This window comes from Cyprinodon tularosa, unplaced genomic scaffold, assembly GCF_016077235.1.
Source record: "Cyprinodon tularosa strain WSP-4 unplaced genomic scaffold, ASM1607723v1 ctg465, whole genome shotgun sequence".
Taxonomy (NCBI): domain Eukaryota; kingdom Metazoa; phylum Chordata; class Actinopteri; order Cyprinodontiformes; family Cyprinodontidae; genus Cyprinodon; species Cyprinodon tularosa.
Window position 1 is genome coordinate 668529 of NW_024039191.1, and position 117479 is coordinate 786007.

General features: G+C 39.8%; 2 protein-coding genes across 3 annotated transcripts in view; both read left to right on the forward strand.

Annotated features, from left to right (window-relative positions):
• Positions 1 to 575, forward strand: part of scamp2 (secretory carrier membrane protein 2) — a 33885-nt gene extending 33310 nt beyond the window's left edge. For both annotated transcript variants that reach the window (XM_038301325.1, XM_038301326.1), the window contains exon 9: positions 1 to 575. This exon is cut by the window's left edge and continues 696 nt beyond it. The gene's annotated coding sequence lies outside the window, so the exon portion shown is untranslated.
• A 13012-nt stretch (positions 576 to 13587) lies between these two features.
• Positions 13588 to 109953, forward strand: LOC119793975 (microtubule-associated protein 1B-like). The gene is made up of 7 exons (XM_038301309.1): positions 13588 to 13872; positions 21735 to 21836; positions 87338 to 87420; positions 87587 to 87724; positions 90138 to 101358; positions 102918 to 103150; positions 105805 to 109953. Exons 1-7 carry the CDS (start codon positions 13614 to 13616, stop codon positions 105958 to 105960), a joined length of 12192 nt encoding a protein of 4063 aa, XP_038157237.1. The 5' UTR covers positions 13588 to 13613; the 3' UTR covers positions 105961 to 109953.
• Positions 109954 to 117479: the final 7526 nt, after the last annotated feature.

A 117479-nucleotide genomic window follows, 5' to 3' on the forward strand; every position in this document is an offset into this window, starting at 1 on the left:
AGTCATTTTATTCTAACCTTAGAAGTCATTTTTCTCATTTCATTTTTACTGCATCATTTCAATGCTTTTTTTTAAATGCCTTCGCGTGGAAAATAAAAACCTGTAGAATATTTTCCGGTGACAGAAGCTCATTTGGTCCATTTAACAGATGTATCCCTTTGATTTCTGTCCGACTGTTCTCCTGGGAATTAAAATGTTGGATTTCAAGGACATATAAAAGCCACGGTTCTTTATAAGCCTCTTTTATTAATGGCTTTTTATCTCTTTCTGCTTTTCTAAAATTGACATTGTGGGTCACAGATGTGTAAATTATTCCCACACGGCTGGACATTTCTAATAGTACATTTCCTACATTAAAAGGCATGTGTGTTATTTAACATTCGAGATGTAACATTTGTAAGTATTTTCTTTTTTTTTTTCAGATTATAGACATAGATGATTTCTAAGGTCTTTGCACCAATTAAGTGGAGAAGATTTGATTTATTTTGTTTGACCTGGATGGATTGTTCCGGGAAAAAGACAACAATGTGTTTGAATGCAATGAATGCCGTATCTAATAAAGTGCTTTGCTCTCACTTGGTGCTTAATCCTTGTTTTATGGATGCATTGGAAACCTGCTCATACCTCTTTGTCTGATTCAGTCACATGTTAACCATAAACTCCATTTGTTTTATTTATATTTGATGTGTTAGACTAGTAAAAACTCCAAAACCATGGAACACAGCTGGCAATCAGAGATAATGTGAGTTTTGTTTCAGCTGATATTATTCAAAGCATTTTTATTTGGCTTAGAGGCAAACTTGGCTGCATCAGCTCATTCATCTGGAGAAAAACAGTAACAAGACATCAGGAGTCTGGAGGAGCTGCAGTTACTCGCTGCTCAGGTGGGTGTATTTATCAACAAAGGAATGGCCTGGAGAGGATTATCTTCAGAGGACCTGTTTGTCACAATGAAACACGGTGAGGATTTCCTCCCATCAAATGTGAATGATTTAGATTTTTTTTGTTTTGCAAATAAACTGGCATGGTGGAGGCAGTATCATGCTGTGGCTATGAGGTTTTTAAGTTGAAACAATGGGAAGATCGATGGAGTGAAGAACAGCAGTTCTGGTGGAAAAAATAAAGAGGATGTGAAGTTTTTCTACATCTTACTTGGTTGGTCGTCTAAACTGAGCTGTGAGAACGCTATGTTCACTGTCAGAGGTGACCATAGCGGTGACAGAAGGATAACCATCAATATGGCCTGTATGATGGAGCGGCCAGAGAAAAACCCCTCCATGGCCGCCTGTCTGGATTTGAACTAGAGTCACCTGAAGGACTCAGACATAAAAAGAAGTTATGATAGAAGGAAAGACAATAATTTCATATGAATGATAGAAATGATATGGGAACAGTTCGGTGCAGTCCATCCCTTCTGGGTGCACTGTGCCTAGCTGCCATGTTTCTGCTGGTTCTGGGCTGTTCGCTCCACTTTGACTGCTTCCCTTCATCGTCAGAGCTTTAAGACCTCTGTGTCTGCTGTGACCCAGGCAGTCTGTGGAGGATCAGCACCGTAACCTAGGCTGCCAGTTCAGCTCTCTGTCTGTCCGTCACTGCAGCCTGTTTGATCCGGTCAGACGCCAGCATCACTCAGAAAGCACCGATAGCTCAGCAGGAAGGAGGGGTTGTATTGAATCATGAGAGCCTGAGGACAGACTGCTGATGGAGCTGTTAGTCCTGCCATTCAAGAGTGTTTACACACAATATATAATATATATTTATGTTCATATCAATAAAGAAAGAGAGAGGTCTCTGTTCATTTTTAACCTAAACCTAAAATCATAAAAAAGATTTGTGTAGATTTCATGTAAGAAACTATGGAGTAAAGTTTTATTGTTGCAAAAAATGAAAATGTTTGTTAATGTTTTGAGAGTAACTTTGCTGGGGTTTTTTTTAGATTTTGTTTTTCAAATGTTTTTTTGATTTTATATTTTACTTTTTAAAGTCATTTTTCAAAGTTTTTTAATGATTCTGTTTTCTTTAATATTTATTTAACAGATTTTACAAATATATATATATATATATATTTTTTTTTTCTTTTTTTTTTTTCTTTCAAATTTCTCTTTGTCAGATGGAGTCAGATGGAGTGAGGAACGACTGAGGTGAACTGCAAAGTGCCTTGAGATGACTTGTGTTGTGAATTGGTGCTACTGTATATAAATAAACTCATTGAATTGAATTAAAAACAAAAGTTGGCAACATCATTCATCTGTTCAATGTTTGACTCAAGAAGGAGCATTTGTATCTGCAAAAGGCAATTTGAAAAAAGGCTATTTGTTGAAAAAAAGGAAAACATAAAGTTTGTAAAAACATATTTTGAAAAAAAGAAAAATGAAAAAAGTAACATTTTAAAATAAACACTCTCTAAAAAATTTTTTTTCTAAATAAATTTGAAATCTAACAAAAACATGGGATACTTTTCTTATTTTGATTAACTCTTATTATTTAAATTACAAATATATATTTTTTGGTACTATCAAAGCAGAAACACCGGGGTCTGTTCAGTGGCTTGATTTTTACAAGAAGCTGATATTCAGTAACAATAAAGGCAAAGTCTGCCAAGATGCACAGCAAATACGTGTATCTCCTCCGATTAAAACAGTTTGTGGTTATGCAGTGGTACTAATAATAATATGGTTGCTATGATAACATTGGTTTTAGTCCATAAACCAATGTACGAGTTGTTAAAAGACATTAATGAAATTAGAAGATCTGCAGCACCTGCAAACCCTTTTCAGACTGTTTATCCACTGGTAACAGTAAAAGTTTGTGTTTTAAGACCTAATTCATCACAATGAAATGCATTTTTGCACTTTTACCGCAACATTTAAAGCACCGTAAACATTGGACTCCATCCATCCATCCCTTTTCTGTTATGCTTATCCCAACTGGTGTCGCGAGGGGTGCTGGTGCCTATCGCCACCTGTATATGGGTGAAGGGCGGGGTCCACCCCAGACAGGTCGCCATGCTATTGACGGGTAACACAGAGACAAACAGGACAAACAACCATTCACGGACACATTCACTCCAAAGGAGAATCTAGAGAAGCCTAAATAAGAGGAAACCTAACAGTGGTATTTTTGGACTGTGGGAGGAAGCCAGAGTACCTGGAGAGAACCCAGACATGCACAGGAAGAACATGCAAACTCTGTGCAGAAAGACTCCAGGCCAGGAATCAAACCCGGAACCTTCTTGCTTCAAGGCAGCAGTGCTACCCACTTCACAACTGAGCAGCCCAACATTGGACTCCATCAGTTATTTTTCTTACAAGTTATTTGATAAACTGTATTTCCTTTATATTGTAATCACCTATATTTTCACCTGAGAAGAATAAAGGTGTGCTATATTTGCATTTTCCTAAACCAGAGCTCTTTAAGTCTGGACCTAACACCCACTGTCCTGCATGTTTTGAACATTTACCTGCCTCCACACACCCAACCTTGATAAATGGCTGATTTACAGGCCTCTGTTGCACTTGACGGCTGCAAAGAAGGTGACACCATCTTGGGCTGTAGCAAAGACGCATCTAAAACATGTTGGGCAGTAGGTCCTGAGGAACAGGGTCGACTACTTCTGCCTTAAACATATCCAAAAGACTTTTGAACATCACATAGATCTGAGGACATCCTCCATTCCCCAGGTCCCCCATTGCAGAGATTCGGTCATCTTGAAGGAGATCTCTGTGTTTTGACTTTGGGATTATGAATCCTATGTTCTGATCTCACTGTAATTAATATTTCCCTCTAAATTAAACCAAGCTGAAGATAAATCCAAAATGGATCCTCATAACTTTTCCATTGCACATTTTCCTTTTCCCTCTTTATAAATAGATGAAGTGCTGTATGCTCTGGTAACTCAGGCAAAACCTACAGATGTACTGTGGTTGCATCATCCCTCAGCTCCGGGTAAACGTGTATTCACTGCAACCACTAGATGGAAGCAGGGCTTTGGAATAGCTTCTCCACGCAGTGAAGTGCTGACTCACTGTCAAAAAGAAAATCCATACAAGGTATCTTCATACTGCTACACTAGGAATTTATAGATTGTTTATTTTGGTCTTTGTATAAAGTTTTTGCTAAAGCAGCAGGGTGGAATGTCCATTTGACTAAAACGATGAATTATAGCTTTTTACTGACCTATTTTCTCTGTGCATTAAAAGTATATATAATCAAACATAAGTCCTCAATATGTCTGTGCTCCTATTCCATTGTAAAATATCTAGCCTGCAAAGAGCAACTGGAGGCTGTCCGCACGTCCTAATCCTCATCCTCTAATTGTGGTGCTTTCAGTTTATTCAGGGAAGCTGAACTTCCCCAAGGTCAAATCAGCCAGGAGAGAAGCCGGCCAGGGCTAATTTTCTGAGAGGGCAGAGGCTATTTTAAGTCTGTTGCATATTTTCTGTCTTTCTTTATCAAATCATCCTCAGAGTACATGAGAAGACATTTGAAGTCAGAGCAAAGTGATTTCTGTCTGCAATTTACTCCACATCATTTAGCCCGCTGCATCGATTGCACAGAAGTAACTACATTGACACGTCATCTGATTCCTAAATGAAGACTGAGAGGGTTTTTTTTATTGACTTGCTAAGGAGTCCAGATTTATTTATAAATAAAAACTGTTGCAGATTTCCCTGAAATGCCATAAGTAATTAAAATTTCCCATTGTGGTTTCATTTACAATTTCCTGTCTGTATTATTGAAGAGAGGTTGTATTAGATACATTTGGACAAAGATTTGACTCCTTCATGTCTGTATAAAATGTAACAGTCTGGAGTTCATAGTTCATAACCTGAGCTAAAGCAGCTCCATGCACAGTGGTTCTTTGTAATGTTTATGTTATGTTGGTTTTTAGTTTTTTTTACCCACATCCAGAATCACAGGGAGAACTGTTTTATTTATAAAAGCAACAAGAATCTGGAGACTGAGAACAGCAGGATGTCAATTGAACTTGTCCAAGAGTTCTGATGAAAATGAAAAAGAGAGATCATATCTCTCCTATCCTGGCTTCTCTTCATTGGCTTCCAGTTAAATCCAGAATAGAATTTAAAATTCTCCTTCTCACATATAAAGCCTTAAATGGCCAAGCTCCATCTGATATCAGAGATCTGATTGTTCCTTATGTTCCTAACAGAGCACTTCGCTCTCAATCTGCAGGTTTACTAGTGGTTCCTAGAATTTCTAAAAATAGAATGGGAGGCAGATCTTTTAGTTATCAGGCTCCTCTCCTGTGGAACCAACTACCAGCTTTATTCCGTGAGGCAGACACCCTGTCTACTTTTAAGGCTAGACTTAAAACTTTCCTCTTTGATAAAGCTTATAGTTAGAGTGGCTCAGGTTATCCTGAGCTATCTCTATAGGTATGCTGCTATAGGCTTAGACTGCTGGAGGACATAGGGACCCCCTTTTCACCATTCTGCTTCATTCTATCTCTATTCTCCCACTCTGCAGAATCTGTTAGTTCAATCTCTAACGTTCTGCTCTCTCTGCTTTTCCTCAGAGTAGCTTTGCCTCGTCTGTTCCTGTTTGGCTGTGACGTCATCCTGGAGAGAAACATCAGCTGTGCTGCTTCCATCAACACCCTTGTTTATAGATGTTGGAGATCAGCCTGTTTTCCAGTGTGGTCCTGTTTCTCTGACCGTGACTGAGTGAATGTGCTCTCTTCGTCCTCTGGCATGGGAGCTGCCTTGGAGCTCGTCTGCCTGGCTGTGTGTTTCCTGGACGGGGCCGCCTTTTACAGCTGCTTTTTGTATCTCTGCTTCTGTCTCCTTGAACCCCAGTCGGCCTCGGCAGATGGCCGCTCACACTGAGCCTGGTTCTGCTGGAGGTTTCTTCCTGTTAAAAGGGAGTTTTTCCTCTCCACTGTCACTACAAGCATGCTTAGTGTGAGGGATTGTATTTGAGTCAATGAGTCAATGCAATCAACTGGTTTTCCTTAGATAGAAAACTTTGTATCAATTTGACTGTATGATCTGGTTGAACTGTAAAGTGCCTTGAGATGACATGTGTTGTGAATTTGGCGCTATATAAATAAACTGAATTGAATTTAATTGAATTCTGTATCTCTACTTCTGTCTCCTTGAACCCCAGTCGGCCTCAGCAGATGGCCGCTCACTCTGAGCCTTCCTGTTAACAGGGAGTTTTTCCTTTGCACTGTTGCTACAAACATGCTTGGTGTCAACTGGTTTTCCTTAGATAGAAAGCTTTGCATCAATTTTACTGGATGATCTGGTGAACTGTAAAGTGCCTTGAGATGATATGTGTTGTGAATTGGCACTATAAAAAATATGAATTAAATTGAATTCAATTAACTTTCTTGTTGGTTTGAGGCGGGAAATCAGACTGATTCTGATTTAATTACTTGAGAGATGAAGGAGAGGTAGCATGGAGCTGCGGGGGTTTGATTCAGCTAGCTTTGCATATTGTACCCTATTTGTCCAGACGAATGTGATTGAGATCCGACAGCGTTGATACTTGCAAGAGATTTTGTGCTGTCAGGTGATGAAGACTGGGAACTGCTGCACACAGGTAAGATGTTTTTCCATGAAGACAAAAGATGAACTGAGGTTGAATGGTTGTCTGAAACAATAACAATAAGTCCACTTTAAAAGAGATTCACAAGAAGACAATTTCCAACAAGAAGAATATTCCTGGTTTAGATCTTTGGCTGGAATACCATCAGGGGTAATGATCCAGCAAAGAGAGATGACCCTTCACCTTCATCCTGATTGAGATAATGTCTTCAGATGTGCAGCAAAAAAGGTTGGTCCAGCCACCAGCAGTAATCCTCTTTGTAACAGGATGCTCACTCACACCAGAAAAACAGCAAAACTTCAGAGACCCTAACATTAGCAGCCTTCAAGGTCTCCCTCCTTGCTGTCCAGAAGAGGAAGGGCAAAGAGAGAGAAGCCCAAAATTCCCAAAGAAGGTCAGAGTCCAAAAAAAAAGAAAGAGGGATCCAATTCCCTCAGGTCCATAACCCTCCCAATCGACCAGATACTGAAAACCCCTTCCTCAGCGACAAGCATCCAAAATCCCTCATGCAGTGAAGGCCGGGTGCGTGCCAGTGTCTCAGGCAGGTTGAGGGCAAAGAGGACTAGACAGCACAGGCTTGATCAGAGAGACGTGAAAAAGAGGATGAATCGTTAAATCATCTTGCAACTTGAGGTGAACCGCAGAGTGACTGCCAAGATTTCTAATGAACAGATTAATCTGGGAGAGTTTGCGATTAGAAGCCTTTAGGCTAATGTCAGATGTTGATAACCAAATCTTTTGCTCAGTTGAGAATTGGGGAGCAGTAATCCTTCTTCGATCGGACGAATTGCTTCCAGTGAACGGTTTAAAGCAGAAACCATCAGGTTCCAGACCCATCGTCAGACCCAATGTGGTGTTTGTCAGAGGTAACTGCAACGTCCTGCTCGTCGGATGGCAACAGGGGAGGTTGGTATCCTACAGAGGACTCAAATGGAGTCATTTCGGTAGACGAGGAAGAGTGCCAATTATTTTGGGATGAAAACCTGTACTAAGAAGACCATTGGGAGGCTGGTGACCCGCTTTGCTGCGGACGTACACTGGACATAGGCTGGAACATAGTTTTTAACACCCTTATATATTGTAGACCACCAGAAATTTAGTTTAAAGAGTGTGCGAGTTCGGTTGATTCCAGAATGGTGTTGTGATTTTTTGTTCTTTTCTATTCCCAGCCCGCTGGGAATTTATGTTTCTGATACTTTAAGATGTTTATTGTCCTCCCCTGTGGGGGTGGAAAAATATCTTATTTAATCAGATATTATTTCAGCTGTTATATACTGTTTATGACACACAGTCCTACTAACTGTGTATTTGAACAATAGATGAAAGTTTTTCGAGCACTAATAATGGTTAAACAGATAGTTCTGCTCATACATGGAATAAATTCACCACAACTTTCTGTTCAAAATATAAGAGTTTATTAACAAAAACATTCAGCTCAAAGTCAAACATATTCCAGTTTAACACTCTCAACTAAGACTAGTATAAACTCAACTAAACTAAACTAACTACTATGTACAAAGAGGAAGGGGAAACTGGTTAAAAACATATTACAGTTTCTGGGATCTGATCAAATTAGCTTTTCACTAATTTTAAAGAAATTGGAATGTTTTCAGACCAATTCACAATGCAAATCCATGAGGTGAATAAAACATTATTTGGCCAAATAATGTTTCTATTGAATGATTTGCTTAATCAAGAACCAATAACCTTTAGTTAAATGATTCATAACCTCCTTGAAATAGCTAGCAGCGAATAGACATCAGGATTCCACTAAATGACTCTTGGTCATACTTGGTAATGGAAATGTAATGAGCATTTGAGGAACACATGAACACTAATGTTATATCAGTGTTTAAACCCTTAGTGAATAAAGCTTGTCTAAGCTTTAGCAACAGCTCAACACATATTCCTGTAGCATAGCGTAGCATGCAGTCCATTCTTTAGCATCAGTTAGCGTTGTCTTTACTCAGCAGTAAACACACGATATGATTAGCATCATCAAAAGATATATTGCTTGTTCTGTCCCCAATCATGCCAGACCTGCAAACCTTTTTTCATGTCCATTTGGAAAGCTTGAGTTTCATCCAGTTTTGCAGTTCAGTCAGGAGTTCTTTGTCTCAGTCTCACAGCAGGGGTCCCCTCAGTCTCACACCCAGGGCATGGTCCTCATCCAGTTTGGCTCTACTGTATAAGTTCTGAAACTCAAGAGAAATGTGTTGCAAAAGGTCTGTTTGCAGAAGTTTGGTTCTGAAAGGTTCTGACTTATCCTTGATGGTTCTGGAGATCTGGTTCCCCTGGGGAACTGTAGAGAAAATTAGACTTATCTGGCAACGCTAGCCAGGGTTTTTTTAAACACTGTTGTTATTTGCATGTTTTTAGTTTTTTTTAATCTTTGTTTTATCCATCAAAGGCATAATTTGCTACATTAGCGTCTACATTCATGCTGCTATTGGTACAAATTCCTACTATTCTCTATTTCCTTTTGCTGTACATTCTGTGCTATTCTATTCCATTCTATTCTATTCAGCTGGTAAAAGGCTAGAGATAGACTGCTAATAGCATAATTAAACAACTAAGTTCATATTGTAACATTACTTATTCTCATTATTTTACCCTTCTTATTTTGTTACTGTAAAAGTTTATTTGACATCTGTCTCCATCAAAGTGACGGCCTGGCCAGTAAAGAATAATGAGTAATTGTTTTTGACCCCTCTGCAACCTTATGTCCTATCCAGTTTAGAGCAGGGAATATTAGCCCGAACCCGACGGGACCCGAGAGGTCCTGCCGGGTTCGGGCGGGTTCGGGCTGTACTTTTTATTATTTCATTCTGGCCGGGCCGGGCTCGGGCTTTAAACCGTTATATGCGCGGCAAATAAATTATCATGTGATAACGTTCGATCTATACGCGATGAATGCAAAATGGATGTTACAAAAGTGAAACGGAGATTAGCCCTTAATGCGCACAATTGAAAAATGTCAGGCTGCAAACGGGTCGGGCTCTACGAAGCTGTCAATCATAACGGGCCGGGCACGGGCCCGGTTCTTTCGGACTCGGGTCGGTTTCGGGCTGACTTTCAAGGCCCGTTTCATGCTCTAATCCAGTTGTTATGCCATATGCCATGATCATGGTCTTTGGACATTTGTAACCAGTGTCCATATTTCATCTTGACATGATAAACTGAGGAGAACATGCAGCTTTGGTAAATAAAAGCTGGGGGACACATGCGGCACCCCTTTTTCAGCCAAGGCCTCCACAGGACCTCCCACAGAGTTGTGACTTGCCAGCCCCTCTTCTGTGTGAGAACAGACAAAACCACAGAGAAAACCAGATTTTTTCTCTTTTGCCTTGCCCATGAAGCTGGGGTCCATCTCCGGCAGGATGGCGATCTGGGCCCCAGAAGACCCGGATCTCCAAAAATAAGTCATCATGTACCTTTCAGAACCAAACTGCTGTAAAACAGACCTTTTGCGACACAATTTTCTCTTGAGTTTCAGAACTTGTAGAGCCAGACAGGATGAGAGGCCTACCCTGGGTGTGAACCACTGAGACTAAGAGGACCCCTGCTGTGAGCCACTAAGACAGAGAGAGCCTGGCGTGACTGCTGAGCTGCAGCTGGATGAAACTCAACCTTTCCAAATGGACATGGACAAAAAAGGTTTGCAGGTCCGGCTTGATTAGGGACAGAACAAACAACATGTGTTTACTGATGAGTAAAGACAGACCTAACAGAATGGACTGCATGCTATGCTATGCTATACTGAAACATGTGTTGAGCTGTTGTTGAAGCTTGGACAAGCTTCATTTCACTAAGCTTTTAAACACTGATATAACATTAGTGTTCATGTGTTCCTCAAATACTCATTACATTTCCATTAGCAAGTATGACCACGAGTCATTTCATGGAATCCTGATGTCTATTCGTTGCTAGCCATTTCAAAGAGGGTAAAGAATCATTTAACTAAAGGTTATTGGTTCTTGATTAAGCAAATCATTCAATAAGACATTATTTGGCCAAATAATGTTTTATTTACCTCATGGGTTTGCTTTGTGAATTGGTCTGAAAACATTCCAATTTCACTAAATTTGTGAAAAACTAATTTGATCATATCCCAAATTCTTCCAGATAAACTTTGGTTTTCAAACACAATATCCACCTTAAACTGTAATTTCAACCATGCTTACCTCCTCTTTGTACATAGTAGTTCAGTTTAGTTTAGTTTAGTTACACTAGTCTTAGTTAAGAGTGTTAAACTGAAATATGTTTGACTTTGAGCTGAATGATTTTTGGTAATAAACTTTTATATTTTGAACAGAAGTTGTGGTGAATTTATTCCATGTATGTGCAGAAATAACTGTTTGACCAAGATTAGTGCTTGAATCACTCTTTCATCTATTGTTCTAACACACAGCTAGTACGGCTGTGTCATAAACAGTATATAAATAAGATATTTTACCACCCCTACCGGGGAGGGCAATAAACATCTTAAAGTATCACAAATATAAAATCCCAGCATTAATGTGACATCCTACCTGTATGGGCATTGAACTTAACATTAATGGGCGCCCAGGTTGGTGGCCTATTGAATAAAACACAGTAGTAAAGTTAAAGGAATAGCCTCAGAAGTCATATTTTTGGTGTTAAACACATCTCACATTTTGAAACACAGAAAAGATAACAACGTAAAAACTGCTATAACAAACACTTTATTGTATTTGCTAACTTATACAATATGTCCAATAAATTCAACATCACCACAATTCCTTTCAGTGATTTTGTCTTCTCCATCCTGTTAAGAGTTGCCATTAATAACATGAAAAAAAAACATTTCATAACTCAAAAGGGTTTAAAAGGTAATGAAAAACAGTGTTAAAACCCATGTTTACAATCATGTTTACTACCCATGACCCTGAAAAGGTTGTAACTTCAACAGCAAAGATTCACTGTTTGATTGTGTCAAGAGCAGTGGAATGCACAGACTTTTTTTAGGGCAGGGGAAAGACAAAGGCACATATAGCCCCTCCTCACACTTTACCACTTGATTTGGCTCCCCAGAGACCACTTTAACACAGGTTCTGCATCCTGAGAGGGAACCTTAGCACGCGTTATGGCTTCCAAGAGAGGTTTTGGCTCTCAAGAGGGCACTTTAACACACCTCTTGGATCCTGATAGCGTACTTTAATATGCTTTTTAGTCTCAGAGAGGACACTTAAGCATGTGTTTGGCCTCCCAAGAGGACATTTTAGTACACGCTTTGGCTCCTGAGAGGGTACTTCAGCACGTGGTTTGGCTCCCGTGGGGGCACTCCACATCAGCTTTGGCTCCTGAGAGGCACCTTAGCACGCGTTTTAGCTCCCGAGACGGCACTTTAATAAAAGTTCTACCTTCTGAAAGGGTACTTTAGCACATGTTTGGCTCCTGGAAGATACTTTAGCACATGTTAATCAACTGTTGAGCCACAAGGGGGGAGGAACCACCCAAGATTAATCCTGTTCCATCTGCCTCTTTTAAGACTTTTTTGCGACTAGTTGCAAACAACTCGTATTGAAGGGACGTAGTCATATATTTACTGTATAAAAATCCACATCAAAACCATATGATTATGTTAAAATGAAGCAATGTGGTTCAAACTGATATTGTTTACTTTGTCCTTTTTGAGCCTGATAAAAATCTTAGTGCCGGGCACGATGAGCAGATTGATTGTTGTAGATTCACTGACGTTTGCTGTTTTGGTTTCCAAAGGAAACTTTTGCACATGCTTTTGCTTTAAAGAGGGCACTTGAGGGCAGTTTAGCACACTTTTTGCCATGATCGCGGCTCTGATAGCTTAAATAATTACTCATTTCACTCATTGGGGCCAGATATTTGATGTATGTTTGTTCATTAGTTTGAGTTTTTCCAAGATTTATGATTTCGTTCTTGGAGGCCAGTGGTTAGAGAGGGTTTTTTTTTTTTGTCTTGACCTATCATTTTCTTATTTTGTCCTGGCTCTTGCCTGTTGAGCGAGCCTTTTTCCTGTTTTGGCCGGTTTAAAGTTCCACAGTTTTCCAGGTGTTGTGTCATGTTTCTAACCCTCAACTGCTGAACCTGCCTGTTTCCATCTGATTGTGTCTGCCTGAGCTCTCTGCTGGACTCATGGAACCCTGAACCTGCCAGAATGCTCTGTGGATTCCTGGAGCCCTGGATCTGTCTATTCTGTTTCAGATTGGAACCCCTGGCCAGGTTGCAGACTCCTGGATCTCAGAACTGTCCTGTTCTGAGCTGTTTGCCTGACCTGGCTCGGATTCCTTCCTGCTCACTCTGGGCGGCTCCTGCTGCATCTCGTTAGGCAGTCAATCAGCTTGATCTTACCTTGCTAGGAGAAGATGGACTGAACCTTTAAACCAGAGTGCCAGTGATGGGTGGTGCCCCACCTTCCTTCGCAGCCTCTGCAGGTCCACAGCTCTGCGTTTTGTGATTTGGGTTAATTAACGTTTTGGAACTTCCCATTGTCTGTCTCGCCAGAATACTGGGTGCCAAAGGGGTACTTTTTTATTTTTTGCCATTTTAGATGGGGGGGGGGGGGGGGGGGTTTTCCTCTTAAAGGGAGATTTTCCTCTCCACTGTCACTACAAGCATGCTTTTAGTCAAGTCAATAAGTCAAAGCAATTAACTGGTTTTCCTTAGAAAACTTTGGATCAGTTTGACTGTATGATCTGGTTTAAATGAATCTTTGTAAAGTGCCTTGAGATTACGCTATATTAATTAACTAAATTGAATTGAATATACCTTTATACCTTGAACTGTTATTTTGTACCTAGCTTCACAAAGTTAAACAAGTTCATAGGACTATGTAGTTATTTGATATAATTTTACATCATTCAACTATATGAAGTGTTTCCTCAACACATTCAGCCATACTCTGTTGTTCAAAGCTTTGTTGCTCATAATGCTGATTTGAAATATCCAACCTCTCCTCTCTGCAACTGTCCACACAGCCCTCCTCACCCCTCCCTCAGCCCTCCACGCGCCGCCCTCCTCACACACACCGTCCGGTAGTTGTCATGGCGATGGAGTCAGGCCCGGCGTCGGGTCCGGAGGCTGTTGCCATGGAGATACCAATGCGAGGTGCGCTCCCGGTGGTGGAAGAAGACGAAGACTCCGGAGCTCCGGGGTTCGAGGAAAGGCTGCATCACCGCCGGAGAGGAGGCAGACAGCGACCCGGGCTGCCGTTCAACCGGAGCAGCTACTACATGCTGGTAGTGATCGGGCAGATCGGCACGGAGCAGCAGCTGGACAGCGCCAGAGCGCAGATCGAGCGGGGTGAGTGGTGGGACAAGCCGACATTCAAAGTCGCTTTTATCGCTTGTTTGGCCGCTCGGATTACCTGTCGCACAGTTAGGAATGAGAAAGTAAAGAGGGAAAGGTTTGGACGTGCAGACATCAGCAGGAGAGAGCAGGTTTTGACGCATTGAGCAGGATGGCACTGAGAGACAGAGGCAGTTGCTGCAGCATTGCACCATGGGGCCAAATGCAGAGCGGCTTGTTCCAGCCTGTAAACAGAGCAAATTATTTCTGAATTTACCCTAAAGATGAAGTTTACTATCCTCTCTGAATGACTGATACAAGAAAAAAAGCTCTGATTAGTAAAAGCTTATCTAGAAATAGTAAAATAATATAAAAAAATGGATTTAAGCTGATGTTTCACAACATAAGATGGGGCTTCTGCTTATTTCCATTCTTTGCTGATGTAGGAAGTTTTGTTTTTTTACTACAGCAATTCATAGCAGACTCAGTCAGGTTGACAACGCCCCCGAAACCCAATTGATCTAATACTCTTAGACCTCTGAGAGGAAATTGCTTCAAGAAATGTCTTCCACCAAACTCACCAATCTTACCATAGCAAAACCTCCTGCTGACAGCTAGTACTGGCTATTGCTAATTGGGATTTCTTTCCCACATGTTCCCTTTGCTCATGGGTGCTTCTAGACAGGGGCTAACAGGGGCCAGAGCATCTATAAAACTGGTCCTTAAGTCATTATTTTTCTTAAAGTGTAATATCCCTTGCAGGAGGAATAAGAAAACATGTTTAAAAGAAGAAAAAATATATCCATTATCTTTTTTTAAGTGCATAAAGTCTAATTATTTAATTTTGAGAGCAAAAATTTTCATGTTCTCCTTAAAATACACATATTTTAAGAAATTGTTACTTTTTTAGATCAGTTATTGCAGTGTAATATTAAATAAATTTTTTATGATGATATGCAAGAGAAAAGAGATTGCAATGATTTATTAATTGGACCAATTCAATAATTCACCCTTACATTTGATTTTAATTTAGAAAAAAACATTCAGCTAGCTTCAGCCGTATTAAATTAGAATCTGAGTTTTCACCTGTTTGATCAGGAGTCTAAATCTTGACTTTATGGTTCACTTAATATACTAAATGAGGTTCTCTTGCCCTGATTGTTATGCATGTTTTTGGTCTGTTCCCCCCATGAACAACACTGACTCCCCTGGTAAATTGACTCTAGAACCACCATGGAGACTAAAATGATGAACTGGAGCTGCAGTAATAACTGCTTGCATGGGGCTGGTTCTATGTCAGCCTTTCTGGTTTTTTTGTACTAGCAGAGCTAGCACTTAATGCAGCAGGTCTGCATAAAGCTCATAAGTTTTTGCTGAAGCTGTTCAGAATACAAGTAAACTCCTTAGTAGGAAGATATTTGAAGATATTTGAAGCAAGAAAATACAGTTACTTTAAGCCTCTTGTGATGCCACTGGTTTTGCTGGCGGAGATCTCATGGATGTTTATAATTTTCTTAAAGGAAGTTTGCTTGATTGTGCAGAAAAGTCAGGGTTGTAGCTCTAAAGCACCTGATTGCTGCAGAAATACAGTTCAGAGAGATAAAACCAAATTTCTTTCTGTTTCTATGTAACATTATGTATTCTTGCTGTGAAGTTAATGGGGCTCAGTTTAACAACATAACACAAGCTAAATATTGGAGCTGAAAATCTGCAGCCTGCAGATTTTTCATTTGGTCGTCTTTGGATCAGCCTCAACACTTCTATTTTCAGTAGAAAGCCTGTCAGCAATTTCCCGGAGAGCCGTTATCAAAGGCTAATTGTTGTTCGTCCAGATTAGGGTTTAGGATGACGGGGCGAACGCTGCATCGACTCCCTTCACCCCCTCTGACCTGCTGTTACTGTTCCAACCCCTGGGAGCTGACAGTTGTGCTGCTGTGTGTGGGGCTCGGGTCGGGGCTTCACACCCAGCCTGCTTGTTGGATAGTTTCAGGCGGCTGCTGTTTTCAGTGACCTGTCATTACGTCCGTATTACGCCTGTTATGCCTCTGCAGAGTCATCAGGTTATTCTCCCTCACTTCTGTGTTGGATTTGCCAAAGTGTTCATATCTGCATACAGTAGATTTGATTTGATGTCCAGTTGTCAGTTGAATAGCTTTGTTGTATAGCTTTCTGTTAGAAAGATATGGCAGTTATTTTATTTTATTTTATTTTAAATCACCTGCCTGTTTTTGCTTTGGATAATTTCTTAAATGTTCCTATTTCAGATGCTTCAGAAACCGGTATAAAATATAGGTGAACTAGCAGCTGCTCAGGGCTGTTCAACCATCTGTGGGCTTAAATTTGAATACAGACAATAGATCTAAAACGTTTATACCTGTTTGACAAGAATAATCTGTTAAAGTTTAATTCTATTCACTTTATTTCTATAGCGCCAATTCACAGTCTGAGAGTGAAAATATTCAGTTTTATACTTTATAGCACTTTCCAGTTCACCAGATCAGACAGTCAAATTGATACAAAGTTTTCTATCTAAGGAAAACCAGCTGATTGCATTGACTCATTGACTCTTCAGCAATTCTGCACACTAAGCATGCTTGTAGCAACAGTGGAGAGGAAAAACTCCCTTTTAACAGGAAGAAACCTCCAGGAGAACCAGGCTCAGTGTGAGCGGCCATCTGCTAAGGCTGACTGGGGTTCAAGGGGACAGAAGCAGAGATACAAAAAGCAGCTGTAAAAGGCGGCCCGTCCAGGAAACACACAGCTAGGCATACTGTATAGATAGTCGGTAGTTTTCTATAGACAGAATATTTTTAACCAATCTGACTGTATGATCTGGTTAAATAGTTGCTATAGAGTGCCTTAAGATAATATGTGTTGTGAGTGGAGCTATATAAATAAACTGAACTTATATGAATATGCAGTTGTGCTCTTTATTCTTTAATTCAATCAAAACTAAAAAAACATATCTTAATATTCCTTCCACTTCAGAGCTATGTGACACGTTGTGTTGATCTGTTATAAAAACACAATAAAATACACTGAAGAAGGTTGAAATAGGGATAAATTTAAAGAATGTCTAAATGGATTTAGAGCTGAAATATTAGGCCAATTCAAGTGTTCCATTTTTTTTCTGTGGGTATTTGCAGATATGTGAATACATAAAGGTTCTAAAACTTGGAGGTGTTCCACCCTTAGGGGTGGAACAGTGAAAATGCAACAAAGAGTGGTAGAAATTATTGAGTATATTCCCAGTTTGAGAGTTCTCTATTTATTTATTTATTTATTTATTTATTTATTTATTTATTTATTTATTTATTTATTTATTTATTTATTTATTTATTTATTTATTTATTTATCTGTTGATAGAGCTGTTGGAACAGTTATAAATTGAAACAAATAGCTAGAGATTTAAAGTTGATTGTAGTTTATTTTATTGCAAAATTTATTTAACTGCAATATTTGATATACTGTTGACCTTTGTTCAACTTTTAAGAAGATTGGAGCATGTTTAGAGAGTGGAGGGGCCCAAAAATGTTCCTCTAAACAAAAGAGGGCCTAGTAAGAAAAGTCTGCATTGGTGCAATCAGCAGCCATGCTTTAAGATCACTTGAAGTGCATGCAATGCAGTTTCCTCATTTGCTTTCCAAAGTTTCCTCATAGTTTCAGTAATTACTATTTGTTTTTTGTTAGTTACATCATATTGCTTAATATTATGGGATTTTCATCAAGTACATAGAGGGGTAAAAAGCGACACTGGCTCTAAGAATCGGACAAAAAATCAGCAGCACATATCAGAGATCAGTTAAATGATGCCATAGTAATTTAACCAGCATCGGCCTGAAAAATCTGCTATCTGTGGATTTCTAAAGGGAGGAATGCCTTTGTCACCAGCTGTACATCTCAATCTAGTTTTCCCAAAGTTTGACATCTGGAACGTTTTGCAAAAAAAGAGTGAAATATTTTATATGCTGTTTGGTTCTTCACAAAAAAAGGCCTTTCATTACATAAGTAGTTTAGAAATTAACTTTACCTCACAGTCATTCAGTCAAAGAGGGAACAAAACTATCCAGAAAACCAACAGGGAGAACGTGCAGACTCTAGACCCGGGGTCTGAACATGAACTAGAGCCTTTTCTCTGCAAGACACTAAAAAACAAAGTCAACTCATTATTCGGGGACATAAGCTAATTCATCGTTACATTTTCACTAATATAAAACCAAAAACGCTTCATTTAAAAGTTTGTGTCTGATACCATTTTTAATAATGTGAACATCTTTCTACATTTGGGAACAGGCTGAACTTTCCGTTCTCAACAACACCCTCTAAGGCCATCAGTATTCCGTTTAATTTTGATCAAACCAGATGAGAAAAGGTGAATATCCATCAGCCTCATACACGTGTGGTGTTTTCACAGGGAAATGGAAGGAACCACAATGTGAGCTGTAATGTTAGGGAGATGAAAGCAGCTCCATCAGCATATGTGATGATGTGAAACTGTGACTTTTTCCCACCTCATTCTGCTTTGGGTGAAGATGTTTTATAACTAGATGCACGCTGTTACCCACAGATGAAAGGCCTGTACATCAAAGGGCAAAGTTTCTATCTCAGACTTAGAAGATTTTAAAACATTTTTTCCCCTTTAAAATGTTTGCCGTTTTTGAAGTGGACTATTTTTGAAGGGATAAATGTTTGGAGCTGGATGAAATCTGTCAGGTTCCCCTGTGTAACATAGTCGGTGTGCATAGCTCTCAGTCATTTCTTATGTTATCATACTCACAGTCTGGATGATGTGGTAAACAGGGTAATCAGATATACGTAATGCTGATATTATGTCACCATCTAACTTGGTAACTTGAACTCTAACTTGATTGATTTTCTTGTGATGAGGCATCAGCTTTTTATCTTAAACATGTATGCTTTCAGAGAAAACATGAGGTGAAGCTTTCTGATGGGAAGGAATTATCTTGGAAATATAGTCCTACTTTTTAAGCTTTAAAACTCAAATTAGACATTTACAGTCCCCAGAGTTGCCTTTAAAGCAGCCTAGTCACGTACTGTGACTTTGCAAATTTCTACCCCAGTAGCTCCTCTGGTTGCATACAAAGGATTTCCAGTTAGATTATGGGGCCCTGTTAGTCCTTTATGTATTTTCTCTGTTCTACTCTCACATGCACAATAAGAAAACGTGGAAACAAAGAAAGTGTTTTTTTTTTCTCTGAAAAGTCATAAGAAGAGAGTAAAAGTATTCTGAGAATTTTTCCAGGATAGCATTGTGAATGCAAAATAAATGTTTACTGGATTTGTTGCTAAAGCTGCAAAAGTCTGGTTGCCTTCCAATTTGAGCCTGTTTTGTGAATCATTATATTGATCCTACCTCTGCAAAAATTGTTTTCATTCTCAAAAATGATGAAGTAAATACTATTAGTTATTATTATGAAACGCTTGCCGTATGTGATTTATTTTAACATTAACACATTTCCTGGGCATCATGCACAAATGGATATCTTTAAAAGCCATTGCCAATAGATAAGTAAAAGTGGACGAATAGACGTTATCAAAGATAAATTTTTTCCAAAAGGATTTTGTTCGGTGTTAGATATAATTCAATGTTTTCAGTTTTTTTGGGGGGTCATAGGTCTGTTGGTTAACATGATTTTCATTGACCCTTTTTTTAAAAAAAAAGATGGAAATTGACCAATGATTGGATTAATTAATTGACTGATTGATTGCTTTTCTTTATTGATCTCGCAGTATAAAAAAGTATAGTATATCTATATACTATAGTATATAATCAATCTTTGTATTAAATATTCTTTCTGATTTGTGGACATAAAGATAAAAAGAGAGCGTCATCTCCTAGTCAGACACTGTGATTCACTGTGATGAAAGGGTGGAGTCAGAGCAAAAAAATATCCACGCACATGAGAAGGCCGGTGGCTGGAAGTTGGAGGGGATCTTTCTGGGAGTTTGGGGGAAGTGGGCCGCCATTCGGCTGGCATTTGACTGGGAAAGGCCATTTTGAATTGTTGCTACTGTAACAATAAGTCAGAAATAGACTCTGAACATTACCAGAAAATCTACACTAACTGTAGATTTTTACAGAAACCTCTTGGGCGGTGCTATGTGCTAAAACGCCACTCACAAGAGGTTTCACTGAAGGAATCTGCTTCAATGAAGCAGATCTTAAGCTCCACTTCATTAAAGGTTCCAATTCAAAAAGGGCGGTTGAAGTGGACCCAGTAACATTGACGACCATGGTACCAAACAATTACTGTTATGACCTATAATGGGTACTAAATTAAAGTGTAAGAGTTGTGGCAGAGTACCATAAAGGAACAGCAGCAGCAGTGGAGCGATTTGTGGAGCAAACATATGGTTTTAGCTCTAAATTTTGAAATAGATTATAAAGCATGTAAATGCCACATTGAACTCTATATGATAGTTTGATCAAACAATTTATCAAGCAAGTTAAATTTGTCAAGTAATCGGAAAAGGGGGTTGATGAAAGAAATAAAAAAAAAGTAGAAACTAGATGCCATTTTTTGTCCCCGATACCGATACCCGATACCTGGCTGTGCAGTATTGGCCGATACCATAAAGATACCATCTGTTTGAAATCTATGTGTGTGTGTTTATAAAATAATAACTGCATACTACCTGGATGTAAAATAATTGTCATCATGGCTTTGTCAAGCTGCTGTCTACCTTTGTAAAGCAAGAAAAAGACCAATACAAAGTGAATCCAGTAGAACTTTTTATTGCCTACCTGGAATGGGTGACAATAAACTTTTGGTTCTCAAAATGGTACCGGTGCCCTATTTGTTGGTACTCGCCGATACCAGAGATGGCAAAAGTACTAACTTTCCGTACTTGAGTAAAAGTACAGATACTTGTGTTAAAAAATACTCTGGTAAAAGTGGAAGTACTGATTAAACTTCTTTACTCAAGTAAAAGTAACAAAGTACAAGCTTGTAAATTTACTTAAGGTATAAAAGTAAAAATAGAAACCACTTTTTTCATGCCTTTGCCTACATTTTAAATGGATGTCTGCCAATAGGACTAGATCTCTGTTGTGTTCATTTTCAATCATCTCGTCGTCCATACTACTATGCTAACGCCACCGCTACCAAGCTGCAATGATTTGCTGCAAATGAATACCGCCGAATCTGTCGATTCATCTTGTAGTGGTGCGTCAAATGCAACGTAGATTCCCATCCAATTAGATTTAATTTGGTATTGATGACGTGAAAAATAATAACGGTAACTCCATTGAAATGATTCAAAACTAAAGTAACGAGCCAATTTTTAAAAATGTAAGGAGTAGAAAGTACAGATATTTGTGTAAAAATGTAAGGAGTAGAAGTAAAAAGTCGCCATAAAAATAAGTAGTAAAGTAAAGTAAAAATATCAGAAAAATCTACTTGAGTACAGTAACGAAATATTTGTACTTCGTTACTTCCCATCTCTGGCCGATACCAATACCACCATTTTAGTGCTGGATCGGGGGCCTGCTCGATACTGGTATCAGTATCAGTGCAACACTGGTAAAAACAGTAACAATATCTACAAAAAACACTAATATTTCTAATTTACTGCAGTATTGTCTTGTATGGACTGTGAAATTATTAACAATTAAGGCAGCAGAAGGAAAAAGATGGAGTATGGTTAGAAAGCTGCAGCAACGGATGGTGAAAGGTTACTTCATGCGTATAAAAAACACCTAAAGGAAGCGTCTTTGATAGCTAGCATGTAACTTTTACTCAGGATGCTTAAAAAAAACCACCCAGGAATGTTTTTTTTTTTAATCATTATTTTTCATGTCTGTCTTTCATTGCTTGGTTTTTCCTAAAGAGGTCTTTTCTTTGCCTCCCTTGCAGGAATCCGATCCTGGGATGTCGATTTGAAGTGCTGTGACCTTGATCAGCAGCTGCAGCTGTTTATAACTCGCCACTCGGCCCAATTCTCCTCCACTGTCAAAGGTCAGTTGGATGTGGCCCACCTGTAAGCTGGGAAGTTGGTGAAAATCACCTCCTTTAATAATGGCTTCCAGACCTAATTTAAAGCTAATGTAGAGTTGTTTGCAAAAGTATTTCTTTGTTTGGTTGACCACCAAAATCTAGGTGCATTTTATTATATACACACGCTTTGTTTTTAAAAGATATAAATATAAAAAATATAACTGTGGATGTCTGGGGGACAGTGATTCGCCGACATGTTATGAATGCTGGCGTACCATAAAGAATAAATTATTAACAGTTTAGTTTGTGCCTTCAAGTCGTTGCCAATAGGAGGACATTACTTGGATATAACCTAGGTTACTTGGATATAACAAACTAAACTGTTCACAATTTATTCTTAGATAACCTAACGGAATATCTTCAGAACAGCTCCAAATGACACAAAACTCCTATGTGTGAGTAGAACATGATGTAATAACATAAAATCAAGGGCCCAATGTAAAAAAAAACAGCGTTCCCCTTTAACACCACAAATTAGTGTTTAGACTTATCAGGATTCATGGACAAATATAGCTAGATATCATTAGCATAGCAGTGGTAAATAATCCCAAGCTGTCTACATTGTGGCCACAGCTGCCCTGGGGCACGCTGACGGATGCAGAGCTGCCGTAAACAGGGAAGTCTGAACACCATCAACACTTAAGCAATAATGGGCAGGTGTGGGCAAAAGAAAAAAACTGCAATAGATTCAAACCCGCATCCCTCAGTTGCATAAAGAGATTCTGCCTTCTATGCCACAACTGCTAAGACCTCTGGTGTTATTGTTAGCCAGTGTGTTTTAAGAGATCTGCTGGTAGATAGGTTGGCATTTTGGGAGAATTCTTCTGTATATTATAAAATCCACGCTTGACAGAGTTGTCTAAATTGAACTATGCGGATAAACACCAATTCATTCAAGGAACTAACACTCCCATAGCTGAATTAGGTCAATCAAGTGTTGATTTAAGAGCATACTTTCAATGGGTAACACCAGCACTGGAAACGTAACACACTTGATTTTCTGAGTAATATTTGTCCCACAGTCTTCCTATTTGATGGAATCAACAGGGCTCTATTAAACATGTTTAAAGCTGTTTCTGAATCCTTCACAGAAACGCTTTTGTTTTCCAATGTTAATTTACACATAAAAAACGTCAGCTTTTGTCTTTTTGTTTTCCAAAAACATCTGTAAACGATTTGTCCTTTTTTTCAACCTCCCACTTGGGCACTATATTGAGTTTAGTCCTGATAAAATACATTGGAGTTTGTGGTTGTTGAACATGCTAAAACAGGACTAGTGCTTGTTGTCTGAGTTATTTTGCCTCACATTATTTCTGGAGAAGAAATTAATGCCCCAGGGAATTAGCAGCTTGATGGTCACTGAGCTAGGATTTTAATATCTTTAAAACTGGAGGCAGTGATAGAGAAAGTGATACCACGGCCTCATCACCTTGGTTTATGTATTGATTAGCAGTTTATGAGGTAAATTAAGAGGTGACAGCACGCGCTAATATATCCAAGCAGGAACAAGTGAAGCCTGCAAACTTGTCAAATTATCAGATATAACACAATTATCAGTTAAAAATAGAACAAAAACATGATTGAAAGAGAAGGAAAACAATAGTTTTCTTGCAGAGTGAGCCCTGGCTGTGGGTGTGTCCTTTTTGTCTACAGGATAGAATAAATCAAGAGCTCACCTTGTAAATACTAAATATTCTTTTATCGTCCGTCAGATCTCTGCCTCACACAAACACACACGCAGAGGAGTATCAATAGACAAGCTTGTGTCTGATTCGAACAGCTCTGGAAAGACATTACTATGCAGAAGCTGCAGTTAGCACAAAATGACAAAGCATTTTCTTACACATCTTGAGACATACAGAGAGCAAAAAGAGTAATGTCATGTGTCATTATATAATGCATAAAATATACATTTAAAGCTGACATGAGAAACAAAGGCATGGCTGAAATACTGTTTATTGAAGGATTTGGACTGACTAAAACAAATCAGCATCAAAACATGATTTTTTTAAACTGATGTTGTTTGCATGATGTCCTGTTTTGCCCAATTGGCCTACATGCTCTGATCTAATTCTGAACTTACTTGTAGACCCAAAAAAGCTAAAAAGAGCCCAGTCATAAACAATTCGACTTGGTTTATTTTTCCTAAAAATGTAAGTGAAAGGCAGATATGGACAAATCTAGTCCTGGAAACTGTTTAAAACAGGGTTTGGAGGTAGGTTTAACTCTAAACAGTGTCAAGTGTTTAATTTCCAGACTGTGTTTAAGCTTAAATAACTAGTGCAAAGGCTAATAAAGAGTGGGTTAAAAAAAAGGTCAACATGGATTTTGAAAAAACAAAAATGAAATCCTAATTATACTAAATTATTTTGATAGGCAGCAGCATATGGATATCAACATTCATACTCTATACCAGTATCTGTCTGTACTTGCTTCACAACAGGGTGTTTGTTTAAAGGCTGAACAACGCTAGCAATACGATGTTCTAACCTGTTTACAGACAATGTCTTTTCTTAATATAGAGTGAGCCAATGTACTCTATTGTGTACTACTACTAGCTACCAACACAAACATTGGCATTCTTTTAGGGATGTCCCAATTCGATATTGAATTTGGAAATTGGTCCCATATCAGAATATTGTAATGTATGGACCCGCATATAAAATCAACAATGTCTGCACACAATGAAGGACTCCCCCCTTCATTTCTGTCCAGCAGCAATTGTTTCCAGAGCCAACATAATCACAGCGACAGAGCAGCAGATGCTAAGCTATGTTGAACAGGCTGGTGGCTAGGCTAAACACGCCAGGCTGGTGGTAGGCTAAACACGCCAGGCTGGTGGTAGGTTAAACAAGCTGATGGTAGGTTAAACAGGCTGGTGGTAGGCTAAACACGCCAGGCTGGTGGTAGGTTAAACAAGCTGATGGTAGGTTAAACAGGCTGGTGCTAGGTTAAACAGGCTGGTGGTAGGCTAAACACGCCAGGCTGGTGGTAGGTTAAACAGGCTGGTGGTAGGCTAAACAGGACAGGCTGGTGGTAGGCTAAACAGGACAGGCTGGTGGTAGGCTAAACAGGCTGGTGGTGGGTTAAACAGGACAGGCTGGTGGTAGGCTAAACAGGACAGGCCGGTGGTAGGCTAAACATGCTGGTGGTAGGTTAAGCAGGCTGGTGCTAGGCTAAACACGCCAGGCTGGTGGTAGGCTAAACAGGCTGTTGGTAGGCTAAACACTCCAGGCTGGTGGTAGGCTAAACAGGCTGGTGGTAGGTTAAGCAGGCTGGTGCTAGGCTAAACACGCCAGGCTGGTGGTAGGCTAAACACGCCATGCTGGTGGTAGGTTAAACAAGCTGATGGTAGGTTAAACAGGCTGGTGGTAGGCTAAGCACGCCAGGCTGGTGGTAGGTTAAACAAGCTGATGGTAGGTTAAACAGGCTGGTGCTAGGTTAAACAGGCTGGTGGTAGGCTAAACACGCCAGGCTGGTGGTAGGTTAAACAGGCTGGTGGTAGGCTAAACAGGACAGGCTGGTGGTAGGCTAAACAGGCTGGTGGTAGGTTAAGCAGGCTGGTGCTAGGCTAAACACGCCAGGCTGGTGGTAGGCTAAACAGGCTGTTGGTAGGCTAAACACTCCAGGCTGGTGGTAGGCTAAACAGGCTGGTGGTAGGTTAAGCAGGCTGGTGCTAGGCTAAACACGCCAGGCTGGTGGTAGGCTAAACACGCCATGCTGGTGGTAGGTTAAACAAGCTGATGGTAGGTTAAACAGGCTGGTGGTAGGCTAAACACGCCAGGCTGGTGGTAGGTTAAACAAGCTGATGGTAGGTTAAACAGGCTGGTGCTAGGTTAAACAGGCTGGTGGTAGGCTAAACACGCCAGGCTGGTGGTAGGTTAAACAGGCTGGTGGTAGGCTAAACAGGACAGGCAGGTGGTAGGCTAAACAGGACAGGCTGGTGGTAGGCTAAACAGGCTGGTGGTGGGTTAAACAGGACAGGCTGGTGGTAGGCTAAACAGGACAGGCCGGTGGTAGGCTAAACAGGCTGGTGGTAGGTTAAGCAGGCTGGTGCTAGGCTAAACACGCCAGGCTGGTGGTAGGCTAAACAGGCTGTTGGTAGGCTAAACACTCCAGGCTGGTGGTAGGCTAAACAGGCTGGTGGTAGGTTAAGCAGGCTGGTGCTAGGCTAAACACGCCAGGCTGGTGGTAGGCTAAACAGGCTGTTGGTAGGCTAAACACTCCAGGCTGGTGGTAGGTTAAACAGGCTTGTATTAGGTTAAACATGCTGGTGGTTGGTTAAACAGGACAGGATGTGGGTAGGCTTAACATGCTATTGGTAGGTTAAACAGGTCAAGCTGGTGGTAGACTAAACATGCTGTTTGTAGGCTTATCAGGCTGGTGGTAGGTTAAACAGACCAGGCTGGTGGTAGGCTAAACATGCTGGTGGTAGGTTAAACAGGCTGGTGCTAGGTTAAACATGGCAGGCTGGTGGTAGGTTAAACATGATGGTGGTAGGCTAAACATGGCAGGCTGGTGGTAGGTTAAACATGATGGTGGTAGGTTAAACAGGCTGGTGGTAGTCTAAACAGGACAGGCTGGTGGTAGGCTAAACACGCCAGGCTGGTGGTAGGCTAAACAGGCTGGTGGTAGGTTAAACAGGCTGGTATTAGGTTAAACAAGCTGGTGGTTGATTAAACAGACTGGTGGTAGGCTAAACACAACAGGATGCTGGTAGGCTAAACATGCTGTTTTAGGCTCATCAGGCTGGTGGTAGGCTAATCAGGCTGGTGGTAGGCTAAACACGCCATGCTGGTGGTAGGTTAAACAAGCTGATGGTAGGTTAAACAGGCTGGTGGTAGGCTAAGCACGCCAGGCTGGTGGTAGGTTAAACAAGCTGATGGTAGGTTAAACAGGCTGGTGCTAGGTTAAACAGGCTGGTGGTAGGCTAAACACGCCAGGCTGGTGGTAGGTTAAACAGGCTGGTGGTAGGCTAAACAGGACAGGCTGGTGGTAGGCTAAACAGGCTGGTGGTAGGTTAAGCAGGCTGGTGCTAGGCTAAACACGCCAGGCTGGTGGTAGGCTAAACAGGCTGTTGGTAGGCTAAACACTCCAGGCTGGTGGTAGGCTAAACAGGCTGGTGGTAGGTTAAGCAGGCTGGTGCTAGGCTAAACACGCCAGGCTGGTGGTAGGCTAAACACGCCATGCTGGTGGTAGGTTAAACAAGCTGATGGTAGGTTAAACAGGCTGGTGGTAGGCTAAACACGCCAGGCTGGTGGTAGGTTAAACAAGCTGATGGTAGGTTAAACAGGCTGGTGCTAGGTTAAACAGGCTGGTGGTAGGCTAAACACGCCAGGCTGGTGGTAGGTTAAACAGGCTGGTGGTAGGCTAAACAGGACAGGCAGGTGGTAGGCTAAACAGGACAGGCTGGTGGTAGGCTAAACAGGCTGGTGGTGGGTTAAACAGGACAGGCTGGTGGTAGGCTAAACAGGACAGGCCGGTGGTAGGCTAAACAGGCTGGTGGTAGGTTAAGCAGGCTGGTGCTAGGCTAAACACGCCAGGCTGGTGGTAGGCTAAACAGGCTGTTGGTAGGCTAAACACTCCAGGCTGGTGGTAGGCTAAACAGGCTGGTGGTAGGTTAAGCAGGCTGGTGCTAGGCTAAACACGCCAGGCTGGTGGTAGGCTAAACAGGCTGTTGGTAGGCTAAACACTCCAGGCTGGTGGTAGGTTAAACAGGCTTGTATTAGGTTAAACATGCTGGTGGTTGGTTAAACAGGACAGGATGTGGGTAGGCTTAACATGCTATTGGTAGGTTAAACAGGTCAAGCTGGTGGTAGACTAAACATGCTGTTTGTAGGCTTATCAGGCTGGTGGTAGGTTAAACAGACCAGGCTGGTGGTAGGCTAAACATGCTGGTGGTAGGTTAAACAGGCTGGTGCTAGGTTAAACATGGCAGGCTGGTGGTAGGTTAAACATGATGGTGGTAGGCTAAACATGGCAGGCTGGTGGTAGGTTAAACATGATGGTGGTAGGTTAAACAGGCTGGTGGTAGTCTAAACAGGACAGGCTGGTGGTAGGCTAAACACGCCAGGCTGGTGGTAGGCTAAACAGGCTGGTGGTAGGTTAAACAGGCTGGTATTAGGTTAAACAAGCTGGTGGTTGATTAAACAGACTGGTGGTAGGCTAAACACAACAGGATGCTGGTAGGCTAAACATGCTGTTTTAGGCTCATCAGGCTGGTGGTAGGCTAATCAGGCTGGTGGTAGCCTAAACATGCTAGTGGTAGGCTAAACATGCTAGTGGAAGACTAAAAAAGCTGTTTGTAGGTTAAACAGGCTGGTGGAAGGCTAATCAGGCTGGTAGTAGGCTAATCAGGCTGGTGGTAAGCTAAACAGGCTGGTTGTAGGTTAAACAGACCAGGCTGGTGGTAGACCAAACATGCTGTTTTTAGGCTAATCAGGCTGGTAGTAGGCTAAACATGCTAGTGGTAGGTTAAACAGGCCAGGCTGGTGGTAGGCTAAACATGCTGGTAGTAGGCTAATAAGGCTTGTGGTAGGCTAAACATGCTAGTGGTAGGTTAAACAGGCTAGGCTGGTGGTAGGCCAAACATGCTGGTGGTAGTTTAAACAGGCTGGTGGTAGGCTAAACAGTCTGATATTAGGCTAAACATGCTGGTGGTTGGTTAAACATGCTGGTGGTAGGTTAAACAGGCTGGTGGTAGGCTAAACAGTCTGATATTAGGCTGAACATGCTTGTGGTTGGTTAAAAAGGCTGGAGGAAGGTTAAACAGGCTGGTAGAATGCTAAACAGGTCAGGCTGGTGGTAGGCAAAACATGTGGGTGGTAAGCTAAACACGGTGGTGGTAGGTAAAACATGCTGGTGATAGGTTAAACAGGCTGGTGGTGGGCTAAACCAGCTGGTATTAGGCTAAACAAGCTGGTGGTTGGTTGATCAGGCTGGTGGCAGGCTAAACATCCTGGAGGAAGGTGAAACAGGCTGGTAGAAGGCTAAACAGGACAGGCTGGTGATAGGCTAAACATTCTGGTGGAAGGTTAAACAGTCTGGTGGTAGGCTTAGGCAAAAATTAGACATAACCTGGCAGTTCAGGTCATGACCAGCAAGAGGGCAGAGCGAGCACAAGGTTCACAGTGTTAGACAGGATGGGCAGGTGTTGCCAGTGCATAAAAGCACAGAGTGTGACCCCCGGTAGGCATAGAGACAATCTGGCAAAGACTGGCAGTGAAAGGCAGGTAATAATTGGTCCCAGGTGAAACAACTTGTTAAGTGTACAGCAGCAAGAGCTCTGTTCTTAAGTGAAGCAGAGCAGGGGGAGGAAAACAGCCAGCCCAAAAACAACAGCACAGAGGCAGGCTGTATAACATCACCAGCTACTGTAAAGATTTAAGCTTTATTGTTAGAAGATTTGTTTCATTAATTTCAATGTTTTTGTTAACCTTCTAGCTGACATAGGTTCTGAATAAGTTATTTTGGGAAGCAGAGATAATGTAGACCTTTATGAGAAAGTGAGGACTGGAAAAAAATTATTTTACCATTTAAAAATAAAGACAATGAGATTACAGATTTCATATTTTCCATCTTGCGTTAGCACTTAGTGTGATGGTTGAGGCTATTGCTAGATTTATTTTGTTTCCACAGATGTAAATGATCAATAGATGTAAATATAGTTTTTAAAAAATATTTTATGACATTTCCAGAAAGCTAAGAAACTATATCTGAATGTTAACTGTTTTAGTAGACAGATTTTGAAAGCTCCACAGAAGAAACCAGCTTCGTTGCTTTGCTCAGTTTGGCCTTCCTGGTATCTGCTTTAAGTCTTGCTCTCTCTCACTCTCTCACAGCCTGGCTGTTTCATAGACATAATTTGGGATGTCAAAGAAAATAGCCTCCATTTATATATCTAACATCACCTGACATATTTTAACACTTGTCAGTGACACTAGAACTTTTCAAGTTCTAATGTCACTTTAAACTCCAAATTTTCTTTCTACAGGTCTCGCCAAAGAACAGTAAAGTAAAGATAAAGAATAAGAAACCCAATGTTTTTTTTTGTTTCTATAGCTGAAATGTATCAAAACGGAAAATTCCTACTGTTTTAGGTCCACATAGGCATCTTTAAATACCACACCCTATGATTCACATGTTTGAGCTAAGTACAAAATTGATGAAGTAGCAAATATATAAATTGATATGGAGATCTTTTATCTCTTCATTTTCAATCAATGCATTCTATTCAGTTCTGATTAAATTATATGGGTTTGAATGTAAACATTTATCCTTTGCAAGCACTTTGCAGATAGTTCAAGTTACCATGTATTTTTATAATCCGAAACAGTCGAAGTTTTGAACACACATTCACAACAAGTCAACACCGATAGAGCAAATTCAGATCCGATTATGTGAATTAAAAATAGAACAAAAACATGATGGAAAGGGAAAGAAAACAATAGTTTTCTTGCAGAGTGAGCCCTGGCTGTGGGTGTGTCCCTTTTGTCTACAGGATAAAATAAATCAAGAGCTCACCTTGTAAATACTAAATATTCTTTTATCGTCCGTCAGATCTCTGCCTCACACAAACACACACGCAGAGGAGTATCAATAGACAAGCTTGTGTCTGATTCGAACAGCCCTGGAAAGACATTACTATGCAGAAGCTGCAGTTAGCACAAAATGACAAAGCATTTTCTTACTCATCTTGAGACATACAGAGAGCAAAAAGAGTAATGTCATGTGTCATTATATAATGCATAAAAATATACATTTCAAGCTGACATGAGAAACAACGGCATGGCTGAAATACTGTTTATTGAAGGATTTGGACTGACTGGAACAAATCAGCATCAAAACATGCTTTTTTTTTTACTGAATGGTGTTTGGATGATGTCCTGTTTTGCCCAATTGGCCTACATGCTCTGATCTAATTCTGAACTTACTTGTAGACTCAAAAAAGCTAAAAAGAGCCCAGTTATAAATAACTCACCTTGGTTTATTTTTCTTAAAAATATAAGTCAAAGGCAGATATGGACAAATCTAGTCCTGGGAACTGTTTAAAACAGGGTTTGGAGGTAGGTTTAACTCTAAACAGTGTCAAGTGTTTAATTTCAAGGATGTGCTTAAGTTTAAATAACTAGCACAAAGGCTACTAAAGTTTAGCACACACATTAACAACCATTCAAAACCAATAAAACAAATTCAGATCTGATGATGTGAATTGAAGTTTCATCCTAAATATCATACAGCACAGTTACAGTCAGCTGGTCATATGAAGCTGTAAAAAATCAAATAGGAGAAAACAAAAATTATTTTGAGCGGTTTTGTTCTCTTTGTTTACTGACAGTTTAAAGGTGATTATCACAGAAGGGAAACTGGATCAGTGGCACCAGGCGCCCTGTAGGGATAATTAAATCCAATAACTGGGAGCCCCGTCCTGACAGATGTGATGATGAATCCTGAAAAATGTCTCCATGGTAACATGGACTGGGATGCCCTGACTCAGAATTTATGATAGGTTGCCTGAAAACTCTAGAATACCACGAATATTGCTCTGACTACTCCCTCATCCACCTCTTCATTTTGACACTTCAGACCTTTCCTGTTTCATTTTTTTCAATGCTTTGGGGAATTAAAAATGCTTTGTGACACTAAACAAAACATTGATAAAGTTAATCACTGAACTTATTAATGGACAAACCCAGTTCTGACGGTCAGGCAAACAATACAGCCACAACAATAAGGCTCTTTCTGAGCATTAAGGTATCTGACATTATGATCTCTTTTGTCTTGGAGCTCTGTCAGGTGAGATGAGCTTAACTTCCTCAGCATGATTAGCTGCTACAGCATCACCTGCACCCTCAGTATCCTCATCATCTCTAGCTGGGATCTGATTTTTACATTTTTTTTTAGTTTAACATGGGGGAAAAAGTCAGAATTCTGACTTTTCTCAGAATTCTGACTTTAATCTCAGAATTCTGACTTTTTTTCTCAGAAATCTGACAGATGATTAATATTTCTAATCAATTTACAGTGTTTTTATTTTTTTGGGGGGATACTATACAGATATATAAAAACAAGAAGGTCTAACTAAAAAGTAACCAGAATATATGTTTAGAGTAAAGATTGACTACTTGTGTTTACACAAGCACACAATTTCAAATCTGCTGAGCTTGCTGTGCAAGAAAATGTAAAATATACGTATAAAGAAATATAACAGGAAGTACTGCTAAAACATAAACTAAATGTTAAATAATGTAGATATTGGTTTAAAAAATTCTTCAGATTTGGAAATTTGGAAGGAATACATAATTTTGAAATTAATCAACAAATCTGGTAAAAAAAATAAAAAAAATAAAATAAAAGTTGCACTTTTTTACTTGAGGAATTTGTTGAATAACTTCATAATTATGAGTTTAACTACTTGGAGGTAATGCTACACTTCTCTGCTTACTGTCCTGCTCATAAAAGGTAAACATTATAAACCCACCATTCATTTTCTACACTATTTGGAAAACACAACACAAATGTAATATAACAAAAGTATGTTTAACAACAAACATGTTAGCATCAAGCCATAGCCATGTCTGTTTTAGAGCCTAAATCTCTTGTTTTAATGACCTTCTGCTCCTCCATTAATGAGGGGACCCCTCAGGCACGTAAAAAGTTGCCTAATTCTGTCATTTTCCACCAATGTGTCACTGGCCCTCTCAAACAACTCACATCTTTGTCAGTGAAGCTGAATGCTCCACATCTCTACCTTCATGGTGCCCATCTACATTAAGATCCAAAATTCTGAGATTAAAGTCAGAATTCTGAGAAAAAAAGTCATAATTCTGACCTTTTTTTCCGTATTAAACTGAAATAAAATTTAAAAATCACTTAACTTTTTTTTTTTTTTCAGTGGCCCTAATCCTCTTCCGTAGTCTTGGGATGATCACTCATCCAATATTTAACTGCTAACTTTCTCTAGACGTTTGCCTGGCTAGCCAAAATTTTTTATTTTTTTTATAGATCTCATTTCAGTACAATGCCAAAAGGCTGAAACAGCAGTAGGACTTACTCAGATTTTTTAAAAACAGAAACGTCAGTGTGAATAACAGTCACCTAACACAACTTGTGTTGAAATTAGCCCAGTCTGGGCGTGCGTTTAACGAGGATTTTTTTATTTTTTGCGTGGTTTTGATTCGCCGAAATGGACAGATGTTATACCTGCCGTGCTCCTGATCGTTAGTTAAAACCACAGGGAGAATTAATTTTAATTCTTAGCAGCGGCGGTCGCATTGGTTGTGCAACCACTAATTAACCAACTAATTAACTTCTGCACCTTTATTTCCTCAAATAAACCGCTGGCTCCTCTTTTTAGACTATAAACAGATTAACACAACATTGAAAACTCTGTAGTTTTCTCTGTTCTGTATTGCAAACTGGAATTAAAGGCGCCATTTCTACCAAAGGTCTGGACAGACTGGCGACCTGTCTAGAGTGTACCCCGCACCAGCACCTCCCCACTAAGGGACAGGGTGTACAGAAAATGGAAGGATAGATGGATTTCTATCAAAGGTTTAGAATGCGTTTTTGAACCAGATGCTTCAAAGCGCCCTGTCCATAATTCTTCACCATACTGTCAGTTCCCTCTGTCAGTCAACCTATATAAATTCATTTTTGACCATTATTGCAAGTTTGACAAAATAAAACATATCAAACTTTGCACTTCTGTGGCCTACTGAATTGTTTTTAATCAAACTGAAATATTTGATTTTCTAGTGTGATGCGGACACTAAATATGCCAAGGGCTGAAGCCCTTGAAAGACATCTCCCTTTGCTTAATAAAAGACTCCAGTCATTTTGTTTGGTGATATGCTCACATCTTATGAACAAATGCATTATGTACATTTTAAATGCATTATTTTTGCAAGACACATTTATAAAGGAATAAAGTAAAAGATTAAATAGCCTTTTTTTTAAGTAGCGTACTTAAGATATGTTTCTGTTGAATATTTACGAATCTCAGATTTCCGACATGTGTCCCCCCCAATAGTAAACATATTCCTACGCCCTTGAGTCCAGTGGATATTTTTTGAATTTTTACGGAATGACTTTGACCTGGATGACTGAGAACCTTCATCAGCCTATCTCACCTCTCATATTGGCTAAAACAACAATAAAACTTTGTTATGGACTTTGTGGCGACTCTGTTGTATTTTATAAAATTTTAATTTGCAGAAAGAATCCTCTCTTTCCGAAATTCAGCATCTTTATATGACTTTAGGCTAAACATATGCCGTGTTTGATTTAATTTTTTAGATACAAAGCAGAATGCTCACATAAAATGAGTGAACATGAAAAAAACATTTGATATTATTGGGATTAGATGCTTGCTTGGATTTAGGTAGGTATCATTCCATCACCTTCCAGAATAATACAAACATTTAAACAAAAATACATAAAATCGCTTTTTATTTGAAATAAAAAGGGAATATTGTTTCATGGTCACAGCTGTATGATAAAAACATATTTATTTAGTTATTGCCAATGACACATGATATCCAGTCTAGTGGGCAAATTATTGTTGTTGTATCCTCAAAATATGAAGAATGTTCTGAGATTTTAATAATTATTATAGTTTCAGTTATTAACTAATGTTTTTAATGCTGTTTGTCTTCTACATTAAACAAAATGCATGAAATGGTTTAAGTAACAAAGTTAATTTTAATTAGACTTTAGGTGTTAAACATTGCATTTAGCCACATGTGAAACACTCTTCTAATCTGTTTATCAGTCTTCCTGCAGCCAAGGTACTTTATATGCCCCCCTAATGACAACTAATGCATTTGTGCATCAATGCTGGGGATCTTATTAGGTACTTTGGCCCCATCTAGTGGTCAGATATATTTATGCCAATTTCTGATAATTAGCGTTCTTAATACCCTGTATGTACCGCATGTGTTATATATAAAAAAAATTTCCCTTGTTGGAAAAAACATTTTATTATTTGATATGGTTTTGAATACATACAAAATACATGCAAGTAGTAAGTAGGTAAACACTATTGTCAGCGTGAGCTGTGTCTTATACACAATGAGACAATGTAAACACTGTAACAGCAGACAAAGAAAACACATCCTTCTTATTGTTTAGTATTATAGAGAGTTGGTGTTTCAATGTGAACCTCCTACAGCTGAAAAAAGTTTCCAAAGAGTTTCTGTGGGGAAAAAAAAGGAATGTCACCTCATTTCATGGTGTTCTTAACGGTATTGTGGAGGATTTTCATTAATTTTTTAAAAGACCCGCCTTCTCCACTTTAAAGAATATGCGTGTGCGAGAGCATGCACAAGCCCATTTCTCCTCGTGCATGCTCTGTTTAAAATTTGCAGTTCTCATAGCTCATGTAAGCTACTGTGCCCGAACGTCCGTGCTAACCCCTAAATCCCTCAATCCTTGAATAGAGCGGGGAATATAGTGGACTTTATAGTGAACTCAGTTAACTGACCGTTTGGACAGATGATCACTTACCCGTTGGTCCTGCGCCATCTTTGTTTTTAGTCACTGCTGTCATGTAGCGACAGCCAATGGTGACAGTGGGCCGCTTTAGCAGCAAATCCCATAAAACTTTGATAAATAATTTATTTGATTTGAGCTCTCTGCGCAAAGCATTCTGGAAATATCTGCCTCTTCTGAGGCCTTTCATTTCTTCTCATACACTTCGTAGACACTTTTTCTCTTACCACCCTCGGCCATTTTCAAACAAGCACTGTGAAAAAGGTGAGCTTGAATGATCGTCTGAAACCGTAGCTCACCACAGGTACACGCCTGAAAGAGAGCATGCTCAGAAAAGATAGCTAACAGGACAAGCATGTAGGACGGACATATGTAAATATATCACCAGAATGATTGACAATGAGGACGACCACTTCTTTAGATGATCCACCTGCAAATAAACGATTGTCATCTGCATCTTTAAAATAGTTGTAATTGGTGTGCATTTCTTTTATTGTTTCGTACATGTTTAGAAAAGTCACACATTTGCTCCTAGTTGTAGGTAGCTAAGTTTAAGGAAACAGGGATGGAGACAAATGGTAATGATTACTTATGATCAACCATCTCCCCCATAACCCCCAACCTCTCCCACTGGCTCACAGCCCGGATCAATAGCTCTTCACTGGAGGGAAATCTATTGGCTGCAGTGCAGAAATAGAAAAGAGAATCATGTTGCTGTTTAGGTAACAGACATCTTTCCATTCTGGCTGTTAGCTTGGTGGCTAGTTGATGGAGAAACAGTTCAGATTCAATTTGAAGTAAAGATGTTGAGAGAAATATTTGCAAAATTTCTCATCAAGCTGAGAAATTAGAAAGAAACCTTTGAAAAAGGTTTAAGTCTAAAAACAGGCCCATGAAGCAGTTTCACCAAAAAGATCAGTTTTAATTTCTCCAATCCAATTTTTGGTTCTGGATTCTAAGAACCATTTAATCTTGGTAAACATTAAAATGATTTCTAGGAGGTTCATAAAAGCTGAAACAAGATGATTCCACTCTTGAGAGAAAGTCCCAGGATGTCCTGTTAGTGTTAGAATCTGTTGTTATTAAAGTGAGTAAAATAATTGTAATGGTTAACTGGATTGTTACTATTATTTAAAATAGGATTTTCTTTTAAGGTGTCGTGAGCTGTTGGCTTCCCTGCAGTATAGTTCTTCAACACAGGCTGCTGGTAACAGCTAGTGGGTAGTGGTGGCCTAGTGGTTAGGCCATAGAGCTTGGAATCTTGAGGGTGTGAGTTCAAGCCCCACTCCCACAGACTGCCACTCTGGCTCCCTGAGAAAAAACACCCTTAACCCCACACTGCCCCACCCATGATGGCTTCCCAAGGTGATGGGATAAATGCAGAGATACATTTCTCCAATGTGAGATCAATAAAGTTCAATTACTGTAAAAGCCCAGCCAGGAAAAACACTTTCTATCATCCTAAAGCAACTTCTGCATTAAAAATGTCATGTTGAATGAGACAAGTTTTAGGTTTTTTTTATTTTGCTATTGATGGTGGCCAGAGGGCCAGTGTACGGCAGCCTGGCCTCTGTCAGTGAGCCCCAGGGCAGCTGTGGTTACTCTACAGCTTGCCACAGCTTGGGTGAATGACTGAAGCGCTTTGGTCAAGTGCATTTATCACTTAAAATACATAAAGATTTTAGGCTACTATGACATTTTTAATGAAGACTTATCGTTAAGAGGTCTTTTGCCATTTACAGCGTCAACCTACATGTCTCAAAAAGAATTTAAATATAAAACTTGTCAGCTTAAAGCTCAGCAGAGGAAATGCTGATACTGAAAACAGCTCTGTTAAGCTACAATTATTAAGGTGGTATTAGGAAATTCAGTTTTATCTGTTTCTCTAGTACTTTATTTTTCTACCAGTCTTGGATTCCTGTTTCCTCTGTTCGAAGTTGAAACTCTTCTTAAAAGATGGTTATAATCGATCATCAGGGAAGGTGTTTATGAATGCGGTTTTCCAACTGAAACCCTAATAATAACAAAGATTGTATTTTTAACCAATCAAATTTCTATTTAATATAGTAAATCAGTATTACCATCACAAAATTCAGCCAATAAAACTGTTTTTTTTTTAAAGTAATCAACCCTGATGAGAGGCACATTGTTATGAGCTGGCACTAACTATAAACTAAAAACTTTTTTTTACTGTGTGTAAGAGAGAGCAGTCACTGTAACACAGAAGATAACTTCTTTAAAACAAACAGAGATTGATCCATGGCTTAGTAGAGAGAAAACCCTCCCCTTTCATGCAGAGATATTGAAAAAGATTTTGACTGATGATTTTAGGGGACAGCATCCCACCTGGTTTACTAATGATGATACTTCCGTTTCCATGCTTTTCATAACCAGAAAAAACAACTTTGTTTTATGCTCTACATTTATTATTGTTCTTAAATGTTCTTCTGTTACATCACTTCCTTTCTTACCGATTTTGGGGACATGCTTCATTCACCCCACAAACAAAGCACTCCACATATGATACAGCTTGATATCAGACCTTAGCTGTAAGTTCGTCCTCTGATATATAATTTCTCCCACAGCAAAGAAGGCTCTATTTTTATTTTCTCAGATTCACTTTTTATGTCTAATATGAGGAGCTATTGCAAAACCAGCAGGAACAACATATAGGCAGAGAATTACATTCACTGTGTTCATCTAATTTTTATTATTTTTTTTCACAACAATCTCTTTCTTTTAATACATATATTTAGGCAGAGTGATGACCCGGCTGATCAGTGGGACACCTTCACTGAAATAATCATCATTCTTTACTTTAATGGGCAGATGAAGCCTCAGAGAACATAAAGGTTTAACTGCAATGATGAAATAAAATATCACATATGCAGTAGAGTTGCCCCCTAGTGTTAGAACTGTGTATGGCAATGATGACTTCATGCTTTAGTCCAAAGAGTCACTTTATTTTCTAAGCCCTCCATCTCTTGAAAGCAAAAACGCACGCTCAGCCTGCCCACACAGAGGAGCGGGTGAGACAGGCCATGGATTAGTGTCAGCGATTTACTCTGATTAACCCTCCCACACTGATCTCACAGGTGTGTGTGTGTGGTTGCTTATACACTAACTGTAAACTGCTCAAAACAGTTTTTAAAAAATCTACAGTTAGTGTATATGCAACCTGAAGGAGGGGAATGTGTTAGTTGGTCCTTGTATTACCTTCAAAAATGTGTTTAATATGCGCATATTAAAACAGTATTGTTCACAAGCTGTTAACCTTTTGAAAGCAGCTTATTATGAGGTTTGTGTGGTGATTTTCTCTCTGAGCACATATAAATCCAAATATATATCGACCTGAGCAGATAAAACTCTTGGAAACCTCCTAAAGTTACTGTTAATATTTCAACATGCTGTCACACTTGCGTTTCAGGGCTGTGATTTCTCTGAGCCGATTTTTGTCTCCTAATGAGAAGAAAGGAAAATCTAAAGGTCCCAAAGGTCCAATAGCCTTTGATGTAATGCAACATCACGTCTTTCACTTCTTTCTGCATGTCGTTGGGGGGGTGGGAAGGACAGGTGGGTGGAGAGGAGGGAAAAAGGTAGAGAAAATGTGGGAATGAACTCAGTGTTATGGTTATGTACGGATCCTCCTTCCTACACACACACTGAGGTTGATCTCGGTAAGATGGCTTAGTCAGCCAGGCAGCTCATATGAGGTCTGATCCAATCTCTAATAAGAGGTTTAAAAAATGATCTGCAGGAAAACTGTTGATGAAAAACTTTGTGTTACAAAAACAAAAATACTTTGCAAAAAGTATAGCCCTCCTCAGAAGTATTCTCGCCCCTTAAACCTTTTTAAATGTAATCACATTAAAGGGTGATTTGTTGGTGTTATGTGTAATAACAAATACATGCTGTCATTGATAAAAGGGAAGGAAAATTGTTTCAATTTTTTTTTACATATTTTACAAATGGAAAAAAGAAAACTGTGACAAGCATTCTTATTTAACCTGCCTTAGTTAACAAAGCCAGCTTTAGTTGTAGCTATAGCTGCAGGTTGTTTTTAGGTGGATGTCTGCATGATCTTTGCACATCAAGATCTTTTCTCATTTGTCTTTGCAAAACAGCCAGTAGAATCAGAGAGCATCCGAGTCAACATTTTTTAAGTTAGGCCACACATTTTCAGCTGGATTCAGGTCTGGACTTTGACTGGACCATTCTAACACATGACTGTGCTTTTTGTGATAACTCAGAAAGGAGGGACCCAGTATTGATGGCAAGACAGACAGTGGGATAACTCAAAAAGCTTTTATTTGAAAACCGGATCTGCAGTTCTGCAGTACCAGCGGCTAGGGCGTCTAAGGCAGGAACCTCTACAGGACAGAATCACAGGTTAGTGACCACATATATCTGGCAGGGGATGATTATGAATGCGTGAGTCACTAACCAGGTTTTACTGTTCAGTCTGTGCCCAGAGAAAGAGGCAGGATCCAGCTAGTCGGCTGACAAGACGCATCGGACGCTGCCAGGGAGTACCAGACGCCAAAGCCTTGAAGGCTGCAGAACTGTCAGGAGGTCAGATCCAAGCAGACGAAGGAAGGCAGGATAATCCAGGTCAAAGTCAGAAGGCAGATCCAGGTTCAGTCCACAAGAAGAATCTGGCAGATATCTGAAAACAGGTCAGGCAAACGGATCAGAACTGGGACAGGCAGGCTCAAAGGTCAAAAAGCGAAATGGGCCAGAATCAGAACACAATCAGTTACTCTTGAAAACCCCAATACCAAAGGCCCAAGAATAATCTGGCCCTACAATGGCAGCCCACTGCTCCCTAAGGGGATGGGTTTAATGCAGAGGTAAAAAAAAAAAAGAGTTTTTGTTTTTTGGGGGAGTGTTGGCCAAGTGGTTAGAGTAGTGCACTTGTGGGTTACATTACATTTCTCCAATGTGAGATCAATAAAGTTAAGTTAATATTCTTATGGCTGGGACCAAGCAGTTTAAATAGAAGCAGGAGCAGGCTGATCAGATGTGCAGCGATGAGATACAGGGTGAATAAAATGAGCAATTAAGCCAGCCATCAGCACCAACATCAGGACACTTTTGGCTCTTGCTATTTGGTTGTTTAAGAATATCGTCCTGCTGGTTTATCCAAAATATGGAGCATAATATGACAAAGCTAAAAATCATTGTGCAAAAGAAACACATGATTAAATGCAGACTTAAAACTTTATTTAAAATCCATGTTTGATTTTTGAATTACAATCTAAATCAGATTCAGTGTTCTTTTCACTTGAAATACTCAACAGTGGTCAGATAGTTCACTATTCCTGTTCATTAGTCAGTCAATGAATCACCAGTGGCAATGGAGTGTACCAGATGATGTAAAGTACTATTTCTAATGTCATGAAACGGGACAGAGGGATCCAGTGTTCAAGGCAAGAACAGAATGGAACAGAAGCGCTCTGCTGCGGATCTGCAGGGATGGGAGGCGGGGCAACATCCTTGACTGATACTGATTAGCAGTTCAGTACATTCTCTCGAATGAGGCAGGATCCAGCCGATGGACTGCCAATGAGATATGGCGGGAGCCGCCCAGAGTGTACCCAATGCAGCAGCCTCTGATGAACATGCCGACTTCAACCACTCCAACATGAAGATAGCCTTCCCCAGATTCAACCAACATGTCTCCTGCCACACCAGAGGAGACAAGACCCTGGACCATGTTTACTCAGACCTGGCTGGAGCTTATAATGCGACACCCCTCCTCCACATCGGACAATGAGATCATCTCTCACTGTTTCTTACACCTCATCTATTATGTGAAACCTACTGTGAGGACAGTAAAGGTGTGGCCAGAAGGCTCAGACGCTTTGCTCCTAGACCAATTCAGGAATACAGATAGGAACATTTTCCACCGCCTCTTCTTCATGAGGACGCTGAAGAACCATTAGTCCTAAGAGGTCCTCACAAACCTCTACCGCTGCACCATCAAGAGCATCTTCACCAACTGTATCACGGTTTGGTATTGGAACTGCTCTGCCTCGGACCAGAAGGCATTGCAGAGGGCGGTGAAAACTGCCCAGTGCATTGCGCTGTCCTAAAGTCCTAAAAGCACCTGGAAAATCCCCAAAGATTGAACGGCATTATAGAAGTCGAGGACTAGAACCACCAGGCATAGGGCTTCTGTCCAGCAGCTGTCATGCTCCTGAACACCTCCTGACACCAACTATAGGTAGTGTAAGCCGCCCCCCCAACCCCCCACACTTACATCGACTTCTCAAGTTTAGTTGTAAATAATCTTTAAATCTTTTATCTGTTATTCTCTGTTGTTATTTATCCAGTATTATAACCCCACTAATATATTATATATTAATATGTTATATATTATATCATTATTTGATAGCCTCTTACAATTACTCTATGTTTATATATACCATTTATAATCAATACATACATAGTCTCTGCACATGTGAATAAATATTTATATCTTGTACAGCACCTCTGGATAGATGCAAACCACATTTCATTGCTTTGTACTTGTGACAAGGTAATGACAATAAAGTTGAATTCTCTTCTTTTCTTTGTTCAAGGAATTTTATTTACACCAAATAATTTCAGTCATCGTCAATCATCACCTAAAAGACTTTTATGGTTTTCAAAGGGCTGCTTGTTGGCTAGGTGAAAAAAACAATGTCAAGGAGGCTACTTTGGTTACCTCCAGCCACCTATGTTAAACAAAAACATAAAGGAGTGTTGTCTCCATGGCCTCTGGGTAGAGGCAAGAGAGGCCCTGAAGGAGTTGTGTAGGATCATTAATGATTCACAATTATTGGTGGATCTAGCTTGCTATGGTGTCAAGGGAAAGCAATGCTCATGGTTGTTGCCCTTAGAGACCCCAACCATTTCTGCTAGAGTTGGATGACTCCCAGCAGTCCTTAAAGGTGTAAAGGGTGGAGGTTAAAGAGGCCTGAATGCCATAAACTGAACTGAATCATGGTAAAGTCAAGGTGATTATTGGAGGATAGGCAGGATGGACGCTGGCGTCTGAGGACTTTTGCCTGGTTAAATAGCTGGAGATTTACAAGATTTAGAAGGAGAAAATGCCCTGTCACTGAACTGGAAACAATGATAATTAATTGAACAACATGTTTTTCTAGCAGTATCAATGTGAGCAACATATAGTGGAGAATCAGTGATGAATCAATTTACTTTATTTATACGTTTGCTTCACTTGTACTTGCACCTAAGTAAGATTGTATTCTTCATACTAGTAAGTGAAGACATTGCTAAGGACTTTTTGTAATCCTCACATTTTTGGGGGAAGGGGTTTGGCTTCTAAATCTGTGTGCAGACATCCAACAGTTCCCAATAAACAGAGTAAAACCTATTGTCAGTAGGTCACTTGGATACACCTTGTTCTACTTCCATAAGTGTGCTGTCAGCTGTCATGTGCAATGATTTATCTCTTTCACTTGAGAAAGAAGCATATCAAATATTCATGCATTTCAAACTCTAAAGCTAAATGCAGGGTTTTAAATCAAAACTGGTGTAAAACAGTTTTTGCAAATAGTTTTTACCACATCCATATAAGATGTGGATAGGGATAAACAAGAGGAAATATTTATACAGCTTAGGAAAATGTGGATTTCCATAAATATTTTATTCCAAAACTGGTTTAATGAGAAAGCTTGATGTGCCTGAAATTGAAGCTAACACTTTATACTTCTCTTTTGTTTATGATTTTTACACGTCAGCAAGGATAAGAGCCTTATAATAAGTCAAGCTCTAAAGTTTTAACATTTCTATTAGATATGACAAATTGATGACTGATGTATTAAAAACTGCTTTATTGCTAATTCAGATTGCTTCAAGTATTACCTCTGATTCAGTCTCAATCTTATAATTTAAAGACAATGATAGTTGTTCTCTTTTATATAGATTATCAAAATTAAAATAAAAATTGTTGGATTTTTTGGGGAGAGTTTTTTTGTTTATTCTCCAGCTGCTTTACTCAATTCAACATTTATATAGTTTCTCGTATGATCCAGGCTTCGCTGGATTTTTGCATACTTTGTTGATCCTACAACAAAATAATTGTTGCTTAGAGACAGATCTGATAATAAAATAAATTTAGCCTAAAATGTATACAGCTACTACTTACATTTCTCAAAAATGACTCAGTAATGTTTTTTTATCACATGCTGCAATATGCAGACGCTATGTCTGTGCCGATGAAGATTTTATATATCCTCTTAGGTTACGTCATTTATATTCGTTTTATTTTTTAAATCTTTTGTTTTTATTCTTTGCTCTTTCTGGTTAATCAGTTTGGTTCACATTGCTCAAAAGTGCAGCAGCTGACATTTTGAATCCAGTTATTGCTACAATTGCATATGGCTGTTGTGTTTGTAGCTTAGCAACAATGGAACTAATTACCTCACATGCAGGTGGGGCAAGAGCAGAAAGGGGGATGCAAATGGTTACTAACAGAACACTTGTCAAATAATATGGCCGAAAAACAACTGCCAACAGATCAATATCAGCGCTGCAGTGACAAATCTTCACAGTTACATGTCCCTTATGACATCATCTGTCGTTCGCAAACATTGCCAACTCACCTGATTTGAATTTTCCAGTTTTCTTCAAATCTTTGTCTGCTTGTATAGTCAGAAAGCCTGGGAGAGAGATGCTGGAGTCTTAGATATGATCCTGCAGCCAGGTTTCAGTAAAACACATAATGCTGCATTGTTGATATTCTGGCTGGGTTAAATGTCTTGTTCCTCTCTCTTCTCCTTGCTCCTGCTCTGCAACGCTGGACCCTTCTTTTCAACTCAGCTGGTACTTGTGGAAGTAGTTGATATATTATTTCAGCTGTAGGAATTTTAATTAACTGCTTCCGGTTGTAAAAAAAATCAACTTTCCATCGTTGCTTTGGTTATGCATCCAAAAGTATCCAAAAAGGAAAAAAAAAAATAATAGTGAAAATCCTTCCAATTTCATAGCATTCAACACCAGAAAAAAAAAAAAAAAACATAAATAAAAATAAACTAAAGTTCCCATAAAAAAATATCAGTCAAGCTAGCAGAGCAACTCCAATGTGCATCCACCTTATGTCAGGGTTTGGTTGAAGTTTTTGAGGACCCAGATGCAGAGATCAGGAGACAAAGTTGCGTCTTGCAGATTTAATAGGCAACGGAGGCAGAAATAGAAAAAACCCTAAATACTGAGAACCAAAAATAAGATTACATCAGGGAAAACTCATGTGGGAAACCAGCAATGAGTGACTGCAGAAGTGGTGTATATATTGGGAGACTAAACCAATTTCTATTTAAACAAAAAAAAAAAACTGCTTTCAAATCTGTGGGGTTTTTTCTCATTATCTAATGCAGGCCAGGTGTGTTAAGGCTGACGCCTGTACACCTAAATTCGGCCAATCATATATCAATGGTCATCTGTCAATCAAATGTTTTCGGTCATAGCATCTTGATTCATATTGCGCAGCTAATATACGCAACAGGTGTAATAAGAAATCAGAATCCTTTCCTTTCCCATTGAGTTCCGTCCCAGTGTCCACAGGGATGGACGTCTGTGTCTTCAGCAGGCGTAGAGATAACAGAACTGGCAGCGTTGTGAGGCAAGGGCTCAAACATGTACGGCTGGAAGCCTTCTACACCAAACCAAGCTTCTGCCGCCCTGGCGTCCTCTTCCACAACATCTTCGTCCCCGCTTTCCTTCACTAAATAAAAAATGGATGACGGAGGAGCCTCATCCACGACCTCTGACACTAAACTCTCCTCCTCTTGCATGTTTCCTCTGTCCATAGCGTTCCTTGACAGTGTAGTTTCTAATTCACAAACTTAGTGCTAGTAGGTTCCCAATGGAATTTCCCATTGGGAACCTACTAGCACTAAGTTGCTAACTGGTAAGCAAGATGCTTCAAAGAAACCGGTCACAATCAAACGTGCTTGTGAACCTTCCGCCACAACAATCCCGCCCTCTTGATAAACGACCAATCACATTCACTTTATTGACCCATGTAAATTCGGGTACCACCAGGGAGAATCTGGAAATGCAACGGATGGAACGGCCGTATCCGTGCGACTTTAAGTTCAGGAAGTAGTGAAGTTATGCATAGGGCCAATCTCATTGGGAAAGAGGTTTCAGAGCTTTAATAGAAAGATGCTTTTTATCAGTCGAATCCTGTCTCCTGTTTTTGCTGCAGATGTTGTAATTTATGTCATTTTTTTTTGTCTCAACACCAATGTAAAGTGCCTTGAGATGACTTGTGTTGTGAATTGGCGCTATATAAATAAACTGAATTGAATTGAATTCAATGTTTTTACCTGTTGCTTATAACGTAAACCTCTTAGTTTCTTTCCATATAACTTAATTAGCTTTGTCATTCACATTGCACAAATCTTAAACAACTCTAAACAACATGGTTTTGTTGATGATCTGTTTCTGTTCACACACTGCCTCTGAGAAGCTTTTAGTTTCATGTTTTTCTGACCTAAAGTGAGGTTTCTTCTGTCTGCTTGCACATCGTCTTGTCCTGCACTTTCTAGCAAACGCTCCCCTGTGTCCCACAGCATTGAGTAGGGGTGAGGAGCTGGTGAATGCTGCTTCTTTCCCCTTGGTTAGTGCAACATAAAAGTTTTATGTTCTGCTCTTGAGACGGTTTTTTGTTGTTGGGATTGTAGCTGACTTGTTCTATTTTCCACATGATTGCTGACTCTACTGCATGAGAGTAACTGAATGAAAATCATGAATATTGTAGATTTGTACACTCTGGGTAAAGTTTATATCAGAAAGAAATGCACTTATTTTGGAATTAATTGTTATTAATTTTTTCAGATATTTTAAGAATGTGGCTGTAATTTTGAACCTTTGCCATTTTGCTCATTTGCAGGTTTGGTTGTTTTGGACATAAATTATCTACAACCTTCTTCCATGGGAATGGTAATCCCATCTCCTCAGAATACTGATAAATTAAATTTGTTAGAATTTCGTTAAAGTCTCCTGAAGACAAATGTCACTCCAGCAGGAGCCAAACAGGAATAGAGCCAGACACATTTGATAAGTTAATGTAATATAAACATTTAGGTTAGGTTTACTACATAGTATCACACAGTGGCCCACATGGAGAAATGTGGGCATGAAATGGAGTAAGAGAAACCAACAGACTTGCTAATGAAAGAAAACGACTTTGTCAAACAAAATAAAAGTGATATATTATCTTGGATTATATATTTATTCTCTATTTGCCTCTTTTAGCTTGTTAAGTGTATTTAAGAATACACTTGTATACAATACAATACTCTGCAGGAAATTGGACACAACAGAGATACAGCAATGATCCAAAACACACATTAATACTTTTACTTCAAATAATAATAATAATTAATAATAATAATAATTTAAATGTATTGATCACACATTGGAAAAAATGTACCTCTACATTTAACCCCTTGGGGAGCGGTGGGCTGCCATTTTGCGGTGCCCGGGGAACAGTGTGGGGTTAAGGGTCTGGCTCAGAGACCCAGAGTGCAAACTAAACATAAATTCAATTTAATTCAGTTTATTTCTATAGCGCCAAATCACAACACATGTCATCTCAACCAGATCATACAGTCACATACAGATGATTAAAAGTTTTCTATCTAAGGAAAACCGTTGATTGCATCGACTCATTGACTCAAGGCAATCCCTCACACTAAGCATGCTTGTAGCGACACTGGAGAGGAAAAAACTCCTTTTAACAGGAAGAAACCTCCAGCAGAACCGGGTTTAGTGTGAGCGGCCATAATAATGACAAAGATAAATGACTGTATACTAAAACTTGCAGCAAGGTTTTAAAGGAATAGTACACCCAAAACATGACTAGCCTTCATTTTCTACTCACCCCCATGCTGAACAACACTCTGGAGTACTTTTTTGATATCTCAAATGCATCTGGAGATCTGGGAGGCTTCTTGCTGTCTGCTGACATTCAAAAAATCGAGGTCTATGGTGCCCGAGGCAGAAAGGTCCATAAAAGTCCACAAAAAACGTGTCAATATTCCTCCATACTGCTTGTCCAATGTATTCCAAGTGTCCTGAGTGGGTAGCATCCAGAATTTACTCGAAACGAAGTCATTTAGAATGTTTTTAGAGCATAAACAGTAGTGTATAGGATTTCCTGAAAGCGTGTTCACGACGCTACGGAAACCGCGGCAGACCAAACCAGATGAAAGTGCGCATTCAGCTCGGCAAAGAACTCATGCTCTTCCTCAACACTGAAGTCCTCAGACATTTTTCTTTCGTTGTTTCTTTCTTTGCACAGGTAAACAGCACATTTCTACGCTTGCATTATCGGCAGAGCAGACGCTGAATGCGCACTTTCATCTGGTTTGGTGTGCCGGCTTCCGTAGCGTCGTGATCGCGCAGGCGCGCACTTTCAGGAAATCCTATACACTACTGTTTATGCTCTAAAAACATTCTAAATTACTTCGTTTCGACTAAATTCTGGATGCTACCCACTCAGGACACTTGGAATACATTGGACGAGCAGTATGGAGGAATATTGACACGTTTTTTGTGGACTTTTATGGACCTTTCTGTCTCGGGCACCACAGACCTCCATTATTTGAATGTCAGCAGACAGCAAGAAGCCTCCCAGATCTCCAGATGCATTTGAGATATCAAAAAAGTACTCCAGAGTGTTGTTCAGCATGGGGGTGAGTAGAAAATGAAGGCTAATCATGTTTTGGGTGTACTATTCCTTTAACTTACCAGTCTAATAATAAGTTTGAGAAAAGAGAATCAATTTTACATCCAGATTCTTCTTATAGCTTGTGCCAACAAATAAACTCCTTTCCAAGATCAACTCTTTGTTTTTCCTCCTGCACGATCTCTTTCACATTTTCTCTTTTTAACCTCCTCAGGAGGTATAAACTTGTAGTAGTCGAGCAGGTGGAAAAATAGTAGAGCAGATTCCTTGGCTTCATGACTATATAAGAGCCTGTGGCCGTAAAGTGATACGTTCTCACAGGTCACATGACCTGGCCAACGGCGGTGCCGCTTCATCCAACTTACATAGTATTTCAAGTATGGAGCCCTGTTTGTATAATTGATAGTGTCAAGCACTGTATATTAGCCTGAGGAATCATTTAAAACAACTCATATGCGTCAACTCACAAAGTCTGCTGTGTGTCTTTAATATTTGAATCATCAGACTGGAGGACTTTGCTTTTAAATTGCCTGAATGGGCAGTCAGAAGTTTCTGAAAAGGAGAAGCTATCAAGGTTGAAACTCAGACTGGCTTCATTGTGGACAGTGGCGTGGGGCTCCAGGGGGCCTTTGATTATTCCACAACAATTTTTTGTCCTTCTCTGATGGCAAAGTTTGGGGTCATAAGTGATTTGTAGCCCTGACAAATTATGCTAAGTCAACATATTACTGCTGCTTCAGCAGTAATCCACTCTTTCACTGTGGGTCCTTAAAATGCAACCTGCAAACATCAATGATCTACTCTTCCTCATTGTTTGAATATCATGCATGAACTTCACCCATCTTAGCCCAGGAAAAAAAGGGAAGAGCAAGGGTTGCTTCTGTCTGCTGTGGCTCATACATAATGAAGCTACAGCTGAATAATGCAAAGCTTTGAAATTGATCCCAGGGTTTGTCATCACTGCTTTACGAGCTGTAAAGAGTAGTTAGGAAAAGAGAGGTACATGGGGGTGGAAACGGAAAAGGAAGGAAACAAACTGAACCTCAGAGATGTTTCCTGTGGTCGAGAGAATAAAAAAAACAGATGTAAAAAATATTTTGGAGCCTGACAACAGGATAAATTCCCCCATTTTCTTAACACAATAGTTTTTTTTCCACCAAAACTATGGAAGGAAGACAGTTAAATTATCAAACCATAACAGGAATTATCAATATTAAGGCACAGCTCACAACTTGGATGATTTTCAAAAAGATCTTTTTATTGGCTGAAAATGGTGATGGCTGTCTGTGATCTTTAAGCTGTCGGCCTATGAATGGGGGCTTCAGCAGCTCCTCCTAATTATAAGGTAAGTGGTTGGAGCCTAGAGGGGGGGGGGGGGTCAGCCTCTGATCAGCTGACAGGGTTCATTCAAGAGACGCCGTTTATTTATGTTTGTGCTCAGAGACGCGTCTTCATCACTGATGAAACAGAGCAGCAGGTGGTGGGATGCACACACGATGCTGCCCTCACACACACACAGACAAACAGTCGGTAAACAGCTCTCCGTTATCAGTCAGAATATAACATACAGACATACTGTTTCTATGTGTTAAATAACCATGTTTAAATACAGAAATCCTGCTGCTTCCAGAGTAGGATGTAAAGTGGTGGGGAGTCAAAGATGTTTGGTGGGGCGTCCTCAGCTGTCACACAACATGATAATAATTGGGCTCCTAAATATGTAATTAACTATGCTGTGGGAGGACAATTTCCCAACTGTATAATGATAAAGCTTTTAAAGGTGAGACCTGAGTGCTGTTATTGCTCTACGTCCTCTTTATAATTCATATTATGCTGAATCTCAGTGATATGAAAACTCATTTTCTTACTTTCTGCTTAATGATGTTAGTATCTGCATGAGTGTCTTTATAGAGGGGATGTTGCCACTAACAAAGGGTCTACTGCCCTGTTTGTAGGGCAGCTTTGGGGGATCAGTCCTCAAGCTGGACAATTAAGTTAAAATCAGATAACTGGATGAAATAAAAAATAAATAAATCTTTTACAGCACTGTGAAAAAGTATTTCCCTCCCATGAGGGTTTAATCTAGGGCTAAAACTAACAATTATTTGGCAAATCAATTAATCTGTTGATTATTTTTTCAATTAATCGATTGATAATCAGATACCCAAAGGTTCCTGAATGAAGACTTTTTACGAAATAAAACCAGGTGAAACTCAAAGTTTTCCACTCGAGGAGCTTGAAAAAGTTGTTTTATCTTTAATGCAAAATGTTTACATATTTTTTTTTTTTTACAATTTTTGTATAATTGCTGCTCAAGGGGGGTTTCCTTCAGCTAAAACACGTTAACAGTAAAAGCTGGAGATTTTAGAGTCCAGTTAATGGTTAATTGATTACTGAACAGTGGAGCAGTGGGTAGCACTGCTGCCTTGCAGTAAGAAGGTTTGGGGTTCGATTCCTGTCCAGGCATCTTTATGCATGGAGTTGCATGGTCTCCCTGTGCATGTTTGGGTTCTCTCTGGGTACTCTGGCTTTGTCTCACAGTTGAAAAACATGACTTTTAAATTGGCTTCTCTAAATTCTCTGTAGGTGTGAGTGTGAATCTGTGTTGCCCTGCGATGCACTGGCGACCTATTCGGGTTATACCCCGCCTCTCGTCTGTAGACAGCTGGAGATAGGCACCAGCACCTATCGTGACCTCACTTGGGATAAGCGTGACTGAAATCCCACCCTGATTAATTGTTTCTGCCTATTTTATCACATCTTAAAAAGCAGTCGACCCATGAAAGGAATTATTAACTAAGACATGTTTCAATCGTTGTCATTAAGCCATTTTGTCATTTAAGGTATAATGGAGGGTTTTCGTGAATTGTGGAAAAGACCCGTCCTCTCCACTTAAAAAAAAAAAAAAAGCACAGCTGTAGCTTCTCCTGAGAGGGAACGCCTATTAAACGTGTGTGAGAGCATGCATGAGCCCGTTTCTGGGATGGATCTCATCTCACCCATTTTTATATAGAAAAAGTTTCCCCGCAAATAAAACTACTGGTACATTAAAGAAATCACAACCCGCTTGTATGTGTGTTTGCTGCAGTGGAAATTTGGACATGTTTGATGTAAGGATCTGTGGCCACCGTATAAGTACTAACGATGCAAATTACAAATAAACTTATCTTCCCTGGAAAGTTACAATATAGACGTAGATAACTTTTAATAGCAGTGATGTGAAATAGATTTCTCCAAATAGCATGCCACACTTTAGCCTTTTGAAACCATCCTGATCTCACGAGCTTTCAAGATTTCACTCGCTAATCAGGCTGGAGACTCTCCGTTAAAGAAAATGTGTAGCCGTTCACCAAACGAACGTCCAATCAGCGTTGGCTTTGAGGCGGGTTGAGGTGTGACGCAACGAGAAGCGCGACAGTTCAGTCTAAAGAACATGGCAGCTTCAGCCGATCAAACTAGCGTTAGCGTGGCTATCGAGCAAGTTTTATCGGAATTACAGAATATTTCTTCACTGAAAGAAGAGCAAAACACTGCTCTGGAGGCTTTTCCCAGAAGAAAAGATGTTTTTGCTCTTCTCCCGACTGGTTTCGGCAAGAGTTTGATCTATCAATTGGCTCCTCTTCGTCATCGCTCTGTTACGTCATATACTTTGTTGATCTGATTGGTTTATTTGGCCCGTCTATCACCAACACAGGCCAATCAGCTAACCAGTATTTTTCGCCCCTTCCCAAAATTACTTCTACGGAAGGTTTCCAGATGGATATGCGGAGCAAATCCATCTGGCGGAGTCAGGTTAGCCAAACTTTACCTGTCGAGTAGAAACCTGGCAACTGTGGAGTCAGTTTGAAGCCCTACCTGTGCTTTCAGTTTACGCCATGACTTGAGAGAATGTCCCAAAAACACTTCTCTTCTTCTCGTACACTTCGTAAACACTTTGTCTCTTATGACCCTCTGCCATTTTGAAAGAACAGCGGTGATAAAAGGGAGCTTGACTGGATTAAAAATATAACTCTCCACACATATAGGTATGCCTGAAAGTGCGCATGCGTGGAAACAATATAGCTACATCTAGACGTGCACGTGGGACGGCCTTACGTAAGCATATCACCTGAATGATTGACAATTAGGAGAACCACTTATTTAGATGATCTACACGGAAATAAAAGAATGTCCTCTGTACCTTTAAATGGGTTGTTTTCCATGAAACAAACCATTTTGCCTCATTTTAAACTTCCTGAATGATCCTAAAAGGTTTATTAAACAAAACAGCTATTCCTTTTAATGAAGGGAGGTCTAAAGGTTTTACTTTAATATTTTTTTTCCTTAGGAAGTCATCTATTTTATGAAAACAGCCCAAAGCATAATGGTGCCACTGCAGTACCTCACAGTTGGGATCGTGTTTACAGGCTTGGCAGCTTCTCCACTGTTCCTCCAAACATACCATCTGTATTTAAATATTTAAAATTTTGTTCTTAATCCCTTGATTTTAGCAGGTAAGACAATTTACCAAAAGAAAAAGATTATTTACATCAAAATAAAAAAAGAAAAAAGGACAGACCTACAAACTCTTTTCATTGGCAGATCATCTTATTAACAGGTATGGGACTTTGCAGGCTAACAAAAAAGACACCCATTCCAAAGGGTGCTCCCGTTTGTACGTTTCAATTTGCAGGTTTTCTAAACAAAAACAGGGCTTTTTGGGCTACTGTATAAAGCAACTCAACGCTATTTCTGACATTTTGAGCTTCCTGTGTGGGAAGCGAAACACCTTCAAACTTGAAACAAAGTCCAGTGGATTGTTTTTATACTTTTTTGGAAGATCATCTTATCAACCTGCTCAGATAAACTTCTTTTAAGTAACGTTTACTCTTTTTCTAGATACATTTTTGCACTGCTAGAAAAAAAGAATATCTCAGCTTGATATAATGTCTAAATATGAGAAAACAGAGCATGCAGATCATGAATATATCTGCTTTGGCTTGCATTTACTCCACCCACATTGTTTGCTGAGGGATATGTATTATTGGCAGCTAAACCAAACCTTAGCATACCTCTGCCACCGCCATGTTGAACAATTGATTTAGCCATGGTCTTTCTTGCTAAAGAAAATCCAGTGGCGACGGCTGCAGCCTAGGGCTAGAATGACATTTAATTGCAGGCCATAAGGCCTGGTTATCCTCTGGCAGCAGTGTGTTGCAGTGAGGGTGTTGCAGATATTTTTGATTTATGCCCAACATTGATGCGTGGTCTGCGCCATGTTATTCCCCGCCACAATGCACCAGGTACAATCAGGAACTAGCTGTGGGTCTAGATATGGCCAAGGCGGTGAGGAAGTGGGGGCAAGTTTGTGTGACAACGGAGGGACATGAGGACCAAAAAGAGGGGGGATCCAGGTGGAAAGAGGGTCCCAGCATCCTTGTTCTCTTCGCTCAATTTTGGAGAGATGCAGCAGAGTGTCTGCAGAAGGGCTGGTGGCATATCTGCGATAACTGCATCACACATGCAGACCACCTGGTTTCTGAGTAAAAACCAGCCTTTAGCCCTTGATGACCCCCACACCCCCGGAAGAAAAAACTTCCTTCAGCCCTTTCCTCTCTGCCTACTGTGAAAAAAGGACATTCACAGGGAGTGCTGCAGGAAAGAAAGTTAAGTAAAAGAAAAATGGAAATGGATTTTATAACAGACATTGATGCTCTGGTGAGCGTCCCTAATAAAGGTCACTGGGTTTCCTTGTTTTAATAAAGTTTAAATCGGGGGAAGGTAAACATTTTCTGGAGAGTTTATTGATGCTTTCTCCTTCATTATCCTGTGCTTTCACATGTAATAGCTATCAGGAAAATTGGTGAAAAGGTTAGCTGCTGAGTCATAGCTTTCTCTGGTGGGAATCTCTGCAGAATCAGGTTGAACTTTGAAGATGATCCTGCAGCTTTAATCCTGCAGCTTTTGCTTCATTTTGCATTTCAAATTATTTTCCAAATAATTTTTGTCATTCTAATGTGCAATTTGGTGAAATGAGAGAAAAATCTTTCCCCTCATATGCAGTATTCATATGACTCCTCGCAATCTTTCATTTACATTCATTCTATGTACAGTACTGCACTGCGTTTTCTAACGGTCTCTGATTTTTGCTTTTATTTGGTGATGAACGCGGAAAATGACGTCTCAGACAAACCCCCCATAACCCCCCCACACAGCAGCGGTGCACCGGGCCGGCACTCAATGAGTTACTGCTGGTGCAGTGGGTGTGTGTAGGTGTGTGTTGGTGTGAGAGTTTGGTGAGCCCCTCCCTGTTTGTTCCGCTCGCCGCCGCTCGGCTGCCTGCAGACGGATGGTGCCGCATCCCGATGCGCTGCGCTCCTCTCCTAATGTGTCAAACCTCCTGCTGTGTCCTCCTGCCTTTAGCCTGACGTAAAAACAGCCCCCCCCCCCTCCTATCTCTCTCTCTCTCTCTCTCTCTCTCTCTCTCTCTCTCTCTCTCTCTCTCTCTCTCTCTCTCTCTCTCTCTCTCTCTCTCTCTCTCTCTCTCTCTCTCTCTCTCTCTCTCTCTCTCTCTCTCTCTCCTCCTCTCTCTCTCACCATCACCCCTAACGGCGTCATTTCTCCCCGGTCTCTACTCACAGCTCTCCGCTGAAAGTGGTTCCTCATCCATACCGGTAGGTAAACTGTTCCGCCTTTACAGCTTCTGTTCGCTGGTATTTTCTTTCTTTTTTTACAATTTTTTTAAAGACTTATTTTTTTAGATCAAACACACAGACATGACGTCTGTCCTCACAGCACTGCGCAGCAGTCTGGTTTGTTTTCGCTTGTTTGTGTTGCGCAGCATTCTCCAGCATCCAGGAGATTTGTTCTCTACTTTTATGCGCAGTGGTTGTTTTTTTTTTTTTTCTCTCATGAAAAAGGAAAATTGGGGCATGAGACAGCACTAAGTCCTTAAACAATCAGTGCTCTGAAATCTACCCTGATATATAAGGACGAGCAGGCAGGGTTCAGCAGAGGATTTAGTCAGGTCGCGTCTTCATCCACTTAATGCAGGTGATAAGAGAGGAAGCGCGCAATTAACCTGTTTTACCTCTGTAAAAATACGAAATGCACTTGGCTTCTATCTATCTATCTATCTATCTATCTATCTATCTATCTATCTATCTATCTATCTATCTATCTATCTATCTATCTATCTATCTATCTATCTATCTATCTATCATCTATCTATCTATCTATCTATCTATCTATCTATCTATCTATCTATCTATCTATCTATCTATCTATCTATCTATCTATCTATCTATCTAGTGTTTTTTATGTCTGTGTTTTAAACTGGACAAATCAGAGCCCCCCCCCATACCCTGATCCCCCACATTAAAATAAACTACCTCTGAACAGAGGTCGCAGCTTTGAACCTGTAGTCAGTGGCGCCACCAAGGGGCATTGCACAGAGTGGCTGTGGCCACCCCTGGCCACCCCACTGGCCAGTGTAAATTGTAGTAGCATCAGTTTATCATTTCAACCCATTATGCACAGCCAGCGAGGTAACATTAAAAATCTCATAATAAACCAAAGATAGGAGTAGGTGTTTACTTAAGTCTTTATGATTTCTACAAGCAGGTTTACCACAATATTAGATACAAAACCTGAAATGATGGCTTTTAGTTTCAGTGGCCACCCCAAGATTTTTAGTGGCCCCATCTGGCCCCCGATAAAACATTTCTGGCAGCGCCACTGCCTTTAGATTAGTGTTTAAAGAAAAGATCCACTTTTAAAAGCAAGGAATTACATCTTAATGCTAGTGTCAATGTTTTTGCAAGATATAAAAATCTAACATTAAGTGTAACAACATAGAAAATATCTACTTAAATTAGCAAAAAGACCAGTAAAGTAGAAAAAGGTCAGACTGCTTGGCCTTTTTCCCTGTCATTTTAAACCATAGGAATGATGTAAACAGCACAACTATGACTTTTTAAATCCCTTATGTTCTTTTAGATTCTGATGTTGATGATCATAATTCATTAAACACAGTGACTAAGTCAATTTAATCGCTTTACTTGAAGTATTGGATATTTAATTAACAAGCACAATGTCAGGCTGGTATTATTGGGTGGCTCCGGGTCCCATACCTAATTTTGCCTGGGGCCCCCTATAATCTTGAAGCAGCTCTGAAAATGCCTCACACACAGGTGATACAGATGAACTCATTGACTCCCCCTCCACAGTCAATGTTTTTTTTTTCCCTCTCATCGCCATGGTTTCCGTTCAGCATGCTGGCAACGTAATGACAAAGCCTCTCTCCCCGTGGTTGTTTTTATCCGGGGCAGGACAAATGACTGTGCAAATCCGGACCTGAGTGCAGCAAGAGAAGATGAAGACAGTGTGTGTGGGAGTGTGAGAGTGGGAGGTATGCAATTTAGTTAAAACAAGCAAGCAGCCATCGTATGCGCTCTAAAACAGATCACTGTTCTTCTGATGATTCATTCATGCTGAGGAGGATGCCGCTGCTGTTGCACCGTCCTCGTCTGTGATCTGTGTGTTTGGAGTGTCTGCAGGAGGATGATTGATGCCAAGCAAAGCCGCTCTTTTCCATATTAGTCAATGTTCCTTCTCCTGTACGTCTGAGTTATGGCCGTTTAATTACGCTGCTTCAGGGTCTGCTGGTTCCAAATGTTTCTAGTGACTCAGCAAAAGTATTTTGACCCAGACTGTTTTTTTCTTGGGGACCTAAATCAGCATCTGTTTGTTTGTAGGATTATTTTTAATCTCTGCTGTAAACTGTGAATGAATGGGTGCTAAAAACTAGTAAATGTTTTACAATTTGGTTAAAAATAGGCTTTATACTAAGTATTAGGAGGATGTCCGCGGGCATAAAGGTCGGGTTGTATTTAGTAAAGGATTTTAAGTTTGGGTTTATATTGTCATTAAATTCTTAAAAGCAACTCTGGGTAACCTTTGACCCAAGTATTAGCTTTATTTTGAGACATATTAGGTTTTTTAAGGTCAGTATTCTGCACTTGGTGTGGATCGATGGTCTGTGTGGCCTGCCCTTCTCAAAAACTAAATATGTAGCCTAACGGCCGGATCTTTGCTGAATGAATCATGTGTCAGGGCACCGTTTTATGGCATTCTGAGATCTCCTTAAACACAAGAGCTAAATAAAAGTTAGGAGCCAACAAAACAGATCTGAAATATAGCGAATCTGAAATATACCGGATCATGCATGGTTTTGTTTCTCTGATGATTTGATCTACTGTAGGCCAGGGGTTCCCAAAGTGAGGGTGGAGACCCCCCTAGGGCGTCGTCAGAACCAAGTTGGGGTTCACAAGATGGTTTCCATGATCACTGTGATCCCTGAGGTATATGGAGGAACTTTATGTATCATGAAATTATCCAATTCAATTCAGTTTGTTTATACAGCACCAATTCACAACACACGTCATCCCAAGGCACTTTCCAGTTCACCAGATCATCCAGTCAGAATGATTCAAAGTTTTCTATCTAAGGAAAACCAGTTGATTGCATCGACTCATTGACTCTTCAGCAATCCCTCACACTAAGCATGCTTGTAGCGACAGTGGAGAGGAAAACCTCCCTTTGAACAGGAAGAAACCTCCAGCAGAACCAGGCTCAGTGTGAGCGGCCGTCTGCCGAGGCCAACTGGGCCTTAAATATATCTTGAAATAAGTGAAAATCCTGGAAAGTTTTTGACTTTAAAAAAGGCCTATTTTGTTCTAAGTCTTAAAAAAAATCCTTGAATATTTTTCCTAAGGCTTTGAATTTCCCTCAACATTTGTTATTTTTACTTCTTCAGCCATGGATTCCTTGGTTTCCTGTGCGTGGCTAATGTGTGCAGAACAGGACACACATCCGTTTGCACCCACTTTCTCAAGAGTGAACTTCAATACTATGTTGAAGCAGTTATCAATTTAATGTGTAAAATTCACAATCATATCAAAATGATTATGACTAAAAGAATGAAACAGTCGGGTTGTTATTTCTGTTTTTGAAACATGCGATTATTAGCTTATGATTGGCATGTTTACATGTCACATCAATTCCTAATGCTAATGTCCAAGCAAATATAGCTACAGATGACACAGAGGGAGCTGAAGTAAACACTGCCACAATTACTGAAAATTGTGCTGGAAAGTTCTGGAAAGTTTTTGACTATGATGTTAACCAAGGTGAGGGAACCTGGTAAGTAAATGTAAGATTTATTTATTAATCAAAAATGTGATTCAAATATTGACTGTATATTATTAACTTATAAAATTAACAGTCAAATAAGTTAAGTTCCCACCGAATAAATAAAAAAACATTTAAGATTATAAATGTAATGAAAGTTTTTAAATAAAATATAACTACTTTAAATGTATAAATACATTTTAGCGTGAACTAGTGAACTGACTTTGTACTTTTATGAAGACCCCAGTCTGATCTGTAACCAGCAAGTTACAGGTCAAGCATCCTCTGCTGGTTAAGATTTCCAGTGTTGCTTACAGTAAAAAAATATACAGTTACATCATTGTATTATGTATTAACGCAAAAATGTAAACTAGAAATATTTTCACATGATCTGATTGTTTTTGTAAACAGGGAAGAAACTATTTTTATTTTGCTGATCCTGCAAAAGTGATAGATTGTATTTTATAGATATAATAATGTTACCTGGGTTTTTTTTTTTACAGTGTCCTGTCTGGCAAGATTTTGTTTTCACAGGTGGAGCTTGATTTATGCATATAAATAGCTTTATTATGATTATTCAGGGAGTATATGGACACTGCAATGTAAGTAGGACAGGAAAGGAAAAACAGAAAAAAAGAGAAAAGATGAAAGAAAGAGGAGATAAAAGGAAGATAATGATAAAACAACTTCAATCTGCTTCATCACCTGCAAAGAGATGTAAAAAGAACAGCACAACCAACGGATATATTATAATAGATACAATAAAGTAACACCTATATACTATCTCTGAAGTATAAGTAGTATTATTAATCTGACATGTATACTGTGGTAGCTGAAGATCAGAAAATGGGCTTTCTGTTTGGAAGTGAATCTCTGAGTACCTGGAACCAAGCACCTGTAGTTGTTTGTCAGAGTGCACTGTGCATGTAAAGTTTATCCGAAGGAAAAATGCTCACTAGTGGTTGTGAAGAGCCGAAGACGCGTCCGCCCAAAGCACCGAGGTGAGCACCGGGGGATCCAAAGCCCCCGACGTCCAAAGGGATCCCAAGAGCAAAGGCGCCCAGGAGGCGCCAACTCAGGAACCCCCCCCTCCACCCATAAAAGTATGGATTACTTTTACCTGCATAATTTAGTTCAATTCAATTAAGTTTAAAGGCCAATAAATCATAGCAGGGTGATAAGGTTGTTCAAGTAATACGGCAGAGAAATTAATTCCTCTGCTGCCCAGATTTAATGGATGTATGGTTAGTTCTTCATGAGTCATTCCCTCCCATAAGTTAATTTGAGTTAAAGTTGAGTGTTTAACCAGAAGTAAAAATGGACGAGAAAAGCAGTGAAACTTTGGTGTGTGTCAGATAATGGATGGATGTATGGATGGGACTTATAGTAATTTATATATGTCTGATTTTTAGCTGACATACAAACAAAATACAAGCCTTCGAAATTATACTGCCAAGAATGCCCACATGTACAAAATTATGATGATTATTTACTGGTTAGCAAGATGCTTCTGACAAACCGGCCACAACCAGACATGCTTGCGAACCTTCTGCCACAACAATCCCGCCCCCTTGATAAACAACCAATCACATTCACTCATGTAAAGCGGGGCACCACTCGGGAGAATTCAGTACTGCAACTGTTGGAACAGCCGCTTCATTACGACTTTAATAAAACTCCTCCAATTTAACATTTTAGAATAAAAAACAAACAAAAATGAAATGCACAGACAGGCAGAATCCAGCAGGGGTCCAAGAGAGGTTCAGGCAGGCAGATCAGACAGGCACAGAAAGGGCCAGTAGGTGAGAGGGAACGAAATCAGGAAGACAGAAATGCTGAAACGCTCTCACCACTGGTTAGGGAAATAACCCGCCTGTTGGCACTGGTTTAAGAATAAACTCCAGACTGGAAAAGGAACAATAACCCTGGAACTAACTAAAATTAACAAATCTGACTGAGCGGAGAAACAGAAATCAAACAGGGGAAAAAACAAACAGAAAGCAAACAAGACAATGATCTGGCCATGATAGCTGGAACTGAACCCAAAAAAAGGGAAACCGGCAGGTGGATGAGATCAGAGATAATTGGGAGCTGGAGAGAGTTTAGCAGGTGAAAGGCATAAGTAATTTAGGTGAGCTAACAGGGCAGATCATGACAAACGGACCCATTGATTATAAACGAATAAACGGTAGACAGAATTGGAGAGTTTTTTTTCAGCATGCTAAAATCTGAGATTTTAGTTAATATAGTCCAACAATAATATTTGCCGGATATCGTACCAGTATCTGTTTTCGATATTGGATTGAGACATCTTTAGTTGAAAAATGAAATGTGATCGTCTTGTGATTTACAGTTTAGTTTAGACACTCAGTGAGCTGTTCCCACTGCTGCTAAAAGCAGAGTTCCCAGGTTTAAACTGTTTCTTTCGGCCAGTGGGAAAGGGGTTTAATTATCCTTTGTTTTACTGCCTAATGCTTCATTTGCTATAGGTGACCTACTGTTTGATATTATTTGATTGTTTTTTGATTATACAAGAACTTTGTACACAGTTTGTCTTCACTTGAGCTTTGTGATAATAATGATAAAGTTGATGCTTATTTTGTCACTTTTTTCTAAAATAATAAGCAATGTTCAGAAAAAAAAAACTGTCAGGATATTGATCCAAAACAAATGAGTGTTCAGTACAGAATTAGTTATCTAAAATGTGGTTATATAGCACTTTTCCAAGTCAGGAGACTTGACCAAAGCATTTACACTACATTCAGTCATTTACCCACACACTGATGGTGGCCAGCTGCATTGTAGCCACAGCTGCCCTGAGGCTCACTGACAGAAGCAAGGCTGCTGTACACAAGCACCACCATCCGACCACTTCGACCACTATCAGAAGGCAATGCACAGAGGTGTCAAAAGTGTAAATGTTTATTACTCAAGTAGAAGTAGAAACCTTACTGTTTGAAAAAACTTTTTTTAGAATTAAGAGTATCACGCGTTTTATTATTTTTCTTGAAAAACCTGATGTTTAAATCGGAAACATTTAGTGAAAAAGGAAATGCATGGTAAGCTGCACAGAAATGCTTGATGTATCAAAAATGATAGACATTTCTGCTATAGTTGAAATTATTAACCCTATAATGCCAAATGTATCATATTTGATACATACGGTTTCTGAAATGTTTTGCATCTGATACCTTTTGCATAATTTAATGGTAAAAACTTTGCTCAAAATCCTATTGTACACAATCAGATATACCTGATAAGAGAGGGCAGAAGACTACACAAAAAATAATCTTGACTTATCGCATAGTAATAAATTATTAATATCAAAAATGTATTTCTTTTTTTTCTTTTTACATATTTTGTTAAAAGGCCAAATAAGGAATTCAAACCAAAAAAAAGTCATTTTCTGTTTTGTTTTATTCTTGGATCGGGCTTTAAATGGTTAAGTGTTGTGTTTTTTTTTTTTTAATATTCATTAGAATGTTTAAAGCTACAGTGTGTAATTTTCAGCGACATCTAACGTCCAGACTGCAGACCGCAGCAACATGAACCTCTCCCCCCCACCGCTTCTCCCCCCCAACAGTACGGCGAGCGTTACGGGACAAAATGTCTTCCACGACGTCCGCATCACCTACCTTCTCAAGTGATGAGGTTTGTTTACATAGATAATTTTACAGATAGTATTCTCAGGCATAATACTGCCATCTATTGTTCAGTACCGTCTCAGTTCATCTCTCTCAACTTGCGTAATGGGCGATCTCGCAATCGCTAGTTTGTTGGCTCTGCGCTGCCGTAGCGCAAAGATGTCTGCCTCCATGGCTGCGAGACCCGCTCCTATGTAATTATAAATAACTAATTCTAAGGTAACGCAAATATTAAGGTTAAGAGGCTGAGCTCGTAGATGATGATAAATAACATAGTTATGTATAATATATTACATTTCTGACTGTATATCCCTGTAATTATTACACACTAGCTTTAATGTAGTTTAAAAAAAAAATATTTCATGGTTCGGGCATTATAGTGTTAAGCTTACATATGCTTCCATAATTTATAGACTGTAAAGGATAAAAGATATGTCTGACTGATTATCTGCCGTGCAGCTCTACATCTTTCCAGGGAAGTGAAAACCAGATGTTAGGGACAAATTCTGTGTTTTCACCTCACACAAAAACTTTTTACTGTCTCACTGGTGAAACCATTGACCAATACAAAGACATTACCACCCTGATGACTCTCCTAGGACCACTTGGCATAGCCAGGGATTGCAAACCTGTGTGACTGTTCCAATTCTTCATTAGGCCACCTCAATAAAGTATTAGCCGACTTATGTCATGAGGTAAACACTTGAATGGGGTCATTAGATTGCTTGCCAATCAGGACCCAGCTAGATTATGTTAATGCAACAATTGAAATCTTCTGAAACAGACTTCTTTAAAGTTCCAGATTCAAACGGATTCTGTAATTACTATTTTATTAGGTAACAACATTTTCTAATCAGTATGTTTACTGCTAGGAGTACTACTCCTCCTGCTCACTGCACAAATAGACTTACTCCATAACTCCTCACATACCGACGTACAATCACACTCACTCCTCTCTCTTACATGTGTCTGAAACTGATGCATCCAGAGACCATTATCTGCACCCACACACCCAACAACAACTTGGTAACAGCCGACATCTAGCAGAAATGGTAGGATGTTGATGGCATCTCCCACTTTGCTACCAGATCCACAATTTCCTACCTGCTCAGATTAGATAATAAAAACTTTGTTGGGAAATAGTGCGAGCATAAAATGATAAAAAAATTGACCAAAAAAACTAAAACAATTGAACGAAGAGAACAAAGTGCTATCTGCACAGGGATTTTGCAATACATGGTGTGGAACAGGCTTCTAGTTTCTGTTTAATAAATATGTTTCCAAGCCCACCTTAAATATTAAATAAAACCACAACTATATTTACATGATCTGCTACAACATGTATAATTTTTATTAGCAGAATGTAGTCCAGATAGTCTGCTGGATCGAAGTCTAATAGAAGTCTGATAATGTGGTCCATAAGTGAGCTTCTTCTGAAAGGTTATATGTAGTTACTTGCAACAAAACAACCTCTTGGTGGATATCAAATTCAGATTGTCTGGACTAGAGGTGGAGGATGAAGGCTAAGCCCTGGCTAGCCTAAAGCCGGTGATACTCCACAGGTTAACAAACTAACATCTGTCTGATAAATCAGATTTAAACCAGCCTAATGCTGCGTTCACACTGGACGCAGCTGGCGCGACAGAAGCAGCGAGTTTACATGCAAAGTCAATGATTGACGCACATCAAGGCGCAGCAAAAGGTCCCGCGGTGCGTTTTGAGCAGCAGGCGCAGCGCGTCTGAGCAGCTGAAGCAGCGCGTCGGGCACGTTTAAGCATCTGATGCGCGTGACGCGCCGCAAACGCGCTGCTGCTCGAGATTGAAAAATTTTATTTTTGCTGCTCGACGCGCCGCGTCAACCAATCAGTGAAGCTGATCTGGGAGCTGGCTGGGAGAGAGACACAGCGCTGATGATCAGAGCGCTATGATCACTCCTCTTAAACAGTTTATTGACGCCTAAATTAACTTAAAATGCAGAAATCTGCCGGCAGAATATGTTGGCTTTTATTATCCTGCTGCCTGCAGTTTGGATTATTTAGATGAAAAACACCTACCAGCTGCCGCGGTGAACCGCGAGGAGGCGACCCGGCCAGAGGCTGCTGTTGAAGGGATTCCTACTGTCGGCGCCCCGCTGGTATGTGGGGGTCTGAGCGCCTCCGACAGAAATAATATTGGAAGGCAAGATGATAATCTGAATGAACTGACTGCACTGATTACGTTTTCAGGTGTATTTTCTCACTTAAAAACATATTAAAACTACTTTATTCCCACTGATCACAGCAAATATAGCTGCAAGGCAGAGAAAGGATAGTGAAACTGTGAAACAAGGTGGAAGCAGAGTGATGCTGTGGGAATACTTTTCTTCAGCTTGGACAAGGAATTAGGCCAGATTCTGTTTGAATAGGTGGAGCTAAAACTGGGCAAAGAAAGGATTTGTTGTTATTGACTAAATGAAGCTCTTTTGCTTCGTATTAAACTTTGAAACTTAATTTTAAAGCTGTCGTGTTGATTGTTTGCATTAATTAAGCTTATCAGCTTGGTATTTAATTATGCTGTTTTAAAACCTTTAGTGAAATCAATGTGAGCAGCTACCTTGTCAAAGCTACTGCAGCTTTATAGCTGCAGATTTTTGCATGATATTAAAAAATGTCTTCTGGTGTTTTAGTTCAGTTCCTCTGAAAATGTGGGGTAGAGCCAATCGTGTGCAGGAAGGGTACAGAGAGAGCTGCTGCTGAACAGAGAGTCCTGGGATTGGTCAACAACAACAGAGAGAGGAGAGAGGAGTTTCTGGCTTAGAGAATGCAGCAGTGAGCTGTCTTTGCAGTGTTTTGCACCTCCCTTTTTGTTCTGCTACCTCTCTCAGCCTTTCCTTCTGCTGACTATCGTGACAGAGAGGAAGAACAGATAGATATTTGCAGAAAAATTAGGGTAGTGTTTAAAATAGAATATGTGGAGCAATGAGCCCCTCCTCTGCTCAGCCCTGTACCCCCCTAAGCTGAGATCATGTTTTTCAGAAGATATTCTAGTCATGAAGTGGTGAAAAGCTGCTTTTTACCATTTAGTGCAGTTTCTATCTCTGCTTTCTTCTGCATGATAAGCTCTCTGTCATCTTCTTCTCTATCTTTGTGACAGGAAAATGTTTGCTATTGTAGGGTCCAGGTGTGCACTTTGTCTTCCATGATTTAGAATTGGTTGAAAAAACAATTTTTTTCCTTCTTCAAACTGAAGTATGCAGCTGGCATGAGGAGAGACAAGGACACTGAAATATATCTATGTTGGTGGAAGGATCTTTAGAAATAGCTGAGGTGAAATACAAAGGAACTGATGCTACTGAACTAAAGCGAGCACGAGGAGACAGTAAACTGAAAATCTGATTGACAGAGAAATGTGCAGAAAGGCTGTCTGAATGGGCTCAGAACCACAAAAGCATTGAGCCTAAAGAGAGAGCAGGCAGGCAGCAGGCAGGCAGTTTGTGCTGAGTGCAGCCATATTGAGCTGAAGTGATGCCTGTATGTCTAGCATTGCTCCTTTCTGATGATGCAGAGCAGCAGCAAATATTGATCTCTTCATCAGAAGTTATTGCCCGAGCCTCCATCCTCCATCCTTCTATCTACCATCATCTGCTGACAGGGACGCTGGTCTGTATCCAGTGTCCCTGACACACCCAGTCCCTAAAGGGATGCGTCTCAGAGAGCCCAGATAAACAAACCTGATCAGGATAGATCGGATTCATCTTTCACTTTCCCTATTACCTTTGACATTCCAGTGTACAACTTTAAGAAATTATTTATTTCAGTAAGCATTGTGACATTTCTAACCAGTAAAAAGGCTGTGCTGATTGGTGTGCAGCGTAGGCAGTTCAGCTGGTGTGATGTCATTTATTACCTGATCGGGATAGATTCCAGATTTAAAACGGGAGGACTTGGTTTGTTCTCATTTCCATATCTTTGCTACTTTTATCTGCTTTTGTTGAATGAATTGTTATATTTTATCCTTCAATGTTATCCATCAAAATATTTAATGATGTTTCTACATTTTTTAACAACTAAGAAGCGTTGGTACACAGCAAATGATATATAACAAAATAAAAGTCTACATAAAAAAATAGTCAATAAAGTGTGGATCCTAAAAGCTCTGAAACAAACTAAAAAGTTATTAATCTGCTCTGTATAATGCACATGTGCAACACTGCAGCAATAAGATAACCTATTCTAACATTATGCTTTACTCCACTCTGTATGCTGCATGCATAACACCTCCCATTTTAACCTGTCTTAATGCTACAGAGAAATAAAACGGTTTAAAACAAGAGTGCCTGGATAGCAGCACACATAATAAAAGATGTGTCACCGATTGTTGTTTCACATTACAACGCCCATTATTTCCTTATATTTAGCCCTGCCTCACATGAGTGATCAGAGAGTCCACATACATGGCAAGATGCAGTCGAACAGTCATTATGGACAGGGGTCCAAAAAAAACCTTTTTGATATGTGGAATAACGTCCCTGCTATGTTCAATTCAGTTTATTTCTTTAGCTCCAATTCACAACACATCTCAAGGTAGTTTTGCTGGCATTGATTCATTGACTCAAAGGCAATCCCTCACACCAAGCAATCACACCAATCCATCAAGATGTTATTTGATCGCAGCTTTTAAACAATCTTGAATCCTTATTTCAGCCTTAATGTTTGACTGAATGTCTGAAAAACAAAAAGAAATCTGAAAACCTCTCATTTTTTTTAGATAAAGCAGCCTTCAAAATAAGTTAGAGAAAAGCTCCTTCTCAAAATATTAGCATATTGTGATAAAGTTGATTATTTTCCATAATGTAATGATAAAACTTGAACATTCATATATTTTAGATTCATTGCACACTAACTGAAATATTTCAGGTCTTTTATTGTCTTGATACGGATGATCTTGACATAAAGCTCATTAAAAACCAAAATTTCTATCTCACAAATTAGCATATTTCATCCGACCAAGAAACAAGAAAAGTGTTCCTAATTAAAAAAACTCAACCTTCAATAATTAAGTGCAGTTATGCACTCAGTACTTGGTCAGGAATCCTTTAGCAGAAATGACTGCTTCAATGCGGCGTGGCATGGAGGCAATCAGCCTGTGGCACTGCTGAGGTGTTATGGAGGCCCAGGATGCTTACATAGCGTTTAGCCTTTAGCTCATCAACTTTCTCTTCACAATATTCCACAGATTCTCTATGGGGTTCAGGCCAATTAAGCCCAGTGATACCATGGTCAGTAAACCAGTGGTTCTGGCTCTGTGAGCAGGTGCCAGGTGGTGCTGAAAAATTAAATCTTCATCTCCATAAAGCTTTTCAGCAGGTGGAAGCATGAAGTTCTCCAAAATCTCCTGATAGCTGCATTGACCCTGCCCTTGATAAAACACAGTGGACCAATACCAGCAGCTGACATGGCGCCCCAGACCATCACTGACTGTGGGGACTTGACACTGGACTTCTGGCATTTCCTCCAGTCTTTCTCCAGACTCTGGCACCTTGATTTCCAAATGACCTGCAGAACTGGGCAACAGTCCAGTGCTGCTTCCCTGTAGCCCAGGTCAGGCGCCTCTGCTGCTGTTACTGGTTGTAAAGTGGTTTGACCTGGGGAATGCGGCACCTGTAGCCCATTTCCTGAACACGCCTGTGCACAGTGGCTCTGGATGGTTCTACTCCAGACTCAGTCCACTGCTTCTGCAGGTCCCTAAGGTCTGGAATCGGCCCTTCTCCACAATCTTCCTCAGGGTCCGCTCACCTCTTCTCATTGTGCAGCGTTTTCTGCAACACTTTTTCCTTCCCACAGTCTTCCCACTGAGGTGTCTTGATACAGCAGCACTCTGGGAGCAGCCTATTCATTCAGAAATATCTTTCTGTGTCATTCCCTCTTGCTTGAGGGGGTCAATGATGGCCTTCTGGACAGCAGTCTGACCCATGATTGGGGTTTTGAGTGATGAACCAGGCTGGGAGTTTTAAAGGCCTCAGGAATCCTTTGTAGGTGTTTAGAGTTAATTTGTTGATTCAGACAATGCAGAGACCTTTTTCATCATATGCTGATTTTGTGAGATAGGAATTATGGGTTTAATGAGCTGTATGCCAAAATCATCCGTATTAAGACAATAAAATACCTGAAATATTTCAGTTAGTGTGCAATGAATCTAAAATATATGAATGTCCAAGTTTAATCATTACATTTTGGAACATAATGAACTTTATCACAATATGCTAATATTTTGAGAAGGACCTGAATATTAGATTTGTTAAATTTCGTATAAATGTGTGGGCCTAAATGCGTGTTTTGAATAAGAGCTAAACGTGTTGGTGTTGAGAGAAAGTGCATCGATTTTTGACTAATTTCAAGGATATTTCACCTGCTGTTTAGACCAGATGGAGGCACATTAAGTGTTAAATCTTTTGTAAATCAGTCATTTAAACTTTATGCTCACAAGCAACACGTAAGGCTATGAAATGGGAACCATTTGTTATTCATTCCATCTCAAGTTGTTCACTCCATTAAAGTAAAAGTCCAGTCAGCAAGGAACAATCAATGGATCATTATTTATACCTAAAACTAATACGTTTGTGGAGATTTAATGAATTTAGTGTCAATCATTAAAAAAAATAAAAATATTTTTTTATTGCGATCACTGAGTCTGGGAGCGGCCATTTTTTCCCTGATATAGTAGCCCCTCCCTCCTGCCATCTTCCAGCAGTGAGGTCACGGTGCGGTAAGCCTACCACCATTCTCCCCGCTTTACAAGCAAAATCAATGGGAACTACTAGACACATCTGCAATCAACAACAATTATTGAAGATTTCCAGAGGACTTCACCATTGAAATTCACCAGAGCTATAGTGAAACTGACAATGCCCACGTGCATGGCAGCTGGATGCTGGAATACATCGGGGAAAAGTGAAAAAAAAAACGAAGTTATTTGACCTTTCTGATTCCTGATCCTCCACGGACGGATTGGTCGTTGGATCGCAAACTTGAAGAGGGAGGATTTGCCATCGAACTTCTGGCCAGACAAAAAACACATAATATGTAGCCAACATTTGGAAGAAGAATGTTTTAAAGATGACTTGGATAATAGCGCATTGTGACAAACACCAGATACAGCACTGGGACTTGATCAACAGCCGATACCGCACCGTGACGTCACAAACCAGTAGGTGGCAGTAGTGTTCTTTGACAAACATGGATGCCTCCAGTAAAGCACATTCAGATGAATATTACTCTTAATTAAAAACACTTATCATTTATTAAAAAGTATGTAGTAGTTTCAGAGGTTTGAAATTCTGAATATGACCAGACTTTTCCTTTAAAGGTAAGTTTCCTGCGTCAGACTGGGAAACTTTAGGTAGGTGGGGACAAACCCACCCCTCATTTACTTACATGAGGCTATCGTGAAGGAAAGCACCAGTGCTCACTCAGGTATCCTCCTTATATAGTAATGCTTTCTTGTTTAAAACAGCATGGCTCGAAACCTCTCTATTCTTTTTATAATTCCATCATGTGTGGGTTCTCTGGCTCCGGCTTCATATAGCATGCTCTGTTCAGTCTCTCTGCCTGCTCTTCAGTAAGATAATACCAAGCAAACATAAAGTTACAGCCTTAGCACCACCTTCAGCTGTAAATAAATCACTGGACTTATACGTCTCACAGGAGCTACAGCCTACTAAACTGAAGGAGAAAACAAATCACTATGTCTGTGAGTTTTAAAAGGCATTTTCCTCACTATGTTCACCTCCTAAGTTTAAAATGTCCTTTTAAAGTTTGACAGTTTTAGAAAAGGAACCCTTTTTGCTGTATTCGTCCATGCGTTATGTCTCCTGGCTCTGTCCTTGTGTGTGGGCGGGTTGGAGGTCAGACAGGTCTTATTTAGACCTGTCCTCTGCTTGTTCTCTGGATGTGGTCGACCCAGAGACCCCGTCTTGTCCGTCGCCGTGATGAATGAGTTTGTCCTGTTTTTGACAGCCAGGTTATAACCATTCTACCTCCTGAAAGCGAGAGCTGTCCCCTTATCCACTGTCTGCATGTGTATTGCTTCACAGTACATCACAGCAGACGGTCCAAATATGGAATCTGAGCTGTGAACTTGTAAAGAATATAAAATATGAGTTTTAATATGAGCATGTTGGTATTAAAAAGTAGATGTTTTTGGCAGAGGATGTTGAGTGGTTTTTGAACCTCTTAGGTCCTTCTTTGGTTATGTTGTGTTAGTGCAGAGAGGCTGGGGTACTGGTGGTGATGTCATAGTTGGCAGGCTATGGACCAGACTCTAAGAGACCATGACACTTTGCCAATACTGTCACGCTGCCCCCTTTTTTTTACCAGCAGCCCTTTCTGCATTTTTATGTGTCTGCTTACTTTCAGGGTGGTCAGTCAAGCCTGTTGGCCTGTGTTTTTTTTTTTTTCTCAATTTATTCACTACTCCTAAAAAAAAGCTTAGCACAAAACCAAATCAATTCATGACTTTTTTTTTCTCCATTTGCTGCATTATTATTACTTGTGCAACTTAACCCTAAAATACATCTGCGTTTAAATTCCTGTAATAATTTTGAATCTGTTTAAAATACATGAACCAAAAAAAAGTACAAATTTATTGTGAAAAGTATCCATCAGCTTTTGGCGACTAGAGTAACTTTTTTTACACCTAGTTTAGGTCTATGCATAATGTTGATTTGGTCAATTGAATAAATCAACTTTTATTTTGAAGGTTGTTTTTAACCTTTATATTAAAGGATGGTCTTTTTCCGGGTGGATCATCAAAATAAGTGGTCCTCCTAATTGTCAATCATTCTGGTGATATGTTTAAGTAAGGCCGTCCTATGTGCTCGTCCCCATTTTCACTTAGCGGTGGTGAGTTTGGCTTAGTGGACACGTTTAATAGGCAAGAGGGTGGGATTTAAAAAAAAGAAATTGCGGAAATCCTTCACTATACCTTTAAATAAGAATATTAAGTTTATATCAGAATAACTGTGTCAGATACTTCCCAAAAATTATGAGGGAAAAATGTTATTTTTCTACACTTATTTAATTATAATTATTGATTAATTAATTATTAATATTGTAAAACCTAGATTTGATATTATATGAACTCTAAAAACAATAATGCTGATTTTTAATTGCAATTAATTGTTCTTCTTTCACTGGTTTCATTTTAATAATAGGGTGCTCCTTTCTTTTACAATAATCCACTGTAACATTTTGAGATTTGCCTTCTTCTTTGTCAAATTACATTTTAAATACATAAAAACATTACTGCAGATCACTGGTAACATCCAGGATGATGCAGGTTTCGGTATGGCTGCCAGAAAGAAGGATGGAGGGTGTTTGGGTTTTATAAAAATAAAAAAAAATGTTTTCCAAGCCTTGTTTAAAACTAGACTTTTTGAAATGCCAAAGCACTCTGACTCATTTGTGGAAGTTCTTGCTGTCCTACTCTTTTCTCCATCTCTCTCTGGTTCCTTTTGTTCTTTAAATGTGTCACAACTGTAGATAATTGCTCTTTTGTTAATTCAGGTGGAAAAACATCTTAACAAATGACTGTAAAAGTTAGTTAAGCTCTTGGCAGTCTTTAGGCTTAGAGTCCGTTCCTCCCTTGTCCTGATTTATGAGGCTGTGGCTTATATAAAGATGGCGATGTGGAGCTTAGGCAAAGCCCATTTATAGGACTTAAGATAAAAGACATTTTCTTAATATGCTTACTTTAATAAACGTTTAAACTTTGCAGGATCTTAATCTGGAGTTGAAAAGATTTCCTGTTATTTTGTAAAAATCACTTCTTTTTTTTTTTTTTCTTTCACCAAGTTTAATATGACAACATAAATTATTCAAACAAAATGAATTTAAAAGTGTAAATAAAGACCAAATCCAATGAAGGTTTTAAATATGTATACTTCTTTGTGTGTGTTACGTCACTATAGCAACTAAAGGCAAAGAAAGAAAAATATTTTTAGTTTTTTAACCCGGTACAAAGTCTGCAGTGATTCACAGTAGCAAAGAATAAAAATAGGCTGCAGCTGTACACCTAACTTACAAAGATCAATAGATAAAAATCTAATAAAACATAAACTATAAACAATGAAATAAACTAAATACATTGCTGCTGTAAAATAAATTTTACAGTTTTTAGAAATTGAAAATATCAGCAATACAAACAGAAAGGATAAAACCAGACAGTAGCAAATTAAACACAGTATAAATACTATAATTTATAAAAGATGTAAAAGAAACAGAAAGTGATGATCTTAGTTAAGAATGGAGAAAAAAACAATACATTTATTTATACAGAAAAATATATGTAAGATGGTATGAATAGTGCAAAGTATGAAAGCTAAAATACAACAGGTGATGAAATATAGGTTGAATTTATATAAAACATTTTAAAGTTCTGTCATTTATTCAAAGCACCTGACAGTAGGGCCACAATCAGCCAGTCCCACTAACCAAACTAGTTTGTAGCTTTGGATTCTGTGGTTTTCCACAATGGCAAAGGGAGGGATATTTGAATCAAACCCACAACCCTATGATTGCAAATGATGCCTTTATTGAGCTGTTGATGTCATGGCGTCCATCATGTCCATCTAGTTTTGCACTTTAAAGGCTGTTTAACAGCTGTAGGACCCTCCATACGCTGGCAATCATCTCCCCTCATCTCTAGAGGAGAGAAGATGCTGCTAGCAGGACTGATAGATGCTAAACAATGATTGCAAAGAGTCCCTTTAAATGTGTATTTAATGGTTAGATAAAATAATCTGGGAAATTCAAAAATATTCTCTATTTTTGTTTCCATGCAGCAGAGAGAGGATTACTACATACTTGGTTAATGTTTATTTTCTTAATGTCATTTGATGTCTGAAAAAGTCCCACAGCATGAAAGGAGGGCTATTAATGAAGATGATAAACCAATTTCTTTGGTTTTACGCACTTTGTATGTGATGTCTAACAGAACCAAGCAGGTTGGTTTCCATGGTGCAGCGGTTAGCGCGCATGAACCACGTAAAGAGATCTCAGTCCTCGATTGTCGGTTCAAATCCAACCTTTGCTTCATGGCTTTCCCCATCTCTCGTACCCCCCTTTCCTATCAGCCCGTTTTTCCAAAAAGGAGCCACTAGTGTTGTAAAAACCTAAAAAAAAAGCCTTAGAAGAAAAAGCTGGAGAGATATTAATAGAACAATTGGAAGAAATTATTTTATCTTTTTTGCTGTTTTTTGTTTTGCTTTACTTTGTACATGTGAGGATTTCCAAGAAAGTTGCTTTGCATCACCAGACCTGTTGCATTAATCAAATTATCTAGAGACTTGTTGAAACTGCTAACAAGCACACAGTTTAACACAGAAGCTCTGGATTTATAACTGGGTGTTGTTGTTTTTTTTTCCTGGAGAGACCGACAGCTAGCCGTTACTGACATAACAGAGCTTTAGCTGGCCGAGCAGCTTAGCGTTTTAAATCACAGGACCAGGATTAGCGTCAGGAGGCGAGTGTTTGCTTCCTGCTGCTGTTGTGAATCAGCTGCAGCTCAGAAATCTGTTGGTTTTCTTATTTGCAGCGGAGATGAATAGACAGTAATAGCCAATCACAGCTGATGTGGTGTTTATGGTTCTGAGCTGAACAGCAAATATTACAGTTGACATATGAAGTGTATCATAGTGAAATATGTATACAGAAAGCAGCAAATATAACTATGTGTAGCTAATTATTTTAGCTTTAAGTGCTCCTTAGCTTGTTTAGAACAGCAGTTCCTCAAAGCTTTTAGATTGAAGACGACCATCTGTATCTTTCAGTTTGATTCACCGTATTCTGCCACTGAGTACTGGAGCGAGGATGGAGATAGTTGTGTCTGTATTAGCTTCCTTAATTTTCCGAATCACTTCATACTGCTTTATTTTTAGTCACACTGTATTGCCCATCCTAGGAGAGGAATGAGCTCACATTAGGCAAATGAGTTTAGGAGCAGGATAAGAACATTTTCATCTGAGCCCCAGTCCAAAAGCATAATTTAATCCCCACTGATTCACAGATTGGTTGAGCTAAACACTTTAAACTATATACGTTTTAGGGACCTAAACTGCTAAATCAGGAGAATATTCAATTTAATTCAGTTTTTTTTTATAGTGCCAATTAACGACACATCATCTGAAGGCACTTTACAGTTCACCAGATCATCAAGTGAAATAAATTAGAAGTTTTTCTGTCTACCTCGAAGGCAATCCCTCACACTAAGCATGCTTGTAGCGACAGTGGAGAGGAAAAACTCCCTTTTAACAGGAAGAAACCTCCAGCGAACCAGGCTCAGTGTGAGCGGCCATCTGCTGAGGCCGACTGGGGTTCAAGGAGACAGAAGCAGAGATACAGAAAGACGCAGAGGTATAAAAGGCAACTGTCAACCAGCTCCGTCCAGGAAACACACAGCCAGACAGATGAGCTCCGAACCAGCTCCCATGTCAGAGGATGAAGAGAGCACATCCAGTTAGTCACAGTCAGAGAAACAGGACTACACTGGAAAACAGGCCAATCTCCAACATCTAGAAACAAAGGTGTTGATGGCAGCAGCACAGCTGATATTGCTCTCCAGGATGGAGTCACAGGCAGGATGAGGCAAATCTACTTCAATCTGTAAAACTCACACAAGAGCAAAGACAATTAGAATAAATTTATTGATAAAATTACTTTGTCTTTGGCGCTCAGACCTCGACAGGAAACATAACGAGTAATTTTGATAGATGTACTAGAACAGGAGCAAAGAACAGGGCTGGTTCCCTCCCAGGCCTGAAACTGGTGGTGGAGTGGAGATAGATGAAGTTGGTCAGTCTGTAGACTGCTGGTTAGCGAGACCGTATGCTGAGCTTTATGGGGAGATCCTGTGGACTGCGTGAGCTGATACTAGAGCTTCACTCAGGGACCTGGAAGACGGAAGTCCAGGTGGATAACTCCGGTTGAGAGAACCTGTCCATGATGAGCAAGCATGGAGCGACAGTGGAGAGGAAGAAACCTCTGGCAGAACCAGGCTCAACACAGACTGGTTAAATGAGACAGGGAATGCAGTAAGAGTCCGGGAGGAATGAAACCCTGATGAAGCTTTAGCTACGATGCTGGAGGAGGGTTGAGACATGGTCATCTGAATGAAATCACACAGCTTATTTACCGCCTGCACACTAGGTAGCAGACAAGTTGCGGATCGGAGGCCTATTAAGATGAACTTTGGATGCTGATTGGCTTTTGTGTAGGTGTGGTTCAAAGCTGATTGCCTGTGTCGCAGGTGGATGTAGGAGAGCCATTAGTTTCTTCAGTTGAACTTCCGCCTAGGCTCCATTATAAGAAAATGCATAGAGAGCAGAACGTTAGAGATTGAACTAACAGATTCTGCAGAGTACGAGAATAGAGATAAAATGAAGCAGAAGGATGAAATAGGGGTCCCTATGTCCTCCAGCAGTCTAAGCCTATAGCAGCATAACTATAGAGATAGCTCAGGATACCCTGAACCACTCTAACTATAAGCTTTATCAAAAAGGAAAGTTTTAGGCCTAGCCTTAAAAGTAGACAGGTTGTCTGCTTCATGGACTAATATTCAAAAGACCGGCTGGAATATGGATTATGTTCAATAGATTTCTTTTTTTTATGTATAACATACTCAACAGTGGCCACCGGGGCTGCTTAGTGCCGCAGTTTGATTCCTAGCCTTTTCTTTCTTTCTACATAGAGTTTGCATGTTCTCCCTGAGCATGCATGGGTTCACTCCAGGTACTCCTGCTTCCTCCCACATTCCGAAAACATGAATGTTAGGTTAATTGGCCTCTCTAAATTCTCCTTAAGTGTGGGTCTGTTCGTGAATGGTTGTTTGTCCTGTTTGTCTCTGTGTTGCCCTGCAATGGTCTGGCAACCTCTCCAGGGTGGACCCCGTCTCTCACCTGTAGACAGCTGGAGATAGACACCAGCACCCCTCATGACCCAGGCAGGGATAAGCGTGATGGAAAATGGAAGGATATATACTCACCACCAGCCACGTTCACTGTGCAAACCAATGTAGCCCAAATCCTTTTTTTTTTTCCCTGAAAGGAATGAGGTGAGATTTTTTTCTTCACTGTGTTAACATTCCAAGTCATAAAGAATCAGACTTTTTCCAATCAAATCTCGTCCACATTTGCACATGCTTTTAAATCTGATACAGGTCAAATCATTTGGAATCTGACTGCATTCTGAACAGGTTGGTGACCCATAGAATTACTATGACAATGATGTCACTCTGTACTGACAGCGTGGGAACAACAACAATTACAACAAACATGAAGGACAGTGTAGACGGAGGTGTGCAGTGGAGGGAAATTGTGGAGTTAATAAGTATTTGGGTGGATAAACTGATCCAAATGAGACTTTAAGGGTCATACCGTAATAGTCAGCTGACTACGACGCTGCAGCCTCAGATATCGTTGTCACTGCTCCTCCAAAGCCATAACGAATAGTTTAGCTCCTTTTTCTCTGTCTCATTTTCTGTATCCATCTAGTCCAAATGTTGTTTGATGTGACTTGTTTTTCTGTACTTCAGGGGAAACAATTTAAGACAGTCTTTTGAACATCCTCACTAAAACATTGGTTCTGTTAAAAAAATAAGAATTGAGTATTAAGACCTGCAGTGTGAACGTGGTCAAAGATACACTATTCCAGTGGTGGGTGGGAGACCCATTTGTCTTCTTAACTACGATATGATGAAGTAAACTCTAAACCAAATCTACAGACATTTTGGTCCAATTAAAGAGATTTTTTTAGCAGTGCAGAGAGAAAAAATAAATTGTAAATACAAATGAGACATTAGAATAAAATAAGATAAGGATCACAGAATATACAATCAACAGTATTTTAAATTTACATCGTTGCTCAGTACTAAATTACTATCAGTGTTTTTGCTGTAACTGGATGGATGTGCTCTCTTCATCCTCTGACATGAGAGCTGGCTCGGGGCTCGTCTACCTGGCTGCCGCTCACACTGAGCCTGGTTCTGCTGGAGGTTTCTTCCTGTTCAAACAGAATTTTTCCTCTCCACTGTCACTACAAGCTTGCTTAGTGTGAGGGACTGCCTTTCAGTCAATGAGTCGATGCAATCAGCTGGCTTTCCTTAGATAGAAAACTTTGAATCAATTTGACTGGATGATCTGGTTGAACTGTAAAGTGCCTTGAGATGACATGTGTTGTGAATTGGCGCTATAGAAATAAACTGAATTGAATTAAATTGCTATATGATACTAGATATTGTAGCATGATACTATTTTGTAGATCTCCCTTTTCCATACATCTGCAAGCTGTTCTATGGGGTTGAGATCTGGTGGTTGTGAGGGTAATTGGAGTACAGTGAACTCATTGTCGTGTTCAAGAAGCCAGCTTGAGATAAATGGGGCTTTGTGACATGCTCCATTACCCTGCTGGAAGTAGCCATTAAGATGGTCATAATGAGATTGACATGACCGACAATGATAATCAGGACTTGTAGGCCTGAAAGCAAGGCTAACACTATTATTGTACAGTTTCCCCACCATGAAATGTAGCCTCAGTTTTTAGCTCTTAGCTGACGGGCGCTGGAGCCATTGTCATCAAGCAGGAGAGCTTTCGTTTAATGCATGGTTATTTATGCTACTGCTGCTTTTCTATCTGTTTGAGCTATTTTGCTCTTTCCCCTTCAACCTCTGACATCATCCATCCATTTTTTCCCGCTTACTCCTGTCAAGGGTCACGGTGGGGCGGGGTGCCTATCTCCAGCAGTCTATTGGCGAGACGCGGTGTTTCCAGTCTGTTGCAGGGCAACACAGAGACACACACACTCATTCCTAAGGACAATCTAGAGAAGCTGATTAACCTAACAGTCATGATTTTGGGCTATGAGAAGAAGCCAGAGTACTCAGAGAAAACCCAAGCATGCACGGGCCAGGAATCAAACCCAGAACCTTCTTGCTGCAAGGCAACAGTGCTACCCACTAATGCATTGTGCAGCCCATTCTAATATCAACCTCTGACATCAACAATACATATTTCTAGGTCACTGACAATTTTTCCTAGTTTTTCTACTATTCCTTTTACACCTAAGTGATGTTTGTGAGGGAAAATATCAGCAGACCAACAGGTTCTGATACACCCAGACCAGCCCACAAATCCTTAAATCCACTCGCATCCCTTCTTTTGAACCTCTGGTTTAACTTTAGCTTTAACTGGTTTGTCTTTATGAGATCTAGATGACTAAATTAGATTTGTTTTGCTTCTTTTGCTGATTTTCTATTTGTGCTAACCAGCCATTAAACATGTGTAGATACTGTAGGGGCCAGTGAGTGAATAGATAAATTTATAAAAACATGATATAGTAAAATACTTGCATTTAGGTTAATTATCTTTAAACTCTAAAACAACACTGAGCCAAATGTCAAGGTATGTAGAAGTTTGTCGATGGACTCAAAATGTCACGTTAGCAAGATTTAGCAAAAAGACATTTGCTGTATGTCCATCAGTCTACCTTTTTTTTTCTTATTTGAAATCGGATTGTTGCTGATCTTTCTATGTATTGTTTCAATTTTGGGAATATATATAGAGTATTCATAACCAGTCCAGAGCGTATGTCCATCCATCACACTCACCTTCACGCTCCCCCTATGATGGGGATGAAGTCTGGAGGAGAACTGACGGTTTCCTCCTGTGAACCCCCTTTATACCAAAACGCTGCCAATACGCCATTATACAGTAGCTGCAAGCTATGTACAAGGTACTCATAAATGCTGGATAAGCTAGACACAATGACTTACGAGTAACTTACACTTAACGTATGTCAACGATAAGATAACTTACCTGTAACTTATTGCCCACGTTTGATTATACGCTTGCATGCAAAGTACTTGCTGTATGTTGACGTTTTCCAGCTTGCTCATAACTTATTCAAAATGTGCCCATAACTTATCCAACATATTCCAGTGTTTTTGCCAGATTTTTCGTACATCAGGCATACGCTGGCTAAATCGTCAAGGTGTGACAGAGGCTTTACAAAAGCCTCATATGGCAACACGGGCTCGAAGCGCATATCTTATTTTCTTATCTACCGTCTCAGTTTTTTTTGTTTTCTTTCTATGGCTTCTAAATAAGATAGAAGTATGTGAATGTACTTTTATTTATCTTATTTTTAAGTAATTTTGTCTCACTCTTATGCTTAAACTGGGATTTCATCACACCACAGATTAGCATTTACTGCCATTCATTGAGATCATCTTGATAAATTATTTTCTCCTGGCCCCTCTAAAATACATTTACTAATAAACTGAGCCGTCATCATTTTAGCTGTAACATCTAACCTTTCCAATATTCCTGATTTTTGCAAGGCTAACACTAACATTACAGCATCCACACAGGTTCTGACCTTGTGCATGTGCTGACACCGGTGTCATTTCAGCCAAATCAGATGCACCATTAGCCACCACTGTTTAACATTTATAACAGCTTGTATCTCTGTCTGCCTTCATGTCGGTTATTTATCTTATGTTTGAATTAGAAATTGCTATATATTCTTCTTAGTCTACCACCTTCAGTGAACAACGTGTCGACTCTGTCCTAAATGGCAGTACTCTGGTGACTTCAGATTTAGCTTCTGTGTGAATTTCTTTAACCTGTGGTCTTCAAATTCCTTGAACCATCCGCCTTGCTGCTCTCTTTTTGGAACATGTTATGTAGAGCAGTGCAGTGTCCGGGCCTCCTTCAGTCAGTGCTCCGCTTTTGCTCCTTTTTTCTTTTTCTTTTTTAATCTAGCGTTCGCATCTTGGGAGTTCAGACGTGGATATTAATATCAAACAGGTCAGCTGAGGAAGAGCCAAAACGAGCACAAACACCCAGCTTTATCTGGTGAATGACCTTCTTCCTCTGGGCCTTCCCTTCATACCAAACAGGGCTGAAAGCAAAGAGTTCACCTCACAAAATATCAGAACTGCTGACAGAAGAGGGGCAGATGCTCCACCAAAAACAGATGATCTTTGAAGTAGTTTGATGGCTTTTTTGAGAAGATTTTGAGCTCGACATTAAAAAGCAGAGGAACTTTTTATGTTAAGTTAATCTGCTTGACATAGAAATACATCTTTAGCATCTCAGGCAACCACCTCAGACTTAAGGAGATGTGATTATGTTCCCCAGAAAAAGAAAAAACATTGTTCTCTTCCATAACTATTAATCCATGCACCAGATAGAGTGGATGGAAAAAATATTCAAACCCATTGAACCTGTTTACTTTGTGTGATGTTGCAACCAGAAACTTCAACGTGTTTAGGGGAAATGTCATGTGACAAAACAAACAAAAAAGGTAATTCATCATTCTGAAGTGGGAGAAAAAGAAAAAGACAGTTGAAAAGGCAGAACGTCAATCTAGAGGGAGAATCAATCAACAGGACATCTGGAAGTCTGTAGAGATTTGCAAAGCAATACAATGATTATAGATATTAAAGCAATAGTACACCCAAAACATGATTAGCCTTCATTTTCTACTCACCCCCATGCTGAACAACACTCTGGAGTACTTTTTTGATATCTCAAATGCATCTGGAGATCTGGGAGGCTTCTTGCTGTCTGCTGACATTCAAATAATGGAGGTCTATGGTGACCGAGACAGAAAGGTCCATAAAAGTCCACAAAAACGTGTCAATATTCCTCCATACTAATCCAAGTGTCCTGAGTGGGTAGCATCCAGAATTTACTCGAAACGAAGTCATTTAGAACGTTTTAGAGCCTAAACAGTAGTGTATAGGATTTCCTAATAGTGCCCCCATGCGCGCTCACGATTCTACGGAAGCCGGCAGACCAAACCGGAAGAAAGTGCGCATTCAGCGTCTGCTCTGCCGATAATGCAAGCGTAGAAGAAGAAATGTGCTGTTTACCTGTGCAAAGAAAGAAACAACGAAAGAAAAATGTCTGAGGACTTCAGTGTTGAGGAAGAGCATGAGTTCTTTGCCGAGCTGAATGCGCTGGTTTGGTCTGCCAGCTTCCGTAGAATTGTGAGCGCGCATGGGGGCGCTATTAGGAAATCCTATACACTACTGTTTAGGCTCTAAAACGTTCTAAATCACTTCGTTTCGAGTAAATTATGGACGCTACCCACTCAGGACACTTGGATTACATTGGACAAGCAGTATGGAGGAATATTGACACGTTTTTGTGGACTTTTATGGACCTTTCTGTCTCGGTCACCATAGACCTCCATTATTTGAATGTCAGCAGACAGCAAGAAGCCTCCCAGATCTCCAGATGCATTTGAGATATCAAAAAAGTACTCCAGAGTTTTGTTCAGCATGGGGGTGAGTAGAAAATGAAGGCTAATCATGTTTTGGGTGTACTATTCCTTTAATGTTGATTCAGATTTATTTTATTCGAATACACCTTTTTGGTCCAGTGAGTTTTTTGGCCATTTGTTTCTGGAAAATTCCAACCAATGATCCGTTAAATGACTCAGTTTCAGTCAAACCTCAGCTGTCAGATGAATGACCTCATATTTGACCATTGGCAACGTTCACAGACAGTGACTAGGCATCTGTAAGGTGCTCTTGTGATGTAGCTATAAAACAAGCCCAGATCATGACCCAATCACTACCGTGCCAGACAGCTGGCATGCTGGGTTTGGTTTGCATGAATTACAACCAGCTGTTATGATATATATATATATATATATATATATATATATATATATATATATATATATATATATATATATATATATATATATATATATATATATATATATATATATATATATATATGTTTTACAGCTTTGGATCAAAACACAGTAGTTTCTCCATCTATCAAGAAGAAATATTAATAGAACTTTTTAAATGGCCCAGTTTTATAATTCAGCTGCACAGATTATTTCCCTCATTGGATCTGAGAGACATGAGGGCTGCAGCAGTTCTGACAGTTAGTCCTCTCTGATGGTCACCCTGGATGTTTTGACAGGCCGGGCTGAAACAGCAGCAATTCAGACAGAGTGCCTTTGTTGCTTCAGTATCTTCCTGTACCAGCCATGCAGTGACAGGGAGCAGCCGCCCTGCAGGCAGCCATCAGCAGGAGCTAATGCAGCCTCTTTTACTTCAGTTCACCTGAGAAACGCACATCAGGAGGTCAGACAGACTTTCTTTTTCTTTTGGACACTTTCTTCTGGAAGCAAATAAGCCTAATCCCTCCTTAGCTGAGCAACACCAGTGTGTGTTGTCCTTAAACCCATTTACTGTTTTCAGTTCTGCAGTATGCTTGCATATTAACCCCCAAAGAAACAAACAATATATTCTTTATACTGGTAAATCAGATGCCTTCGTGGCTGATTTGGTCAAGTGTAACTGGTCTGTGTTCTTTTAAAGGAAAAATCTGGTAATATTTCTGAAGGTACCTTAAATATGAAATTATTACATACTGTTCAATAAATGATAACTGTTTTAACCCTTTAAAGCCCGATCCAAGAAAAAAACAAAGTAGAAAATTACTTTTTTTTGGTTTGAAGTCCTTATTTGCCCTTTTAACAAAAGGTACAAAGAAAAAACAGAAATACAGTTTTGATATTAATAATTTATTACTATGCAATAAGTCAAGATTATTTTTTGTGTAGTCCTCTACTGGCTGTTATCAGGTATATCTGATTGTGTACAATAGGATTTTGAGCAAAGTTTTTAGCATTAAATTATGCAAAAGGTGTCAGACGCAAAACATTTCAGAAACCGTATGTATCAAATATGATACATTTGGCATTATAGGGTTAAATTGAGTAATTTTATTTGAATGTGCTTTACTGGAGGCATCCATGTTTGTCAAAGAACACTACTGCCACCTACTGGTTTGTGACGTCACGGTGCGGTATCGGCTGTTGATCAAGTCCCAGTGCTGTATCTGGTGTTTGTCACAACGCGCTATTATCCAAGTCATCTTGAAAACATTCTTCTTCCAAATGTTGGCTACATATTACGGGTTTTTTCTCTGGCCAGAAGTTGGATGGAAAATCCTTCCTCTTCAAGTTGGCGATCCAACGACCAACCCGTCCGTGGAGGATCAGGAATCAGAAAGGGGAAATAACTCTTTTTTTTCACTTTTACCCGATGTATTCCAACATCCAGCTGCCATGCACGTGGGCATTGTCAGTTTCACTATAGCTCTGGTGAGTTTCGATGGTGAAGTCCTCTTGTTGATTGCAGATGTGTCTAGTAGTTCCCATTGATTTTGCTTGTAAAGCGGGGAGAATGGCGCTAGGCTTACCGCACCGTGACGTCACTGCTGGAAGATGGCAGGAGGGAGGGGCTACTATATTTGGACAAAAATGGCCGCTCCCAGACTCAGTGATCGTAACGAAAATTATTGTTTCATTTTATCTACTGATTAACGCTAAATCCATTAAATCCCTGCGGACGTATTAGTTTTAAGTATAATAAATTATCTATTGATCATTCCTTACTGACCGGACTTTTCCTTTAAACCAAGCAGGCCATAGGTCACTAACATTACCCTGAAACCATGACTCGTTCCTACTCGATCCTAAGAAAAAGAAAAACATATTCGACATGATGTGAGCTCTAAGATGCCCACCTCTACCTTAACTGTGTCACGGCTGGATGGAGTTTTTTGAGGACCCAAAGGCAGAGATCAGGAGGCAGAGTTGAGTCTTGCAGATTTAATAGGTAACTGAGGCAGAAATCCAAAAATACTGAGAACCAAAATACAGATACCCCAAAATGTCAGGAGAACTCAAGTGGGGAACCTGAGATGAGGAAGCAACAAACCAGCACTGAGTGACTGCAGAGCAGGTGTAAATATGGGAGGATGAGCTAAGACAGGCTAATAAGCAGATTGGTAGCAGGTGTGGGCAGGACTAATTAGTGGGAAGCCCAGTGGAATGGAAAACCAGCCCAAGGGGGCAACAGAGGATAACTTAAGAACTCAGCGCTGGTAGAAATAACTACAAAGACACAGAACACAAATAAACTTAAAAAATAAACTCAAGCAGAGGGCAGAACCCTGACAAACTGTATTTGCTGTGCATTTCACAGGTGTTTTCAGCCCTAGACTTTTTTCACATTTGGTCAAACGTGTTTGTATGTTAGGATCCAAAATACCTGAATGTGTTTAATTTGGGATTTTATGTGACAGACCAAGAAGTGAAAATGTTTGATGTAGGGCTGGGCGATATGACCTCAAATCATTATGACAATAAATTGGGCAGTTTTACCTCGATAACGATAAATGCCAGATCAATGCTCTGTCTCCTCTATCAGAAATAAAGGCATGTGGAGGAAATGCAACTGATCTGTTTAAATTTTATTTATTGAATAAATCACATTACATATTACTTTCAATTAAGTATTAAATTCTTGTTCCGATTCAGATTTAAACATTCAACAATGTCTCATTGAACAGGAGGAAAATGTTTCCTCTCTTGCAAACAGTTTGCTCAAAGGTAATGGAGCCTTTTGCACATCTTTGAACTCAGTAGCGTATAAGCTGTATGTGGAGGTTGGATGTGTCGGTAGTGCCGACAGTTTTCAGGCAAACTTTGCATTTCGTGTTCTTTTGCTCAACATCTATGGCATAATGTTTGTACCACCGAACTGAGCGTGCAGTGAGAACAGTGATCATCATTTAAACTCACACATCCTCGCTCAAAACCATGCGCTTAACTCTGACAACGTGCTCTAAACTTCTTCTCTGCAAGCTCAGCTTCATCTTTGCTCTCACTCAACAGGATTAATTGATGTAATTTTGTTTAAAGCTGTGTTGGACACTTCTTCACTGGGCTCATGCGCCATTCTCTTTGTCTGTGCTTCTGACTAGATTGGTGGTGTCACCTAATTACCTTTATGCTGCAGTGTCTAAAAGGGAAAGGAAATACCAGCCACCAGCACACAAAGGAAAAACAGCAGAAAGAAGTTTATTTCTTTTACCGACATGGGAAAATTGTTGCCGGTTATCATAGCGAATGGCAGTAAGGTAAAAATCGGGTTTATTGCCCCGCCCTGGTGCAATGTATGATAAAATAATGTATTATTTTTACTAACAAGAGCCTGTATTTTGTCTTCACTCCCCCCAAAAGCATTACTTAGTAAAACCACTTTTGCTGCCTTGTCGCTGCCAACTTTCCACATTTAGAGAGTGAAATGTTTGGCCCGTGCTTAGACAAACAGCACAGGTCCATTCGGATGGAAAACATCAGTGAACATCAGATTTCAAGTCTTGCCACTGAGGCCTTATCAGGATGTCTGGGAAAAATTTTATATTTATGTGGCTATGCCTACAAATAAAGGGTGTTGCATGCCCCTTAAAGCCAATCCTAAAAATAGTCTGCGAGGAATATTTCTTTGTTGCGTGACACACGTTGGATCATTTCTTATACATTTGGCCATATGGTGGAGTTGTCAGGAATTTACTGATTTTTTTCTTGGCTTCAGACACTTTTTGTATTTTTTGATCCAAGATTCCTTCTTAATAGAAGGTTGTGGCTGTTTTAAAGGATTCTGATTGGCTACCATTTTTAAATGTGGTACAATAAAAATATAACAACAAAATAAACTCAATGGCATTTTTCTCTGGGTTGGTGTGGATGAAAACTTTAAGAAAATCCTCCTGTGTTTATGGTATTATTTTTCTAAAACGGCATAGGAGAGATTTGGTTTTATTTTTTATTGCTGCATGTTTACTTGGCCTGAGTGTTGTAACTTAAGCTTGGTTGGGTGATATTTCTGCATATCTATGCTTTAAACTAAATTCCTTCATAGCTCTGGTCAAACATCACGAACCACAATCTAGCTGAAAATTGAAGCTTCACCTCATCCTCATTTTTTGCGAGGACTGTGTTTCATTATGTATTATTATTTAGCTCAATACATTTTGCAGTTAAATCTGAACCACATAACCTGAAAAAAGTGTCCCCCACAGCATGATTCTGCCTTCACCGTGTTTCACATTGGGTGTGGTGTGTTTAGGTGGATGTGAAGAACTAGATATCCATCATAAATATCTTTCTGTATGAAGTTGGATTGTTTGCTTTCTTCTGCTTGGTGGCAGCTGTCTTTCACAATAGTTTCCTTCTTGTCCCTTTTTGATAAAGGTATGTTTGGCTGATAGCTTTACTGTAAACAGGATGACCCAGCTGAGCTGCAACTCCTTCATTTGCACCGAGATTTATCGAGAAATACGTGCACCTTCCTAGCTTAATTTGATTTAGTGATATCAGAGAAAAGGGAATGAATACTATCCATGCCAGATGTCTGAGTTTTATATCCTTGTACTGTTTTTCTTCCACCACACCTTATCTGCACCTTTTTCAATTCAATTCAATTCAATTCAGTTTATTTATATAGCGCCAAATTCACAACACATGTCATCTCAAGGCACTTTACAGTTCAACCAGATCATACAGTCAAATTGATACAAAGTTTTCTATCTAAGGAAAACCAGTTGATTGCATTGACTCATTGACTCAAATACAATCCCCCACACTAAGCATGCTTGTAGCGACAGTGGAGAGGAAAAACTCCCTTTTAACAGGAAGAAACCTCCAGCAGAACCAGGCTCAGTGTGAGCGGCCATCTGCCGAGGCCGACTGGGGTTCAATTTTGGGGGTAAATCATGGACAATCACAGTAGAACAAGTGTAAGATTATAAAAGGTGAAAACATTTAACAAGAATGAATTATTTAGGACTCTATTCTGCTTTAGACCCATCATCCCTGACTGAAAAAGGTTTCTACATTAAAACGACCTGTTTTGGTTTACCTCTGTCGTTTGAAGAGAGAATAGAAGAGAGGAGGAGATCTGCTGATAATACTGTGCTGATTATCATCTACGAATCAATGAGTTGGTAAGACATAACTCACAGATGGTACCCGACTGAAAGTGAAATCATTCCTTTCATGTATGAAATTACTTGTTACTCCAGTGAGCTAAATGAACCCCAGTCTCCTGATTGTCTTTCTTTATTTTCTAGAGAGACTCAGACTCCTTGCTTTTTTTCAGGCTGTAATCTTTAGCTTTTGTTCATTGGAAAAGCTCGATCTGATTAAATATTGTTGAACACTAGTGCTTTGTATGTCGATGGAGGAAGTTAATAATCCAAACTTTAAAAAAAAAATAGTAAAGGGCTGCAAATTTCTAATTATAAGAACTCCTTTAAATCTAATTTATTTCTTTGTTATCAGTATTTCACCCAACAGCCGGTGGTTATGAACCAAGTCTTGAGAATGCAATGGATGCAATGTTGTTTTGGGTTTGGATCCAAATGATGTCTTTTCTAGCACGGAGGTACAACAGTGTTGATTGTAGCTCTACAGGGTTTAACTCACATAAGGTAGAGACGGCTGTATAGTAAATCTTCCTCACCCCCACCCAGATTGTTCACTATCGGGCCTTTGACTCTCTTAGAAAATAATACCAGCATTTTGTGTTTCTTATCTTACAGGAGAGAGAACTCTGCACCATAAAAGCGATGTCTTAGAGACTGTGGTACTTGTGAACCCGTCAGAAGATACCGTCGTTTCCGAGGTAAGTTGGATGCTTTCTAGAGCAGACGGAACAGAAAAGTCCAGAGGATGAATGAGAAAAGCGTGCTCATGATTTTCTTACATTCTGTTAAATCCTGTTACTGTTGACAGTATCCTTTAAATGTCCTCTTTGTCACTTTCTCACCACATCTTTCTCTTTTTCCCAGATCCAGTCTCTCGTGACAGATTCTGCAGGACACAAGCTTCTGGTCTTGAGTGGCCAAAACTCGGATCACGGTGGCCTTCTTCTTCAGACCGGAGTTTTCACCCATCAGACCTTTTCACAGATCTTCGCTGATCCTGCAGTGAGTCTCTATTTTAGCTTTCAACATCTTTCCTACTGAAGCCAGATACACCAGTCTTTTTTAAGGAGTTTTAATGAGACAGATCTTATGGACTAATGGACAAACTTAGAAAGTGGAAGTAAAGTCCAGGGTTACTCTGGAGGCGCAACAGTGATTCACCCCTCAGGTGGGAGAATACACTAAAATAGTCCTGCTCTCTACTAACCTGGTCTTTATGGGAGAATGTCACAAAATAGTTGTTAAAAGAATCCCTTTAGAAGTTCTATTTGCAGGTGCAGCAGACATTTAGATGGAAGGGCTCTGTTGAAATTTAAAGGTGCTGTGGGAGATCTTGGAAAAACGTTTCCAGCAAGCTATATTTTTGAACATACACAACCATGCCTCTCCCTAAGACCACCCCCCGAAACCACGCCTTCAAAACACGCATGCTGTCTGCAGTGCGTCTAGAGCAGCGGAGGAGCCGTGCATCGCTGATCTCAGAGCTGGCAGGGAGACAAGCGGCATTGATGATGCAGAGCGCTATCATCACTCCTCTGGAACAGTTTATTAACGCCTAAATTAACTTAAAATGCTGAAATCTGCCAGGAAAACATGTTCGCTTTTATTATCCTGGTGCCTGCGGTTTGGATTATGTACATGAAAACCGCCTTCCAGCCGCCGCAGCGAACCACGAGGAGGCAACAGGGCCATAGGCTCATGGTGTTGAATGGGATTCGTAGTAACAGCACACCGCCAGTGTACGGGCGTCTGAGCGTCAGAAGCAATGTTTGAAGGCAGGATAGTAATCTGGATGAACTGACTGCATTGACCATGTTTTCAGGTGGACTTTCTTACTTCAAAATGGATTCAAACTCCTTTTTCCCCACTGATCACAGCAAATATAGCTGCCATTGTTACAGGCAAATAAAGGATAGGGTAGCTCCGCCCAACACGCATCAGACCCACGGGTTCCACCACGCAGCTAGAGCAGCTAGCTTAGCTGTGCATCAGAACTAAACTTGTACAAGCATCAAAAATGAAGCAGCACGCGCATTTTTGCTCCTCTTTCTGCTTTGGGTGTGATTTGGGTGACCAGACATCCTCTTTTTCCCAGACATGTCCTACTTTTCATACCTAAAAAAATGTCCTGGGAGAATTTCTAAAATCGTGCGGGATTTTGGTTGACTACAGTGCAGTAGTTCCGAGTTGTGAGCTCCAGGGCTGGTCGGGGCTGGGGACCAAGTGACTGAAACCAACCGGGTGATGGTAGCCTAGACAAGAAAACATAACAGAACCAAGAATGAAACAGTAACTAGGAAAAAACCAAAGAACACAATAAACTAAGAATTAAACCATAAAAACTAAAAAAACAAGGAGCAAAAGCAAAAAACGGATACTTAAAAGGAAAACATCAAAGAAAACAGAAACCTAACAGCTTTTTCTCTCTTAACATAAATTGCTTCCTTCATACCCCTCTCAAACCTTCTTTATCCAAAATGTGAACATTCTGGTCCTCCAAAGAATGTCCTTTGTCCACAAAGTGTAGATGTACTGCACAGTCTTGTCCAGAGGAGGGCGCTCTTCTGTGTTGGGCCATGCGTCTGTGGAGAGGTTGTTTGGTTTCTCCAATATAAAGATCAGAGCATTTCTCGCTGCACTAAACACATTTTTTTGAATTGAGAAAGCTTCCTGGATGGGGAGCGAAACGTCTTCAAACAGTAGAAACAATTCCAGTCATTGTCTTTTAAACTTTTTCAGAATGTCTATTACCTAGATGTTTTACAAACTATCACATCTTGACTTTAAATGCCTGTTGAAGTTCGTGGGTGATCTGAACCACTTTTTCGAAGCGTTCATGTGGTATGGGTGCAGCAAGGCTTCGAATGTAAGCGATTTGGGCCCCTCTCCTAAATAAAGAAAGCCTTGATACGCGATACAACAGAATGAATAACCAAGGAAAAGCGAGGAAAGCAACTGCATGACTAACTAGCAGCACTAAGAAATACATAAGAAAATAATTTACAACAACACCTGGCAAAGTGAGTTTAGAGAGCTAACAAGGGAATCCCCCATAGTCAAAAATAGCAGATGGTAAGACATATAGAGCATAAACATTGTAACGATGTGGCTGAAAGACAAGGACAAAATCAAAACCATGATCTACCACCTACAGATCATGACAAGAAAGTCCAAAAAATCAATACAGACATGAACACTGTTATTTGCAGTTGCTTTCCATCCGGAAAAACCGGTCATCAATATGTATGTACAAGAATATTAAAGGTATAAATACAATTTCCAGGTGATCTCACTCAAAGCACCTTTTTGACTATTTATTAAAAACACCATCCCTAATTTTTATTTACAATGTCCATAATTTTCCATGTTTATGTATACCAACACTAAAAACATGTTTGGTGTCTTTTTCCTGCAGGTCAGTGAATTGCTGGGAACAGCAGCCCCCAAGCAGCAGGCAACACTTACTGTGTCCTGCCGCGGGGAGGTGGGCTGGAGCTCGGTGGGACGGCAGCAGACCCTGCGAGAGTTCCTGGAATACAAACTTAACCTGGAGCCCCTTCTCCCTAAAATGGAGGGTGTCACTGAGTTCACAGAGTACGTCTCTGAAACAGTAGATGTCCCCTCACCTTTCGACCTGCTGGAGCCCCCCACCTCCGGAGGCTTCCTGAAGCTATCTAAGCCATGTTGCTACATATTCCCTGGAGGACGTGGAGACTCAGCCCTCTTTGCTGTAAATGGCTTCAACATCCTAGTGGACGGAGGCTCTGAAAGGAAATCCTGCTTTTGGAAACTTGTCCGTCACTTGGACCGCATTGATTCAATTCTACTCACACACATCGGAGCTGACAACCTCCCTGGCATCAATGGGCTGCTTCAGAGGAAGATTGCAGAACAGGAGGAGGAGCAGTCTCAAGGATCCACAAACTACAGTGACTGGATGAAAAACTTGATTTCTCCCGAGCTTGGTGTCGTCTTCTTTAACGTGCCAGAGAAGCTCCGTTTGCCAGAATCTAATCTCAAAGTAAAGCGCAGCATTGAAGAGGCCTCGCTTACTCTGCAGTACCTTAGTAAACTAGGAATCAAACCAGAGCCCCTGTATCGAGTGGTCAGCAACACCATTGAGCCCATTACACTTTTTCATAAGATGGGAGTTGGGAGGTTAGATATGTACATTCTCAACCCTGTCAAAGATAGCAAAGAGATGCAGTTTTTAATGCAGAAGTGGGCTGGCAATAGCAAGGCCAAAACTGGCATTGTGCTGCCCAGTGGGAAGGAAGGAGAAATATCAGTACCCTACCTGACATCAGTTACAGCCTTAGTAGTGTGGTTACCTGCCAGCCCTACAGAAAAGATCATCAGAGTGCTGTTCCCCGGGAATGCACCGCAGAACAAGATCTTTGAAGGGCTGGAAAAACTAAAACACCTTGATTATTTGAGGTACCCTGTAGCCACACAAAAAGATATTGCCTCAGGAGCTCCTCCATCTGCCATTAAGCAAACCAAGTTAAAACAAAGAACAGATAGCAAAGAAAGTCTTAAATCCTCCCCTAAGACCACTGCAAAGGCCCCAAAGAAAGAAGCTGATGGACAGGATGATGTGTCCAATGCCACAGAGGCAAAGAGTGACTCTGTGAAGGAAAATATCTCTGAGAAGAAAGAGGAAAAGAAGCCTGCCAAAATGATAAAAGCTAAAACTGAAGTGCCAGAAAAGAAAAAATTAAAAGAAAAAACTTTGAAAAAGCATTCCAAGGAACGGGCGTCAAAAATGGATGAGAAAAAAGACAAGGAGAAAAAAGAGATAAAGAAATTAAAGAAAGATGATTCTGCTAAAAAAGATGACAAGAAAGACACCAAGTCCAAAGAGGACAAGAAGAAGGATGCATCTAAACCTGAGCTGAGAAAAATCACCAAGCCTGACCTGAAACCACTGACACCTGAAGTAAGGAAGACCTTGCATAAAGCAAAAGCATCAGGCAAAACCAAAACTGTAAAAAGCAAAGTGGCAAAGGCTGAACCTACTGAGCCCAAAGCAGACATAGCAAAGCCTGACTTTGTCCAACCTGAGCCCAGCGAGGGCGTACTGCTGAGTGGTACAATGGTCGTCTCCATCCCTGAGGACCCGAACAAGCAGTTAGAAGAACTGGAAACAGATAAAGGTAAAGCTGTGCCAGCAGAGCTACCTGTGAATGATAAGATTTCATCTGAGGAAACAGCAGAAAGCTTGATCCAAAAGAAGCCTGAAGCACCTGATACAGCTTCAGAAATCCCTCAGAAACCAACATCACCTGAAAAGGAACAAACAGCCCCTTATGAAGCAGCAAAAACTGAAGTTAAGGCGAAGGAGTCAGCTCAAGAGAAAGAACTGGAAGAAGCTCAGACATTTGAAGATGAGGGAGCTGCATCTCAGGATGAGGAAGAGGTGGAGGAAGAGCCCCCTGCTGCAGAAAAGAAACCACTAGAAAGAGAGGAAGAAGAGGAGGAAGAGGACATGGGTATAGGTGTGGATGAAGATGAATCAAAATGGATGGAAGCAAAGGATGATGGACTTGACAGGAAACATGAAATAGAGGAAATGGAGAAATCAGAATATCTTTCCGCTAAAGCGTTGACTACACAGGAGTTACAAGTGACTCCATCCAAAGAGGAGAGAGAAAACAAAACTGTGGTAGAGGAGGAGGAGGAGAGGTTGGAGAAACCTGAACTGGAAGAGGTAGAGGACTTGGATGTTATAGCAGATGAGGAGATCAAAGTCAAGACTGAAGATACAGTTGATGCCAAAACAGGTGAAATGCTGACGACCACAGCTGTGGAAGGAACCATCGCAGCTGAGCCTGTCTTCTACATCCAGGATGAGATGATTCCTGGCTACTCTGAGACAGAGCAAACTATTTCTGATGAGGAGATTCATGAGGAGGCAGAGGAAAGAATTCCACACCTCCAGTATGATGTGGGTGTTTACGACATCTCTGTGCCAGATCAGACAGGGTCCTTTGTAGACATTCATGGCATGAGAGAGATGCAGGCAGCTGCCATGGCTGACAAAGGTTTTATTCCAGGTGTCCAGGAACAAGTATCTGTTTTCACCAACATCATCACTGCTCCTCTGGCAGAGGAAGAGCATGTGTCCTCTGCAACCTCCATCACAGAGTATGATAAAATGTCCTCTCTTCCTACATCTATTGCTGATGATCAGTCAGTGGCATCTGTGGCTGCTCCAGCTGAGGAACCACTTAAACCCCCAGCTTCTTCTTCAACTGCAGCAGGCGCTGGCCAAGTCAAAGAGCATTCACGCTCAGCCGGAAGCCTATCGCCACCTTCTTTGGAGGAGGACAAGCTTTCTAAATCTCCCTCTAATGATTTACAGCTCCCTATAGCAGAGGAGAGAAAGGTAACTGAAGTTCCTCACAAAATAGAACAAGAGGAGGACGAAGAAGAAGAAGAGGAAGATGAAGAAGACCAAACCCCTAATGTAGATATGTCTCTTGAAAAACTTCAAGAGGGTTATGCTGCATCCCATATCTTGCAGAGCAAAGACACAGTCACTGAAAAGGATTCTGATTTTAGATCTCCTGAAAAGATTCACCATGACATCAGACCAGTTCATTTACCCGTGGAGGAGGAGAATAGTGATGCAGTAGCTCCAAAAGACATTTCATCTGTCGTGCCTACAAGACCTTTTGGATCTGACTCTGTAACTTCAGAGAGCGAGGAGCGTTGCTTTAGTCCAGATGACATCACTGTAAAAATGGCTTCTCCTCCACAGTCTGGACCCTCAAGTGCTGCTCATTCTCCGATTCGTCAGTCTCCAGTAGATTCCAAAACAAAGGTTTCCCTTGACTCTGACCTGCTAAAAGAGGAAGTACTTCCAAATGAAGTCGTCACAGAGGACAGCCACACCAAAATGAAAGATGACCAGCAAAATGAGAAACAGGAAGAAGTTGACAAACAGAAAGTGGGTCACTCTGAAGAAGCCTCTGGGAGATCTGAGGACACATCGTTTGAAAGAGACATTAAAGAGGTTCTGGTAATGGAAGAAGAAGAAAGTGCGTCAGTGCAAAAGGATGAAGGAAAGCAGGCAGAAATTACACAGCCTGTTGCATCATCTTTAACAGAAACTAAACTACCTGTTGGGGCCTTGGAGGATTCCCCCCCCTCAATAGATATAGAAGACCCTCACAGAGAGCAGGAAGCTAAAGTGCCTGGATCCAGTAAATTCCCACTGGAGAAGAGTAGCTCCTTGGATCATGATAAAAAGGATGATGATGACGATACATTTATTAGTAAAGCCTCCAGACTAGAGTATGAACAACATAAGGATGAGGTGTCAAGCCTTAAAGGAGTCAAGGAGGAAGAAAAACAGAAATCTGTCATCCAGGAAGCTATCTCAACAGTGGCATCGGTCGAGTTTGAGAAGGAAGAGAAACTGTCCATAATGGAGGATATTTGTGACCATAGACCAACTGTAGAAGAAGGAGAAAAGGATGTTGTAATTGTTGAGGACACTATTAAAGATGAACATCAAGAGACAGAAAAAGATGATAAGACAAAAACAAACGAACAAGTACAGAAAGTAGTGGTGCCTTCTGAAGTCAGACAGGTCAAAGATGATCAGACAAAGAAAGAGGATATACAAGAGGAAGAATCTGACCTCAAAACGGAAAGTGACGTAAGACAAACAGAGGAGACAGAGCATGATATTAATGAGAAGAAGATTTTAAAAGATGGTGAGAAGAAAGAGATGGAAAAGGTGGATACCTTTGACATCAAGCCCCATTTAAAAGATGTTGATAAGGTCCAAACATCAGAAGTCAGGGATGATAAAGATGAGTGCCAGAGTGAGGAAAAGAAACATGATTTGCCCATTTCCAAGTCTTCTGAAGATGAGAAGAAAAAGGAGAAAGCATCATCGGATATCGAACTGCAAGAGATTGAAGAAGTGGAAAAAACAGATGTGTTGGCCAATAAGCCCTTCACAGACCATGAAGAGGAAGCGATAAAAATAGATAAAGAAATTAGTGAAACACACAAAGCTCCTTTCACCACAAAGGAAGATGATGAGCAAGAAGCAATCTCAACATTCAGCCAAACAAAAATAGAGAAGGATCCAAGTGTAAGTAAAGAAGAGATCACTGCAGACAGGACGACAACTGAAAAGACAGAGAACATTTCAGAGAAGGAAGATATTCCCTGCAGTGAGCCGTACCAGGAAGAAAATAAATATATAACAACAAGCAAGGATCAAGCATCCTCATTTAAACCTGCCGTTGAAGAATACATGAAAGAAGATACCGCAGCTATTCAGGCTGGTACGTCTGTGGAAAAGGAAAAGGTGAGTAAGGAGGAACCTTCCAGTAAACCAATAAATGAAGAAAAAATAGAGCATGAAGAAACTAAAACCACTGATAGTGCATTTAAAGTTTCCAAAATGGACCAAGAATTTGCTTCCACCCTTACAACAACAGCTAGCAAAGAAGCATCAGAAACAGCTGAAAAAACGACAACAGCAGGAGAAGAGGAGCACAAGAAAGCCCATGAAGATGTCATATCTGCTGTCAAAGCAGTTCCGATGCTGCAAGAAGATGCAATACTATCTGAGCCTGTACAGACTGTCGAAACAGTCCAAGATGAAGCAACCCCAAAGGATGCCATTAATGAGGCTACAGCCACGAAGCGAGATGAACAACACAAAGAAATCAGTAAAGATATCTGTGTTGTTGAAACAGAGAAAACAGCAGAGGAGGAGAAAAAACAAACTCCCAAACTGTTCAAGGAGGAACAACTGACAGTTCAGGATCATGGTGTAGATATCCTGCACTTCAGAAATGAGAAAGAAAAAACTAAAGACACAATTTCTGATGTAAAACCCAGCAAAGAGCAGGAAACCAAAGAAATGACTGGTGATTCTTCAGTTCCAGAGGAGCAAAATAAAGTTGAGAGCAAGGATGATACATCTGATTTGAACCTTGACAAAGAGGAGACTAACAAAACAATCACTGAAGAACCCAGTGCAAAGAAAGAGGATGAAAAAATCAATGTTGTTGTATCTGTTAAGGAGGAGAGGGAAATGACCGCTGATACTTCAGCTGAAACTTCTCAGGATGGAAAGGACATCAGCGATATTACTCTGAAACAATCTCATGAGAACAACAGTAGCGACCAAAAAACAATGACAGAGCAAATTAGATATATAGACTGCACTGATGCAACACAAGAAAAAGACATAGATAGCACTGAACATTCCTCTGACACAAAAGAAAAGGAGTTGTCTAAGGTTGAAAGATTCAAGGAGAAAAAGGATGAAGTGAAGCAGGAGAGTTGGGCAGTAAATGAGACAGTAATTCCACAAACTAGCGCCACAGAAGAGAAAGAGGATAAAGATATTCATCCCACTGAGTCTCAGTCTAAGGTAACTGATAAAGGTACACATGCGGAGGGTTCTGATAAACTTCCTGAAGTCCAACCAGGAAAGGAAAGCTTTTTACAAGGAATACAACAGAAATCTGAGTTGAAAGATGACATTGGTATGTCTCCTCAAGACATCAAAGGGGGGCCACAAAAAGAAGATAGTGAATCTAAGGTTATTCATCAGGAAGAGAGAATGGAGAGAGAAAAGGACGACACACATGTTGCTGAACTAAGCAAAGAACAGAAAATGGAGAAAGAACAGGAAAAGGACTATACTTATGAGACTGAGGACATCAGGGATGAAAATAGAAATCCACCCGATGATGTAAAGATGATTCTGGAAAAGGATGCTGCATGTATAAAAGTGGATCATGTCAAAGAGAAAGCCAAACCTGACTACACTGAAGCAGATCAATCTAAAGTGGAAAAATGGGAGAAAGAGGAACTTCAGGAGAAAGAACTGGACAAAGGTGTCAAACAACTAACTCAGGAGATATCAGGAGACGCAGTGTTAGCCCCCAAATCAGATTATAAACCTGAATTTGTGGTCCAGTCATCAGATGAGGACAGAGAAGATGAAGAAGAGGAGGACATATGTATGGGAGGAGCAGGTTCTCGGCCTTTGTCAGTGGAGTCAAGAAAATCTGACCATGATATTTCTTCTGTGTCCACATCTCAAACTCTGCAAAAAAGTGACCAGAGTGAACCCCCTTCTTCTCAAATTCCCACAGTTATCATACCTACCCTGACGATGCAAGAGCCATCCCTGGATGAGGACATCAAAGACCCTGAAAAAGAAGACACCAGACTCTCACCCGAGGCTGACAGAGATGTTATGAAAACAGAAACCACAGCGGCACCACTTGCTAAGCCAGAGTCGACTTATGATATTGTGAAAGCCAAGGAGGAGGAAAGAGTTTGCAGTAGTGCCACTGTTAAAGCTGAACCAGTGTCAGAAATGGCCGAGACAAAGCCTGTGTTATCAGCAATGTCTAGCACTGACAGCCAACCAAGGTGTGTCAAACTTTCTAGCACAGAAAGCCAATCCAGTGTGGAGGAAACACTCGATCAAGAGAAACACATGCTGCCTGAGGTGAGCTCAGGTGTTTGTGGTAAAGAAATAACCAAGCTTGATGAGAAACAACCAAAAGAAGCAGAAAGGGAGATGGAAGGAGAGAGAGAGGTGGCATCTCCAGGTCTTTCACAACCGTGTTCATATTTCATGATTGATAAAGAATCTGAGGGTGCAAGAGAAAGTGCTTCCAGTGGAAAAACTCGTGAAACAATTAGTTTAAAGACAGAGATCAGAAGTGAAAGCCTTAGAGATGACATAGAAAACTTTGGTGCATCTAAGTATGATCCAGATGAAAAGCCCATCCCGACGTACCAAGAACTAGAGAGGGGAGAAGATACAGAGGTTTCTCTAGGTTATGATCCTGCTTCAGATATATGCATTGATGATAACCGCAGAGCAAGCCAGACAGAGGCTGGAGGAGCCATGTTTCTCTTAGATGATCATTACAAAGAGGAACCCCTGTCCTTCAGCAGAGTTGACTACAGCCCAGTCTCCCTCACAGAGAGTGAAAAAAGCAACTACCACAGCCGAAGTGCCTCACCAAGAGCTGAGGACAGAGAGAAAGGCCAAGAGGAGGAGAGTCAGAGAGAGGATAGAGTAGCTTCACCTTGCATTGACAAGAGCTATTTCTCCACAAACATGCAAGACAACAAAACATCCCAAGCAGCTGAGTCATATCCATTTAGCCCCAAAGAGGACAAACCTGAAAAATCAGAGAGAGAGAAAGAAGAAATGAAGGAAGGACACGTTCCAACTTCTCAGATACAATCAACAGAAGAGACTGAAAGAATTTCTACTGTTGCTGCTATTCAACCTCCATCCTTCTCATTAGCACAGGAAACAATCTCTGCATCAAGGGGCTACTCAGACCTAGGTGCTACCAGTAAAACTTATGGAGAAATCACAGAGAAGGAGAAGACTGAAAAACTGAGTGAAAAGTCTGCTGAGTCATTCAGAGACAAAGAGGCAAGTTCCGATGGTCCAAAGGAAAAGGAAGGCTCTCCATGTGGTCGGCGTTCGCCAGCTGAAAAAGATATTTTACCTCCAAATACCTCAGCTTCAGTGACTCAAGGTACAGCAACGGATTCCAGGAGCTCTGCTGCAGCCACCTGTGTAGGTCATGATATAGATGATAATGTTCTGGCATCTGATTACAGTAAAACTAGCAGCTCTGTTCCTTTTAAATCATCAAATCTCTCTGAGGCAAAAGAGACTCTGATGGACAAAAGGCTATTGGTAGAGGGAGAGGACTTTAGTGTTGATGATGATGAGGAAGATGAAGATGAAGAGGAGGAGGAAGAGGACATGTCGAGTGATGTAGATATAGAAAAGGGGGCAAGGGAGCAGTCCGAAAAAGAAATGTGCCGCCGTGGTTCTGATGACAGTGCTAAGCTGGAGGATACGGAGGACTCAAATAAAACATCTCAGTCTGAATTGCGTTTTCTTGAAGAGCAGTCTGCCTGTAACTTAACTACTGATGATGGCTCAACTTTACAAGACAAAGATGCAAGCATATTAGGTGGAGGCGACAAAGAGGAAAAAGCAATTGGAGATACAATGGCTTTAAATCCTCTTAAGAGAAAGAGTCCAGATGAAAAAGACTCTCAAGCACAAGACACACAAAAATATTCTGATGAAACAAAAGTAGAACACAAAGACAAAGATTATTTAACTGAACTTTCAACATCAGTGCTGCCAGTAATTGGTCAGATTTCTTCATCTGAAGTGCTAAAGGAAGATGGGGCCAACATTTCAGATACATTGGACTCTCTCTTTGTAAAGAAGGAGACAGTAGAGTCAACATCTAAGAGCACTTCGTCAACCAGTCCTTTGACATCTGAGGATTCTCAGCTAATGTCTAAGCCTACATTCAGTCCTTCTCTGTCTGAGAGTGAGGCTAGTATTCAGCTGAGCAGATCTGGAGATTCTTCTGAGCATCTGCCTAGTGAGAACAGTCAGGTTGGTTCGCATTTAGAAAAGCAAGAACCATCTGGACCCTCAGATGCTTCCAGGCAGTCTGAGCCAAGTGATAGATACTTCAGTCAAAGCCTAAAGATCCGCCAGACCACAGACACCTCATCTGGTTGCTCCTACACCACCCTATCATACTCTTCATCAGCACAATCCTCTACATCATACAGTTATGCATCTTCTGCCTCAGCCTCTGCTCTTTTAAAGCAAGACTTGGGAAAGCAGATTGCAGCTTTCACAATGCCAACTACTGAGGTACCTTTAGCCAAAGAGGAAGTTCAAGGATCTGCAAGCTCTTGCTTCGGAGGTTTTCAGAGAGATGAATACCTGGAGGTGATGACGAAGCCTGAAGGAGATGTATCACAACTACCATCCCTGGGCTCATCTGCCACTCCAAAGCAGCCTGGGGATCAAGGGGAAAAGCTAAGCACTGGGATACCAGCCTCAACCCCTGCAAGTTCTGTTCCAGATAGTCCATCTGCATCAGAGCCTTGCTTTCACGTCTCTCCTCTCCAAAGGGCTGACTCCTCTAAGCAGGCGTCCAAGGACATGGAGCCTAAAACACTTGAAATGGAAGAGAGCACCCTACCATGTCGCATTGAATGTCAAAAAATCCAAGTTTCTGACTCCAGTAAGGCTTTCTCCTCAATTACTGAATCGTATTCAGAAGAGAGTACTGTTCAGTTAACAGAGAAACAAACATTCCCCTCTACCAGTACTGAGTTTAAATCTAGTGAGATGATAGAAACAACTCAATATGCAGCCTCAATAACTCCACCCAATGGAGCCACTCCAACCTCATGTGCCACACAAGACTTAAAAGATAAAAAGGCAGAGGAAGATTATTCACCTATGAAGGAAGAAAAAGAAAAAAGTGGAAATTATGAAAAGACAGAGACAATAAGGGACATAGGAACCAAACAAAAGACAGAAGAGAAGAAACTGGATGAAAAGCCAACTGAAGAAAGAATTACAGAAGAGAATAAAGAAACAGTTGACCATAAGGTCAGTGGAAAACTAGAGACTGGGGAAAAGGGAGAGGCAAAAAGGGTGGAGGACAAAAGCTTACTTGAGATGCCATCAGAAAGATTGGTAGTGAGGAGAAAGAGCAGTTTATCTGACTGGGAGCTCCTGCAGAGGCCCGAAGACTACCCAGGTACCCCTCCACCAGACTATGATGATGGAGAAGAAGATGAGGATAAGGAAACAATGAATTGGGGGGCCACTTCTCACATGTCAGTGTCCACCTCAGCAGACCCTTACCATACGGCAGTGGCGATTAAAGGAGATATAAAGACTGCTCGTCCCTCTGACCTGAATACTGGGGCAACCTCTTCTCCCTGCCCTGAAAGCTACTCCTCCTGCGAATATAAACACAGCAAAGGAGAAATCTCCCCCTCTTTCATCAATCCAAGTCCTCATCACCTCTCCAGTGATGATGGTGAACAAGAGGGACACAGTGACCACTCCCAGGAAGGAGACGAGGATGATCATGAACAACACTCAGTTAAAAGGAGATCACACAAGCACAGGCGCCATCACCATAGTGAAACTGGGCAGGGGACACATCAGCTGCCTGGGGCAATGTCGTCTGGCTTGGCTGTCACATTAGCTGGGGAAGAAACACCTCCAACATCAGTGAGTGAGTCGTTGCCTTCACAGTCAGACTCCGATGTCCCTCCAGAAACCGAGGAGTGTCCCTCCATAACCGCAGAGGGAAATCTTGACTCTGATGAAGATGCAGAGCATCTGCCAGTAGACAAATCTGCCTCTGGAGTAGGGAGTAGCCACTACGGATCTTCACCACGCTCGTCTCAGAAACCCCATGACCCCCTCCCAACCCCTATAAAAGACCCCTTGCCCCACCCTCCCCATCCAGACGTCTGCATGGTCGACCCAGAGGCTCTTCTCAACGACCACGGTGGCACGGAAAAGCTTTTAAAGAAAAAAGGCCTCAGAAAGGGCAAACCAAAGTCTGCATCTCCGGCGCGTAAAGGAGAAGCCAGGAAAAGGTCCTCTACTCCTGTGAAGTCCAAAGACTCGGCCTCACCCCGATCCTCCTCGCTCAGGAGAAAGGACACAGAGAGAAGCTCAAGACTGGTCAAAATGTCTGAAATGCAAGGCTCAAGGAGTGAGCTGCTCAACCATGGGAAAGGGTTGGTCAACGGCGTGAAGAGCGGTCCAGGTCTGTTATTAACCTCACTGCCTTTAACACATCACCTGTAAAGTATTCATTTCCCCAACTATTTTACCTGCATTTGTGGGATGCCATTTGTAAAGTCAAGCAGTCAAAAAATTCTGAGCAGTATTTATGGTTACTTAGTTCATTTTAAGATAAAAATAAGGGTATTTTTTCCAAGTCATTTTTTTCACCTTCATTCACTCATTTATTAAAATCAAAGTTCTAAACTAAATTATCAGTTCAATTGTCAGTTGAGACATTTGTCAGCAAGCTAAATATTTATTTTCCAAACTAGATATTTATTATTTTAACTAAATATGTATTTAGTTATATACATCTGGGTCGCCTTCGATTTAAATTTCCTAAAAAGACCTAAATGATGTTTTTCCCTCCCCAAAAATAGTAAGAGTAGTAAAATATAATGTGTTAAAAGTTAATAATGTATTTCCTAAGAAAATAAATGCCTTAGAATCCTGTCTATTTTATCACTCGTTTCTACCCGATCTGTACTGGAAATGGGATCCTACGCTACTTTCGGGAGCTAACTTCTTCGGCTTTGGATTTAAACATAAATCTAGTCTTGTGGGGTTTTATGTTTTCCTTTGGTGTTAAAATTATGGTATTTAGAAAAAAGGGAAACACAAATATGATGGCGACAGTAATATAGGTAACAATCCAGAATCCCCTCATCCCATTGGTCGAGCCAAGTGTTTCTCACAGAAAAGATAACAGGAGACAACAGAGCAGCATCACTCAAAGACAAACAGTCTCACTGCTGCAAGAGCTCAGAGGAAATACCAGTGGAAAAAAATAGACTATCGCTACATAATGTGGCATTGAGCTAATCATTTTTGTTTCTGTTTTGCAACTGTAGCCAACAGTCATTGCATTTAAGGCACAAATATGTTTATAAGTTTGCTTTTGCACCAAAAATATGCACTATTTCTTTATTTTTTATATTCATTTTTACAGTTTGAAGTTAAGCAGGACAGGCTTAAGTTTAGAATAGTTATTCAGCAAAGTTTGTTATTTTGTTAAGTGAATTGCTTGATAATAATTTGTTTTCCACGTGTTCATGCCACTCACAAATATGCATCTAATCATTGCAGATTTGAGTCAAATAATTAAAAAAAGCACTTCATACACAAAGGGGGGCTAAAAAAAAAATCACCACACCAGGAGGGGTAAAGGCCATTGGGTCACCTCATGTGCGTGACATGAGGTGTCCCTTTTTTTCAGGGAGCTGGCAGACCTATTTTTGACATGAAATTGAAAAAGAACTTTTATTTCTTTTTTGAATGTACATTTCTTTCAATATTTTTAGGGATTCCCAGTGTTATTTCCTGTTTCAAAGAAGCTATTTTGTTCAGATATATTTTTTAAAATTTTAATCTGCTGAAGGTTTTAAATTGTATTGTTGGCTGCAATAAAACAGAAATCTCAGTTGGATGGGTGACAATAAGCTTATGTAGTTGTATTTTGTTCATGAGAAATAATTAGTTCAGTTCATAAATGAGACGCTCGCCTTCATTCTACCAAAATGCATCTTTCCTCATATTCAGCAAACAGCTCCCAGAAAAGCAGTACAGCTGTTCCGCAAGGACCACCTGTGTATGTAGACCTGGCTTATGTGCCCAACCACTGCAGCGCTAAGAACGTGGACCAGGAGTTCTTCAAAAGGGTGCGGGCTGCATACTATGTGGTGAGCGGGAACGAGCCAGGGAGCGTCGAGCCTAGCCGTGGAGTCCTGGATGCTCTGCTGGAGGGCAAAGCTCAGTGGGGCTCCAATTTACAGGTACATACAACCAAAACACAAAAACTTAGTCAGGATAAAGACAAACACTACTATGTATTTCGCTGGGACTTTTTAATGTGATGAACCAACATAGAGTATTGTATATTTCAAACTTAAAAGTGAAAGAATACATGAGTTTGCAGTGTCTTTTTTCCAGTAGAACCTGAAAAGTTTGACACATATTTCTGTTAAGCCCCTTTTACTCTGATACTACTAAATATGATTATCCTCATAAGTTGATTGATCGATCCTAAGTTAGGGGACCATTGAAAGATGCTTTTTACAAAGCAATGTTCATCAGTCACATTTATAAAATGGATTTTTTTATCAATTATTTTTCTTAGTCAGGAAGCCTTAACTGTGAAATAACTTAACAGAAAAAAAAGTAAAATTATACAGAATAGATTTTATGTTCTCAGAATAATATTGATTATTTGCACAACTCCACTACTTCCTGAACTTAAAACAGCTCTTCTGTCTGCATTTCTGTATCAACTGATAATCCATGTGTCTGTGGCCAATGCATTCATGATCATTGAGGTCAGGTCAGGCACCCCTGGATTAATCAGTTCATCCGCAGAGAAAGAAAGAAAACGAGGGGCGGCTTTAAGTTTAGGAAGTACTAGAGTTGGGCATATAGCCCATTTAGCTATTTTAATTCAGAAGAGGTATGTTTATACTGGAACTAGTCTTATTTTCCCCATCTGGTGACAAGTTGAAGTTCCACCAGTGTACTGTAGTGCACATACATGGGAGAAGCGAGAATAATCTGCTTCATTAATCTTACTGTTATTTTTTTACTCTTGTGTGGAGCCTGTGATTGGGGTGTGCTTTATGGCTGTTCTTTTGTGACGAGGGTGCGTAGATTTTTGTTTTAGAATACCAAATATTGAAATGAGAACTAAAAGTGTTTCTCTTTAAATGTCAGGAAGGGATGACCAAAATTTTGAGAACAGATTGAGTTTTGTTTTCAATTCTGATTGACAAAATGTCATTACTTACTTACAGTACTTACAAACAGAAATAAAATAGTCATTTTTTATTTTCTGAGAGGAGACACTTATTTTACTAGATCATCAAAATGAACATTCTGCCAGTAGAACAGATAAAAATGAGAGAGGAAGATGTTTGCAAGAAAAGTAAGATTTCCTTATATCCTGGCTCAAGATGTTGGTATTTCTCCTGCAATTGGAAGGTTGCTGGTTCAAGCCGCTCCTCCAACCATCTTGGTTGTGTTTTTGGGCAAGATACTTCCTCGCCTTTCTTACTGTTTTTGTTTCTTTTTTAAAGTAATTTCATTTATTGTGAATCGTCATGGAAGACAAAACTCAAACAAAAAGACATCTAAATCTTAATATTTTTTCCGTTTTGTTGGGAAGCCACAGCACGGTTAGAACCTGTGAAATCTTGCTGTTTTTTTACGGTTCAATGTTCGAAATGATCCTTATAAATGAATATATACTTTTATATATCCCTTTATATTATGTTAAATTACACAACATAATACTCCTAACATTTTTCGTGTTTATAAACAGTTGAAGACAGCCAATGTGACAACATTAGATATATTTGGCTACTTGTTTATGAGCTGCCACCCTAACATAAAAAAAAAAGAAAATTAAAAACAACGGGAATTTGTTTCCAAGTTTGAAGATGTTTCGCTTCCCATCTTGGAAGCTTTTCAATTCAAAATGTCAGGAATAGCGTTGAGTTCCAGGCTTTATACAGCAGCCCAATAAAGCCTTGTTTTTGTTTTGAAAACATGCAAATTGGAACAGGCAAAAGGGTCCACCCCTTAGGAATGGGGGTCGTTTGGCTCCTTTTGTGAGACTGCAATACCTCCATACCCATCTAAGTGTCTGAAAGGGGGGTCATTAAAGGGGATTGTTGGTTGGCTACAACCTGGATGACTGAGAACCTTCACCAGTGTATGCCACTATAACATTTATTGACAAAAATTCAACCTGCAGATACTCAGACACACAAGAAAAGTGGAAATGAGTTCCTTTGCACTCCGACCACAGCAGAAGACATGGAAGCTACGAATGGAGATGAGCTTGGATGATCATTGTTAGATCAGGATTGGATATGTATTAGAGATGCTTCATATGGAGGTCGGAGCCTGCATCACGGCAAACGTGCAGATCGCACAGCAGGTGCCTGCAGACCAGCTACTCAGTGTGCTCTTTAGTTATTGCCCTTGGTGACTTTAACAAAGGAAACCTCACTCATAAAACTATTGTTACCTCAGAGCCCAAAGATAGTTTACAAAAAATTCTTAATATGCTTGTTTCTTCTTATTTAAAGTAGTTGGAAATTGTTGAATTTAAAAAAGGAATATCCTCCATCTTCTTTATTATTCTTTCAAACAAAATAAAAAAAAACGCAAAAGCAACCAAAAAAAAATAAATCCTGTTTCTCATATTTCAGTTTCTGGTTTTATTGTTGAAAGCATTGAAAAACCAATGAATAAATGATGGGGGTGCGGCTGCATGCAAATATATGTTTCTGATTTTATTCATCAAAACAAATCTGCTGTTTTTTATTAACAGTTGTTTACTCCTCTGTGCTGGTCCACATTAATGCTGAATCATATCTTCATAAGCGGACATTTTGCTTTGCTGTGATTGAACTATTCAACTGTTCTGTGACAGGTCACAGTGATACCGACTCACGACACAGAGGTCACCCGGGACTGGTACCAGCAGACCCACGAGAGACAGCAGGACCTGAACATCATGGTGCTGGCTTCCAGCAGCACCGTCGTCATGCAGGACGAGTCGTTTCCAGCTTGTAAGATCGAGTTCTAAGCCTCGCCCCCGTCGTCACCACTGCCTCTCATTCCGCCGTCCCTCCATCATCCAGAAATAGAACCAGAGCAAACAGAGCTCCATGCTCCATCCCTGTAGAAAACAGTCGCTACAGCAGTTGATAAGTGAAACTCTAGGCCTGTGATATGTGATAGTGGGGTTTAGAACGCAAATAATGCTAAACTTGTCACTTTCTTCACTGACCCAGTCCCATTAAAGTGAATCTAACGTGTGACTAGCACTGATTAAAAACCTTCTCCCAGTAAAAACATCTTTAATAATCGGACTTAAATCAGAATTAATCCGCTAAAACTGATTAGACTGTTTATAGGAAGCACTCTCTATATTTAAAGCTCTGTTCTCCAGCACTTCACACAAAACATTTCTGAGCTCAGTAGCATTTATTTGATCTCAATAACGACACAAGTAAATGTTTTTGAATGAAATTACTTCTACGCTTCTTTAGTGGTGATTTTCCAGGATGTTCCCCCTCGCCAGCTCCTTTTATCTTGGCTTTCACAGCTTAGCTGCTGCATGATGCTTGTAGCTCAGATTGGTCTCAGTTTGTTGAACGCAGCATAGTGTTAATAGATTACTGCAATCTTTGGCTGTCTACACTCAAGTGAAATCTGTAGGCGCTGGACAAAGGAATGCTTCTATTGCTTTAAACTTACACAAGGTTCCATAGCTGTTTTTTTTCCATCACACATTTAGAGTTATTAGTGTTTATCAGCACCAATGGTCTTTCTGTTAAATTCCTGGGTTAATACAGCAAACAAATAGATGTTTCTCATGCTTAGAGAAGAAGGCAAAAAATAAGCCATTAAGCCGTCTTTGTCAACACAACAACAAAACCATTGAGAAAAAGCATGAAGTGACCTGTGACAAATGTAGCAAAGCTCTTCTGAGTGGCCCCTTCTCAGGCAAAAACATATTTGCAGGATTGGATTTATTTTGCAGGACAGAAATGTGTGAGGCGTCTGCAGGTGGGCTGCTCTTACTCTACGTGCCTTTAGGTGGGGATATTTTGAAGACTTGTCAGCCATTTTGAAAGGTGGGTCAAGATGATGGAAGGTTCATAAGACGGACTGAACAAATCACATCCGAGCCACAGCTGAAAAATACTGTATCACATGAAGTTTATGGTAATTGCACACAAAAACAGAACCATTAGAGCTGCATTTGTCCCACTTTAGATTCAGACTTGAACCCTGAATATCAGGTTTAAACCAAATATGGATGCACTTTTCTGAAAGAAATTGGGGAGGAGAATTTAAAGGTTGAGTTTTGTTGGTGTTTGAGGTACGAATCGTCGGTGTCACGGAAGAGAATTCAGACGTGGAAGTTAAGATATGCAAGAATGAGACGTTCCTCCGTAACTGTATTTCTGTGCTTGTTAAACACCACATATTTTAAGATAGCATCATTTTAACTGATATGCAAGTTTTACTGTAGTTGAGTGGCACTTTATTTTTTTCTGTTAAAATAAGAATCAAATTTCAGCCAATATTTTGCCTTCCATTATTTAGATTAATAAAGTTTGATCTCCAGGAGGCGGTGGTGTTTCTTTTACACATGCAAATCTGAATCAGCTCAGTGAAAGGAGTTCCTTCTTTATTTCATCACCTATCAAATAAATTAGGAACTTTTTATCTATAACAGTCTAAAGCTTCACAAGAACTTTTTGACTCACCTGACCGTGTATCCCGCTTTCTATGGAGTAAATTTTGTTCCATTCTTGCTAAAAGCAAAGAGCCTTTGAAAAAAGAAAAATTCTTAATCAAAAAAAGGTTTTGAGAGTAACTTTTTCATATTTTATGGTTCAAACCATTTTTGAAAAAAAATCAAATCTTAGAAAACAACAAAGTTACTCTTGATACCTTTTTTATGAAGTAGTTTTTTAAAGTTTGATTTTTGGATTGAATTTTTTTTTTTTCAAATTTCGGTTTAAAAAGTTTTCTTTTCTTACAACAATAATGGAACAAAGATCACTTCAGACTTTTCACAATAATCTCAATCAAAGGGAACTCTGCTGCTAAAAAAGGAATTGAAGGGAAATTTGTTAACCGGTGGAACAAGGTTTTAATGGATAAATTTGTACTAATAGAAAGTTTTGACCAGTCTTAGTATTTTGGATCTTTAAATATGATTACATGCAGTCTTTAAAAACTGTGTAATGCTAACTTGTAAGCTACAAAGCAGTTTCCAGTTTTGGCTTCTCACTGGCATTGCATACATATTTCAGAACACCAGGGGGCGACGATCTATTGACCAGATAAACAAATAAGCACAAGAAAATTGGATTTTGTGATGCAACAGGCAAATCTCTCTTCTTTGAGAACCCTTGGAGGAGAGCCACATCGCCTCGATAGAAAAAAAAAAAAAAACACGACCGCCATCGCGGACTGTTGTTTAAGCAAAGATTAACCTTATTTCTAGCGATTTGTTTCATCTTAAAAGAGGAATCTTGCTGGCTGGCACAGCCACACAGAGGAACTTTAAAACAAAAGACAACACATTATTGCTGCCAATTCCAGCCAGTCAGATAGCAGTGCCAATTTCTTTTGCCGATTAATAACACAGCTGTATACCTCATCTCTAAACTGTGCTTTCTGCTGTCCTAGTTTTAAATAGGCTCTTTCTAACCTATTATTGACAAATTAGTCATTTTGAAGAAATGAAATATAAACAAGAAACAAACAGCTGAGAACGCACAAATGAACGGTCTTGGTCAGCAAAAAGCTGACTCACTGAAGGGCATAACGAAGGGTTAAAGGGATATCTGAATGTCTCACAAATGATCACTTTCATTTTTTCTTTATTAATGCGAGTAGTTTGATACAGAAAGCTGCTATATATTTATTTTTAATGTGTGCATTAGGTTTGTTGGATGCTTTGATTCGTTCCAATGGTTTGTTTTGATCATTTTGTATTTGAAGTAGGCAAATTCCAAATACTGGGCCTTGGGGTTCCCCAGGCTGGAAGAGAAGGCTGTGAATCGCTCAGTAATGAACTGTGTACCCTCACAGGAGCTAAATGCACTGTACAGGTGATCTATTTTTCTGAATGTAGAGTTGGTATGACCACATGAATGCTGATGGGTTAAAAATATAATAATGTGCAAAAAAGAAGAAAAACATATTTATACCAAGATAAAATAGAAGACGGACAGCGTTGCTTGTGGTTCAGCAACAAGGAAACACAAAGACATTTCTATCTCATGATTCCAGGACAATTTCACTCTACTGCAAACACGTGAACAACAGAAGATGAATAAAACTCACTGCAGCTGCATTTTTTTTCCTGAATATGACTTGAAACACGTGCAGACTCAAAACCAACAGAGGTGAAACGCAAACATTTACTATAACCTACCGATCTTTACATATCGCTCTGAAACAACAAACCTGACAGATAACAAACTATAGTGACAAGCTTATCCAAACTGCTTAAACAACACAATAAACCATCAAGCTACAGAAAGGAAAAAAACAAAGCGCATCTTTCAGTTCAGTATCCATGTCCATAGCTGCGTTAGAACTAAAGACTAAAGTCATTCAGAATCAGCATCTGGTGTCATCCGTCCATCTAATCTCTGCATGTGATTTATTTAGTTATAATCCTGAATGTAACTGTTTAACAAGAAGAAAATAAAAAAGATACAATGCTATTTTAAAGAGGTATATTTGAAAAATGCTTATTGTCTTAACCTGTACTGACATGAACTACAGTAATATAATCTTGGGCTGTGCTTTTATTGTTTGCCCTATACAATGTTGTTAAGAAGACACCGTATTGGTAGTTCTGTTTGATTTTCTCTCTTTCTCTTTAGTTTCTGCATTGTATTAATCTTATTTCTGTTTTTTCTTTCTCTGTGCAATATGAAATATCTCTCTGTCTCTTTAAATCTGACTGGTAAAACTAGAACTACTGCAGCTCCATTGTAAAAGGGAAACAGCCTGTTGATCATCAATTAAACTACATTGAAATCTACGTGTCTCCATCTGTTTTGTGTTAAAGGTCATTTTAAACTTTTAAGGAGGGACTCATGAATACCTGATCACAAGTAAATGACTTTTGAAAGTTATTTGGATTTAGAATGAGAGCCCAGTGGTCTTCTGGAGCTCCAGGTTGAACATTTTTATCAGACCTGCCCTCTTCCCACCAGAGTAAAGCCTCTCCATAAGCTCAGAGGCTGCACTGATCATTGAACTGATCTACCAGACAGGCTTCTTCACAGCTGCTCTGGCCTATAACCATAGGAGGGCTCTGCACCATCAGTTTCAGCCTTGTTTAGAAGTAAATACATAAATACTTTCACTAGATTATCATCAACAATAAATAAAGCAGAATGGATCATGTGCGAATTATTGACTTGAATCTACTGCAGAGTTCTGTGAATGTAAATTAATACCTTGAATGAGGTTATGGTTTTCTTAGGATAATATTCATGTGTGCATATTTATTTAACGACAATGTGAAGAATCTTCTTGAAAACAACTAAAAGTATTTCCTTATCCAAAACTCAATGGTTATAGATAAAAAAAAAACAGCTGGAAAAGACCACTAAGGCCATTTCTGGACAGTCTTTTTTTTTAAATTTCAACTTAACCTAACCCTGTCTTATATAAGCCGTCTTTTGCAGGTCCAATATCTTCAAGAGAGATTTGTTTGTTCAATTCATTACAGTTTATTTATATTTAGATGAACTCCGAGTCATCTCTCATTTCAGAGGACGAAAGAGAGCACATCCATTTAGTCACAGTAAGAGAAACAGGACTACACTGAAAAACAGATCAAGCAACAACATCTATAAACAAAGGTGTTGATGGCAGCAGTACAAACAGGAACAGACCAGGGGTCAGTAACACAAAGCAGGTTTACTGAAAACTAAGTTGTCTGAAACTAAAAACGTTTTCCGTTTCTTGAAGAGAGTTTATTCAACGTCTGTTTCAGTCGCCATAGTAACATTCTCCCAGAGATAATCTGGTCAGTAGAAGGTTTTCTTCAGTAAAAAAAAAAAAAAATATATATATATATATATATATATATATATATATATATATATATATATACATACACGATGCATTGCTGCAAATATACACTTAGTATTTACTGTGTAAAAAAAGACTGAATTAACATGAGGGACTCATGAGATGATGAACTAGTTCTCTTTATTAGAACAACTTTTTTATTCTTCATCTTCACCTGCAGCCAGAACATTTCATCTAAATGGACACATCTATCTACTACCATTCAAGAAATAATCCCTGAATATTTTTCATGGTAACAGTAACTATGGCAAGCAGTGTTATATGTATTTGTTTTACTGAATGCCTATTTCTGATATCTGAAAAAATAAAAATAAATCTTTGTCTAAATGACCATTTCAAACAAAATGACATTCTCTACATCTAGAATAAACATTCTGGATGTCTATAAATTAATTTCAGATCTCCATATTCCTAATTATTACTGGTCAGCATTTGTATTATTTTAACTATGAAACATATGAAAACTTAATTCTTACTAGTATAATTTAGTTTTTTTTTTACTTTCTAAAATTCAGTTTCTGCTACAAAAATATATTTTAGAAAATATATAATTACATATAGGTCTAGGAGTGATTTTGATCAGGAAGAATCTTATTTTAGTGATCTACAAATGGAACAACAAAGAGGAGTTCTTTTAATAAATGTAAAAACAGCCTGCCATAGACCACCTCATATAACCTTACCCATTAACTGGGGAAACAATGTTCTCCTTTGCCATCTTCCTTTCCTTTGTGGCTGTAGCAATGTTTCTCTGTCTTTTAAACACATTCACCTTTTCTTTGCATTTCTACATTAAAATCTCTAGTTCCATTGGGGTCTAATAGACACACTGCAAAAAATAGAAACCTCAATAAGTTATTTTTTCTTAAAATAAGTGAATTTTTCCTTGAATTGAGGACGTAAGTAAGACACTTTGCCAATGGAACAAGACAATTTCCTTTTAAAATAAGAAAAAACTATTTTATCGTCTTATTTCAAGTAAATATTATCTAACTATCTTATTTTAAGAGTAAAAATACTCATTCCATTGGCAGATCATCTTATTTACCTGCTCAAATTAAGGGTAAATATACTTAATTTAAGAATTTTTTTACTTATTTCTGGATTGTTTTTGCAGTGCACTTCCTGTTGCTGTTGTCATGGTGACTCGTCAAATTGGCACCCCACTGATAATGGCTTTTCTTACTTACTGAGCATGTGCTTAACTCTGAGTAGACCTAGTTAAAATTGACTGAACTAATTGATAGCAGCCGTGGTAAAATCGAACACTCAGAGTTCCCGACTTTAGGCTAGCTTGTGAAACGGACCCCAGATGAAACCAATATGAGAAAAAGCAGAGAGAGCATAAAGTTAGAGGTTGAACTAACAAATAATGCAGAATGTGAGAAGAGATAGAACAAAGCAGAGGAAAAGCGGTCCCTATGTCCTCCAGCAGTCTAAGCCTAAAGCAGCATAACTATAGAGATAGCTCAGGATAACCTGAGCCACAACAAAACAAAAACATTCAAAAACAAAACAAAAAATAAAAAACATTTAACTCAAATTCATTTAAAAAGTGAGATGAAAAAAGCAGCAATAGGAACAAGATAATTTTTGCCTTAAAAGAAATGTAAATTGTCCCATATTAATTGATGAGGAAACATTCAGATTCATCTTTAGAGTATTCCATGTCAATGGAGAAGAGTATGAAAATACTTTTTATCCAAGTATGATTGTACAGATGGCATCATATAGCAAAGAAAGTCCTGAGATTGTAGTTCAGAGCTGATTGTTTGAGTGACAGGTATGAGGTTAGGTAATTTGCAAGTAGTCCAAGATAAGCTTTGTACCTAAAAGCATCCTGAGAATATAAATTACATTGGTAAGAGATCCATATCAAGGGATCATCGTGCTCCATGATACACAGCTTCCAACATATGCAGAGAGGTGGCAGATGCATTCATATAAACATTCAAATAGAGGATGGAATGCCTCCAATAGAGGCAGGAAAGGCCTTTAAACAAGATGCTTCTCCACTGAAGGAGAAATCTGATCCATTGCCAAAGAAAAAACTGCTATATAACATTTTCTACATGTGGTTTTGAGTAAAGCTCTGGTGATTTTATTATGCAAAGGTGGACACAACTGGACTAAATTGTTCTTATATCTTCTTTTTAGTGAAAGGAAAACCCACAATGTTCACATGAATAACTTGAACCTGGCAGAAGTAACTCAGACTGTGGAGACTCACCCAGAGGAAAGTAGCAATTAGAAAGATTTTATTGACATTGATGAAACTAGTTGTTTGGGGCTCAGAAAAGACTTTGATGCTGAGAATTGACATGATTCCGATAAAAAGTTCAGGAAAAAGGATTAGTCTTCCTCCTCTGGAGGCCCAGACACTGGTGGTGGAATCAGCTGGAGGAGGAATAAGACTGAGAATAGGCTGAGAGTGAGGGAGGAGATGAGGTGGAGATGGGTGAATGTTCAGCTGGAAACGCTGGAGGAGGAGCTTATGCTAGTTTGTTAAGTTAAAATCAAATGCTGAATGCACTTGAGGGGTGACTAAAATTTATTCTTTTTTCCTTTTCATTAAAATGGAAAAATATTTACAATTTTCTTGGATTTTTACCAGCTCAACAATAAACTAAGGAATATGTTAAGTGGACTTGAACTAGGCCATTCTAACATGTCAATATGCTTAAACCCTCGTTAGAAGCCATTGGTAGGTTTTCTTCCAGGGTTGCTCCAATCAGCCAAATATAACTTTGCAATTTTAAAAAGGGATCAGTACCCCCTTTCAAAACATCTGAATAAAACTCACAACTATAAAATGAACGAAAATGTAAAAATTGATTTGCAGGACAGTAAAAATTAAAAAGGCTGCTCAAAAAGAATGTTCCCATAGCATTATGCTGCCACCACCTTGCTTTAAAGTGATAATAGTGAGGAAAAGAACCTTAATACCTCAAGCATGAGAAATTACTTGGAAATGAATCACATTTTAGTAAGCCACTTTTTTTTCTCTCAGACACCTGTCCTGCAGTGGTTGTTAAATCTGATCAGCTTTTCATAAGCCTCTTAAAATGAGTTCTGCGTTAACAAAGTGCTCTCCACTCCGGTGAGAAAGGAGGGCTCCTCGATTAGGCTTTTCAAATCTACCTGCTGGAAAACAGCAGCCATCTTCTCAAGGGAATTAAAGAGCCGCTGAGCTGAACTCAGAGAGGCTGAATGAACAAACTCATCTCTGTCCTCGTGTTTGTGGAGGAGATAAAGTCTCCCAGACAGAGTGACATCAGGTTTTTGGCTTCCTGTGGGTCGTCTCTCCTTTCAGTCACCGTCCCTCAGGAGGAGTTGGTTAGATGTGGGGGTGTCACCATGGCAACTCATAGGAGCAACAGGGGAAGGCATGAGTCATCACTGTTGTTGAAGGAGATTTTGAAAGGAGGAGGAAGGTGGAGGGGCAGGGAGGAGGTGAACATGGTGAGGGAAGATTTTTGGAAGCTCACTCTGAATAGAGAGAGGAAACAAAACTAAAGGCTGAAATGAAATGAAAAAAGTTTACACAATCAGAAAGAAAAGAAGGAGAAAGAAAACCATAGGAAATGATGTGCAACAAGTAGAGAAACACTAATGGTTGAAAAAGAGATAACAAAAAAGAGAAAATGATGATTTACAGGCACAAACGGATTCATATTTGGTTTAGGGTTCTAACCTGCATTAAAATTTAAGTCTGGCCCACATATAACGGTATCTAACTACTGCTACAGCCCACTGTTATTAATAAATTATTTTGATTCTGAACGGCAAAGATGCTATTGGGTCAGAATTAATAAAAGAATGTGGATTAAATTCATATCAAAGTTAGTAGTCTATACGTTTAGTGGTGGTGAGGGTTAAATGATGTTGCAAAAAGGTTCATTTGTTAAAGCTTCATAAACTCACTGAAGGCCATCTAGTGGTGAAATACACAAAAACTAAAAGTAAAGCAGTTTTAATATCCATTGTAGTTGTTTTGGTCTGATTCTGCATTGCTCACTGGGTTTTAACGCCTGATCCTGGAGCTCCTCTGGGCCACAATGGAGCGGAGAGGAGACAGGAGGCCTGGAGTCTTTATGATGACATACTTTACAATGATAAATTTGATAGTGTGTGGATCGGGACACAAATATAACTACAATAAAAAATAAAAAAAAACGCCTATGCTTGCCATCACATCTGACATGTAATAAAAATGTATCCAATTCAGAGTCGTTGTTTAAAATGTTTAAATTTCTCTCTTTAGATTGTCTTTTGTTATCAATTCCACCCATCTTGGCCATAATACATTTCTCAAAGCTTCACAGAAGCTTCAAACCACTGATCTCTATTTATCACTGGATTGCTGATAGCCTGTTGGTAGAACAATGTGAAGCCATCGGCCGCCATATTGGTACTCCCTAGTTAGACAGGTCGCAATGTAAACAATACGTGCTCTACAGCATCAAACAACAATGATTTTCTCATTTTGAGGGGGGCTTAAGACTTAAAGATGAAGTCATCACTTTGACACAGATTTGCTGTTTGATAGCATCTGTAGATTACTGTGGTTAGGTAAAAAAACTTCACATTGTATGTTCATTATGAAGTCTATGAATAAATCATGTAACATAACATATTGGTAACAAATCCATCATATCAAAATGAATGTGTTAATGGAGCATAATGATACAGATGTACCAAAATTACATATAATCTCAATATTCAACATCAGACTGAATTAAAAGGACATGACTGTTAATGACAATAAATATATATATATAAATATAAATAAAAGACTGCTCAGTGGCACAGTTGGTAGAACTGCTGCCTTGCAGCAAGAAGGTGCATGTTCTCCCTGAGCATGCGTGGGTTCTCTCCGGGTGCTCCGGCTTCCTGGTCCCAGTCCAAAAAAAAAAAAAAACATGACTGTTAGGCTAATTGGCTTAATTCTCCTTAGGTGTGAGTGTAATTGGTTGTTTGTCCTGTTTGTCTCTGTGTTGCCCTGAGATGGACTGGAGACCTGTCCAGGGTGGAACCCACCTCTCACCATAGACAGCTGGAGATAGGCACCAGCACTAACTCAGTCCATGTCCTAATGTTACGCTAAATCCTATACTATAGGATACATTGTCAAATATATGGAGTTTCTTGGTTAGTGCATCCATTGACTGTAAAAATACCTGTGAAATGTCTTCCCACTGCCAGAAAACTGCTTGTTGTTCCAGCCAAATGCTGCACATGTAGGCATGTTTATGGCACGTCTCTGTGAGAGTGGGGAGTACCAAGATGGTCGCAGGTGACTTTGCTTTTTTTGGGCTATCAGCAATCCAGTGATTAACTAGAGATCAGTGCCTTAAACCCTCACTGAGGCCATCTAGTGTTGAATCAATATAGGCTGAACCCCAAACCGCCCTCTAAGCAATAACCCTTCACTATAAAGTGTCACTCCCTATCAAGTCTAAACCAGAATGGGATGGCTTCTTTATTCCAATGGAAAGCAGTGTTTCTATGGCAACCAAGTGATGCCCTGTGCTGGAGCTGTAGCTCTGTGGCGCAGGGAGACATAAAATTAAACATTTGCCCCTTTCTTAAAGCTACAGTGTGTAATTTTTAGCGACATCTAACGTCCAGACTGCAGACCGCACCAACATGAACGTCTCCCCCCCACCGCTTCTCCCCCCCAACAGTACGGCGAGCGTTACGGGACAAAATGTCTTCCACAACGTCCGCATCACCTACCTTCTCAAGTGATGAGGTTTGTTTACATAGATAATTTTACAGATAGTATTCTCAGGCATAATACTGCCATCTATTGTTCAGTACCGTCTCAGTTCATCTCTCAACTTGCCGTAGTTACTTTTAAGCGTAATGGGCGATCTCGCAATCGGCTCTGCGCTGCCGTAGCGCAAAGATGTCTGCCTCCATGGGCGCGAGACCCGCTCCTATGTAATTATAAATAACGAATTCTAAGGCAATGCAAATATTAAGGTTAAGAGGCTGAGCTCGTAGATGATGATAAATAACATAGTTATGTATAATATATTACATTTCTGACTGTATTTCCCTGTAATTATTACACACTGTAGCTTTAAACAAATGCATACGGTCAAATAAAACTGCTTCAAAGGGGACCTTCCACTTAAATTTTCTTTATACTGTACCTAACCTGTGATTTCCTGTCAGTGTGATGCAGAAGCAGCAAACACGTGGAACTTAGATTTGTAGGAACATGTTCCCTCTGCCATTAGGTCATTATTACACCTGCTGCCGAATTCCAGCGAGTCTGCACTGTTGAAGACTCGCTAATTAAGAGCTGAATGGTCCACTCGCCCAACCCACTACGTGGTTTGGGATGGCACTTAACGTGGCGGACCTTCTGCAGGAATGCGTAAACGAAGGGTTGGTGCTCAGGGTTAGTGTTAAGGGGCTGGTTTGGGATTGGGCCATGATGATCAAAGCGAGTAA

Bases quoted from the DNA above. Each gene is read 5' to 3' on its own strand.
- LOC119793975 (XM_038301309.1), top strand. From the start codon at position 13,614: ATGGCGATGGAGTCAGGCCCGGCGTCGGGTCCGGAGGCTGTTGCCATG. The intron at 21,837-87,337 runs GTCAGTTGGATG...CTTATCTTACAG, and splicing joins ATTCTCCTCCACTGTCAAAG to GAGAGAGAACTCTGCACCAT. The intron at 87,421-87,586 runs GTAAGTTGGATG...TCTTTTTCCCAG, and splicing joins AAGATACCGTCGTTTCCGAG to ATCCAGTCTCTCGTGACAGA.